Genomic DNA, 135,120 nt, shown 5'->3' with positions numbered 1-135,120 from the left:
GCACCAGAAGATAAATTGAGACAAGAGCCAGACAGGTAGGAAGTCAGCAAAGGGCCAGTAGGTTAGCAGGGTTCAGAGTAGCAACTGCTTTTCCTGCCTGGTGGAAGATAAATCACAAGGCTGGAGAAACTGCCCTGCTGTACGACACTTGCTTTGCATGTGGTAAACCCAGATTCAATCTCTGGCATCCCATATGGTCCCCCTGAGCCCTGAATAGTGATCACTAAGCACAGAACCTGAATTAAGCTCTGGGCAAAGATAGATGTAGCACCAAAACAAACATAATCTAGAAATGTTTGAAGCAACAAATACCAATTCAAACTCATATTTATAGTCAGAGTGACCCATTGGCTAAGTTTGTCAACATTAGCCCTTTTACACCCTAGAAAACCACTATGCCTGGCCCCAGGGACAGCCAGGAAAAGATGGGACACAGCAGACACTCTATGTGGACATCACATCTATGGCTAAAACCCAAGGAGAGTGGCCAGAGATAGCACAGCAGTCAGGCATTTGCCTTGTATGCAGCCGATTCAGGACAGACAATGGTTCAAATCCCGGCATCCCATGTGGTCCCCAGAGTCTGCCAGGAGCGATTTCTGAGAGTAGAGCCACCAGGTATGATCCAAAAAACCCAAAAATTCAAAATAAAATAAAATAAAATAGGAGCTGGAGTGGTGGCGCAAGCTGTAAGGTGTCTGCCTTGCCCACGCTAGCCTAGGACTAGCCTAGGACAAACCACAGTTCGATCTCTCGAAGTCCCATATGGTCCCCAAAGCCAGAGTGATTTCTGAGAGTACATAGCCAGGAGTAATCCCTGAGTGTCACTGGGTGTGGCCCAAAAACCAAAAATAAAATAAAATAAAATAAAAACCTAAGGAGATTCAAGAGCAAAGATGGAGTTACCCGTGAGCCATTTCAATTAAATTAAATTTGGGTGGAGGTCGGAGTGATTGCACAGTGGGTAGGGTGTTTACCTTGCATGCAACTGACCCAAGTTTGATTCCTGGATTTCCAAACAGTCCCTCGAGTCTGCCCTCAGGCGTGATCCTCAGAAATCACCCTCAGGAGTGATTTCTGAGCAGAGCCAGGAAAAACTCTTGAGTGCTATCAAGTGTGGTCCACAAACAAAAAGAAATTAAATTTGTGGATGAGAATGAAAAAGCCTGGTTTTCCCACAATTTCCAACTACCCCCGATCCATTCTGAAAGGCAATAGAATCTATTCTAGATACGTAGAGACATTCTTGTTACAAGGAACAAACTAAAATCAAAGAAGCCAAGTGCATGTCTGAGTACTTGGGCTAGTGACAGATGAATCACAGCTCAGTCAACCACACTGGGACCAGATGTCATGGCCATTGTGCCTGAAGGTGAGGAACCTGAGACACTAGGCTAAAGGGCAGCAATGACTGTCTCCAGACAATGAAAGATGAAAGAAATGCTTGTGACACAACTAGTTTCTAGATAGTGGCATCTAAGGACACCCTGGAGGCAAACTGGTTTAACAGAACTCAGGACACTCATGAGCCAAGGTAAATCAAGTTCATACAAGACCACACAAACCTCTCATGAGTGATGATTAGGTTCATCAATGACTAGGGAGAGGAGGAAGGGCAGAGGGGTAGTAGATACAAGGAAAACAGTACTTGGATCTGATAATATAGGGATTAAGGAGTTTACTTGGTATGCTGCCCAGGCAGGTTGGATCCTGGAACCCCAGCTGATCCTCCCTCCCCCCACCCCAAGTTCTGCTAGGAATAATCTCTGAACATAGAGCCAGGAGTAAGCCCTGAGCAGAATCAAGTATTGCACACCTCCCACAAAAAAAAAAGTAAGAGAGGGGCTGGAGCAGGTGTTTGCCTTGCATGTGGCCTACCTGGGATGGACCCTCAGAAAAAAAATCCAAAAGAAAAAAGATAACAACAAAAAAATTAAATAAAAAATTAAAAAAAGAAAAAGAAAAAAAGATAACAGGGCCGGAGAGATAGCATGAAGGTAAGGCGTTTGCCTTGCATGCAGAAGGACGGTGGTTCAAATCCAGGCATCCCATATGGTCCCCCAAGGCTGCCAGGAGAGATTTCTGAGCATAGAGCCAGCAGTAACCCCTGAGTGATTCTAGGTGTGACCCAAAAACCTAAGTGGAAAAAAAGAAAAGAGATAACAGAAGGAAGGATAAAAGAGAAAGAAGAGGAAGGAAGGAAGGAAGGAAGGGGGGGGGAAGGAAGGAAGGGGGGAAGAAGGAAGGAAGGAAGGAGGAAGGAAGGAAGGAAGGAAGGAAGGGAAGGAAGTGAAGGAAGGAAGGAAGGAAGAAGGAAATGTGAAGGCTAAGTTACTTAGAGCTGGGAGAGCAGAAACTGGTCTGTGCTCACATTCTACCAGCGGAGCAATTATCATGGACTGGAACTCTGCTGGACAGTAAATGCATTATAGAAAAGTTGACAGTCCCAGATTAATGAGCCTCTTTCCCAAGACTGAAGGTGAAGGGCTGGAAACAGTGATCTTTTCTTCTTCAGAGATACAATCAAGAGAGTTGGTGTCTGATGAAGGGTAGTGCAAATTCTATGACTGAAACTCAACCATAAACAATTTTGTAATCATGGTGCTTAAATAAAGTAATTATTTAAAAAAAAGTCCACTTTTGGGGGCTGGAGAGATAGCATGGAGTTAAGACGTTTGCCTTGCATGTAGAAGGTCGGTGGTTCGAGTCCTGGCATCACATGTGGCCCCCTGAGCCTGCCAGGAGCGATTGATGAGCATAGAGCCAAGAGTAACCCCTGAGAGCTGCCGGGTGTGACCCAAAAACCAACCAAACAAACAAAAAAATCCACATTGGGGCAGGAAAGATAGCATGAAGGTAGGGCATTTGCCTTGCATGCAGGACAGTGGTTTGAATCCCATGTGGTCCCCCGAGCCTGCCAGGAGCTATTTCTGAGTGTACAGCCAGGAGTAACCCCTGAGTGCTGCTGGGTGTGACCCAAAAACAAAACAAAACAAACAAACAAACAAAAAAGCCACTTTGGCCTGCAGAGATAGCACAGTGGTAGGGTGTTTGCAAGCCGCCGACCAACCCAGGACTGATGGTGGTTCGAATCCCAGCATCCCATATGGTCTCCCGTACATGCCAGGGGCCAGGGGCGATTTCTGAGCACAGAGCCGGGAGTAACTCCTGAGTGCCACTGGGTATGGCCCCAAAACAAAACAAAACAAAAAATCCATAGTGAGGCCCTAGTAATAGCACAGCAGGTAAGGTGTTTGCCTTGCCCATAGCTGACTGGGGGTTGATCCCGGGCATCCCATATGATCCCTTGATCCTACCAGGAGTTATTCCTGAGCTCAGATCCAGGAGTAAACCTGAGTGCCACTGGATAAGGCCCAAAAACAATAATAATAACAATAACAAATAAAATCAAAATAATCAAACATCATTTAAATTTTTCTATAAAAGCAATTATCTTGTTTGTTGTTTGGGCAACACCAGGAGGCACTCAGGGATTATTCCAGGCTCTTCACTCAGAATCATTCCAGGCAGGTTTAGGGAACTTATATGGAATGCCAGAGATTAAACTCAGGTCGGTTGTGTGAAAGGCAAAAGCCCTTCCCACTGTACTATTGCTCTGGCCCAAAGCAATTCTATTTTTAAAGACTAATTTATATGTACTTAGACATTTATTTTAAAAATAGAAAATATACAACACTGCAAGAAAGGAAAAAACAACAGGCAATGAGACCCTAATAGCTGTGATGTTGTTATATAAAGAGGAGACAGACACATAGGGTCCTGCTCCAGATAACTAATTTAGACAAACATGGAAAAACAGAGTTCCTACACTTTTTGGCCTACCACTCTCATTCTAGATTCAAAAATCCACCACCCTGGGACTGAGAGATAGCACAGCAGTAGGGTGTTTACCTTGCACACAGCCAATCCAGGGATCCAGGACAGACAGTGGTTTGAATCCCTTCCATATAATACCTGTGCCTGCCAGGAGCAATTTATGAGCACAGAGCCAGGAGTAACCCCTGAATGAAGCTGGGTGTGACCCAATCCCCACCTCCAAAATCCACCACCCGGAGATCAAAAAAAAATTGATTCCCTGACCCATATGGTCCATGTGCACCCCAGGGGACTGTATCACCCAACTTAGTAAATGTTGGAAGGAACAAATACATAACTACCGGTAATACTAACTACTACTATATAACTTTATCTGACTCCTCTAATTTTCCTTTATTGGAACAACTTTTAAGATACATATATTATTTTTATACTTTGTTTTTAGTTTTTGGGCTACACCCAGTGTGGTGCTCAGGGGTTACTCCAGGCTCTGTGTCAGAAATTGCTCCTGGGGGCCAGAGCAGTGGTGCAGGTGGCAGGGCATTTGCCTTGCACACACTAACCTAAGACAGACCGTAGTTTGATCCCCAGAAAGCAAAAGCAAAAAAAAAAAAAAAGAAAAGAAATCGCTCCTGGCAGGCTCAAGGTATCATAAGTGATGCTGGGTATCGAACCCAGGTCAGCCACATGTAAAGCCTTACTGTTGTGCTATCTCTCTAGCCCCCTTTGTACTTAAAAAATAAAATTCAAAAAGACAAGAGCGTTATGGGCTCTAAAGAAATATGGAATCACAGAGATGGCAGAGGGTAAGGCTGTTGCTTTGCACAAACCTATCCCCTTACGATATATGGTTCCCCGACAATCACCAGAAATGATCCCTGAGTGCAGTCAGAAGCCCTGGGGCTGGAGATATGGAGGTAAGGCGTTTGCCTCTCATGCAGAAGGTCAGTGGTTCGTCTGATATGGTCCCCTGAGCCTGCCAGGAGCAATTTCTGAGCATAGAGCCAGGAGTAACCCCTGAGCACTGCCAGGTGTGACCCAAAAACCAAAAAACAAAACAAAAAAAAAACACTTCCAGGTATGTCCCCCACCAAAATCAACAAACGAAAATACTAGAAATGTAGCACTTTTAGTATGGGCCAATAATAAAGATTGTCTCAGAAAATGTAATGCTTTACTCCAGGCAGCTTCCAACTTGATAACTGCAATTATATTCCAGGCCCAATTATGAGGCAAACTATTCTATAAGTAGAGATTGAACTAAAAGTCTCTGAAATGGCAAGCTGGGGTCGGGGTTGGTGGCGTGAAATGCATTCTGGGAACATTGGTGGAGGGAGGTTGACACTGATAGTGGGATTGGTCCTGAAACATTGTATGTCTAAAACCAAACTGAATAACTTTGTAAATCACAATGGTTTAAATAAAAATTTTTTTAAAAGTTGGTATATACTCAAACAAGCCTGGAGGTAACAGGGCTGACCCAGATGACCTTGTCTCCCAAATCATCTTTTTTTTGGGGGGTACACCAGTGATGCTCAGGGGTTATTCCTGACTTGGGGGACCATATGGACACTGGGGATCAAACCAGGTCCATCCTGGATTGGCGGAGTCCAAGGAAAACGCCCTACCGCTGCACTATCATTCTGGCCCTTCCCAATCCATCTTTTTACCTTGTTTTAGTTTTCTTCCACTTTTTGGGGAGAGGCACACCTGGTGGTGTGCTCAGGGGCTACTCCTGGCTCTGCGTTTAAGAAATTACTCCTGGTGGAACCGGAGAGATAGCACAACGGTGTTTGCCTTGCAATCAGCCAATCCAGGACCTAAGGTGGTTGGTTCAAATCCTGGAGTCCCATATGGTCCCCCGTGCCCACCAGGAGCTATTCCTAATCAGATAGCCAGGAGTAACCCCTGAGCACCGCCAGGTGTGGCCCAAAAACAAAACAAAACAAAAAAAAATTACTCCTTGTAGGTTCAGGGGACCATATGGGCTACCAGGGATTGAACAGGGCTGGCCAATTGAAAGGCAAATGCTTTTGCTGCGGTGCTATCACTCTGGCCCCCCCTCCCTTTTTTTGGCTACACCCAGTGGCACTCAGGGTTACTCCTGGCACTCTCTAGTGACCATAGGGGATGCCTGGGATCGAACTCGGGTCTGTCCCAGTTCACCCAGGTGCAAGGCAAATGCCCTACCACTGTGCTATCACTATGGCCCCAGCCCTTTCTTTTACCTTTTTGCAGCACCAGGGATCTAACTGGCTCTTGTGAGGAAGGCCCTCTGCTGCATCAGAGTCCTTTGTGCCTTCAGCTGTTGGAAGCACACTCCAAAGTGTTTAACAGATGAAACCAGATCTAGAAAAATAAAAAATCTGACCCTTCCTTGCCTTTAATTACCATGGCATAAGTCAACAGGACACAGTGGAAATATAGAGCCAACTTTTATTTCATTACAAAAAATATTCATCTCAGCCACACAGTGGCCATAGACCTCAATCTTGAGCGAGCTATGCCAGCCCCCCCACCTGCCACTGCCTATAACATATAAAAGGTTGGAAGCTGGACTTAAAAATATATGAAACAGTGGGAACCAGACATCGGAATCTCCCTGCAGATGAAACAGTAAAATAGATGAAATAGTAAATGCATGAAGCCATCTGACCCAGCACCATATGGAATACTTAGCAGAAGTCTGAGATGCGGGAATGGAAACAATGCCACCTGCCCACAGCTCAGGCTGCAGCAGCCGTCCCCACACATTGGAGATATTGTGGATGTCGGGAGCCTTGAGTCCAGGTTGGTACTGGGGAGTGAGCGAGTGCTAACTCAGCGCAGTCACACAGAAGGTATCTCTTCCAGGTCAAGGTGTAGTCAGAAGACCCCCTTCAAGGGCACTGGGTCAGTTCTCAAAAATCGCTGATCCTTCCAACCTGCCCCAGGACTGATGGCTGGAAATGTTCGGGCCAGTGTGCTTAAATCATGGCTGGGGAGGGAGGATTTACTGCACCCCTCTGGATGGGTGATCCGGAAGGCCCTTAGGGGGCTCTGTGCTGGCTAGTTGACCTCTGGGAGTCCAGGAACTCCCTGCGGATGGGTTCTCCAATAAGCCCCCCAGTGACTCTATCAGTCTGATGAAGAGGGAGAGGATGGTCAGCACGACTCCCAGGAGATAGAGACTCAACACATTCTTCATGGTGGAAAAGTCTGGCTTCCAGCCCAGAGAGCTTCTGCAGCTGGAAGGCCTCTGGATGCAGAGAAAACACGGATTAAAAAAAAAAAAAAAAAGACACGGATTAATTCACAGGCACTAGGGACCTGTATGGATCTACCCTGAACTCTGTGCGACCTCCCACCCCCAAGGGACGGGTGTGAGCTGAGGCAGGCCCGAAATAGGGCTGATTTTTGCCCTAAATGAATGTATAAGGACTAACCAGTGGAGCCCCTGCGGCCTCATTCATGAGCATTTATTACAAGGCTTTAAAAATTTTTTTCTGTAAGGGAATGTTTACCTTTTTACTGCAACTGAGATGAAGGGGTTGCATGCTCATGCCCCGGTGCCCCAGTCCAGGGATGGATAATCTCCCCCAGTTCTTTCGTGGGGTCTCCCTCACCTCTCCATTTCAAAGGAAATCATAAACTTAAGATAAATTAAAATAATTCCCAGAGGGACCAGTGATATACTACAGTGGGGGGAGGAGGGAAGATGCTCGCCTTGCAAGAGGCCCAGTCGGGTTAGATCCAAGCACCGCCAATTGTCCCCAAACCCCTACCCACATCCCTCCATACTTGGGAGAGGGCCCAATCTATGGAGTTCACTCAATTTAGCAAAAATACATACTACCCAGTAAGGCACAGGGTTGGAGGGCTCCTTCCTGCAAGAAGTCCTGCAGTAGACATGAATCCTGCTCTAGCAGGGGTGTGGGGTGGGAGAAACCCAGTAAGGGACAATAGTCCAGACACACAGGCCGGAATGCTTAGTACTTGACCCAGGACCAAGGTTAAAAAAGGAGATGCGTAAAGGGGGCTTTGGAAGAACTGTCAGGGGTGCCCATCTCAGCGTGCAAAGAGCATGGATCCTGCCTAGGGACCCGCATCCCCCACCCCCGGAGGAGAAGCATGACCCAGGACCGGCGCAGCTAACTGGAAGGAAATCCAGGAGGCGGCAAAGAAGCAAAGAAGGGACGATCTGATGCCAGCGTCACTTACCTCGGCGAAGGAAAAGGAGTCAGGAGTGCCCGTTCGCTCCCTTGGAGACGCAGGAACGTGGAGCCACGAGCAGCGCGTGATCCCCGCGCGGGAGGAGTCCGAGGTAGCCGAGCACGCACCAGCCGAGTGAATCACTACCGCGCCCGGGCTCCGCGCTGCCTTTTATAGCCGCGCACTGCGCACGCGCACCCCCCCCATCGCGCACGCGCACGCGCCGCACGTCCCTGAACACGTGGGCAGCCCCGCCCCGCCCCTGCGCCCGGGGGTCGCGGCGCGGTGGTGGCTCGGCGCCTGAGTCTGTCTTTGTAAGCTGCGCCAGTGTGGCGGCCCGAGAGCACAGCGGTAGGGCGTTTGCCTGGCATGCAGCCAATTCAAGACGAACGGTGGTTCGAATCCCGGCATCTCATATGGTCCCTCATGCCTGACAGGAGCGATTTCTGAGTGCAGAGCCAGGAGGAACCGCTGAGCATCACTGAGTGTGGCTCAAAAGCAACACAAATGAACAAAAAAGAAATTAGGGGGCCAGAGAGATAGCCTGGAGGTAGGGCGTTTGCTTTGCATGCAGAAGGTCGGTGGTTCGAATCCCGGCATCCCATATGGTCCCCTGAGCCTGCCAGGAGTCACCCCTGAGCGCTCCCGGGTGTGACCCAAAAACCAAAAATAAATAAATAAAATAAGTAAGTCGCAGAGGATGGCCGGCCGGACAGGGGTGTGTGATGGAGTGGAAGGAACTTGAAATCTGTTACGTCATTATCTCTAGGAGATGGGTTTCAGGACCCCATACCCCCTGCCGCCCCCTGGGTGGGTTTGGGAGGCTGGAGGCAGGCCCTCGGGCCCAGGCGCGGCTGCTTTAACTCAACAAAATTCCCTCTGGCTGGACGCCGCAGAGTCCCGCCGCCACCTCTGCTCTCCCAAGGGGCCCCAGAGTCGGGCTTTGCTTCTCTTTCTTGAAGATCCAGCCCCCCTAGGTTGCTTTGATTTGCCACGCTCACCCCGGGAAGGGCGAGTCCCTTTGGCATCGTTTCCTCGAGCTCTGGGATTCGGCCACGTCGCTGAATCAACGAACACGCCTCCTCGACCTGCTCGTCCGACGGCGCCTGGCTGCCTGTGCAGTTTTTGACATCTATATGACAGCTACGGGCTGATTTGGGGGGTGGGCTGGAGGATCGGGTCACTCTCTGCAGTGCTCTGGGACCCCATGGGGACTTGAACCCGGCTGCCACTTGCAAGGCAAGGCTTGGATTTATCCCCAGGATTAACTCTCCAGCCTCACTGGATGGATGATCTTTGTGGGAGAGGCTACACCCGGCCTCTGTGCTCAGGAGACCGAGCGGTGTGGGGGCACGAACTCTGGTCCTCCCCCGTGCAAAGCGTGCTCCGGGTCCTATTGAATCATCTCTCTGGCCCCAGGATGTTTCTTAAGGATGCTTTTATGTGTGAACCCATGAGCTCAGAGGTCAGCGGCTAACCTTACACCCGGATTTGGAGGCGGGGAAACCACCCTAAGCACCCCTCCTCCTAGTCAAACTAATGTGGACGTTCAGTCTCCCCGGTACCCAATGGCGGAGCTTGGGAAGGAGCCGCACAAAGGACGATGAACCAGAGATCGGGGCCAGATGACCCCCAGGCAGGCCACTGAGCTCATGGGCTTGCGGTTCCGAGGCCGGTCAAGAACCAGAGCAGCAGAGAGAGAGAGTTCCCACGGCTTTGCAAACACAGCAGAAAAGCTACCGATCTAGCTGGAGGGGTGGAGCCAATCTTCAAATTGACCTTTCCTCCAATTTCTGGGCTGTCTCTGAGGGGTGAGTAAGGGAGGCCTGGAAAGGAGCAAGCTAATTAGGGATGGATTCGTGCTGGCAGGCAGGCGCTCTGAAAGCAACGTTTCTGGTCAGGCTTCAGGAGTTCTCTGACTGGTTCCTTCTGTTTATTTTGCTCTGTCTGGACCTCCTTTCTCAAGCATAAGGGGGAGGCTGAAGCACCGAAATCACAAGAGAATCCTTGAATCTGTCTGTATTTGGCTTTCCTCCGCTTCATATAGGAGCAGTTCTTGTCTGGAAATGAAACGAAGTCAATCCTGACAGCATGGAACAGTGCCTGGCACACAGAAATCATTGCCTAAATATTAACACTTAATCTGAATCATCTCAACCAACTCCCAGTGAGGGGTTTTATTTATCCTACCAAAGCAGGGTGAGTGAATGCTGGAATGCTGCAGTCACTGAGCTGTTTGAAGTCTAGGGCTTCTGTGGGTAGGGCTTTTGTTTGCTTTGCACCTGGCTGACCCGGGTTCGATCCCCAGCATCCTGGAGCCTGCCAGGAGCGATTTCTTTCTTTGGTTTTTGGTTTTTGGGCCACACCTGGTGACACTCAATGGGGAGACCATATGGGATGCCGGGGATCGAACCAAGGTCTGTCCTGGATCCGCTGCTTGCAAGGCAAACGCCTTACCGTTGTGCTATTGCACAGGCCCCCAGGAGTGATTTCTGAGTGCAGAGCCTGAAATAACCCAGAGAACTGCCAAGTGTGCCCCCCCCAAACATTTTTATTATGAGCTTCCAATTCCCAGGAAGAGATAGGAGTTGTGTAACCCATTCCCACTCCCACCTTTTCACCACAGTTGTTGAAAAGTCAGGCCAGAGAAGACATACAGGTTTGGGGGAACACTACCTTTATGCAATCCCATCTAGCAACTGAAAACATTATCTGTCATCTCTGGGTAAGTACTGGGCCTACATCAGGATTCTTGTCCGCTTCCTAGACAACAATGAACTCCTTTGAGCTTTGGTAAAGAAGGTGTTGATTAATTATGGAGCACGTAGTTCACATGAGTGAGACATCAAATTCATATAGAGACACAGATTTGTTTTGTTTTGTTTTAGAGCCACACCTGGAGGTGCCCAGAGCTTGTTCCTGGCTCTGTGCTCAGGGATCACTTTTAGCATAGTATCCATTTCCATCACATCCAACAGTGTTCACTGTTCTCTATGTTGATGTCTCTTCTCTCTCAAAAGCCTGAAAGGGAGTAAAACTAGTGTCTGGTATGATTTTGTTTTTAATTCCATCGCAGTCCTCCTCTTTGAATAAATGTTGCAGATCTCAAAAGAAGTGGGTCCATAATGAACCCACACAGACTAAAGACACTGTCTCCCCAAGTCTAATTTTAGGATCTGGGAACCATTTAAAGAACATGTTCTGGGGCCAGAGTGATAGCACAGCAGTAGGGCGTTTGCCTTGCATGTGGCCAATTCAAGACAGACCCTGGTTTCATCTCCGGCATCCCATATGGTTCCCCCAACCCAGGAGCGATTTCTGAGTGCATAGCCAGGAGTAACCCCTCAGTGTCACAGGGTGTGGTCCAAGAAGAAAAAAAAAAACATGTTCTGGGGCTTGCGAGGTGGCGCTAGAGGTAAGGTGTCTGCCTTGCAAGCGCCAGCCAAGGAAAGGACCATGGTCCGATCCCCTGGTGTCCCATATGGTCCCCCCAAGCCAGGGGCAATTTCTGAGCACGTAGCCAGGAGCCAAGAGTAACCCCTGAGCATCTAACGGGTGTGGCCCGGAAAAAAAAAAAAAAACACATGTTCTGTGGCTGCCAAAACAATAATACAGTGGGAAGAGCATTTCCCTTGCATGCTGCTGACCCAGGTTCAATCCCCAGAAATCTGTATGATCCACTGATCCCCCAGGAATGATCTCTGAGCACAGAGGTAATATTAAGCTATGAGCACTGCTGAATGTGGCCCAAAACGACAACAATAAAACCCCTACAAGAATACACATGGACCAGAGCAATAGTACAGCAAATATTTCGCTTGCCATGCATGTGGTTGACCTGGATTCAAATCCCCAGCACCCACATGGTACTGGTAACTCCTGAGCATCGCTGGGTTTGGCCCAGAAATGAAAGAAAAAGAAAAAGAATGTATATACCCTTTAACCTAGAATTCCACTTCTAGCAATGATCATGATGGATAAACTGCATATGGAGAAGAAAGTATCAAGTTATATCACTATTTGTAATAGCAAAAGGATGGAAAGAATCCACAAACAGCTATGAGTAGGGAGGTACAGCTAAGTAAAGAGCCAGAATCAGATTTGTGCATGTATGCAATGGTTACCACAAAACCAGTGGAACACAGAGCCTGGGGTGAAACAGAGGCAGATGGAGGAGTTAAGGAGGTATCTTGGTGGAAGGACACAACTCCCTGAGACAGGTGATGGGTGTAGATTTAGAACATCCTAAGTCTGAAACTGTTAACAGTATTGTAAGTCACTGTGCCTAAATCAAAACTGGAAGAAAAGAAAAAGAACCAAAAGCTTTGTACATACATAAATTTCTACAATATGGGGGCCGGAAAGATAGTGTGGAGGTAGAGCGTTTGCCTTGCATGCAGAAGGATGGTGGTTCGAATCCCGGCAAACCATATGGTCCCCAAGCCTGCCAGGAGCGATTTCTGAGTGTAGTAGAGCCAGGAAGAACCCCTGAGTGCTGCTGGGTGTGACCCCCCCCCAAAAAAATTTTTTTTTAATTTCAACAATATATTGTTTTCATTGTTTTGTTTTGGGGCCATATCCAGCAGGGAAGTGTTGAGGGGTTCCTTCTGGCTCTGCACTCAGGAATCACTCTTGGTGGTACTGGGGGGGGGGGGCATATAGGATGCTGGAGATCCGATATCCCATATGGTTGGCCGCTTGCAAGTCAAGTACCTTATCTGCTGGACAGGTGTCCTTAAACTACAGCCCACAGGCCACTGAACACCCATGAGGTGTTTTTGCTGCCTGTCCTGCTCAGCAAACGACTCTTCCAGGGCATGCAATGTGCATGTGTGGGATGTGTGCCGTACTCTCCAATTCTCCTTCTCTCTGTCTCTCGACTTCTCTCAGTCTCGGGCAGGAGTCCTCAAACTACGGCCAGCCAAAAGCTGGCCTATAGTTCACATTGAAATACTGGCAAGTTTGTTGATTTAACTTTATTTGTTCTTCATTTTAAATATTGTATCTATTCCCCTCCCCACTTTTTGGGTTTTTGGGTCACACCTGGCAGCGCTCAGGGGTTACTCCTGACTCTGCACTCAGAAATCGCTCCTAGCAGGTTCTGGGACCATATGGGATGCTGGGAATCGAACCACCATCCATCCTGATGGGTTGGCTGTGTGCAAGGCAAACACCTTACCATGGTGCTATCTCTCCAGCCCCTTCCCCACTTTTTTACTTCAAATAAGATATATGCAGTTTGCATAAGAATTTGTTCATAGTTGTTTTTTTTTTTAAACTATAGTCTAGCCCTCCAACAGTCTGAGAAACAGTGAATGTTGGCCCCTGTTTAAGATGTGTGAGGACCCCTGACCCTCTGGCCCAATTTCTACAATGTATTACTAAGCCAAGAAAATAAAAAAGAGCTGAGTAGAGGCTGGGGAGATTACTCAGGGTACAGTATGTGCCCATCCTATGTGAGGCTCCAAGTTCAATATCTGGCATAATCCACTAGGCAACTGCAGGGCTGAGCAACTCTCCACTGCTAGCTTGAACATTAATCCACAGATGTAAGGAACCAGGAGTGGTCCCTACCCCAGGTTCTACTAGGTGTGGCCCCCTTAAAAATGTTAAAAGCGGGGCCGGGCGGTGGCGCTAAAGGTAAGGTGCCTGCCTTGCCTGCGGTAGCCTTGGACGGACCGCGGTTCGATCCCCCGGTGTCCCATATGGTCCCCCAAGCCAGGAGCGACTTCTGAGCACATAGCCAGGAGTAACCCCTGAGCGTTACTGGGTGTGGCCCAAAAAAAAAAAAAAAACCAAAAAAAAAAATGTTAAAAGCAAGGGGCCAGAGAGATAGCATAGCAGTAGGGCATTTGCCTTGCACTCAGCAGACGCAGGACGAATGGTGGTTCAAATTCCAACATTCCATTTGGTCCTCCGAGCCAGCCAGGAGTGATTTCTGAGTGCAGAGCCAGGAGTAACTGTCGGATGTGACCCAAAAACCAAAAAAATAAAAAAAGTTAAAAACAAGTGTGTAATCTATAGAGTGCCTACTATGCTAGTTTGTGTAAACACAGAATATACAAAATGAGAACCACCACTTACTAGGATAATTGTATACAAATATATTTCTAGGGGCCGGGCGGTGGCGCTGGAGGTAAGGTGCCTGCCTTGCCTGCGCTAGCCTAGGACGGACCGAGGTTCGATCCCCCGGCGTCCCATATTGTCCCCCAAGAAGCCAGGAGCAACTTCTGAGCGCATAGCCAGGAGTAACCCCTGAGCGTCACAGGGTGTGGCCCAAAAACAAAAAAAAAAAATATATATATATATTTCTATAATATTTCCATATAAATATGTGTACTTGTATATGTACATATAAAACATCTAACAAATGGGACTGGAGCAGTAGTGCAAGGGGTAAGGCATCTGCCTTGCCTGAGCTATCCTAGGACGGACCACGATTCAATCCCCAGCATCCCATTTGATCCCCCAAGCCAGAAGCAATTTCTGAGCACATGGCCAGGAGTAACCCCTGAATGTCACCAGGTGTCGCTCCAAAAAACAAACAAGCAATAAAACATCTAACAAAGGAAAGAACAAGTGTGTAAGGATGTAGAGAAAGTGGGACCCATGTATGTTTGCTGTTGGAAATATAAAATGGTGCAACTGCCCTAGATGACAGTCTGATAGTTCTTCAAAAAGCTAAACAATAAAGTTACCATATGCCCCCGCAATTCTGCTCCTAAGTATAGACCCAAGAGAATGGAAAGTATGTGTCACATAAAAACTGCACAGGGGCAGTTAGAATAACAGGTAGGGTGTCCAATTTACACATAGTTGAACTGGGTTCAATTCCTGGTTATACCCCATTCAATCCAGGAATGATCTCTGAGCACAGAGCCAGAAGTAATCCCTGAGCACCAGAAGTGACTATAAAACAAACAAATAAACAAAACAACAAAACCTTAGGGCTAGAGAGATAGTACAGTGGATAAAATACTTGCCTTGCATGCAAGCAGTTGGCCTGGATTCCATCCCTTGCACCCTGTAGCAGCCCCTGAGCCTCACCAGGAGTGATCCTGAGGACAGAGCCAGAGGTAAACTGATACTGCCAGCTGTAGCCCCAAATCCAAAAAGGGTGAAAAACTGTACACAAATGTTCACAGCATTTTTGCCAAGATGTAGAAACAGCCCAAATTTATTTCCACCAATGGATAAACACAGTGTCACAATGTGGAATAATGGAAATTATTTAGTCCAAAAAATAAAGTGCTAACCCCTGCTGCAGTGTGGGTGAAGCTTGAAAAGGTTATGCTCGGTAAAACAAGAGACATACAAAAGGGCACATTGTATGAATTCACACACATGAAGCCTCCAGCAAGTCAAAGCCCTGGAGACAGAAAGTAGGTGATTGGCTGCCAAGGGCTGCAGGGACAGGGGTGTTGGGAGTGACAGCTATGTGCACAGGGCTTCTTGTGGGGGATGATGAAAATGCTCCTAAAATTAGATGGTGCTGGTGCACAATTCTGTAAATCCACTTGAAATCGCTCAATCATGAGGGTGGATTTTTTAGTGTGTGAATTATATCTGAACCAAAAACCACGAATTCTCTTAAAAATGAGAGAGGGGGCCAGAGGAATAGTAATGAAGTTAAGGCCTTAAATGCTGCCAAACCCCCCAACACGTTTGATACTTTTCGTCGGTGGGGGGGTATGGCAATATGTGACAATGCTTAGAGGTTACTCCTGGTTCTACACTGGCGGTGCTCGGTGAACCAATAGGATAACTGGGGATCAAACCCTGGTTGGCCATAAGCAGTACTATTGTTCTGGACCTCCAGTTTGATCCTTGGCACCACATATGTTATCCCCCAAACACCACAACGAGAACCATAAAACAAAAGGTGAAGTTCTCTTATAGTATATTGCTCCATCCCACCTTACACTATTTTTAAATAATGGTTGCATTTGCACAATAAAAATAATAAAATACACTTAATAAACTAGTAAACAAGCATGGAAGTAAGGCGTATGCCTCCCATGCAGAAGGTCAGTGGTTCAAATCCCGGCGTCCCCATATGGTCGCCATGAGCCCGCCAGGAGCAATTTCTGAGCGTCAGAGCCAGGGTAACCCCTGAGGTGCTGCCGGATATGACCCACAAAAACAAAAAGAAAAAAAAAAAAAGGAACTAATTTTTTTTGGAATTTTTTTGTTTTGTTTTGTTTTTCAGCCACACCCGTTTTGATGCTCAGGGGTTACTCCTGGCTAAGCGCTCAGAAATTGCCCCTGGCTTGGGGGGGACCATATGGGAAGCCGGAGGATCGAACTGCGGTCCTTCTTTGGCTAGCGCTTGCAAGGCAGACACCTTACCTCTAGCACCACCTCACCGGCCCCCAGCTGACTAATTTTTAAACACCTTAAAGTATTAAACTGTTAAGTGAAGGGGCTGGAGAGATAGCATGGAGGTAAAGGCATTTGCCTTTTATGCAGAAGGTCCCATTGGTTCAAATCCGGCATCCCATATGGTCCCCCATTCCTACCCCAGGAGTGATTTCTGAGCATGGAGCCAGGAGTAACCCCTGAGCACTGCTGGGTGTGAGCCAAAAAAAAAAAAAAAGTCTAAGTGAAGTATTGTAGCTATAGTACAGTGGTGAAGCTCTTTGCCTATTATGTTGCCAACACAGATTCAATCCCCTGGCATCCTGTTTGTTTCAAGCACTACAGGAGTGATTCCCTGAGTGTGGATCCAGGAGTGGACCCCTGAGCATTTCTGGATGTGATCCCTAAAAATGTTAAGGGGGTAGCCAGAGCAATAGTACAGTGGTTGGTAGGGCATTTGCATTGCATGCAGCTGACCCAGATTCTATCTCTGGCATCCCGTGTGGTTCCCCCATACGGGGAAACTCAGAAATGATTCTGAGGGGCCGGAGAGATAGCACAGCGGAAGGATGTTTGCCTTGCACACAGCAGAATCAAAACAGATGGGGTTTTGAATCCTGGCAATCTCCATATGGTTTCCATGTCTGCCAGGAGCGACTTCTGAGCACAGAGCCAGGACTAACCCTTGAGAGCCCGCCAGGTGTGACACAACCGCCCCCCTAAAAAATAAAAGATTCTGAGCACAGAAGCCTGGAGTAAGCATGAATACTGCTGGGTGGCTACCACAGAAACTAAAAATAAAATGTTAAGGGTAGGGCTGGCGGGCCGGGTCAGAGGGCTGGAGTTCATAAATTCCCAACATGGGATCCCTGGCAAACACAACATGGTCCCCAACACTGCCAGGTGTGGCCCAGAAATCATTCCCAGTTCCCCACAGCTCTCTCTCCCAGAAATATCAGTCTTCGAGGGCTTGGGTGAAACGAAGGCGTGTCTTCAGTGAAGGAGAGATGTGGGGCCCACATGAAAGGTCTCCTTCTTTCTCTAACTGTGTCTTCAGCTTCTATAATTCTTTTTTTTTTTTTGGGGGGGGGGGTCACACCCCTGGCAGCACTCAGGAGTTACTCCTGGCTCTATGCTCAGAAATCGCTCCTGGCAGGGCTCGGGGGACCATATGGGGTGCCGGGGATTTGAACCACAGTCCTTCTGCATGCAAGGCAAACACCCTACCTCCATGCTATCTCTCTGACCCCAGCCTCTATAATTCTTGCAGTAAATATTTGAGAATGAATGTGTGCCTGAGTGAATAGCTTATGCTTTCTCTTCCTTTTGCACCCCAATCATTGGGTAGAACAGAGTGGGTGTCTGTAGTGAGGAAGAGATGGTGGCCCAGAGTAAAAAGCCTCATTAAGTTTCGACTGTGTCTTCAGTGTCTAAAACACTTTTGATAAATGTTTGATGAATGAGCAACCAGGTGAGCAGCTTGCATCCTCATTTTCTTCTAACCTGATCAGATGGTATTTTTTAGGGAGGACCAATAACATCCCTTCAGCAATGCCTGCCCTCCCTTCTATCTCCCCTTACTTTCATTCTTCCTTCACAATTTAAAGACCTCCCAAGCTCACTTTTATGTTTATTTGTTATGTCATCTCTCTCTCTCTCTCTCTCTCTCTCTCTCTCTCTCTCTCTCTCTCTCTCTCTCTCTCTCTCTCTCTCTCTCTCTCTCTCCTCTCTCTCTCTCTCTCTCTCTCTCTCTCTCTCTCTCTCTCTCTCTCTCTCTCTCTCTCTCTCTCCTCTCTCCTCTCTTCTCTCTCTCTCTCTCTCTCTCTCTAGAATGTAGTTCCTTAAGAACAAAAGTCTTGGGGCTGGAGAGATAGCACAGCAGTATTTGCCTTGCAAGCAGCTGATCCAGGACCTAGGTGGTTGGTTCAAATCCTGGAGTCCCATATTGTCCCCCCCCCCCCCCCCCCCCCCCGTTCCTGCCAGGGGCTATTTTCTGAGCAGATAGCCAGGAGTAACTCCTGAGTACTGCTGGGTATGGTCCAAACACAAAAACAAAAAACAAACAAAACAAAAAAGAACAAAAGTCTTGGGGCCAGGAGGTAATGTGTTTGCTTTGCATACAGAAGGACATTTTGGTTCGAATCTCGGCATCCCATGTGGTCCCCCGAGCCTGCCTGGAGCGATTTCTGAGCGTAAGAGCCAGGAGTAACCCCTGAGTACTGCCGGGTGTGACCCAAAAACAAAACAAAACAAAAACACACAAAACTACAAAAACAAAACAAACAAAAAGTCTTGGGGCTGGAAAGGTGGCATTAGAGGTTAGGCATCTACCTTGCAAGCACTAGCCTGGGACATGATACGATCCCCCCGGCGTACCCCTATGGTCCCTCCAAGCCAGGGGCGATTTTTGAGCACATAGCCAGGAGTAACCCCTGAACTCAAACGGGTGTGGCCCAAAAAACAAACAAACAAAAAAAAGAACAAAAGTCTTGGTGCTAGAGCGATAGCACAGTAATAAGGCGTTTACCTTGTACCCAACCAACACAGGATAGAAGGCAGTTGGAATCCTGGCATCCCATATGGTCCCCCGAACCTGCCAGGGGTGATTTCTGAGCACAGAGCCAGGAATAATCCTTGAGTGCCTCCAGGACCCAAAAGTCAAAACCAAAAATAAACAAAACAAACAAACAAAAAAAGGCAGAACAAAAGTCTTGGACTATTTAGTCAGTTACTATAGACTAGAGCAGTGCCAGGCATGCTTGACAAATAATGATCTTTTTTGTATAGCTGAGATTTTTTTTTCTCGATTTTCTCTATTATTTTGTTTTTATAATATATTTAAGTACCATGATTACAAATATGTTTGTAGTTGGGTTTCAGTTATAGAAAAGAACACCCCCCCTTTACCAGTGCACCCCATCTTCCCTCCTCCCCACCCCCTGCCTATATTTGAGACAGGCATTCTACTTCTCTCACTCACAATCATTATTATGATAGTTGTCAGTGTAATTTCTTTTTTTTTTAAACTTGATTGATTGGTTGTTGGGCCACACCCAGCTGTACTCAGGGGTTATTCCTGTCTCTGCACTCAGAAATCACCACTGGCAGGCTGGGGGACCACATGGGTGCGAGAATTGAACCAGGTCCCTCCCAGGTCGGCTGAGTGCAAGACAAAGCCCTACTGCTGTGCTATCTCTCCAGCCCCCAGTGTAGTTATTTTTTTTAACTGCACTCACCACCCTTTGTGGTAAGCTTCATATGTGAGCCGGTTCTTCCAGCCCTCGTCTCTATTGTCCTCTGGGTATTATATAATAATGTCCTTTATTTTTCTTAAATTTTGTTTTGTTTTTGAACCACACCCGGTAGCACTTGGATTATCCCTCAGAAATTACTCCTGGCAGGCTTGGGAGACCATTACTGGAGCTCAGAGATTGAATCCAGTTTGGCTGCATGCAAAGCATACTGTATATTCTCTCTCTCCCTCCTCCCTCTTATGCAAATAATGTTGTAATGTGATCAATCCCAGTGTGTTAGGAGGGGATCTTTTTCCCCAGATTCTGTCCCGTGCACATATGTTGCTCTTACAATCAGAGAAGACAGAAAACGTCCCAGAGTCTGATAACATAATTACTTGTGCAACATTTTGACAACCACTATGCAACGAAGGAATAACAGCCAAGTGAGTGTGGATGGGGAAACTGGGTGAAGAGCTGTTATGGGAAGAGGTGGAGTGGGAGGGCCAAGGCGAGCTGAGCCCCGAGGGAGGTGCCTGAGGAGGTAGGCCACTCCCACCCCCAAAGTGGGTTATTGTCTCTCTGGGCTAACGGCCTGGTTCTGTCGGGTTCTATTAGCCGCTGAACAATTCCTTATTCCTTCCCCAGGACCCAAATTCCTCACCTGTGAAATCCGATCTAAAAAGGTTCAGCAGGGAGGGGCTGGGGTAGGCTGGGGAGAAATTTTCAAAGGCCTAGTGGGCTACTATCCACTCCCTGTCCACCCTCTCCCACTCCCAAGCTTCATTTGGAAAATTCTAGATGAACAATTCAGAGTAGAAAATTCTACTCATGTGAAACTGAGCCAAGAAAATTAACCATGATAGTAAAAAATAAAATTAAATATTGACATTAATAATAACATTAATTCATACTAAAGAGATAGTACAGTAGGTAGGGTGCTTGCCTTGCAAGTGGTCGACCCAGGTTTGATTCCCAGTAACCCTTTTGGATGGTCTCTCAAGCCAACCAGGAGTGATTCCTTTGTTGCGGAGCCAGGAGTAACCCCTGAGCATTGCCAGGTATGATCCAAAATCAAACAAAGCAAAAAGAAGAAATGGTATCAGATGCATATGAGGCAATTGCCTTAATCCCTGTACTATCTCCTTGCTCCTCCCTGTAGTGTATGCTTCTGAAGATCAGTTCTCAGTTTTGGTTGTATATCTTCTTTGAATAAGTTTTCTATTCATCTCTTTTTCCCATTTTTTTGATGGGACTTTTTTTTGTTAAAGTTTTTTTTTTTTTTTGGTCACACCCGGCAGTGCTCAGGGGTTACTCCTGGCTGTTTGCTCAGAAGCTCCTGGCAGGCACGGGGGACCATATAGGACACCGGGATTCGAACCAACCACCTTTGGTCCTGGATTGGCTGCTTGCAAGGCAAATGCCGCTGTGCTATCTCTCCGGGCCCTCTTGTTAAAGTTTTACATGTGCTCTATATATTTTGAATATTAGCCTCTGTCAGATGAGTGGTGGATTGATTTCTTGTTTAAATTAATATGTGAGGGCATTAATTATTCTTATTTAAGTTCTTACTCTACTTACCATGTTTACTTGTTCCTCTGTTCCCCAGTTCATTAAACTACTGCCTTTTCGGGCCGGGCGGTGGCGCTGAAGGTAAGGTGCCTGCCTTGCCTGCGCTAGCCTTGGACGGACCGCGGTTCGATCCCCCGGTGTCCCATATGGTCCCCCCAAGCCAGGAGCAACTTCTGAGCACATAGCCAGGAGTAACCCCTGAGCGTTACTGGGTGTGGCCCAAACCCCCCCCCCCAAAAAAAAAAAAAACTACTGCCTTTTCTTCGCGAAGAGTCTGGGTTTCTTTTTTTTTGTTTTTTTGTTTTTGTTTTTGGGCCACACCCGGTAACGCTCAGGGGTTATTCCTGGCTATGTGCTCAGAAGTTGCTCCTGGCTTGGGGGACCATATGGGACACCGGGGGATCGAACCGCGGTCCGTCCAAGGCTAGCGCAGGCAAGGCAGGCACCTTACCTCTAGCGCCACCGCCCGGCCCCTGAGTCTGGGTTTCTGTTGCCCACTGTTTGAGAGTCCTGTTAGTGCTCTTGCGAATTCCTTTTCTCCTTAGGAATTTCTTCCTCAGAATACATCTGTTGGTTGCAGTACTCTCTCGCTGCCTTAGAAGGAGAGGACCAACTTCCTGTCTTCAGGAGGATCCTCTTCTACCAGAGCGTTAATGTCCACTCCGGGCTTAGTCCTGACTCGGTGACCCAAACCGGAGGTGCCACACCTTTCCCTCTGGTTGCTGTTCTCCCTTCTATAATGCTGGACCCAGAGAGTCAGGTGTGAGAGGCTGTTCTTTTTTGTAACTTCTCTGCTATCCCGCTCAGCCATGCAGTCAGTTCTGCCAACTCCTTGGAGCTCAATTGGCACTGAGGGCAGTCTCCCCCTTACAGCAGCCCTTTCTTTTGGTGGTGTCTGGGGCTGTGGTCTCCTTCTGTAAGCGAATCAGCTTTTCGTCTTTCAGTGGTGTCTCAGAGTTTAGCCCATTAAAGACGTTTCTTACTTGAAGTATGAATTTTATTTGTTAGCTGCAGGACTTTGGGGGAAGGGGACTTGCTCACATTGCTCAGCCTGCTTTCTCCATTCAGTTAGTGACTATGTCATATTGATCATGAAAGAATCTTTTTTGGGGGGCCACACCCGGCGGTGCTCAGGGGTTACTCCTGGCTCTGTGCTCAGAAATCGCTCCTGGCAGGCTCGGGGGACCATATGGAATGCCGGGGATCAACCATGTGCAAGATGTGCAACCAACATGCCCCTGTGTGTTGTGCTATCGCTCCAGCCCCCTTCATGAAAGAAGCTAGATGGAAAAGGAGAAACAATTTTTGGGGGGATTATACCTGGCGGTGCTCAGGGGTTACTCCTGACTCTGCACTCAGGAATCAGTCCTGGCAGTGCTCAGGGAGCCACATATGGGGTGCCAGGGTCAAACACATGCAAGATAAGTCACTTATCTTAGTCATTGTACTGTCCCTCCAGCTCCCAGGAGAAACAATTTTCAAGCCAAAAATAGAAGACTTTTTATTCTATTGAAGAATAGAAACAATTACAAGCGAAGACTGATAGTTTGAACATATAAGAATTGAAGCTTCAGTGCAACAGAACTTCTCTTAAGGTCTTCTAAGCCCCCTAGGAGTGATCTCTGAGAACCAATGAGTGTGGCTCCCCGCAAAATAAATTAAATAAAGAAAAATGAGAGGGCCCGGAGAGATAGCACAGCGGCGTTGGCCTTGCAAGCAGCTGATCCAGGACCAAAGGTGGTTGGTTCGAATCCCGGTGTCCCATATGGTCCCCCGTGCCTGCCAGGAGCTATTTCTGAGCAGACAGCCAGGAGTAAACCCTGAGCAATGCCAGGTGTGGCCCAAAAACCAAAAAAAAAGAAAAAAGAAAAAAAAAAAAAGAAAAAAATGAGAGCTGTGGGGATCAAACTCAAGGGTTAAAGACGCTTGCTTTGTTTGTGCTGACCCTGGTTCTAATCCTCAGCACCACATATGGTCCCCAGATATGACCAGGAGTGACTTTTTTTTGGGGGGGGGGGCACACCCAGTGGCACTCAGCAGGGGTTACTCCTGTCTCTGTGCTCAGAAATCGCTCCTGGCAGGCACAGGGGACCATATGGGATACCAGGATTTGAACCACCATTGGCACCGGGTTGGCTGCTTGCAAGGCAAATGCCCTACTACTGTGCTATCTCTCCTGACTCTAGAGTGACTTTTGATCATAGAGCCAGGAGTAAACCATGAGCACCGCCAGCCATGTCCCCCAAAAACAAACAAAATAAAAGAATCGAAAAGGAAACTCCTTCAAAATATGTAAAAAAAAAAAATTATTTCATGAATCCCCTAAACTGTATTTCTAGAGATTTGGGGTGAATCCATGTTGTTGTTACTTTGTTCTCCTTTGTTTTCTTGCTGCTACACATCCTGTGTACAACCCTAGAGATTTTCCTCCTCCTACCTAGGATAGGCTCTGAGACCTGGGGCGTCAGGGGTAGGTGTAGCTTACACTGAATTCCAGGTGCTTGGCGAGTGGCTGCTGAAGCTTTGCAGTCAGAGGCAGCCTTTGCTGTCAAGGACTCAAGCTGGAGTAGCGATATGGAATTGTCCTGGTTTCTCTGCTGTTCAGTCATAATTCTGGCTTCTCCTTTCCCGAGCCTTGTGTGTGTTCACAAACTGAGTCCCTGTGTTTGCATGAATTTGCGCTCATGGGCGCCGGCTGCCATTTCCTGACCGGCTGGCACCTTTCCCCCAGACACCAGGGCCCAGACATTTCTGCTGCCAGCTTCCCGGCCCAGCTCCAAGTCTACGGGGGAGGACAGGGGGCTGCATGCTCCCTCTCAGCCCAGCCAAGGAGGCCAGAAGCTGCTTCCACCAGAAAGTGGGGTGAGGAGGGGACGATGACTATTTGACTTTGGGGGAAGCTTTTCCCCTACCCTTTTCCCAAGGGGCTCTTCCTGCTTAGGCTGTAAGTAGAGGACTGGAATAAACGGTGTCCAGTAGAATGTTTCCCTGCACAAGAGGCTGGTGGCCTCGTCCACCCTCACCCCAGGCTGCTCCCATCCTAGTCTGACAGGTCCAAGGAGTAACCCAGGTCCCCAGGACTCTTCTTTGCCCCCCAGTCCTCAAGCATTTTCTGTGAGTGCAGCATTCCATGTGGTTTAATTGTGGGGATATCACGTTAAGCAGTGCCTGGGAAGAGTATGGCCTGTGTTTGGGGACCATGCTGTGGTAAAATCCAGCCTGGGTTTTCTTCATGTCAAGCCCCCATTGAACTCTCTCAGGCCCTATCTAGCATTTCAGTAATTCTACCTCTTCATTGATGAACATGCTCCATCTCAAAAAATCATGGACTAATTGCTAAAAAATTATTACAAACATTTAATTGATTCATTTTTTCTCTGCTGTTTAGTTATACGTAGAGGGGTATATTTGCAGAGGGGTCATTTTAAGATTGTGAAAACATTCACTTACTCCCTTGCTCTGGACCTCTTAAAAGCCAGATATTCAGTGGTTTTATATATATATATATATATTTTTTTTTTATTGGTTTTTCAGGACACACCCGTTTGATGCTCAGGGGTTACTCCTGGCTAAGAGCTCAGAAATTGCCCCTGGCTTGGGGGGACAATGTGGGACACCGGGGGATCGAACCGCAGTCCTTCCTTGGCTAGCGCTTGCAAGGCAGACACCTTACCTCTAGCGCCACCTCGATGGTCCCAAATATTTTATATATATTATATACATATACATTTTAGTTTGGGGGCCATACCTGGCTGTGCTCAGGGGTTATTCCTCGCTCTGCACTCAGAAATTGCCCCTGGCAGGCTCGGGGACCATATGGGATCCGGGGATCGAACCTGGGGTCTGTCCTGGGTCAGCTGCTTAAAATGCAAAGGCCCAACCGCTGTGCTATCACTCTGGCCCCTATATATATTTAATGTCTATTTATATATATTACATGCATATATTTTACACATGTACATTTTATATTTTTTCTTATTTCTGGCTCTGCACCAGGGATCATTCCTGAAAGGCTCTGGGGACATACATGGTACAAGACAGACCAAACTGGAGTCAGTTGAAGACAGGAAAGTACCTTAATCTCTGTACTGTCTCTCTAGCCCTCAAAAAAAGAAGTTTTTGTTTGTTCGTTTGTTTTGCCAACCTAGCCATACTCAGGGTTTACTCCTGACTCTGTGCTCAGTGATCAATCGTAGCTCTGGTGACCCATAGGATGCTGGAGCTCAGACCTGGGTACTATTTGGATCCAAGAAAAATTTTACTATAAACCTATGAAAAGCTCAGGATGCAAGATTTCCTCTTTTTTGTTTTGTTTTTGTTTTTGAGCAACAGCCAGCGGCACTCAGGGTTACTCCTGGCTCTGTGCTCAGAAATACTTCCCTTCCTTCCCTCCCTCCCTCCCTCCCTTCCTCCTTCCTTCCTTCCTTCCTCCCTCCCCCCTTCCTCCCTCCCTTCCCCTTCCTTCCTTCCTCCCTCCCTCCTTTCCTTCCTTCACTTTTTCCTTCCTTCCTCCTTCCTCTTTCCTTCCTTCCTTCTTCCCTCCCTTCCCCTTCCTTCCTTCCTTCCTTCCTTCCTCCCTTCCTTTTTTCCTCCCTTCCTTCCTCCCTCCCTCCCTCCCTCCCTCCCTCCCTTCCCCCTCCCTTTCTTCCTCTCTCCCTCTCTCCTTTCCTTCCTTCCTCCCTCCTTTTCTTCCTCCCTCCCTCTTTTCCTTCCTTTTTCCTTCCTTCCTCCCTCTCTATTCCTTCTTTCTTCCTCCCTTCCTTCTTCTCTTCCCTCCCTCCCTCCTTCTTTTCTCTCTCCCTTCCTCCTTCCCTCTTTTCTCCCTTCCTCTCTCCCTCCCTCCATTCCTTCCTCCCTCCCTCCCTCTTTTCCTTTCTTCTTCCCTCCCCTCCCTTTCTCCCTCTCTCCTTTCCTTCCTTCCTTCCTTCCTCCCTTCCTTCTTCCTTCCTTCCTCCCTTTCTTTTTTTCCTCCCTCCCTCCTTCCCTCCCTCCCTTCCTTCTTCCTTCCTTCCTCCCTTTCTTTTTTCCTCCCTCCCTCCTTCCCTCCCTCCCCTTCCTTCTTCCTTCCTTCCTCCCTCCCTCCCCCTCTCTTCCTTCCTCTCTCCTTTCCTTTCTCCCTCCCTCTCTTCCTCCCTCCCTCCTTTTCCTTCCTTCTTCCTCCCTCCCTCTTTTCCTTCCTTCTTTCTTCCTTCCTCCCTCTCTCTTCCTTCTTCCTTCCTTCCTCCCTTCCTTCTTTCTTCCCTCCCTCCTTCCCTCCCTCCCTTCCTTCCTCCCTCCTTCTTCCTCCCTCCCTTCCTTCCTCTCTCTCTCCTTCCCTCCTCCCACCCTCTTTTCCTTCCTTCTTCCCTCCCTCCCTTCCTTTCTCCCTCTCTCCTTTCCTTCTTTCTTTCTTCTCCCTCCCTCCCTTCTTCCTTCCTTCCTCCCTTTCTTCTTTCCTCCCCTCCCTCCCTCCGTTCCTCCCTCTCTTCTTCCTTCCTTCCTCCCTCCCTTCCTTCCTCCCTCCCTCCTTCCCTCCCTCCCCTCCTTTTCTCTCTTCCTTCCTTCTTCCTCCCTCCCTCTTTCCCTTCCTCCCTCCCTTCCTTCTTCCTTCCTTCCTCCCTTTTTTATTTTCTCCCTCCCTCCTTCCCTCACTCCATCCCTCCCTTCCTTCCTCCTTCCTTCCCTCCCTTCCTCCTTCCCTCCCTCCCTCCCTCCCTCCCTCCCTCCCTTCCTCCCTTCCTCCCTTCCTTCCTTCCTTCCTTCCTTCCTTCCTTCCTTCCTTCCTTCCTTCCTTCCTTCCTTCCTTCCTTCCTTCCTTCCTTCCTTCCTTCCTTCCTTCCTTCCTTCCTTCCTTACTTCCTTCCTTCCTTCCTTCCTCTTTGGTTTTAGATTTTCAGGCCACACTCGGGAATACTGGGAATCAAACCCAGGTCAGCCATGTGCAAGGCAAATGCCCTACCTGCTGTGCTATCGCCCTGGATTTGCATGCATGTGAGATATCTGGGATCTAGGCCCCAACAAAACCCTTTCAGGGCCATTTGCTCCCAAAGGTGAAGCAGTCAGTTCCTAGTATTCTTGCTCGTGTTAGTGGTCCAGTGCATGAGCTAACCCAGAAGGGGCTGCAGTGGGCAATCTGTGCAGGGCTAATTTTTCTGAGAACCTTTCCATCATTTCTCATAATTTTCTTTTTTTTTTTTTTTTTTGTTTTTGGGTCACACCTGGCAAGGCTCAGGAGGTATTCCTGGCTCTATGCTCAGAAATCGCTCCTGGCAGGCTCAGGGGACCATATGGGATGCCGGGATTCGAACCACAGACCTTCTGCATGAGAAGCAAACACCTTACCACTCCATGCTATCTCTCCAGCCCCATTTCTCATAATTTTCTTGTGTGGGACTTTAAAGAGAGAGTGTTTGGAGACAGAGTGATAGCTCAGCAGCTAGCTAGGGCATTTGCCTGGCATGTGGCTGACCCGGGTTTGATCCTCAGCATCCCATTTGGTACCCTAAATACTCTCAGAAGAAATTTCCTATGGGCAGAGCAAGGAGTAATCCCTGAGCACTTCTTAGATACCCCTCCAAAAAAGAGTGTTTATTTGGATTTGGGGACCACATCCAGGAGTTTCTCAGCCATTCCTTGTTTTTTGTTTTTATTTTTTATTTTTTGGCCACACCTGGCGATGCTCAGGGGTTACTCCTGGCTATGCACTTTGAAATCACTCCTGACTTGGGGGACCATATGGGATGCTGGGGATTGAACCCTGGTCTGTCCTAGGGGTAGCACGGGCAAGGCAGACGCTTTACCACTTGTGCCAGCGCTCCAGAGCCATTCCTATCTCTATGCTTTGTGATCATACTTGGTGTTGTTAGGCTATCTTATGGGGTGCCAGGATTTAAAAATCATTGTCGGGGCTGGAGCGGTGGCACAGTAGGTATAGCATTTGCTTGCACCTGCTAATCTAGGACGGACTGCAGTTTGATCCCCCTGCATTCCAAAAAATATATAAAAATAAATAAATAATGGTCCCGGAGAGATAGCGCAGCAGCGTTTGCCTTGCAAGCAGCCGATCCAGGACCAAAGGTGGTTGGTTCGAATCCCGGTGTCCCATATGGTCCCCCGTGCCTGCCAGGAGCTATTTCTGAGCAGACAGCCAGGAGTGACCCCTGAGCATTGCCAGGTGTGGCCCAAAAACCAAAAATAAATAAATAAATAAGTAAATAAAATAAAAATCAGTGCCATTGAGCAGACTTTACCTTTGTTTATATATTATTTATATTTATTATTATAAACCTTTGTTTACATATATTATATAAATATATCTGGCCCAGAAATTTTTTCATTTTTTTTGGGGGGTTGGGTTTGGGAGCACCCCGTGGTGCTCAGCTCTTACTCCTGACTTAGTGCTTAGGGATCACTTCTGGCACTGCTGGCGGGACCATGTGCAGTACCCAGGATCAAACCCAGGCCAAATGTAAGTCAGGCAAGATACATACCCCACTGTACTATCTCTCCAGCCTAGAGAATGTTTTCTGACCATAAAAAACCTTCCAGAAAGGAGGGTAGTTATAAAAATAAAAGATGATTTCAGGAAAGGCTGGGGATCATGTGCAAATGGCTTTCTCATTACCTGAGCAGGAAATTCCACATTACTGCAGGAATTGCAGTGGGGAGGGACTGGAGCTACTGTTCAGATCTACAGACAACCTTGAGGCATTTGACATTTGACACCAAAGGCTTTAGTTGGGGCCTTGTGTCTCTCTTTCTTTTTCTTTCTTTCTTTCTTCTCTTTCTTTCTTCTTCTTTCTTATCTTCTCTTTCTTTCTTTCTTTCTTTCTTTCTTTCTTTCTTTCTTTCTTTCTTTCTTTCTTCTTTCTCTCTTTCTCTTTTCTTTCTTTCTTCTTTCTTTCTTTCTTTCTTTCTTTCTTTCTTTCTTTCTTTCTTTCTTCTTTCTTTCTTTCTTTCTTTCTTTCTTTCTTTCTTTTCTTTTCTTCCTTTCTTTCTCTTCTTTCCTTCCTTCCCTTCCCTTCCTTCCTTCCTTCCTCTCCTTCCTTCCTTCCTTCCTTCCTTCCTTCCTTCCTTCCTTCCTTCCTTCCTTCCCTTTCCTTCCTTCCTTCCTTCCTTCCTTCCTTCCTTCCTTCTCTTGCTTTTGTTTGGTTTTTGGGCCACACTCAGTGGTGACGCTCAGGGATTACTCCTGGCTCTGTGCTCAAAAAACTCGCCTCCTGGATTGCAGTTTCCAATCCTCCAGCATCCCATATGGTCCCCCAAGCCAGAAGTGACTTTCTGAGCACATAGCCAGGAGTAATCTCTGAGCGTCACCGGGTGTGGCCCAAAATCATATATATAGTATGGTAATAATATCCAAAAACAATAGAGACTGGTGTATGGTCAGAAGCTTGCTACAAAGATTGGGGGAGTGAAGTTAGGCAGAGAAGGGACCACTGTGAAAATGATTGTTTTTTTTTTTTTTTTTTTTGGTTTTTGGGCCACACCCAGTAACGCTCAGGGGTTACTCCTGGCTATGTGCTCAGAAGTTGCTCCTGGCTTGGGGGACCATATGGGCACGCTGGGGGATCGAAACCGCTGTCCGTCCAAGGCTAGCGCAGGCAAGGCAGGCACCATTACCTTTAGCGCCACCGCCCGGCCCGAAAATGATTGTTAAAAATGATCACTCTGGGGGCCGGGAAGGTAGTGCGAGAGGTAGGGTGTCTGCCTTGCAAGCGCTAGCATAGGACGGACCTCGGTTCGATCCCCCGGCGTCCCATAGGGTCCCCCCAAGCCAGGGGCGATTTCTGAGTGCATATCCAGGAGTAACCCCTGAGCATCAAACAGGTGTGGCCCAAAACCAAAAAACAAAAAAAAAAAAAAAAAAAAAGATCACTCTGAACAAGAACTGGGTGCTGAAAGAAGATAACGCGATATGCATGATAGTGCTTCAGTAACAGTATTATCAATTACTGTGTCTAAAAGGAAATAAAGGAAGAGAGAGAGAAAAAGAGAGAAACTGAAGTTCAGTCATGAACAGCTTTGTATATTAAAGTGACTCGATTAAAAAATTATATATAAAAAGAACATTATGGAAGTAAAAAAATGATAGTGACTTCTTACATTTTATGCAATATGGCCATTGCTATTCTTAGTTCTCTTCATTTATCAACTGGCTCAGTACCACTAACAAGACAGGGTAGGATAGATGATGATGACTATTTGGTTTTGTAAGTGAAGGACTGAGGCAGAACAATGGAGCATTTTGCTGAGGAGTGATGGTGCTGGAATTCAGTGGTCAGTGGAAGGCGACTCTGTTGGAATTAGAGAGCTAATTTTTTGTTTGTTTTGTTTTGTTTTCGGGCCACATCCTGTCGCGCTCAGGGGTTACTTCTGGCTCTGCACTCAAAAATTACTCCTGACAGACTCAGAGAACCATATGGGATTCTAGATATTGAACCAAGGTCGACCACATACAAGGCAAATACCCACTGTGCTATGGCTCCCGTCCAAACACTACCTTCTTACACTAGTAGACCTGACACAGGTTCTCAGCTGGGAATTCCTGGGCAGCTCTCCCGCCAGAAGGTGTTGGCTGAGACCGCCAGAGCTGTTTGTGGGTGCTAAACGCCCTTCTCATTACTTAAATAACAAAATTACAGAAAACAAAACAAAGCAAAAAAACATACTTCTCAGCCTTGACAGCCCCGAACCTACTCTCAACTCTTTTGTTGATCATCTCAGCCCACTGTACTCAGCCATCTCCAGGCTCAGCTGAGGATTTTGTTTGTTTGTTTGACTTTTGTTTTGTTCGAAACCAAGGTCTGGCCCTCAGCTGAGGTTTTGCTTTGTTTTGGGCCACACCTAGCAGTACTGAGCACTTACTCCTGGTATGGTCCTGGGAATTATGTAAGGTGCTAGGGATCGAATCTGATTCATCTGTGTGCAAAGGCAAGCCCTGCCCACTATTATTTCTCTAGCCAGAGATTATGTTTGTTCATTTTGGTTTTTGGTTTTTGGGTCACACCGGCAGTGCTCAGGGGTTCCTCCTGGCTCTAAGCTCAGACATCGCCCCAGGCAGGCTCAGGGGACCATATGGGATGCTGGGATTCGAATCACCATCTTTTTGAATGCAAGACAAATGCCTTACTTCCATGCTATCTCTCCAGCTCCAGATTGTGTTTGTTTTTATTATGGTTTGGGTTCACACCTGAAAGTGCTCAGGGACTACTCCCAGCTTACTGTTTAGGGGTGTGCTCCGATAGTGCACAGGGGGACTATGTAGTGCTAGAGATGGAACCTGGACTTCCTACATACAAGGTCCTTTTCAAGTCTTTCTCTGACCCTGGGCTAGTTTGGAGAAAGGAAACAAGAATCAGGAGAAAGGAAGAAGCAATATTCCTGTGCTTAAGAAAAAAAAAGGGGGTGGGCAGAGCAATAGCACAGTGTAGGGTGTTTTCTTTGCATGCAATTGACCCTGATGGACCCGGGTCCATCCCATATGGTGCCCTGAGCCTGCCAAAAATGACTTTTTAGCATAGAGCCAGGAGTAACCCCTGGACACTGCCAGGTGTGGCCCCCAAACCAATAATTAAATAAATAAATAAACCAGGGCTTTGCATGCAGATGACCCAGGTTTGACCCCTGACATTCCATATGTCCCCTGAAGACTGCTAAGAGTGACTTCAGGAATAATCCTTGAGTGTTGCCAGGTGTGGCCCAAAACAACAACAACAACAACAACAAATAATTAAGGGTTCAGGGGCCGGAGAAATAGCATGGAGGTGAGGTGTTTGCCTTGCATGCAGAAGGTCGGTGGTTCAAATCCTGGCATCCCATATGGTCCCCCTGAGCCTGCTAGGAGTGATTTCTGAGCATAGAGCCAAGAGTAACCCCTGAGCGCTGCCGGGTGTGACCCCCAACAATAAAAAAAGGGGGGTTCAGAATAATGATAGCACAGTAGGTAGGATGTTTGCCTTACATGTGGTGGACCCAGGCTCGATTCCCAGCACTCTTTATGGTCCCCTGAGGACCAGGAGGAATGACTTCTGAGTGTAGGGCTAGAAAAAAATCCTTAAGTGCTGCCAGATGTGGCCCAAAAACAAATAAGCAAAAAGAATTGGGGCCGGAGAGATAGCATGGAGGTAAGGCGTTTGCCTTTCATGCAGGAGGTCATTGGTTCAAATACCGGTGCCCCATATGGTCCCCCGTGCCTGCCAGGAGCAATTTCTGAGCCTGGAGCCAGGAATAATCCCTGAGCACTGCCGGGTGTGACCCAAAAACCAAAAAAAAAAAAAAAGAATTAAGGAGCCAGAAAAATAGTACAGAGGCTAAGGCCTTGTGTGCAGCTGAACCAGATTTGATCCACAACATCACATATGGTCCCCAAGCCCTGTCAGGAGTGGTCCCTGAGCACAGAACCAGGAGTAAACTCTGAGCATTGCAGATTATGGTGAAAAACCCCTCCCCTCAAAACCAGTTTAAAATTTTAAGAGGTTGAGTCTCTGAAGCTGAACAGGAAACAGGCATGTCCTGACTTGTAATTGTGGCATTGCACCCTGGGGGGTGGTGAGGGTGTTAAGTCATGCTGGAGTTTAGGGCATATTTTTCACACCCTGCTACCTAGTTTACCTTTACTTAGGGCTGCTTTTATGCAGAAGCTGAAGCTTCTGATGTCCTGTTTGAGGGCCAGCCAGGCCAGCCAACCACTGTCAGCAAGCCAACAGACTGCGAGGTAATGGACTCATCCTCAGAGCAATTACCTCGTCTGTATGGTCAGAAGAAGTAATTATTTGGGTGGGGGGATTGTCTTATTTTGAGGCTGCTGGGGGTCCTTGGCTCTGTGCTCTGGGTTTGCTTCCAGCAATGCTTTGGAGGATTGTGCAGTACCGGGAACTGAACCTGGACCTCCTGCAGCCAAGTTTTTATAAAGAAACAGAACAGGACTGCCTGCTTCTAGGATGAGTGGGCATCTGCCTTCAGTCAAGTTCCCTGGGCTGTCCCTGAGGCTCACTCTTATCTGTAAGATTTTCAAGCCAAGGTATTGTGTTAAGGACAAAAGTCCCTGCCAGGAATAGCTATTTGGGATAGTCCAAATCCTTTTGGACTCATTTACAGGTGCTAATCAGATCCACACAGCCTCTCTGTGCTAGAAAAGTACTCTATCACACACTGTTGTTTTTTTGTTTTGGGGGCCACACTCACCTGTGCTCAGGGGTTACTTCTGTGCATTCAGGGATCAGTCCTGGTGGTGATCAAGGGATGCTAGAGATCAAGTTTGGATTGGCCTTTGCTATTTCTCTTGCCCCTGGGTTTTAATTCTGATGTGAGAGGACATCTGTTCAACCTGACCTAGGTGGTGAGATGAAGGACTCCCCTGAAAGTTATTTTTCTTTTTTTGTGTGTGAAGCCCTGATTCTTTGGGGTTAGTTATGTCCCATAAAGGGCTCCTTTCCTGGAGTGATAACACAGTGGATAGGGCATTTGCCTTGCACACTCGGGTTCCATCCCCCACATCCCATATCCCATGCCAGGAGTGATTTCTGAGTGCATAGCCGAGTAACCCCTGAACGCCAACAGGTTTGGCACAAAAACAAAACAAACAAACAAACAAACAAAAAACAAAAAAGGCTCTTTTCCCTGGCAGGTACAGAGCTCATGCTGGAGGGGCAGAGGTGTGTTAATGCCTTGACTGTGGTGAGGCCCTGGGCTTGGTCTCTGGCCCCACAACAAAAACAACCCAAACAGTGGCCAATGTGTTAGTGCAGCCCAGGATTTGTCTCATTAACCTTCAGTTGTTGTTGTTTTCTGGTACCTTGAGGTTACACATCTGGGCCACACATCATCAGGGGTTATTTCTGGCAGAGCTCGGGGGACCATGTGAAATGCCAGGTCAGCTGCAAGCAAGTCTCACTGTACTATTGCTCTGACCCCTCATTTTTTTCTTTTGTGGGGGATGGTGGCACCTCCATCCCATGTCAACTCTCCTGCCCCTAAGTATTCATCCTTCTTCTGGCTTCTGGAGGAAAGGCAACAATTCCTTAGTCCTCACCAGAGGCAACTATGGTTACTTTGGAGAAGTGGGGAAGTTCTGAGCAGAGGAAGTGCCCTTACTCTCCAGCCACCTCACACCCCTTACTCTTTCATACCAGAGTGAAAGAGCTTAAAGTCAATAAACTTTTGCCCTAGGGAAAAGGGGTCAGGGGTCAGGAGTGCTGGTAGGGTCCCAACCCTGCCAGCCACTTGCTCTCCTGCCCTGTCATCCTCTTCGTCACCTGCTGGGAGGGAGGACATGAGCAGGCTGATCCCCGAAGACTGAGCCACTGCCCTGACTCAGCAGGAAACTGCCCAAGGGGGTGCCCCTAAAGCATCCCTGTTCACCTTTACCCTGAAGAGCTTCAAGGCTGGAAACAACCAGCACGCCAGTTACCTGTCACCCTGCTTGCCTGAAGGGTAGATTTGAAGGCCATGTGGGACCCCCTGCATCCCTGCTGGATGGGGGTCTTTACAGTGGCAGGAGGGGGCTTGTGCAAAGGACTGCAGGGCCAGAGGTCAGGTCAGAATCCAGAATCTCCCCCCTCCCCAACATAGGTGTCTGGCTTTGTGGTCAAGGGGGTCCGTGAGCTCTGGGAGGCTGGAGGAGGCCACTGGGGAGACTCACAGCACCCATGGAGTCAACACAGCTGGAAGCCCGATGAGAGGTCACCCCCTGCTGGGAAGCCTGGGCACTGAGAAGCACCTGTGACTCCTCAGCTGCAGTTTCCTTGGGGATAGTTTTACATTCTGCCTGAGTTTGGGGGCCACACCTTATGGTGCTCAGGGCTCATTTATTCAGTATTAAAGATAGCAATTTTGATTTTGTTGTGGGATTTTTTTTTTTTTTAGATTTTAGGTATGTTATTACTAGTTTTTTTGTTTTGTTTTGGGCCACATCCAGCAGCACTCAGGGATTATCCTTGGCTCTGCACTCAGAAATTGCTCTTGGCAGGCACAGGGGATCATAGGGATGGGATGCTGGGAATCAAACCAGGGTCTGTCCAGGGTTGGCCATTTGCAAGTTCTATCACTCCGGCCCCTGTTACTGCTAGTTTTATTTTTGTCTTTTCTTTTTTTCTCTCTTTCTTCTCTCTTTCTCTCTCTCTCTTTCTTTCTTCCTTCCTTCCTTCCTTTTCCTTTCTTTCTTTTCCTTCCTTCCTTCCTTCCTTCCTTCTTCCTTCCTTCCTTCCTTCCTTCCTTCCTTCCTTCCTTCCTCCTTCCTTCCTTCCTTCCTCCTTCCTTCCTTCCTTCCTTCCTTCCTTCCTTCCTTCCTTCCTTCCTTCCTTCCTTCCTTCCTTCCTTCCTTCCTTCCTTCCTTTCTTTCTTTCTTTCTTTCTTTCTTTCTTTCTTTCTTTCTTTCTTTCTTTCTTTCTTTCTTCTTTCTTTCTTCCTTTTTCTTTCTCTCTTTTCCTTCCGTCCTTCTTCCTTCCTTCCTTCTTTCTCTCTCTTTCTTTCTTTCTTTCTTTCTTTCTTTCTTTCTTTCTTTATTTCTTTCTTTCTTTCTTTCTTTCTTTATTTCTTTCTGTCTTTCTTTCTTCTTTCTTTCTTTCTTTATTTCTTTCTTTCTTCCTTTTTCTTTCTTTCTTTTTCTTCCGTCCTTCTTCCTTCCTTCCTTCCTTCTTTCCTTCCTTCTTTCCCTCTCTCTCTCTTTCTTTCTCTCTCTCTCTTTCTTTCTTTCTTTCCTTTCTTTCTATCTTTCATTCTTTTTTCTCTTTCTTTCCTTCTTTCTTTCATTCTTTTTCTGTCTTTCTCTCTTCTTTCTTTCTTCCTTCCTTCCTTCCTTCCTTCCTTCCTTCCTTCCTTCCTTCCTTCCTTCCTTCCTTCCTTCTTTCGTTTCCTTTCCTTTCCACAGCCAGTGCTCAGGGGCTATTCCCCTCTTTGTTCTCTGTGGTGACCCTTAGCAGTGGTAGTAAGGATCTGTCCTGAGCCTTCACCAGGGATAATTTTCATCCTGACTACTTTTGCTTGTACTTCTTTTGGACTCTTCCCTTCTGTTACTGGGGTGATGAGCAGAGATTTGCACACCCTTGGTTGATATACCCAGTTCTCACACTTCGTTGGGACTCCATGGCCAGTGCTCCCACTATTTACTTTGCATGAGAGCTGGTGCTGGTAATCAAATTCTGCCAACCAGAGTGAGCTGACTCACTGGCTCAGAGCTGGCTCAGACTTACGGGGCATGAAAGAGAGGGTAACCTCAACTGGTCATTGCAGCCAGAAGCCAGAGGGTGAACATTAAGCAAGCAAGAGCACTGAGATGGGCTGTTTTCACACCACCCTCAACTCCTCAGGGTTGAAGGGGGTCAGTGCTCCAGAGACTTACACTAAAAAAGCTTAAACCATCTCCTGTAGCCAGAATTCCCATGTCCAACACTCTACTACAGCACCCATATAGTTTTTGTGCTTGGAGCCCCACCAGGCTACGTCATCTGGTGGGATCACCCCAGGTTTCTCCTCCTCAGGTGGTCATGAAGCCACCTTGCTATGTCACCTCACTTCTGACCTACTGTTCTTGTGGTCTGCATGGCAAACAACAGTCCACTTAAGCTTCTTTTCCTCCTTTTGGTTTTGTGGTCTGAGCAAGCAGTGCCCAACTTGATGCTTAGGGGTTCACTCCTGGCAGTGGGACCTGGCAGCTTGAGGGACCGTAAGACACTGAGGATCCAGTCTGGGCATCCTGCAAGCCAGCATGTGCACTAGCCCTTTGACCTATCTCCCTGGTCTTTGAAATGTTAAGTTTAGACTAAGATTTGGCTTCTACAGAGACAGAAATGGTCACCCTGCCCAGCCCTTTGCCTAGCTGTGAGCTGCCCTGGTCCTATCTCTCTTCATCTCCAGCTCCAAAATTCCCCTATGCTGCCCTAGATACCTGGCACCTACCATGTCCCCCATTACTGGCTCTCTGTCCCCCTAAGTTTCAGTCAAGTTGACACTTCTTCCAGGGAGCCTGTAATGATCCTGATTCCTTATATGTTCCCATAATACTAGAGTTCCTTCCCATGTTGGCACAAATCATGTGGGATCAGCAATTTTCTGGTGTCTCACCTCTGCTCTTTCTTTCATAGTCAGCCCTGAGACCTGGAACTACATCTGCCCTCTCTTTTTTTTTGGGGGGTTGCTTAGAGGGTTACTCAGAGTGCTGATCAGAGGGTTACTCCTGGCTCTGTATTTGAGAATTACCCCTGGTTGGCTTGGAGGACCTTATGGGATGCTGGAGAGCAAACTCATGTCTATAGGCAAACACCCTACCTGCTGTGCTATCGCTCTACTCCCTCTCCCCCTGCACATTTGACTTATTTTTTTTTAAGTCACACCCGATAGCACTCAGGGGTTACTCTGGCTCTATGCTCAGAAATCGCCCCTGGCAGGCACAGGGGACCATATGGGATGCCGGGATTCGAACCACCGTCCTTCTGCATGAAAGGCAAACGCCTTACCTCCATGCTATCTCTCTGCCCCCCCCCCCCTTTTTTTAGAGTATTTTGTTTGTTTGTTTTTGGTTTTGGAGTCACACCTGGCAGTGCTTATGGGGTTATATTTTACAGGGTTTTTTTTTTTTTTTTTTTTAAGGGGGGAGCACATTTGTCTTTTGACTGGTCCCTGGACCTCACACATTCTGGATGTGCATGAGGGGCTGAATGTAGGAAGGTCAGAATACTTCCTCCACTTCCTCCCAGGAGGCTGACCTGAAATACAACTCCTGGCCATGTGAGATGTTAAGATCCACCCTGTTACAGAAGTGCTGTGGTGGAGGGAAGTGGACGTTTTGGGTGGGGTGGTGTTAAGTCCATGTATGTACTGGTCATGTGCAATGTAATCACTGTACTTTTTCCAGCCTGATGTTGTGCTTTTATACATATAAACATTATGCATGTATCAGTATTATGCTGAATGTTAATTAGAGATGAACAGGTTTGATTGTGTGTGTGTGTGTATATATATATGTGTGTGTATGTCTCTGTGTGTGTGTGTGTGTGTGTGTGTGTGTGTGTGTGTGTGTGTGTGTGTGTATGGAAGGATGGCAGTGGGTTTCATACCTCTGTGGACCCCAGTGTGTCTTTTTGTTTTTCAGGCCTGCCCTGGAAGTGAGCAAGGAGGAAGGGAGAGATGGAGCATTGTTTAGATATCCTGGGATTTTTATCTTGTTTCTTCCTTACAGCAATCTGGTGTAGATTCTGTTATCCCCACTTTACAGACAAGGACACTGAGACTTAGGGGCTATATGGAATTTGCCAAAGCACTTTGTCATGATTCACGGTGACCCTGGTAGTGGCGTTGAACCCATAAACAGTCAGTACTTCTCAGATGGTAGATTCAGTGACTCAGAACAGAAAGGCTGCCCTTATTGGGTGCTGGAACCCAACCCATGGTGTTGGTGTGAGGGCTGTAGTAGCCTTAGTGCAAATCAGTGGTAGTTTTTCTGTTTGCTTGCTTAAATAAAGAGGTTTACAAGAGTTCCTGAGTGATGATGATAATGATGATGATGATGATGATTTGCTTTTTGGGCCACATCCTGTGACACTCAGGGGTTACTCCTAGCTATGCGCTCAGAAATCCCTCCTGGCACAGGGGACCATATAGGATGCCAGGGATCGAACCGAGGGCTGTCCTGAATTGGCGAGTGCCAGGCAAACGCCCTACCGCTGTGCTATTGCTCTGGCCCCATGAGTGATTTTTTTTTTCTGAACGGGGCTAGTAATTATGAGAAAAAAGCCCCCCCCCCCCCCGCCTGTATTTCCAAAGGTTCACTTCACTCAGGCAGATTGAAACCAGAGGGCAGGACCTGCCCAGGGACAGCTCAGTCTGAGCAACATGACATAACCATGGAGCATATTGGGATGTCCTTGAGATGTCAGAATCTCGCTTTGTAACCTTAGTAAGCTAGGAATGTATCTCAAATGTGTTCATGTCCTTAAGGTGACCAAGACCCTGATTTGCCAAAATAACATGCTTTTTTTTTTTTTTTTGGTTTTTGGGGCCACAACTGTTTGATGCTCAGGGGTTACTCCTGGCTAAGCGCTCAGAAATTGCCCCTGGCTTGGGGGGACCATATGGGATGCCGGGGGATCGAATCACGGTTCTTCCTTGGCTAGCGCTTGCACTAGTCACCTCATTGGCCCCAATAACATGCTTTTTTGTTTGTTTGTTTGTTTGTTTGTTTGTTTTATTTTTGGGCCACACCTGGCAGTGCTCAGGGATTACTCCTAACTCTCCACTCAGAAATCGCTCCTGGGGCCCGGAGAGATAGCACAGCGGCATTTGCCTTGCAAGCAGCCGATCCAGGACCAAAGGTGGTTGGTTCGAATCCCGGTGTCCCATATGGTCCCCCCGTGCCCGCCAGGAGCTGTTTCTGAGCAGACAGCCAGGAGTAACCCCTGACCACTGCCAGGGTGTGGCCCAAAAACCAAACAAAAAACAAAACAAAAAACAGAAATTGCTCCTGGCAGGCACAAGGAACCATATGGGATGCCTGGATCTGTCCCAGGAGGTCTGCATGCAAAGCAAACGCCCTACCACTGTGCTATCACTCCAGCCCTGTTTGTTTTGCTTTTGTTTTTGGGTCACACCCAGCAGAGCTCAGCTGACTCCTGGCTCTGTGCTCAGAAATCACTCCTGGCAGGCTTGGGGGACTATATGAGATGCTGAGGATTGAACCTGGGCCCATCTCAGGCAGGCAGTGTGTAAGGCAAATGCCCTACCACTGTGCTATCTGTAACTCCAGCCCCATGCTTTGAAATTACTCTCCTGCTAGCTGCCCCTAAATGCCCCAATCCCCACAGATATTAATATGTGGAATAGATTTTATTTCTATAAAAATAATATTTACCAGTTAGGCAAGAGGAGAATAGAAGGTACTTAGGGGAAAGAAGTTGTTGGGATCATTGAGCCCAGGTAGGTTATGTGCAATGCTATTGCCTTTGTTCTGAGCCTAGTTATGAAGCCCAACTGGGCCCACTAGTATTATAGAAGACTTCCCACTTCTCAAGATAACATCAGTACCCCAACAGCAGGCCACATCAGTTTGGGCAGTTCTAGCTTAGGGTCTGGCACATGGGACAGGACCGAAAGCAAAGCTCTGACTGAGTCCTGAAAGGGGTCTGGCTCAGAGTTCCTGCTCAGGCCCATCCCCTTTTTAAAAAAAATTTTTTTGGGGGGTGTAGAAAAAAAAGAAAAAAAATTTAATTATTATTTATTTTAATTTTTATTTTTTTTGGCCCATTCCAAATGCTTTGCTTGGTGACTGGATTCAAGTGATATTCTGAGTACCTCTGTGCCACTTTTATTAAAAATGCTGCAGAATCCTTTGATTATCCTGTATATTTATGTCCTCTTCAACAGTCATTTGAGAAAAGAGGCACAAGCAGAAAGAAATTTAATGTGGTGGGGAGGGATTGGGCCATACTCAGTGGTGCTCAGGATTTATTTCTGTCTCTGTGCTCAGGGAAATCTTGTGGTGGAACTTGAGGGATTATAAGGGGCACTGGGGGATTGAATCCAAGTCAGATCTCTGAAAGGCAAATGGCCTTTACTTATCTCTTTCTTTTTTTGGTATTTGGGCCACACCCAGCGACACTCAGGGGCTACTCCTGGCTCTGCACTAAAAATTCGCTTCTGGCAGGGCCAGGGGACCACATAGGATGCCTGAGGATTGAACCTGAGTCAGTCACAGGTAGGCCCTACAAAGCAAATACCCTTTCCCTGTGCTGTTTGCTCTGGACCCAACTATACTATCTCTCTAGCTCCCAAGAAAAAGTAACATTTTAATCCATTCATTTTCCCTTTTTTTTTTTTTTTTTTTTTTTTTTTTTTTTTTTTTTTTTGGTTTTTGGGCCACACCCGTTAGACGCTCATGGGGTTACTCCTGGCTATGTGCTCAGAAATCGCCCCTGGCTTGGGGGGACCATATGGGACGCCGGGGGATCGAACCGCGGTCCTTCCTTGGCTAGCGCTTGCAAGGCAGACACCTTACCTCCAGCGCCACCTACCCGGCCCCTTAATCCATTCTTAAATAGCCATAGTTACTAGTTGGGGATTTACTATACTTTATCTCATTTTGATTGTTGTTTGTTTATTTAGGGCTTTTGGGCCACATCTGGGGATGTTCAAGGTTTATCTCCAGGCTCTGAGCACCTGAGTCACACCTGGTAGGGTTTAGGGGACCAAGGATCCAATCTAGTCTGCTAAGTGCAAACCAAGTGCCCTATCCACTGTACTATTGTTCCAGCCTCCAATTTTCTCTAACTTTGGGATCATATTGAACCCTTAACACTTTTCCCTGTTCAATTCAGATTTTACATGAAAAAAACCCAGGTTTTTTTTACAAAGAATGACGTCATGGAAATGACAGGAGCGCCGTCTTCTGTAGAAATGAAGCACTGCCTCGAGCAAATTAATTCACATTTGTTTGGTACTTCTCTGAAATTTTTTCAAAAATAATCTTTGAGGGCCAGAGTGGTAGTACAGTGGGTAGGGGTGTTTGCTTGTATGCTGCTGACCCGGGTTCGATAACAGGCCATTTCATATGGTCCCCGAGCCTTCCAGGAGTGATTTCTGATCACAGAGCCAGGAGTAAGCCCTGACCACCTTCAGCGTGTGGCCCAAAAACCAAAAATAAATAAAAAGTCTTTGAGGGGCCCTCAAAGTACAGTGGGTAAGACATTTGCCTTGCATGTGGCCAATACGGGTTCGATCCCTGGTATCCCATATGGGTCCCCGAGCCTGCCAGAAATCATTTTGAGCGCAGAGCCAGGAGCAACCCCTGAGCATCGCTGAGTATGGTCCATAAATAAATAAATAATAAGATATTTTCTCTGAGAAAAAACTTTGAGGAGCAATAGCACAGCGAGTAGGGTGTTTGTCTTGCACATGACCAACCCAGTTTTTTTTTTTCACTTTTTTTTTTGGTGTGTGTGTTTGTTTGTTTGTTTGTTTTTTGGGTCACACCTGGCTGTGCTCAGGGGTTTACTCCTGGCTCTATGCTCAGAAATCACTCCTGGCAGGCTCGGGGTGACCATATGAGATGCCGGGATTCAAATCACCGACCTTCTGCATGCAAGGCAAACGCCATACCTCCATGCTATCTCTTCGGCCCCCCAACCCAACCCAGTGTCCTATATGGTTCCCTAAGCACTTCTAGAAATGACCCCTGAGCTCAGAGCCAGGAGGAGTAACCCTGAGCACTGCCAGATGTGGCCCCAAATCAAACAAACAATAATAATAATTTTTGGTAACCCCATTGTGGCTCCTGGGAACTTGTTTTGGAACTGTGGCACTAGGAATTTCCCAGGGGTAATGGGTTAATTTATTTCTCCTTTCTGTGTCCTGGCTTCCAAACCTGTAACTTGTGGTTAATACCTAGCTGATAGGGTTGAGTGATGTTTTTTTTGTTTTGTTTTGTTTTGTTTTGTTTTTGGGCCACACCCGTTTGACGCTCAGGGGTTACTCCTGGCTAGGCACTCAGAAATCGCCCCTGGCTTGGGGGGACCATATGGGACGCCGGGGGATCAAACCGCGGTCTAATCCTATGCTAGCGCTTGCAAGGTAGACACCTTACCTCTAGCGCCACCTTCCCGGCCCCGTGAGTGATGTTTAAGTGAGGAGTTTATGGAAACGCTGAATGCTCCATAGTAAAGTTATCTGGGACCATTAATAATATCTCAAATCTTGGGCTAAAGAAATAGCACAGAGGTAGGGCATTTGCCTTGCACAGTCACCTGAGACAGATCCGGGACAGACATGGGTTTGATTCCTGGATCCCATAGGGTCTCCCAAGCCTGCCAGGAGTGATTTCTGAGCGCAGAGCCAGGATTAACCCCTGAGTGCTGCTGGGTATGGCTGAAAACAACCAAAACAAACAAAACAAACGAACAAAAATTCCTCAAATCCCTACAACCTGGGGCCGGGCGGTGGCGCTGGAGGTAAGGTGCCTGCCTTACCTGCGCTAGCCTAGGGCGGACCGTGGTTCGATCCCCCGGCGTCCCATATGGTCCCCCAAGAAGCCAGGAGCAACTTCTGAGCGCATAGCCAGGAGTAACCTCTGAGCGTCACAGGGTGTGGCCCAAAAAAACAAAAAAAAAAAAAAAAAAAAAAATCCCTACAACCTACTGATTCTGCTGTAGTTGGGATGGGGCCCAGGCATGAAATTACTATTTTAAGTATCCCAGGAGATTATAATGTGCAACCAGGGTGAAAAATCACAGGCTTACACATAGTAAAAAGGCTATTTTTAAAAATAAGGTTAAAATAAAAATAAAGTAATATTTTTATTATGCTTAAACAGAAAAAGTATAGAATTAGGGATCTGTGGCCTGGTTTGAACATTTTTTTTTTTTTTGGTTTGGGGGCTTACACCCAGTGGTGCTCAGGGCTCCTGACTCTGTGCTCAGGAATCACTTCTGGCACTTCTGGGGGACCATATAGAACTTGAGTTACCTGCTTGTATTATTGCTCTAGTCCAAGAATTATTTTTTCTTTTCTTTTTTTTTTTAGGCCACACCCATTTGATGCTCAAGGGTTACTCCTGGCTAAGCGCTCAGCAAATTGCCCCTGGCTTGGGCGGACCATATGGGACGGCAGGGGATTGAAGGGAGGTCCTTCCTTGGCTAGCGCTTGCAAGGCAGACACCTTACCTCTAGCGCCACCTCACTGGCCCCAAGAATTGTTTTTTCTTTTTTTTTTTTTTTTTTTTTTTTTTTTTTGGTTTTTGGGCCACACCCGGTGACGCTCAGGGGTTACTCCTGGCTATGCGCTCAGAAGTCGCTCCTGGCTTGGGGGACCATATGGGGCGCCGGGGGATCGAACCGCGGTCCGTCTCCTAGGCTAGCGCAGGTAAGGCAGGCACCTTACCTCGAGCGCCACCGCCCGGCCCCAAGGAATTGTTTTTTCAAATCAATTTTTGGCTGTGTGATTTTGGAAAAAATTAGTTTCTCTCTCTCTCTCTCTCTCTCTCTCTCTCTCTCTCTCTCTCTCTCTCTCTCTCTTCGTTTTTGAGCCAACCACCCAGCAGTGCTCAGGAGTTACTTACTAACTCTGCCCTCAGAAATTGCTCCCTAGCAGGACTCGGGGGACCATATGAGATGTTGGGAATCGAACTTGGGGTTTTGTCCTGGGTCGGCCACATGCCAAAGCAAATTACTTACTGCTGTGCTCTCTCCGACCTCATTTAATGTCTCTTAACCTGCATTCTCCCATGGAAAATGTTGCTGATAATTGTAGTCTTGGTTCAAGAGGTTTTACATGATAGGAACATTCTAGGTGTGAATCTGGACTCATCTTTTACCAATATTTACATTGTTGAGGAAAGAAACAACCATGATGAATTTTTGCAAGAGGTAGCCAAAGATACTGCCAGCTTTGGAGCCAAACCTAAAATAAAGTAACTAAACGCTTAAACACTTAAAGAATTATGGGGCCGGAGAGGTGGCGCGCTAGAGGTAAGGTGTCTACCTTGTAAGCTCTAGCGTAGGACGGACCGCGGTTCGATCCCCCCCGTGTCCCATATGGTTCCCCCAAGCTAGGAGCGATTTCTGTGCGCATAGCCAGGAGTAACCCCTGAGCGTCAAATGGGTGTGGCCCAAAAAACAAACAAAACAAAAAAAGAATTAGGCTCTCACACCGATCCTCACCTTCATATAGGAATAGAAGAAACCCAGATTCTGTCTGTGTCTCTTCTCTAGGCTCCTTTTAGATGTGGAAGCATGAATTCTGGCAAGCTTGAAACCACTGCAGTATCAGAAGATCCAGAAGGGGGCAGCCCTGCCCTCAGTTCCCGTACTTGTGGATCTGCCCTTCTTGCCATCCAAAGTCAATTTTTTGAAGTGAATGTTGATAAATTTCATTTAAAAAAATTAGTCATTGTACTAAATATACATAAAGTAATTAACAAACAAAAGAATTAAAACCATAACTTTAAAAGAAAACAGAACCAAATTTACAATTTACTAGTTTCCTTTTTCAGTGGGTCTTAGAAAAGGTTTTCATACATTTTTTGGTTGTTATATTAGTACTGGTGATGAAACCTTATATATGCAAAGAATGTGCCTCTAACAACACAATATCCCTAGACTTAAGATATATCCTTAAGAGAAAACTTAAGATTTTCCTCTTAAGTTACCTATTTGACTTCGGAAGATTATGTCAATTCCATACAGAATTCTATTTCTTTCTTTTGGTGATGGAGGGAGAGTTTGGGCTGTGTTCAGTGGTGCACAAGGGGCCATTCCTATCTGTGTTCAGAAGTGGACCCCTGGTTATGCTCAGGAGACCATATGTGGTGCAGGGATTCTAGACCAGGTGTGGGGATGCCTCCACAATCCTGTGTTAATCTCTTACGTCTAGTGTTATCATTTCTAACCTACTCAGATGTATAATATCTAAATCTGGGGGGCGTTGGACACACCTGGCGGCACTTAGGGCTTGCCTCCTGGTTCTGTGCTCAGAAATCGCTCCTGCCCAGGAGCCGAGAGTAGCCCCTGAGCGCTGCCGGGTGTGACCCCCCCCCAAAAAAAAACAAACCAAACAAAAAAAAGAAAAGCAAAAGAAATCACCACTGGCAGGCCCCCCAGGGGACCACATGGGATGCTAGGGATCGAACCTGGTTGGCTCCCGTTGGCTGCATGCAAAGTTAATGCCCTACCACTGTGCTATCTCCTCAGCCCCTCCTCAGATTTATATTTTATGCACATTTAAGTCATCCAGATAACTGTGCAAATGTAATAAATTTAGAAACAGTGAAATGGCAATAAGGTGATAAAGAGCTTGTTTCAACCAATAACATTTCAGGGAATACCTTGCATGGTGCTAACCTAAAATTCAACCTTCAGGACCCATATGGTCCCCTAAAACCGTTCCAGGAATAAATCCCTGAATACCCCCTGCCTGTGCTCCACCCCAACAAATAAAACCAACAGTAACAAAAACCAAAACACATGACCCTGGCAAACAATACAGTTAAAGTAGTGTTTGAGCTTCATGGCTAGGAGTGTAGCCTCCTACTGTGCTACAGGAAGAGGCGTGAGTCCCGTCACTCAAGTGTGACCCTCTCTAAAAGCACCATAACCAAATGTGTTAGCATCCCACTAAGCATGTGCCCCCCCCCAAATAACAGCAGCAAAAAAGGGGTGTGTGTGTGGAACTGAAAGTGCCCACACCAGAAAACATGCATTCTGCTGGTGAAGGCATCCAAGGGCCCTCTGTGGAGATGCCACACCTGGGAGGTTCTGAAAAAGGCAGCATCACAGGCAAAGAAAATGGCTCAGAAGCTGCCAGTATCTGGGGTGCCATGCAGTATCTGTGCCAGTCTTGAAAGTGTGGTATGACGGGGCCGGAGAGATAGCATGGAGGTAAGGCGTTTGCCTTTCATGCAGGAGGTCATCGGTTCGAATCCCGGCGCCCCATATGGTCCCCTGTGCCTGCCAGGAGCAATTTCTGAGCCTGAGCCAGGAGTAACCCCTGAGCACTGCCAGGTGTGACCCAAAAACAAAAAAAAAAAAAAGAAAGTGTGGTATGTGTGTGTATGTGTGTGTGTTACATTCTTTCCTCAGTCAGAACACTCTGCACCGGGTTACACAAAGGGGGTTTCACCTATAGGTAAAGATATGTTAAATGGGGGGCCAGCGTAGGTGGCGCCTAGAGGTAAGGTGTCTGCCTTGCCAGCACTAGCCTAGGATGGACGTGGTTCGATCCCCCAGCGTCCCATCCCATCCCATATGGTCCTCCCAAGCCAAGGAGCGATTTCTGAGCATAGAGCAGGAGGAAACCCCTGAGCATCACCAGGTGTGGCCCCAAAAACCAAAAAAAATAAAAGTTAAATGGAGGGGCCGGAGGATAGCATGGAGGTAGGACCTTTCATGCAGAAGGACGATGGTTCGAAATCCCAGCATCCCATGTGGTCCCGTGCCTGCCAGGGGTGATTTCTGTAGCCATAGAGCCAGGAGTAACCCCTGAGTGTGTGTGGGTGTGACCCAAAAAACCAAAAAATAAAATAAAATAAATGTTAAATGGATTAAATGCAGGTTAAAAAAAATAAACATGATTCCTTCTTTGTAGGATGGGGAAAGCACACCCAGTGGTGCTCAAAGGTTACTCCTGGCTCTGTGCTCAGGAATTACTGCTGACTTTGTTTACCATATAAAATGTTGGAGATTGAACCTGGATTGGCTGTGTGCAAGGCAAGTGCCCTACCCACTGTACTATCACTCAGGCAAAAAAAATACCCAAAAAAAGTTCAGAACTTTATATAAAAGAAAAAATAGGGGCTGGAGTGACAGCACAGCGGTAGGGCATCTGCTTTGCACATGCTAACCTAGGACGGATTGTGGTTAGATCCCCTGGCATCCCATATGGTCTCCAAGCCAGGAGCAATTTCTGAGTGCATATCCAGGAGTAACCCCTGAGTGTCAATGGGTGTGCCCCCCCCCAAAAAAAGTAGAAACTGGCAAATGTAAAATGTCAAGAAACCTAAGTAGATTCCTGGTTGCCAATGCCAGGGAAAGGGGGGGCATGGAAATGCTTAGTAAAGGATATGAGGTTTCTTTTGGGGGTGATTAAATATTTGGAAATGGATAGCAGTGGCTGTTGTATAACGTGTGAACACAATGGTCTCTCGCTTATTTACACGACTGAGTTTCCTGTGCAGAGCTGCAGTCTGCATGTCTTCCACATAGTCAGCTACAGAGCAAAGGCCCCTTCATTCAGGCATGGCTGTTGTCCTGTCCTTTTACTCCTGTTCTTCCTACTGTGCCCTGTCACAACTTAGCATGGGCATGTATAAAGGGTATATGAAGGGGGAACATAGTGTATAAAGGGAGACAAAATCTATATAGAAAAAACTTCATGAAGAAACAGTTGTGTAAAGGGAAAACTGTGTATAGGAGAGAGATCCTTGGTAAATGGGAAAGAGTATATCGGGAAAACAGGAGAAAGTGAGAAACTGTACACAGGACAAATTTGTGTAAAGGGGAACTTTGCATATACAGGAAACTATAGGGGAAACAGTATATAAAAGGGAAACATTGTGTATAGGTAACAGTGCGTGAGGAGGTCAGTGTATGGGGGGACAGTGTGGATGGGAAACTATGGAGGTACACTGTCTATAGGGGAAACAGTCTGGATAGTGTTTGCTGTTCTCCTAGGTTCCAGGCATCCACATGTCCCTTGAGAAGTGGGGACTAAAGTTCTACATGTGCACTGAGAATGGGGCCTTTTCTGATATGTGAACTGCACCTCAAATTTAAACAGTGAGTTAAGGGCCAGAGAGAGTCTGGGTTAAGGTACTGCTGACCACAGTTCCATCCCCTAAAAACCACGGGGTGGCCCGAGAACAAACAAAGTGAATTTTAAAAAGCTCTCTCAGGGTCCAGAGCAATAGTACAGTGGGCAAGGCTTTTGCCTTGCATGACAGACTAGGGTTTGATCCCAGCATCCATTTGGTCCCCTGAGCACTGCCAGAAGTTAGTGCAGAGCCTCGCATAATCCCTGAGCATTCTAGGGTGTACACTCCCCCCCTCCAAAAAAAAATCTTTCTCAGTCAGTTTCTTCATCTCTAAAACATGCTCCTCCCTCTCAGGTGTCTCCATTGAAGTGAACAGGATAGCAGTCTTTAAACCCAAGAGTCTACCTATAGGACATCTTTTTTTTTTTTTTTTTTTTTTTTGCGTGTGTGGGTCACACCTGGCAGTGCTCAGGGGTTACTCCTGGCTCTGCACTCAGAAGTGGCTCCTGGTAGGATTTGGGGACCATATGGGATGCTGGGTTTTGAACCATTGTCTGTCCTGGGTCAGCTGCATTCAAGGCAAATGCCCTACCACTGTGCCGTCTCTCTGGCCCCAGGACATCATTGAATGCCTTCTAGCGCCCTACTTCCAACTCCCCACTCTATGTGCCTTAGAAAGCCAATTGACCTCCCTGGAACTCCCAGATCTGTCTGATAGAAGAGGGGTCCCCTCCTCAGTGCATCCCCATCTGGAATACAGAGGATGGCAACTAGTGTTAGTGGCACTTCTTGACTGTTTGTAAAGTGCTTTCAGGAGGGGCTGGAGCAATAGTGCATTGGGTAAGGTGTTTGCCTTGCACATGGCTGACCTGGGTTCAATCTCCAGCATCCCATATGGTCCCCCAAGCCTGCCAGAAGTAACCCTTGAACGCCACCAGGTGTGGCCCAAAACAAACAAAATAAGTACTTTCAGGTAACTTGCCTGATCTGGCGTCTTCCCTAGTGCTGAATGAAGCTTCTTAAGCATGAAAACAAGGAAAGATGAACCATTTTTGCCAACTTCTATGTGCATTATTAAGAGCCCAGTGTCCATGGGGCTGGAGCTATAGCATAGCAGTAAGGCATTTTTGCCTTGCATGCAGCCAACATAGGACAATGGTGGTTCAAATCCCAGCACCCGATAAGGTCCCTGAACCTGCCAGGAGTGGCTTCTGAGTGCAAAGCCAGGAGAAACGGAGAAACCCCTGAGCACCGCTGGTGTAAGCTCCCCACCACCACCAAAAAAAAAATCCCAGTGTTCTGCCAGCACTCAGGGAGACCACATGGGGCCAGTATCCTGGGGCTAACACAGCGCCCCTTTCCAGAGCCTCTCCTCCTGTCAGATTTCCAAATCATTTATTTTGTGAACATGTTTGGGGCCACAACCTGTGGTATAGTGCTCAGGTATATTCCTGGCTCTGCACTTGGAAATCACTTCTGGTGGACTCTGGGGACTGTATGGGATGCTGGGGATCAAATCCAAGTCAGAAGCATGCAAGGCAAATGTCCTCCCTACTGAACCCTGCCCTGTCCCAGCCCTGGTGTGTTTGGTGGGCAATTCCATTACATATTGTCCTCCAGGTGTTCAGCACTGCAGAGGAGATGCACTTTTCTCTTTTTAATCTTCTTTAGTTTACTGGTTACAACTGACGTGGTGCTTAGGGGTGCTCCCAATAGTACTGGGTGTGAGCAGTGTCCACATGTAAACCATGAACTCCTCCATCTCCCTAGACTATCCTTTTTTCTTTTTTTCAGGTAGAATGTTTTGGATCTTACCTGATGGTGTTAGAGGATTACTCCTGACACTGCTCAGGGATCAGTCCTAGCTGAGCACAGGGTACAATGTGTGATAGCAGGGGTAGAACTGGAGTCAGCTGCATGAGAGGCAAGTACCTTCCCTGCTGTCCTGTCTCCCTGGGGTGCCCTTTTCTCTTTGGAGTACACAGGGAGAAGGAGCTGGTCATGTGGCCTGTGTCTGTGTGTCTGTCTCTTTCTTTCACTCATACTCTTTCTTTTTCCTGGGCCTGCTTCAAAGATAGTGAGTGAGATAGTATTGGAGGTCAGACATCATTGACCCTGAAACAAAAGAGTGACAGAGAAGGTCCAGGAGCCAGAAAAGGTGTGGCAGGGTTTGATCCAGATCCAGAAGATGGTTCTGGAAGTATGATCACATGCTTGACCAGGGGGACCCCAGCACTGGATGTTTGTCACCACTTGCTCCCCAGAGCATGAAGGAGAGAGAAAAATCAAAACACAAGCTTTCCCCCTGCTGAGGTCATGAGACCCCACAAGGTGCTGTCCAGAGGGTCTCCCTGGGACCCACCCACGCCCACACCACACTCCCCTTAGCAATGTTGCCACTGCTGCCATCACCACATTTCAGTTCCCAAAGGCTATGGCTGTAACTCCAGGGAACCTGGATACCTCTCAACCTGCCTGTAGCCTGCAGCACCCTAGGACCCACCCCTCAGAGGCCCATGTCTTTGTAGGAAACCTGGCCAGTGCTCCCCAAGGGAGCCCAGGGAAGGGCAGAGGGATGCAGTGTAGAGCAAGGGGAACTACATGGGACTGCCTTCCCCTGGAAGATAAGGTCCCTGCCCGTGTCTCTGTCCCCAGAGGGGACATGGAGGTGGGGTAGGTTCTTTCCAAACTCACCCCCTCTGCCAAGGTAGGGACCAGTTGTTCCTGGTAATGGAAAACACAGCTGATGCCAGGGTAACTCCAGATGGTGAGCAGGATAGGGACCCTCCTGCAGTCCATACATGGGTGCATGTGTGTGCACCCACACATTTACATATACTCATTCATATTCACACATACAATACACACCACATACACACATGCATCCATATTCACATACACTCACATATATGCATGCATACTCATACCACATATGCTCACATATACACACATATGCCAACAAAACACACCCATATATGCACACACATATATGCTATTTACACACATGTTCACCTTTACATATACACACATACTTATATACTCAGATCTCAGATCCACACCTGCATTGTCAAACACATATACTCACATGCTCAGATATGTTCACACACTCATATACACTCACATATGTACAAATGCATATACAAATACGTTCACATGATCCAATAAACATACTTGTATACACATGTATACATATACACTCGTAAGTACATTATACTCATATAATTTCATATATACATGTATATTCATGTGTAATTTCATATATGCTTGTGTGTACACATTTGCACACACAGGAGCACCAGGGCCCTGGGAGAAGCTTATTTGTGCAGCCCAGCTCACAGGTGGGAGTAGGCTTGACCACAAGCGATGACGGACTGACTTGCTGTAATAACATCAGGCCTCCATGTCGAAAGAAAGTGCATCTTACACATTGCTCACATTTTTCCTGGGGGGCAAGTGGGGGGTGGTTTGATACCTGGGAGGAAGGACAGGCAGACAGCTTTCAGGCTACCTCCTATGTTGTTGGGGGAGAGGGGTGGGTGTTGGGGAAGCCAGCACAAAGAGTATATACATGAATACAGGGAAGCTTGTGATCTCAACAGAGCTCCCAGCACAACCCCAAACTCAATCTCTCTGGAGCTGTTAGATTTTTTTTGCTTGTTTGTTTGTTTGTTTGGGGACACATTTGGAAATGCTCAGAGCTTATGTCTGGCTCTGCACTCAGGAATCACTACTGATTCCTGAATAGGGTACTGGAGATTGAACCCTGGTCAGTACCTGCCCACTGTACTTTCTCTCCAGCCCCATTAGACTCTTTAAGCCCTGAAGGCCAGGCCTGGAACACAGAGGGGTGAGAGGAAAGTCATGGGTTTGGCACGGGCTGGCCCTCCTTCACTCCCATAACCTCCTAGACATCTGGCCCTGGGATCATTCATCTCCTTGGACTGCAGCTTCTCAGCACACCACTACTGCCTGCATGTCTGAGGGACGTGCACAGAGTTCTTGTTCTCAGGCCCCAAACTTTCCTCAAACCACAGACGTGCACCCAACCATCTCTTCTAGCTTAGTGCTCACCTTGGCCCTTCCTTTCTTCACTCACACATCTGCTGTCTCACCACCCTTTCCTCCTGGAGCTTCACCTTCTGATATGCTACGAAGGACACAGCAGCTAGTGGGAACAGACTTGGGGCCGTGGGTAAGGTATAGCCCTGGAACCTGACCTCTCCCTCCTCAGTCTTTCCCTGGTCTCCTCAAAACAGCCGGGTCTCGGCCAGCCGGCCAGGCAAACCCTGTTGTGGCCACTCAGGAAGCTCACCTCTTTCCTTGTTCCCAGGTGCTGTGGGCATCTCTGCTCATGGTGCCTGCTGGAAGCTATCCTGTTCCTGGTGCCCAACATATCTGCTGACCATCAACGATGTGCTATATGATTATTGGGTTGGTTTTGTTTCATTTTTTTTTTGTTTTTGGGTCACACCTGGTGGTGCTCAGGGGTTACTCCTGGCTCTGAGCTCAGAAACTGCTCCGGGCAGCTCAGGGACCATATGGGATGACAGAAATTGAACTCGGTCTGTCCCGGCTCGGCCATGTGCAAGGCAAATGCCCTACTGCTGTGCTCTCCAGCCCCAATATTGTACTCCTTGGGATATGGCTCCCTTTTCTTTCTTTCTTTCTTTCTTTCTTTCTTTCTTTCTTTCTTTTCTTTTTCTTTCTTTCTTTCTTTCTTTCTTTCTTTCTTTCTTTTTTTCTCTTCTTTCTTTCTTTCTTTCTTTTTCTTTCTTTCTTTTCTTTCTTTCTTTCTTTCTTTCTTTTCTTTCTTCTTCTTTCTTTCTTTCTTTCTTTCTTTTCTTCTTTTTCTTTCTTTCTTTCTCTTCTTTCTTTCTTCTTTCTTTTCTTTCTTTCTCTTTATTTCTTCTTTCTTTCTTTCTTTCTTTCTTTCTTTTGTTTTTCGGGCCACACCTGTTTGACGCTTAGGGGTTACTCCTGGCTAAGTGCTCAGAAATTGCCCCTGGCTCGGGGGACCATAGAAATGCCCGGATTTGAACCACCGTCTTTATGCATGAAAGGCAAACGCCTTACAGCTGTGTTATCTCTTCGGCCCCTGCAGCTTGCTTGAGGCATGTGTGAGTATGTATTTCAATGTGACCATATGTATATGTGTGTGTTTGCTTTTGAGTGCCTGTGTGTGCGAGTGTGTACTTGAATGTATGTATGGAGTGAGTGGGTGTTTGTATGTATGTATGTATGTATATTGTGTGTTTATGTATGTGAGTGTAAATGTGTATTTATATGAGTTTGTGAGCATGTATGTCTATAGTATATGTGTGTGGTTGTGTGGTGATTATGTTAAATCAATGTGTATAGAGAATGTACATGTGTGTGGATGAATCTATGATGTGTGTGAAAGTGGGTGTGTGAGAACTCTGGTGTGTATGCATATCTACAAGGTGTCTTTCAGGTGTCTTTTGAAGGAGATGGTGACATTTCAGCCCAGGCCTTCTATATTCACGCAGAAGGAAGCATTTGTCTGAACAATGGCCTTCAAGATTCAGGGGACTCCTGGGGACAGATGTTACTACTGGACTTTTGTTCAGGTGAGGTGGATCACTGTGGGGTGCTCAAGGCCTGGACAACAGGAGGATTGCTCCTAGCTTCTGTTCCTGGGCCATTCTGAATCTTTTTGTGCTCCAATTTTCTTCTGTCACAAGCTGATATGAGGCTGTGGCCTGATGCAGATGGCAGAGCAAGTGCTCCATCTGGAAGACCTAGCTCATTCTTTACACGTGAACATGCTCTGGTCCCCTCCAGGCTTCAGCCCTTACTAAATCCTAATTACATCAAAGGCCCAATCTTCCCCCTGAAACCTCTCAGCTACTGTCTCAGCTGGTATTACCCAGTGAAATTAGAACCATCTTATAGCCAAGGTTCTGAGCCTCTACCCCACAACATGTAAAGCTGAGTCATTTGCACCCTGGGTTGTAACTACAAGATGCCATTAGTATCCTCCAGCTTTGATCACCCAAAATGTGTCTGTCCAAACATCACCAGATAGATCTGGAGAGTCAGCAGAGACACCTTCAATGAAGAGCTCCCTTTCCTGGTGAGAGTTCTTCTGTATCCCCTAACCTCACAATGGTCGTGCTCTCTTTTGTCTTTTGGGCCACACCCGGCAGCGCTCAGGGGTTACTCCTGGCTCTATGCTTAGAAACCGCTCCTGGAAAACTCGGGGGACCATATGGGATGCTGGGTTTTGAACTACCGTCCTTCTGCATGCAAGGCAAATGCCCTGCCTCCATGCTGTCTCTCCGGCCCCTGCTCAGTGCTCTTGAATTACCTGCTGAACCAATCGATACATGCTATTCAAACATCAGAAGTAAAAGTAGAGGATCGGGCAGATGGTTCAGGACTGAGCATAGGCTTTGCATGCAAGAAGATTAGGTTTGATCCCTGGCACTGTGTTGACCCTGAGCATAGAGCGGGAGTAGTCCCTGAGCACAGTATGGCATGGCCCCCAAACAAAACTAAAAATGCAAGTAAAACTTAGAGCTTCCAGGGCCGGAGAGATAGCACAGCGGTAAGGCGTTTGCTTTAGATGCAGAAGGAGGGTGGTTTGAATCTCTTCATCCCATATGGTCCCCCAAGCCTGCCAGGAGCGATTTTTGAACATAGAGCCAGGAGTAACCCCTGAGCACTGCCGGATGTTACCCAAAAATCATTAAAAAAAACAACTTAGAGCTTTAGGCTTGGGGAAGATATTATCATATATTGTTTCTAAAAGGTCAACCCATTTTCAGCCTAAAGTTATTTCTTCTAATAATCATCATCCTTCCTGTAGTAAAACAGCCCTTAGGCTGGGCTTGGATGGTGGTGGATGGATGAAGAGACCTTTCTCTGCCATCCTAGGCCATGTGGCTCTGCAACCCACTTCAGCTGGTGGGTATCTGGGTCCAGGAGAGTGGCGGGGATAGAACTCACTCACAGGCAGCTTCCAGAGAGATAACATCTTTATTGGCCCTGGCCAACGTGTGTGGCCTATATCATAACCATTTAAGCACATGCCATTCTTAGCTTGCCCTGCCTCTTAACTCCTTTCAACCATCTTTCCTCTGACCTCCAACCAGGCAAATCCTCTGCCTTTCTGGTCAAAGACCTTATCTAACCTTTCCAAGACCCCTCCCAGTAAGATCAACTTACACAGGAAGAATGGGGGGGATGGGGCCACACTTCCTTCCTTCCTTTTTCTCCTTTTTCTCTCTTCCTTACTAGGGGCTCTCAGGAAACCATGAGGTGCTAACGATGGAACCTGGAGTTCCAACATACCACTCCAGCTTTTTGAGTCACCTCCTCAGCCCTTTCACAATCATATCTGGGGGAATCATTGCTAGTTAGGAACTCTGCTTTGCTTACTGCAGAATTTTTGGGGGGGTCACACCCAGCAGCGCTCAGGTGTTACTCCTGGCTCTATGCTCAGAAATCTCTCCTGGCTACTATTTTTAATTTTGAAACTTAAATAAATATTTTGTAACCTAAAAAAAAAAAAAAAAAGAAATCTCTCCTGGCAGGCTCGGGGGACCATATGGGATGCCGGGATTCGAACCACCGTCCTTCTGCAGGCAAGGTAAATGCCTTCCCTTCATGCTATCTCTCCGGCCCCTACTGCAGAAATTTTGAGGCAATATATGAAACCCACCCTGGGGCTGTAGATGTAGCTCAGTAGTATGTAGAATGTAGCTCACAGCACTTGCCTGTGTGTCTTAGGTCCCAGTGGGTTCTATTCCTGATTCCACCACTGAAAGAAAAAAAAAAAAAGACTACCTGCAAGGGATATAGTTCAAAGGGTTTGGAGTGCATGGTAGACATGTAGAGGCTCAGATTATAAGTCCTGGCTCTGCAAAGACCCCAAAGCACCTTGAGAACTGCTTAAGAGAACAACAAAAATGTAACCCACAGCAAAAACAATTCCAAACACAATGCTTATTTTCAAATGACATTTTTTAGCACAAAATCTGAATTGTGAAAGAGTGAAGCCCTTGGCACTGGTTCCTGCCCACGTGGACTTCTGCCTCTGGTGTCAGGTTCTGCAGGAGGGGGAAGGCACTTGGCCAGGAAGCCAACATGGATGTCTCCAGTGCTTGTAATAACAGGCTCTTACTTGGCCCTAACAGTCATGGCTTCCGTCCTCCTCCTGAAAAGTGGGAAGCAGGATTTGTGAGAAAATAGCAAAGTGCCAGTGTCTGACACAAGTCTATTCCATTCATGGTAACCTCCTCTCAATCTTAGGGACTGGGAGATGGGTCAAAAGCTGAGCACAGAGGCTAGAGTGATAGTGCAGCAGGCTGGACTCTTGCCTAAATCATGGCTTAATTCTCAGCACTTCATAGGGTTTCCCAGGTCAGAGCCAGGAGTGATCCCTGAACATAGAGCCAGGACTAAGTCAGGAATGGCTTCAAAGGAAACAAAATAAACCTGGACTGCAGTAGTCCTTGCACCGAGTCATCCCCAACACTGCCAAGATGTGGAACTTTGCATGTGGGAGCCATGATTTTGACCCTCAGCATTGTCTGGTCTCTCAAACTGGGAATAGCCCCAGAGTAGCTCCAGGTGTGCCCCACACCCGTTTGACACTCAGGGGTTACTCCTGGCTATGCGCTCAGAAATCGCCCCTGGCTTGGGGGGACCTGGCTTGGGATGCCGGGGGATTGAACCGCGGTCCTTCCTTGGCTAGCGCTTGCAAGGCAGACTCCTTACCTCTAGCGCCACCTTCCCGGCCCCATAAGGATAGGGAATACTCTATTTAGGAATGCCGGGGGATCGAACGGCGGTCGCGATCTTTCCTTGGCTAGCGCTTGCAAGGCAGACACCTTACCTCTAGCGCCACCTCGCCAGCTCATTGCTATTCTTGCTCTTCCTACTCACCCCCATCCTGAGGGTTACTCAAGAGCAAGAAGTGGACCTGGTTCCCCCAACTTGGTGCAGAGAGAGGATTCCCCATGCATTGTTGATGAATGGGTTAGGAGCTCAACTGCCGGAGGTGAGGATTAATCTTGATCCTCTAAGTATATTGGACTCGAAACTTCTTTTCTAAACCAGAAAAGACTTTGTTTTGTTTTGCATTTTGGGTCATACCCATTGGTGCTCAGTGGCTATTTCCACCTAAGAGTTGCTCTTGGTTGTGCCAGGGGCAAAGACATTAGTGGTGGTGGGGTGTTCTACCAGGCAGTGCTCAGGGTTTAATCTTGGCTCTGTGCTTTGAGATCACTCCTGGCAGGACTCGGGAGATTATATATATGGTGCCAGGGATTGAACCTAAGTCAGATTTGTGTAAGGAAGTGTCCTACCTGCTGTTTTGTATCTATTTGGGCCCCTGGAAAGACTTTCATGTGAACTAACCCAGTGTTTCTCAATCTTTTTCCAACCGCTGACCACTTCTGACCAACCTTGTTTCCTTCCTGTGGTCCCCTGTTTTGCCACTAGGCCCCATAGTGTCATGCTGTTATCCTTCTTGGGCATGATTTTCACCCCTGAAATATCCTGGGGCTCCCAGCTGAGAAACACTGAGCTCATGACCTGGTGAAGCTTCTTAGGTCTTTCATATACAAACACCTGCCTAGAGGCTGTAGAGTTAGCACAGCAGGTAGGGCATTTGCCTTGCATCTGGCCTACCCAGGTTCGATCCCCAACATCCCATATAGTCCTCTGAGCCTGCAAGGAATAATTTCTGAGCACAGAGCCAGGATGCCAGCCAAAAACAAAACAAAACAAAAACCAAACCTGCCTGGTGCTTCCTGTCTGAGGAAAATGAAGTAGTTTTGTGCAGTTCCGGTTTCTTTAAATAGTTTCCATAGAGCGGGACTTCTCTCCTTTGGCCAAATGGACATTCAGAACATCTTGTTCTTCACCGAAAGGACTGTCCTGGCCACCATAGCCTGTCAGATACCAATACTAGGTCTTCTCCCTTCTGGCATGGTTGTCAAAAATGTGCCCAGGGTCAGAGAAATAGTACATCCAGGAAGACATTTGTTTTGTAAGTGACCAGCGTTTGATTCCTGGTACTACATATGTCCCCCCACCCCAAATTCTGCCAGGAGTTATCCCTGAGCACAGAGCCATGAGTAAGCCTCTGAACACCCCTGGTTATACTCCTCTTCCTGCCACTGCCACTCCCCAAATAACACAAAACTCTGTTCAACATTATATGAAGTATCCAGTGAGAATCACTGATCTTGCCATGACTATGACTGTGACCCCTTCAAGTATGAAATACTATGGACCTTAGGTCATTTATTGGCAATAAAATTAGTTTAATGAATAGTTTGTCAGCAAATCAGCTCTGGACAAAAGACAGACCCTCTCTCTGAAGTGCGCCTGCTTTTAGTCTCCACAGAACCACTGCATGTGAGTCATTATTTTTAATTTCTGTCCACTTCTAGGAATTCTTTTTCTTTTCTCAGAAACAGGGATCAAACCCAGAGTCCCACATAAGCAAGTGCCATCTTTGACATGGATGCTGGCTCACTCTCATAATAGCAAGCTGTGTCCTACCAGTTGCTGGGGGTGTGGGCTGTTGGGAGACATATTCCCATGTCTGAGCCCTTCTCACTACATTCTGGCTCCTGCTTGTCTCTTCACCCCAGTGGACTTTTAATGCCAGAAAGCAGATCAGCAGCTGGTTTTTCCACTGTGGCACTCCCAGCATCTAGTTGGCACATGGGAGGTACCCAATAAATATTTGTTAAATCAACATGTAAGAGAAATGAGAATGTATTGCATTTAGCTGTGTATGGAAATGGTAGGATTTAGTTACTGCTTTAAAATAATCAGTTGTAGGCTAGGCAATGGCTCAAAGAGAAGATCGCATGCTTTGGATGCAGGAAGCCCAGGCTCCATTTCTAGCACTGCATGGACCCACAAGCATCCCAAGGTATGGCCTCCAATCCACAAGAAATAAATAAGGGATTTTATAGAGAGGTGCAGTGAGTAGGGCACTGGCCTTGCACATGGCCAACTGGGATCAGTATTCATTAGGTCCCACGAACACCACTAAAAGTGATTCCTAAGTATAGAGCTAGGAGTAACTGCTGAGGATCAATAGTATGGCCCAATGACTAAAAATTAATAAATACAAGTAATTTTTGTTTGGAGGGAGGGAGGTCACATTTGGTGGTGCCCAGGGGATTATATGGTACAAAGGACTGAACCATCTTTGCCTCTCCTGCTTAAGAGTCAGCGATGACTCAAGAACTTCATGGGGCGGGCGGGGCGTGGCTGGAGGTAAGGTGCCTGCCTTACCTGCGCTAGCCTAGGAGACGGACCGCGGTTCGATCCCCCGGCGTCCCATATGGTCCCCCAAGCCAGGAGTGACTTCTGAGCGCATAGCCAGGAGTAACCCCTGAGCGTTACCGGGTGGGGCCCAAAAACCAAAAAAAAAAAAAAAAAAAAAAAAAAAGAACTTCATATATTGGTCACAATAAAAATTAAAAAATACTGGGGCTAGAGAGATAGCATGGAGGTAATACGTTTGCCTAGTATGCAGAAGGTTGGTGGTTCAAATTCAAGCTTCCCATATGGTCCCCTGAGCCTGCCAGGGGCGATTTCTGAGCAAAGAGCCAGGAGTAACCCCTGAGTGTTGCCGGGCGTGACCCAAAAACAAACAAAAAATTTAAAAAATAAAAGAGCTTCACATATATCATCTTAGTAAAAAAAAGTAACCTGGGGCCAGAGAGATAGCACAGTGGCATTTGCCTTGCAAGCAGCCGACCCAGAACCTAAGGTGGATGGTTCAAATCCCAGTGTCCCATATGGTCCCCCCCCCACCCCCCCCACCCCCGTGCCTGCCAGGAGCTATTTCTGAGCAGACAGCCAGGAGTAACCCCTGAGCACTGCCGGGTTGTGGCCCAAAAACCAAAAAAAAAAAAAAAGTTTTTTAATTAAAAAAAAACCCGGCGTTGCTCAGGGGTTACTCCTGGCTGTCTGCTCAGAAATAGCTCCTGGCAGGCAGGGGGACCATATGGGACACCGGGATTCGAACCAACCACCTTTGGTCCTGGATCGGCTGCTTGCAAGGCAAACACTGCTGTGCTATCTCTCCGGGCCCTAATTAAAAAACTTTTGAGGGGCCAGAGTGATAGCTCAGCAGTAGAGTGTTTGCCTTGCATGCAGAGTAACTCTTGCATGCCAAGTGTAACTCCTGAGTGTAACTGGGTGTGGCCAAAAACTCTTGGCTCTGTGCTCAGAAATCACTCCTGGCTCAGGAGAGGACAATATGGGACACTGGGGAGCAAACCCAGGTCCGTCCTGGGTCAGCCGCTCAGGCAACCATATGAGATGCCTGGGACCGAACTCAGGTTAGCTGCATGCAAGTCAAATACCCACCTGCTGTATTATTGCAACAGCTTCCCCCCGCTTTTTTTTTTTTTTTTTTTTTTTTTTTTAATTTCTGAGCCACAGCTGGCAGTATCCAGGTCTTACTCTGGGCTCTGCACTCAGAGAGCACTCCTAGCAGGGATTGAGGGAGCATGTAGGGTTCCAGGGACTGAGCCTGAGTCAACTGGTAAGGCAAGCACCTTATCAGAAAGCCAGTAACACCTCTCCATCCTCCCTTATAACCTTTAAAGATAGATATTATTTGTTCCATTTGCAATGAGGAAATTGAGGCTCAGATAGTTTAGGACTCAGGTACACCATAGGATCTCATATACTTTTTTAAATATACAAATCTTTATTTAAGCACCATGATTATGAGCATGTCATAAACAGAACACCAGTGCAACATTCCCACCACCAAAGCTTCCCTCCTCCCCCACCCCTGCCTGTATTCGCCACAGGCATTCTACTTCTCTCATTCTCATGTCATGTTAGTTGGTAGTGAAGTTATTTCCCTAACAGAGGTCACACTCTTTGTGGTGAGCTTCAAATTGTGAGCCAGTCCTTCCAGCCCTTAACTCTATTGCCTCTGGTCCTTATTATAGTAATGTCTTTAATTTTTCTTAAAACCCATAGATGAGTGAGACAATTCTGTGCCTATCTTCAGATCCTTTTTTTGTTTTTGTTTTTGGTTTTGGTTTTGGCTTTGGTTTTTGGGCCACACCCAGCGTTGCTCAGGGGTTACTCCTGGCTGTCTGCTCAGAAATAGCTCCTGGCAGGCACAGGGGACCATATGGGACACCAGGATTCAAACAAACCACCTTTGGTCCTGAATCGGCTGCTTGCAAGGCAAATGCTGCTGTGCTATCTCTCCGGGCCCTATCTTCAGATCCTTTTTGTCAAGTTTCTATTCCGGTCCACAGCCATAAACTTGTGTATTGCCTCTTCCTGGGTAGTGAATGATTGGCTCATGAATAGCAAACAAAAATCTTTTTATTATTGTATACAGATCAGACCAGTCCTCTTTTAACCCTGGAAACATCTGCAGGAACACAGATAAAATCTTATTGAAGAAAGTCGCTTCAGATTATTTTGGCTGCTGACATAAAAATACCATAGAATTGGTTACTTAGGACCAGGTACAGGTGCAAGGTGGGAGCAGAGCCTAGACCTGGGTTCGAGCTCCAGCCCTGCCTGGTCCTCAGAGTTCCAGTTGAGCAGACCCCCACAGAATAGGAAATGTCAAATGTAGTCCCCAAACAAAAACAAAGGAATTGATGGTTTAAACAGAAATCACATTTCTCAGTCAGGAAGCTCAGTCCAAGGTCCAGGGACTGGCAGATTTGACATATGGGGAGAACTAGTTTCTTCATTCATAACCACTATTTCTCCCCAGGCAGAGACAGGAAAGAGCTCTCCAAGCTGGGTTTAATTTTCTTTTTCTTTTTTGGTGGTGCCAGGAATTGAACTCAGGGCCTCACATATAAAAGCCAACAATCAGGGGCCACAGAGGCCAACCTGGGCTCAATCTCCAGCACCACATAGGATCCCTGAGTATCATTAGGAGTGATCCCTTCCCCCAACTTCCTTTTTCCCTAACCTCTTCTCTTGGTATATAAAAGCCCACCTGGATTACAGGGTTTTCCCCGACCCTGGTGCGTAGGGTCTGGATAATAAAGAAAGAGTCCAGCTTGGGGCTAGAGAGAAAGCACATGGCATAGGCAGCACATGGCAGAGACACTCATGGCAGAGAAAAGCCATGAGGAAAAAGCAGACTAACTCCAATGAATAGTTTTTCTGAATGTTTGGTATTATTTCTCTGCCACTACCCTCCTTCATCCATTCGCCTGAGGGTTAGAGACATGGTACCTGAGAGGTCTCTCCCAACTCATGGATATATTTTTTAATATTTTATTCTACAATCTCTGAATGCAGAACTAGGAATAAGCCCTAAGTATAGTCAGGTGTGACCCAAAATTAAACAAACGAAACAATTATCTGAGTTGGCTTAGCACACAGATGTTTAGACATGCTCATCATCTGAGCATGAAAAGTATGTACCTTTTCCAATTTCATTTTCGCTGTCAGTGATTAGGCACCTCATACAGGAGGCAAGAAAATGTGAGAATCTGAGGCTGGAGAGATAGCATAGTGGTAGGGTGTTTGCCTTGCTGACATGGGAGGGACTCAGTTCAATTCCTGACATCCCATATGGTCCCCCAGCCTACCAGGGACTATTTTTTTTCTTTTCTTTTTTTGCTTTTTGGGTCACACCCTGTGACGCTCGGGGGGGGGGGGGGGTTACACCTGGCTATGTGCTCAGAAATCGCTCCTGGCTTGGGGGACCATATGGGATGCCAGAGGATTGAACCAAGGTCCATCCTAGATAGACTATATGCAAGGCAAATGCCTTAACACTGTGCTATTGCTCTGGCACCCCAGGGGCTATTTCTTAGTGCAGAAATAGGAGTAACCCCTCAGCACCACTGGGTGTGGCCCAAAAACCAATCAATCAATAAAAAAAGCAAAAAAAAAAAAAAGTGAGAATCTTTGTGCTCTCCCAACCAAGACATTCTCTCCAATAAGAGCTCTAATCCATTTATGAGGGCTCCACTACACAATCTATTCTGATCAGGTGCCAAATTCTTTCCACTCCATCACACTGGGGACTGGATTTTAGTATATGATTTTGGGGGGCCTCCCAAGCAATGCTTGGGGGACCTCGGGGCCACACTTGATTATTTTCAGCCAACTAGGTTGAACAATTGAATGCTAGGACCCTAGGATGCAGTGCTGCTCAGGCCCTCCAGTGCTGGGACCCCTAAGGGCCAACTCTATGCTGCCTAGAGGTCTCCAGAACTGTATAAGGGGGTGTTGGGAGACATATGATGGTGGGAACCAAACCAGAGTCTCACATATGCAAGATATGCTCCCTAATACTTGTATTATCTCCCTGGCCCTCAGGATGTGATTTTTTGGGGAGGGGTTATGTCACACCCAGTGGTGCTCTGGGGTTACTCCTGGCTCTGTGTTCAGAAGTCGCTCCTGGCAGGCTTGGGGGGACCTTATGGGATGTCAGTATTCGAGCCATGGTCTGTCCTGTGTTGGCTGCTTGCAAGGCAAACGCCTTACCACTGTGCTATCACTACAGCCCAGGATATGATTTTTTTTGGTTTTTGGGTCACACCTGGCAGCGCTCAGGGGTTACTCCTGGCTCTATGCTCAGAAATCGCTCCTGGCAGGCTCAGGGGACCATATGGGATCCCGGGATTCAAACCACCGACCTGCATGCAAGGCAAACACCTTGCCTCCATGCTATCTCTCTGGCCCCCAGGATGTGATTTTTAAAATTTGTTTGCCAAGTCAACTCCAAGCCAACTGAGTTCTATCCCTAGGATCTCATATCATCCTCTGAGTCCACCAGGACCCTGAATGCAGAGCCAGGAGTAACCCCTGAGCACTGACAGGTGTGCCTCCCAAACAAACAAACAAACAAAAACAAAATTCAGAAGTGATGGTAGATAGAACCAACAACAATTAAGCCAAGGTTCTTCTGGCTTTAATGCCTGTTGTGTCAGAACTTCTTGGGGTTCAGACTGTGGCCCATAGGACCTTCATTCATTTTTCCTGTGAACCTAGACATGATGTAACTAATTTGACTTGGCAATATTCTAAATAATTTAAAAGTTTCACATAGAGGGGCTGGAGAGATAGCATGGAGGTAAGGTGTTTGCCTTGCATGCAGAAGGTCGGTGGTTCGAATCCCGGCATCCCATATGGTTCCCTGAGTCTGCCAGGAGCTATTTCTGAGCTTAGAGCCAGGAATAACCCCTGAGCACCACCAGGTGTGACCCAAAAGTCAAAACAAAAAAAACAAAAGTTTCAAATAGGGCCGGAGTGATAGCACACAGTAGGGCGTTTGCCTTGCATGCAGCTGACCTGGGATGGACCTGAGTTCAATCCTCAGCCTCCCATATGGTCCTTGGAGTCTGTCAGGAGCTATTTCTGAGCGCAGAGCCAGGAGTAACCCCCTGAACGCTGCTGCGTGTAGCCCAAAAACCAAAAAAATAAAAAATAAAAAAGGAAGGGCTTTCTGTAGTGACACCTCGAAGTCCCGTTAGCCGAGCCAAGCAGATCGCCCTGGACAAGACCCACGCGCCTCTGGCCTGGACAGAGAGTATCGGGGAGGAGCCAGGGATCAGGACACGCCCGCAACTCGCAAGCCACGCCCACTATCCCAGGCCACGCCCCCTCCGCGGGACCCGTGCGGGCTCCGCTCACTCCCTAGCGGGGGCCCGGGGAGCCTCCAAGCGGCGAGGCTCCCTCCAGCCCGGAGCTCGGCCACCGCATGGAGGGGCCACTCAGTCCGCCCGCGGGGCCGGGGCCGTTTCCGCCGCCGCTGCAGGGAGGCGGAGCCGCCGCTGTTCCCGAGCCCGGAGCCCGGCAGCACCCGGGACACGAGACGGCGGCGCAGCGGTACAGCGCCCGCCTGCTGCAGGCCGGCTACGAGCCCGAGAGGTGACGCCCAGCTCAGGGCAGTGCGCGCGGGGCGCACCCGGGGCGGGCGGGGCGCCGGAGAATCCGGCGAAGCTGGGGATGGGGGGCAAGGCGTGGAACGCCAGGGACCGTGCTCTCTGATGGCTTCAGACCTAGTCGAAGTTCCTTGAGGCGGCTTCCGAACGCCACGCACAGCTGGCACTGGTTGGGGGGATGCAGGTGACCACTGGGCAAAGGTGTGCAAGAGCTGTGACCCTGCTGCACCCTGAGATTGACATCCTGCACCAGATCTCCCCACAGCTTCCCCCACGATGGCGCATATGCGTGTGCTCTAACTCCCTTGGACTAAATTAATGCACGTGGAGTCCCTGTGCAGACTTCCACGCGACCCCCCCCCCTCCGTGATTTCTCCCCAGAACTATCTTGGAGGGTGCAACCCCTGTCCAAGATCCACCACCTCCTTCTGGAGGGGCTTGCTTCTCAAACTATTGGAGTCCAGGTAGGGCCCGACAAAGAGTGGGGGTGTTGAGAGCTGTTCTCTAGCGGGTGCTGGCTAGAAAGGAGACAGTGGCTAATCTCTGGATTGTATCTATGCTTGAAATACAATCCGACTGTCCTTCCGGTCCAGAGGATTTGGACTTCATTCTCTGCCCCATCTGTCGGTGCTTAGCAGCTTGGAGAGGTGGACTGGATGCTGAACTTGACGGGAGTGGTCCAGGGAAACTAACCCCACAGATCTTGGGGAGCTTAGGAAGGACTGGGTGGGGGGCTTATGTAAGAACTATTAAGGGCTTAAGGAACTGTTTGGTGAAGGCCAACCATTTCTCCCTACCCAGGTTACTTCTCTCCAGTAGACTCTTGTTAGGCTATTTCTACCCTGAGCGCTCTGATCCTAGAACCCAGCTATGGAGGTTTGGGGCAGTGGGCAGAAGGGAACAGGCTATTGGAGCGATGCTTTGGGGAGAGCAGATTTTATTTATTTATTTACAAAAGTCTCACTCCACAACCTATAGCAACAACCCTTTCCCTAGACTGCCCTTCTGCGCAGAAGCCCTATCTCCTCCACCCCCGACCAGGCTCCCAAGAGCCCGTGTAAAACCTGAAGTAGTGTAACGGGAGTCACAGTGGCCCTGGACTGCCATCTGCCTGCTCCAGCTTAGAATCTGGAAAGAAGAGAAGCCCTGGGTTTGAGGTCAAGTTCTCTGGCTTGAACTTGAGCAAGCTCCGCTCCCTATCCCTATTCCTTTCAAACACCTTTTGAAGTCTGGTCCCTTCAGACAGCCCTAGAGCTGTTAGAGGCTAGCTCTGCCTGGTAGGTTGCCCAGCTTCACACACTCTCTCCTCTTTATGCAGAGGAAGGAGTTAAGGGGCTGGGCCCACTCTGTGTGCCCTGCTGGCCTCACAGCTGCCAGGTTGGGGAAGGGGGTAGGCCTCCAGGGAGCCAGCAACCCTTCCTAGGGCTGAGGAGGCCCCTTGGTTGCCTGGTGTCTCCTCCCTAGGGAGGAAGCAGCTGGGGGAAGATCAGGAAGAGGGTGGAGGAGGGGGGATGGATTAACAATCTCTGGGAAAGGACAGCCTCATCCAGGACTGCACAGCAGCTTAGAGTAATGAGAAGCCCTGACACAGGTTAGAGCAGAGCGGAGCCACCCCCCCCCCATGAAACCTACCCTCCCCATAACCTACTCTGCCCACCTCCTCTTCTGGGCACCACTTGTTGGTGGGGGCAGATTTCACACTGAGGTCTCCTGAGATGACCGAATCCTGTCGCTAACCAAGCACTGGTGGGGTTCTTTAGAATGACCTGGCCATTTCAAACCCAGTGTGAGGCCCTCAGGGAAGCAGGGAAACCCTGAAGGACAGGCTGGACATTGTGCCTGTAGTGGCCATTTTCAACCTGTCCTTTTAGAGTTCTCTTGGGTGGCTTGAGTGAGGGGAAGGCTTTCTCTAGCTAGGTCTATGCATGGCCACCAGTGTGCAGAGAGGGATCCCAATGCATAGCCCCTTAGAGAGGGCACATGGCTTCTGTGTGCATCCAGAGGAGCTGAGCAATGCAGTCCTTTCCAGGTCTGCCTGCAAGCTGGCCCCAGCCCTGTCATAGCAATGAGGCCAGCAGCCTGCTTCCCTGTTCAGTGCCTCCCTCACAAGCTCTCCTTTGAGTCCTGCTGATACAAAGCCCACTTGGGGGAAGGGGATTGTGATATTTGTGTCCCCTGGGGTAAGAAGAGGGCACCATGGACCTTGGCCGGTGTTCCTCGCCTTGGGGGAAACCTCCCTGGCCTCTGCACACAGATGGAACAGTCTGTTTTCCTAGCAGGGTCCCTGGGGCCATCCTAGGGAGCCTTGGGGCTTAGAGGCCAAGTGTCTCCTGGGCCCAGCTGCCACCACACAGTAGAGAGGTAAACAAACCCGGCCCAGGGTAGAGACAGGCAGGAACCTGTGCCACAGACAAGGTTCATGCCAGGGAGAGGGCTGAATCCATCCCTTCCTCCCTCTCCAGGAAGGAGACCATGGGAAGATGGTGGAGGAGACCGAGGCATCTGGAATGGTACTTGGCTCTGTAGTACATGAAACTGAGTGGTTCTGGGCACAGGACGAAAGAAAGGGTCTGCCTGGCACAGTTCCCTACACCACCCCCATGAGCATCCACTTCTACTTAATCTTACCCAATCTCATATTTTTTAGAAATTTAGGACTTGGGCCCGGAGAGATAGCACAGCGGCGTTTGCCTTGCAAGCAGCAGATCCAGGACCAAAGGTGGTTGGTTCGAATCCCGGTGTCCCATATGGTCCCCCGTGCCTGCCGGGAGCTATTTCTGAGCAGACAGCCAGGAGTAACCCCTGAGCACTGCCGGGTGTGACCCAAAAACCAAAACCAAAACCAAAAACAAACAAACAAAAAACATAAAAAAGAAATTTAGGACTCACAGGTCAACCAAATTTCTGCTTAGAGAAATGTTCTAAACACCCCCAGCCTTCTGGAGATGCTTGCAGATGCCGTCCTCATTCAGGTCCTCTTCTCCCCACCACCCAACCCTCCACCCAAACTTTCTGGGTCAGAGTGATAGCACAGCGGTAGGGCAAGTGGCCGATCTGGGACCGACCCATGTTCAATCCTCGGCATCCTATATGGTCCCCCGAACCTGCCAGGAGCGATTTCTGAGCTCAGAGCCAGGAGTAACCCCAGATCACTGCTGGGTGTGGCACAAAAAACGATCAATCAATCAATCAATCAAACGAACAAACAAACAAACAAAAAAAAACAAACCAACAAACTTTGATTCCAGGGAATCAGTTTATCCACATTCCCTAGCCTGTGTATGTGTAAGGGAGACTTTTTTTTTTTTTTTTTTTAGCTAAGCCTGGCTATTCCTACCTAGCTCTACCTCTGGAATCACTTCTGGTGGCTGGCGGGATGTAGACCCAGCCTGTGTATGTGTAGGGTGGGGGTTAGGAATGACAGGGGAGACCATTTTTTTTTTTAGCTAAGCCTGACAGTGTTCAGGGGATTTACTCCTAGCTCTCCCTCTGGAATCACTTCTGGTGGGCTGGCGGGTTGCAGAGGATCGACCTGGAGCCAGCCGCTTGCAAAGGAAGGCGCTTTACCCACCCTGTTCTCCCAGCAGCCCCATGGAGAGAGACTTTATGAACTGCATGGTATGCATCTGCAGAGTGGGCACTGTCAGTTAATTCCTCGGTGGTAGAGTAAATGTCATCGTTTATGAAAAAAAAATGCCTGGTAAGCCGCAGAGGGCACCAAGGCCAGCCAGAGGTCAGCGTGAGTGAGTGAGTGGCACGATTGAGAACCCTGCTGCCTAGTAGGAAGGATGTCGGGATGGGGCCAAAGAACAGCCTGAAACTAGCTGTTGGGCAGCCCTGTGACCGACCTGACTAGTCAAGTTTCAGGGCTGCGTATCCTGGGACTCCCGGGGCTTCGGAGTCTTTCCCAGGAAGCGTTTGCAAAGCGGGTGGAACACTCTCCCCTTAGGGTAGGGAAACCCAGAGTCTTAGGGCAATCTAGGCTGGCTTGCCTGGGGCGGGGGCGTGGCCTAGTTGCACAGGGGCGTGGCCTAGACTTCTAGGGACGTGGCTGCGGGGCATTAGGGCGTGGCCGGGGCGCGACGGGAGTGGCCTAGGTGTATAGGGGCGTGTCCTAGACATCCAGGGACGTGCTAAGTGACAGGTGGGCGTGACGGGTCGTAGCCACGCCCACATCCCGGCTCCACCCCTTCCCCGCGCGTTTGCAGCCGCAGGCCGGGCCCGGGCGCGCGCGGCCTTGGCGGCGGTGCGGTGCGGGGCGCCCCGCTCGGGCCGACCCGGTTCTTTGTGCGCGCGGCGCGCCCGGGGCCCCCGGAGGAGGCGGCGGGGAGTGGACTCCCGGGGGAGGGGCGGAAAGGGCGGCGCCCGGCCCTCCCGCCCGCCCGCCCGCCTTGCCGCAGCCCCCGCCCCCGGTCCTCCCGGCCTCCCGGCCCGCAGCTGCAGCGTGGCCCTGGTGCGGCGTCAGCGGCAGCAGCGGCGGGGCGGCCCGCCCGCGCGGGGGTTTATGTCGGGTCTCGGTGTCTCGCAGCAGCATGGCGGACTACCTGATCAGCGGCGGCACCGGCTACGTGCCCGAGGACGGGCTCACGGCGCAGCAGCTCTTCGCCCACGCCGACGGCCTCACCTACAAGTAAGCGGCCTCGGCCCAGCTGGCCCGCGCGCCCCAGGCATGCCCGGCCCGCACGTGCCCCGCGCCCCACGCGCCCGCGGGGAGGCACGCGCGGGTGGATTCCCCTTCTCTCCTGCGGGTGCGGGCTGCAGCGTGGTGGGGAGGCTGGGGGGCGTGGGGAGGGCAGGGGCAGGGAGGGAGGGAGGGCAGGCGGCACCACGCCCAGAGCAGAGAGATAGATGGACGTGGCATTGCCACCCCGCAGCTTCAGGCCAGAACCTTGGCGCTCCGGAGCCTGCCTGCCTGCCGCCCGCCCGCCCAACCCATCTCTCACCAGGCATCCCCACCACTCCTTGGGAGCATTGGGGAGGGGAGAGTAGTAGAGGTGTGGGAGTTGTCAGAGAGACTTGGAGGGACTTTTGGGGCCTGCTTTAAGCGTGAGAACCCCCCAATTGGGCCCTGGGGAGGACCCCCTACTTAGCCTCACCGACCTGCCCACTTGCACCCTTGTCCAGTCTAGCAATAGTGTCCCCCTTGCCCCCAGACAATTGATACCTCCTAAACCCACAACCCATATGGGATTTTGGAGGAGAGAATCTGTGGGGTACCCTCAGCTCTATTTGCTTTCTGCAGGCCCTGGGCCAGTTGTCCTGCCGCTGCAGGCCTGGCACGAGCCATGCCTCCTGGCTGCAGGACTCTGTCCATGCCAGGGTGGAACAACAGAACCTGGGACAAGGCAGAGCAGGGATGGTGGCAGGCCCAGTGCATCCCTGGCCTGTGAGTTCTCCTGCCTAGGAGTGTCCTGGGTACCAAGTAGCCCTTCTGGGGCTCCTGTCCTTGTTCTTGACAGTGTCTGAGATTAGGGCCAGAGAAAGGGTGGAGATAAAATCATGGATATGGCAAGGGACTCCCAGGCTCCTACATTTCTTCTGTGACCTCCAGGTGAGCTGCAGGGGCCTAGTCACTTGTATAGCAGGACTCCAAGGGGACAGTGAGCCACAAAAATGGGTTGGGCACTTGTCTTGTAAGCTGCTGACTAAGGTTTGATTCCCAGCATCCCATATGGTCCCCTGAGCACTGCCAGGAGTGAGTGTAGAACCAAGAATAACCCCTGAGCATTACCAGGTGTATCCCCAAACAAACAAAAAATAGGACTGTTAAGGGACAGTTAAGACTGTGTGTGTGTATTTGGTGGTTTCAGCCACACTTGGGGTTGCTCAGGAGCTACTTTCAGCCTGGTGCATGGTCACACATGGGTGTGACCATGTGGTAAGCCTTGGCCTCCAGCATGCAAAGCACTTCTGCCTGTTGGAGTCTTTCTTTGGCTTGCTTTGGTTTGGTTTGGGAACCTGGCTCCGCTCGGGGTGCTTCTGGCTGCATTGGGGCTCAGTGCAGTGCCTGAGATGGAAGGTGGGCCTTCTACATACAGAATATGTGCATGGCCTGTTGAGCTCTCACCAGACTTTTGTTTTGTTTTGTTTTGTTTGTTTCTGGATTTGAGCACACCCTTTGGCAGTGCTCAGGTTTACTTCTGGTGCTGCACTGAGAAATCGCTACTGGCTACTCCTGGCAGGCTCGGGGGACCATATGGGATGCCAGCCCCTGGGTTTGTTGATTTGTTTGTAATGCTCAGGGCTTACTTACTCCTGGCCATGTACTCAGGAATTATTTCAGTTGGGCTCAGGGGACCATATGGGATGCCAGGGATCAAACCCAGTTGACTGTGTGCAAGGCAAACACCCAACACTATATAGCCCTTTTCAGACAGTTTATTTATTTACTTACTTACTTATTTTGGTTTGAGCACCACACCCAGTGGCCAATCAGGGGTGACTCCCAACTTTGTACTCAGAAATCACTCCAGGCAGGCTCAGATAACATATGGGATGCTGAGGATTGAACCCTGTTCTGCCACTTGCAAGGCAATGCCCTACCCACTGTGCTATTGCTCCAGTCCCCGTTGTTATTTTTTGTGATTTATTTATTTGGTTTTATTATTTATTTTAATATTGATTTTATTTATTTGAGCACTTGGTGGTGCTCAGGGGTTCTTCCTGGCTCTGTACGCAGGGATCATTTAAAGGGGGGGGGGCTCTAGATATCATATGGGGTGCCAGGGATTGAGCCCAAGTCAACCACATACAAAGGCAAGCACCCTACCCACTGTTCTATCACTTGGAACTCTTCCAGACATTTATTAATTGGGCCTCCCCAGTGATGCACCAGGGTAGGGCCCCGACTGACATGGCCCAGTGGTGCTGGAGACCAGCAGGGATGGCCTGGAGGACTGGCAGCAGGGTGTGTGTGGGAGGTCACACTCTGAGCCTAGCATCATGTGATGTTCTGACCTTTAAAATCAGTACCCTGGCCCTCTTTCGCTGAACTTTGATAAGTGGAAAAATACTTTCTTTTATGCTGTCGTTATTATTATTATTATTATTATTATTAATTATTATTTGGTTTTTTGGGCCACACCCTGTGACGCTCAGGGGTTACTCCTGGTATGCGCTCAGAAGTTACTCCTGGCTTCTTGGGGGACCATATGGGACACCGGGGGATCGAACCGCGGTCCGTCCTAGGCTAGCACAGGCAAGGCAGGCACCTTACCTCCAGCGCCACCGCCTGGCCCCCTCTGTCGTTATTATTAATACTTATATGTATTGAGGCCATCCCCAGTAGAGTTGAATGGAGGGTTCGTGTGTTGCCTAGCACTGAACTCAGAGTCTTGCAGATGCTAGACCAGTGCACTGCATCTTATTTCTGTGATATACATCTCATAGAGAACCTGCTTTGGGAATAGAAGTTTCGCTAGGACTTGGGCTGGTTGAAGGCCTACCACACCCTCATTCCCCCATGAGGTCTGTTTCTGAGATGCTTGCCATCTTGGTTGGGGATATTCCTAAGGGGTGGGACATGTGTCTTTGGGTTTGCCATGGGGTCTGACGGTAACCCCTGAATTACTGCCCTATATTTTCAGGGAGGACCGGAAGCATACCAGGAGGTATGTGTGGGTCCTAACTGGAAAGTTCCTCAGCCCTATCCTCCTTGTCCCCAAACATCTGTTGGCTGCTCCAGTTCAGTATTTGACTGGGACCTAACTTGTCAGAACGTGCCCCCTGCTTGCCCCTCCAACTCACAGGCTTCCTTCTGCCTATGAACCTCTATGACTCAGCAGCCCACAGGGCTGCCATCAGGGGCTGGGAGCTGCTCATGCCAGGCCAGGCTGCCCTACATGACCCGGGTGACGGTACTGAGGTCCACGTTGCCCTTGCCTGCCGCTCTTCCCCATCACTCACCATGCAGGTGTCTCCAAGAGCAGGCACCCTATCAGCTGTGTGTCTGCTTGAGAAACTCCTGAAGGCCTGGGAGGGATACTTGAGCCTGAGTCTTCCTCAGCTATTCCCCTCTGGGCTGAAGGCAGCCAGGTGCTGTAGGGAAAAGAAGGGAATCTGCCAGAGATCCAGGACTTCAGGCCCCACCTTTGTGGTTCCCCCTGGCATGGCAAGTACTGCCCTGCCCCTTTCAGTTCTCCTGAGTGCCCAGCACCACTCACACCCTCTTCTCTCTCCACAGCGACTTCCTAATCCTTCCAGGCTTTATAGACTTTGTGGCTGATGAGGTGGTAAGTACTTCTGTTCCATCACCCTACTGAGCATTTTTGAGGTGGTCTAGATTGACTCTTCACCTAAAGGCATGTGCAGAAGAAATGATCCTGGGAAATGTGAATGTGAAACTGGCTAAACTTCAGACCTAAGGACCTAGAGGGTGATCTGTTGGGGAATTCAGGGGTCCCCACTCAGGGCTGGACCTGGCCCAGGGTCAGAGTGTGCTTGCACAGGCAGCTGCCAAAGGGCTGCTGGTGAGACTGTGGCTGGCTAGTCCCCAGACTGCAGGGATCAGAATTCATTTAAAATGCTGAGCAAGAAGAAGAAAGAAAAAGGAAGGGCTGGGGATGTGGCTTAGCGGTACAGTGTTGTCTGTACTGCAAAATAAATCAAATGAATGGCTGAATAAGGACACGGGAGACCAGCAGATTCACTAAGCCTGTGTTGTACTTGGGAGTTAGGGGGACCTACCCTGCAGTGCTCAAGGACTGTTCCTGGCACTACTCAGGAGTGACTCCTGGAGGTACTCGGGGAGCATATATGGTACCAGGGATTTGAACCTGGGCCGTGGCTGCTACATCCATCTGAAGGCAAGTGCTTGACCTCCTTGTACTATGCCTCTGGCCCAGATTCACAGAGGTTTGAATGAGGTAGACAGGCATGTTTGGGAATTCAGTGTCCAAGAATTGGCAAGAGAGCTCAGAGGGGTTTGATTTGAGACACTTGCAAGGACCTGCTTTACTCAAGGGGCTTGGTCACAGAGTTAAAAGTGTCTCTTAGTGTTCCTAGCCACCTTTTTGGAGGGTTAAGGGGTTGGGGCTTTGTTTATACCTGCAGTGTCAGGAGAACTGTGCAGTGCTGGGAATCGAACCTGGGCCTCTTGCAAACAAAGCAAATTCTCAGTCAATTATGCCTTCACTTGGCATTATTTTGCTGGTTTTTTTTTTTTTTTTTTTTTTTGTGGGGTCTCTTAGTGATGCATAGGGGACCATATGTGATGCCAGGGATCAAGGCCAAATCAGCTGCATGTAAGGCAAAAGTCTTACCCACTGTACTATCTCTCTGGTCCCTCCTGGTATACATTACACTTGTAAAATGGTTGTGAATAGATTTGCAATGATAAAATGTTTCTGAATGCTCGATGGCTAAAAGTTAATTCCAAATCAGCTGCCTGGTGAATTTGAGATGTTTCTGGCATTGCTTGCCCATTTTACTATTATGGGGCCAAAAAGGGGGTTCAAATAGAATAAATGCCAAAAACCCCAGCCTAGGTATTTCATAGAGAACACCCAGCCAGGAGGGCTGATGAGTTTTGTCACCCTGGAAAGGCAGTTCTTCCTGCCATGAATTTGCATACATCTGGGACCCAGTTTCTTTTTTTATTTTCTTTTTTGTTCTTTTAGGCCACACCCAGAACTATTCAGGAGTTACTCCTCTGCATTCAGGAAATCATTCCTGATCAGGCGCAGGGGATCATATGAGATACTGGGGATCAAACTATTGTTGGTCATGTGTGAGGCCAGCGCCTACTCACTGTACTAGCTCTCTGGACTCAGCTTCTTGCCTTGTGCCAGTGGCTCTGGGGGGCTGTTCTGAAAGATACCTTTGGGGGCGCCTGAGCATCTGGGAGGCTTCAGTGGCTTGTGCCCAGCACAGACTATTAGGAGGAACTTTGGACCTGCTGGAGTGTCCCCTGAGAACATCCAGGAAGCTCTGTTGGTTCAGTGACTTCGCTCAATCAGCCTTATGCCTTGCTTTGTGCCAGAGCTCCCACCTTCTACCTCTGTCCTTAGGGGTCTCCCTATCTGGTGCCCTGCTCCAAGGCTGTGGTTTGTGTCTGGGATAAGGGAGAGGGCCAGGGCTCTGGACTGTGGGAGGACTTCAGGGCACCAAAGCCTGTGTCTGAGGATTTGGGGAACCTGAGTCCTAGCAGGAGTGCGGCTCTTCCTTACCTACTGTTCACAGGCAAACACCCCCTCATGTAGACCTGCAGTCCTGCCCCCTCTCTGAGCTGCAAAGCCTTTGTCACTTCCTTTCCTGGCTGTCTCATGGGCTCCCCCTCCACCTCCCACCCTAGGCAACAGCTTTTCTGCCTGGACCTGTCAGCCACCTGGAATGGGGGGGGGGCATCTTTCTGCCTCAGGCTGTGCCCCTAGAACACAGTGTCTGTGTGAAGCCCGAGGGACCCCTTTAACACAGAAATGGGAGCACAAAGGGCTCTAGACCTGGGTTTAATTCCCAGTCCTGAACCCTTCCTGAGGATCATTAAGGAGTGACCCCAGCCGGGAATTACCCCCGAACCCCTGTGTAGCCCCCCAAAAAACATAAAAAGGCACATAAATCTATCAGGAATCAGTCACCTCTGCCCGAGTCTTCTCAAATCAAATCCTAGCTTGTCTCTGGCTGTGAAGGCGACAGAGTCCATTCCTCTGCACCCTAGGCTTCTGCCTCTCCCTCCAGAGTCCCTGGTCCCTTCCGATTCCCCCTTCCCTTCTCCTTTGGTGGCTGTGGTAGTGGCTCTGATGGCCGGGGGTAGTGACACCTCAGACCTACTCTCACCTTATGCAGGTGCCATTGCTCTAAGCCATCTCCCTCCAACCCCCACCATCATTAGTCTTTAGCAAATGGGAATTCTGGGCTGGAGCAATAGCTCAGTGGTAGGGCATTTGACTTGCACGCGGCTGACCTGGGTTTGATCCCTGGCATCCCATATGGTCTCCCGAATCTGGCAGGAGTGATTCCTCAGCACAGAGCCAGGAGTAACCCCTAAGAGCACAGCTGGTTGGATCTCTAAGGCAAAATTGAAAAAAAAATTAAAAAGGAATTCTCCCACCTCAGGAAGAATGGTAATCCAAGTGCATATGCTTTTATGGGACCCATCCCTTAACTTTGATTTGGTGGGTCCCCACCTGTCACTTCCCAGGTCTCCCAGTGTCCCCATCCCAGCACCACATACTCATCTAGGGACCACTTGGCTTCTGGGCTGTGGTTTGGCCCCCCCTGGAACTTGTGTACACCATATATAAGAAACCCCAGGCACCCTAGCTTTGCTCCTGGCTCTGTCCTGGGTCCGTCCTGTGCAGTGTCCTGTGGTGGCTGGTGGGTGGTGGCTGTGGGGCAAAGGGGCCAGCTCATCCCACAGACCCCATGTCTCTCCCTGTAGGATCTGACCTCGGCTCTGACCCGGAAGATCACGCTGAAGACGCCGCTCATCTCCTCCCCAATGGACACTGTGACAGAGGCCGACATGGCCATCGCCATGGCTGTGAGTTTGGCTCTGGCAGGGGGCAGGACTGGGATTGTGGGCATCTGGAGGAATCAGAGCCAGAGCTGGGCTTGCCTGGGGGTTAGTTGGGCCATGTGGAACCTGAGCGCCCTTCCCTTCTACCCCAGCTCATGGGCGGAATAGGCTTCATTCACCACAACTGCACCCCAGAATTCCAGGCCAACGAGGTGCGCAAGGTCAAGGTAAGTACTGGATGTGAAAGAAGCTGTGGGGCCCATACCCTCCCAGCAGCCCTTGCCAGGCTTGCAGGCAGGGGTGGGCCTCATCAGCCAGGGCCCCCCTGGGCTGGGCTGCCCTTCGTGCCGTTGCCTCCTTCAGCTTTGTCCTCTCCTGTGTGCTGGCAGAAGTTCGAGCAGGGCTTCATCACGGACCCTGTGGTGCTGAGCCCCTCACACACTGTGGGCGATGTGCTAGAGGCCAAGCTGCGCCACGGCTTCTCAGGCATCCCTGTCACTGAGAGGGGCACGATGGGCAGCAAGCTGGTGGGCATCGTCACCTCCCGGGACATTGACTTCTTGGCCGAGAAGGACCATACCACCCTCCTCAGTGAGGTAGCTGTGGGCTGGGGTCCTGGTGACCAGTTTCAGGGTAGTTCAGAGGTGAGGGTGGGGGCCAGGCAGCCACTTCCTTGGGCCAATCTGCAGCCTTTGTTCCTGGCCCCCACAGGTCATGACGCTTCGGACTGAGCTTGTGGTGGCCCCAGCGGGTGTGACGTTGAAAGAGGCCAATGAGATTCTACAGCGCAGCAAGAAAGGTACTGGGGATGTGGTGGCCTAGAGAATATTCTAGAGCCCGCTCCCCTCCTTCCAGGTCTGGCTTCCTCTATTCCAGAGTCCTTCCACAGTCCCCCTAGGTTGCCTTGGCAACCAGACTGGACCTTGCAGAAAGGACTGATTAATTCTATGTAGGGGTTTAGTGTGTGTGTGTGTGGGGGGGGGCTTGCCTAAGTCAGCTCACAGGTTGGTCCCAGACCTATGCACTGCTCCCCCTTTCCCACCCCTAAAATTTGTGATTTTAGGAGTCTGAGAGACTCCTTGTGCCCTCTCTGTCCTGAAGTGTTGGATGTGTCCCTTCTGCGAATGACCCTGAGAAGTTCCCTGTAGCTAAATATATCTGACATTGGGACTGTTGACATGATATTCCTGAAACCCCGGTGGGACCCTCCCTGGGAACCACCCAGAATGGGCTGTTCTCTGGGTGGGGGGGTAGGGGGTGGGGCAGGCAGCAAGCAGGGCACGTGTCCCTGTTGCAAGTCGGGCCCCATGTGTGCTCTGGCAGGAGTTTTCTCCCACTGTGGCCTGTGGCCCAGCAGGTGAAAGGCTGCCAGTGCTCTGGGGCTACCCACCGGTCTGGCTAGGCCGCAGGGCAGGAAGAGCTCCAGGAACAGGCTTGCCTAGAGCCTTCTTTGCTTCCTGTGCCTTGGGAAGGGGGCCAAGTCCCTGGATGCTCATCCTGGGTGATTGCTGCCACCGGGTGGCAGGATTGGGTACTGCAGTGGACTCTCGTCTGGGTCCATTTTCGATCCGTGGCCACGCTGTCACCCAGTTGCCTGCTCTTAGATGTCACCTCTGCATCCCTCATCAGGAAAGCTGCCCATCGTCAATGATCGCGACGAGCTTGTGGCCATCATAGCCCGCACCGATCTCAAGAAGAACCGGGACTACCCGCTGGCCTCCAAGGATTCCCACAAGCAGCTGCTGTGCGGGGCGGCCGTGGGCACCCGGGAGGACGACAAGTACCGCCTGGACCTGCTCACCCAGGCGGGTGCCGACGTCATAGTGCTGGTATGATTGGGCAGAACACTGGGGCCTGGCTGGTTTAGCAGAGCCTGGAGAAAGTCTGCACCTCGGGAAGGGGGCCAGGTGGAGTTGCTCTCAAATAAAACCTGGCATCAGGGGGCTGGAGTGATTGGTAGGGCATTTGAGGCCAACCTGGGCTTGATCCCTGGCATCCCATATGGTCCCCCAAGCCTGCCAGGAGCAATTTTTGAGCACAGAACCAGAAGTAACCCCTAAGTGCTTAAGTGCTGATGGGTATGGCCCCAAAACTAAAAAAAGAAAAAGAAAAACCAGCCTGCAGTCAGAATCTGGAGGGTTCCAGATGATACTCTTATGAGTACTTGTTAATCCCAAACGTTAGTGAGAGCCCCTGCATGCCAGGCCCTGCACTGTGTCCTTAACAATTAGGTCATGTGCCCGATGCCATCCTCAGGTGCCGCCCCTATGCCCAGTGCCATATGTGGATAACCAGGCTGAGGAGGTGAAATCATCCCATGTGGCTGGTGTGCGGATGAGACCAGGCCTGATAGTAGGTGCCTGTGGGCTTTGTCTGCTTGGCCTTGAGGGTAAAGTGGGCATCTTGGAGTCCCCACTAAGAGCCAGTAAGTGGTTTGGCAGGAAAGACTCAAAAACTGTTTAAAAGGCTTCTGATAAAAAAAATAACCAAAAAATAAAATAAAATAAAAATAGATAAAATAAAGAGCCATGGGACCGGAGCATAGAGCCAGGAGTAACTCCTGAGCGCTGCTGGGTTTGGCCCCCAAAACAAACTAACAACAACAATAACAAGGAAAAACTTCTGAGCCTCTGCCCTTTAAGCAAGCAACTGCCCTGCCAGTAAGCCTGGATTTTTTTCCCCTGTACCCTCAGGACTCATCCCAGGGAAACTCTGTGTACCAGATCGCCATGGTGCATTACATCAAACAGAAGTACCCCCACCTCCAGGTGATTGGGGGGAATGGTGAGTGCGGGGGTCCCTGGCTCCTTCCACACCCCTTCTCCGTCCTTCTCGCCAATGATACAGGGATGGTGTGGGACAGAGGGTTGGAGGGATGAGCCTTTATCTCAGCCAGGCAGGGCAGGAGCCTTGGCTGGTGGGGGTCTGGGGAGGGGCGTCCCACCCCTCACACTCTCTCCACAGTGGTGACAGCCGCTCAGGCCAAGAACCTGATTGATGCGGGTGTGGACGGGTTGCGTGTGGGCATGGGCTGTGGCTCCATCTGCATCACCCAGGAAGGTGAGTGACTGACTGCCCTGGGACATTGGGCTTTGGGGTTCAGGCCCACACTCTGCTTCAGGGAGACAGGTTTACTGTGAGAGTGAGGATGCTGTGAGTTTTCAGGGGGGTCAATGCAAAGGTGTTTATGAGTTACTTGTGAAACTGCTCCTGGTTTGCATGAGCTGTGGGGTAAAGTAGATGTTTCAGGCCCAGGGACTGCATGGCCAGGCATTGAAGTTTGAGGTCTTGTGTTCCTACAAGGCCATGGACCCCTTTTTGGAATGGGGTGATGGCCAGTCCCTGACGTGTGTCCCTATGTACTGCCGTCTCACTTAGGGATCCAGGTTTGGCTTGAGGAGTTGGGGGAATTCTCTTTAAGGAGGGTCATTTTTTCCAGGACACCAAAGGAGCTTTGCCCCTTCCCATGCATGGCTGGCTGCCATATGAAATGTGGACCTGCTTTTGGCTGCTAAAATTAGGTTCACTGCATTCTTTTGTTTGTTTTCTTGGGCCACACCCAGCATTGCTCCGATTACTCCTGGCTCTGCACTCAGAAATCGCTCCTGGGAGGCTCCGGGAGATTATATGAGATGCCAAGGATAAAACCTGATTCAGTCCTGGGTTGGCAGCGTGCAAGGCAAACACCCTACCACTGTGTTATCTACATTCATGATTTTTACAGGAGTTGCTTTCCGCCTGTGCTAGTATCAGGGAGGGTCGAGACTACTGCTAGTGATACTCCCAGTGATGCCAGGGATTGAATTCAGGGTTTTGTAGCTGCTAGGCACATGTTCTTTCTCCTGTGCTCTCTTCCTTAGCCTGGCATTAAAGTAGATCTGAGCACCGGAAGGTCAGGGTGGAACAAACACCTGGTCCAGGGCGCTTGTCTTGTATGTGCCTGGCCCTAGTTTCCCATATGGTCCCTCATGCCATGCCAGTGATCCCTGAGTGCAAATACAGGAGTAAGCCCTGAGCACCACCTGGTATGGACTCATAAAAGCTCACCAGGGAGGCAGCCCCTTCTGTGCCTCAAATGTGCTCTGCTCTGTCCAGATGGAGCTGCTGCTATAGAACGAATGTCCAGTCAACACCAATACTTGAGACTGTGGCCAGTTAGTTGAAAATAAGGGCAAGAGCTGGAGTGATAGTATAGGGGTAAAGGCACTATCCTTGCACACTGCTGACCCAGGCTCAATCCCCAGCAACTCATAAGACACCCCCGCCCCCCCAAGTGCTGTCAGGTATTAAGGCCTGGTTATGGTCTAAAAACAAAACAAAAAGCACAAACAGTATGTGGACCCCAGCTGGGTTTGTTGCTCATCAATAGAATACCAGTTCCATGTATGAGATGCTGGGCTTTTAAAAATGAAATCCACACCAGTTTCCCTGGAAGTGTGGGTTCCTTGCCTTAGAGATGGGCCTTGAAGATGAAAGGAGAGATAGCACAGCAATAGGATATTTGCCTTGCATGCAGCCGACCTGGGATGGACCTGGATTTGATCCTCAGCATCCCATATAGTTCCTCGAGCCTGCCAGGAGCAATTTCTGAGTGCAGAGCCAGGAGTAACCCCTGAGCACTGCCGCTGGGTATAGCCCCCAAACAAACAAACAAAACAAAGACAAAGAAAATGAAAGGAGGGGCCGGGCGGTGGCGCTAAAGGTAAGGTGCCTGCCTTGCCTGCGCTAGCCTTGGACAGACCGCGGTTCAATCCCCCGGTGTCCCATATGGTCCCCCAAGCCAGGAGCAACTTCTGAGCACATAGCCAGGAGTAACCCCTGAGTGTTACCGGGTGTGGCCCAAAAATAAAAAAAAAAAAAAAAAAAAAGAAAATGAAAGGAGATCTGTGGCCAGATATAGTTGGCCAGTCCCCTCTCCACAGTGCCAGACTGGGTGGGGTGACCCAGTCCCTAGAGTGATCCCCACATTAGCATTGCCTGTTGCCTCCTGGCTTCTGGGCACTGCCCCTGTTCCTCCTCACCAGTGTTGATGGTTGAATCCTGTGTCTACTCTCCCCTAGTGATGGCATGTGGTCGCCCCCAGGGCACAGCCGTGTACAAGGTAGCCGAGTATGCCCGGCGTTTTGGGGTGCCGGTCATCGCTGATGGGGGCATCCAGACGGTAGGACATGTGGTCAAGGCCCTGGCCCTGGGGGCCTCCACAGGTAAGGGGACCTGGGGCGAGGTGGGGCAGGTCCTGGGCTTTGGGCAGTAGAGGGGCAAAGGTTGGACACCCTGGCACATTCCCGTATCTGCTCCCACAGTGATGATGGGTTCACTGTTAGCGGCCACCACTGAGGCCCCCGGCGAGTATTTCTTCTCGGATGGGGTGCGGCTCAAGAAGTACCGAGGCATGGGCTCTCTGGATGCCATGGAGAAGAGCAACAGCAGCCAGAAGCGATACTTCAGGTTCTGACCACCTTCAGGATGCCCCCTTGCTTGTCACATTGCACGTGTCTAGACCTGGGACATCCCCCCCCCCCCACACACACTTGGAGTTCCTGCTTTTATAAGAGGGTTCTTTGGTGGGGAGGGTCCCTGAGCCCAGAACCATGGACTCAGCCTCCTGGGTGTCCCCCCCATGCAGTGAGGGGGATAAGGTGAAGATTGCCCAGGGTGTGTCGGGCTCCATCCAGGACAAAGGGTCCATTCAGAAGTTCGTGCCCTACCTCATCGCGGGAATCCAGCATGGCTGCCAGGACATCGGTGCCCAGAGCCTGTCAGTACTGCGGTGAGTGGGGGTTCCTGGGACTCAGCATTCCCCTCCTGCACTCTGGTCCCCCACTCCCTGCTGCTCCTGACCCAGCCCCCTTGCTGCACCCCAGGTCCATGATGTACTCAGGGGAGCTCAAGTTCGAGAAGCGGACCATGTCAGCGCAGATCGAGGGCGGCGTGCACGGGCTGCATTCGTAAGTGTGTGTGTGTGTCTGTGTCTGTGTGTGTGTGTGTGTGTGTGTGTGTGTGTCTGTGTGTGTCTGTGTGTGTGTCTGTGTGTGTATGTGGCGGAGCTGAGGTCTGAAACCCGTGAGCCATCTGCACCCACTCCCACTCGCCTCCTTCCGGGGCCCTGGCACTGAGTCCCCTGCTCTCCCTGCTGGCTGGCCCCTCCCCTCGGCCTCTCTCGCTCATGGTCCTGAGCAGGGAGCACCCACCCCATCTCACAAGCTTGGTGGCTGGTGGCTGGTGGCTGGTGTCCTGGGCTGCCAGCACTGGGCTCTCACTAGTGGTGGTGGTGGCCGGCCAGCAGGTGGCAGCAGGGCCCAGCCCGGTGCCAGGAGGAACAGGGGCAGCGAGACAGATGTGGGGCCTGTGTGGGGCCCTGAAGGGGGGGGGCAGGGCCAGCTGACAGTGGAGTGGCAGACAAGCGGCCCCGCCCCAGCCCGCGGGCGTCTAACCTGTGTCTCTTTCTGCCCCATCTCTGTAGCTATACGTTTGTGCCGTGTAAGTAACCGCCATGCCGGGGCCAAGTGTAGACTAGAACAGGGGCAGTCTGGGGGCGGCCTGGGTGGGGCTGCACCTGTGTGTGATCTTGGGGCCTGGACCCGGGTTTCTTCGCTCTGGGGTGCAGAGCAGGATCCACCCTTGCACTGAGGCTGCCCTGGGTGAGCCCCTGTGAGCATAAAGGCTGCAGACATGGTCTGAGCTATGTGGGGCCATGGCTGGAAGGAGCAGGTGGCCTTCAGGCCCTGCCTGGTCCTGTTCTTCCAGGAACCTGGGCCCAAGATACCTGCTCTGCTCCCACCCCTGGGGTCCGGGCAGGGAGAGTGGGGGGACTCCCACTCACCATGGTTCCCTCTCACTTTGCCTCCACAGTTACGAGAAGCGGCTGTACTGAGGACGCTGGTGGAGGCCGAGGCGGGGGCGCTGGCGCACCCCAGGGTACCTCCCCGGGCACAGCCTCCCTCCGTAACTGAGCAGCTGGTTGGCAGATTTGCACTATGGGATCCCCAGTTCCTCCTTTCAGGGGAGAGAAAGGGAGGCCCGAGGGGTCTGTGACCTCTCTGCGGGCACTCCCGGTGCCCCAGGACCTCTGCAGCCCCCCGGAGCCTAGCCCTCCTGGGCTCCCAGGCCGCTGTGCCTGTCTCAGGTCTCTGGCTGCCGCCTGCTCAGCCGGCTCCCACCTCCGGGGCAGGTGGACCCTCCTGGCTTCTGTGGGGGGTTCCCTCCTCACCCCGGAAATGGTGCTCTCCTGGCCCAGCCTCTGCCCCTCCAGCCATGTGGCGTATCTGGGCTCCTGACCTAGGTCACAGGGAGGTCTCTGCCCCCTTCCCCAGCCCTAGGCCTCCCCCTGGGGAGGAAGCTGCCAGCCACCCCCAGGGGTCCCCGAGTGTCCCAGCCCTGCCCTCTCCTCTCAGCTGCAGTTGAAGGCTTTAACTTTGCACACTTCGGGGTCACAGTAGCATCATTGTATATTAAATAAGTGAATAAACTGCGAGGTCTCTGGGCCTCTACCAACCCAACCCGTCTCCGTCTCCCATCATGCTCCCCCCACTTCGGGCTGTGCCCCTCAGAGCCGGGATGGGGGTGCTGCCAGGCCCAGCCTCCCCAAGAAGGTGGAGAGGGCTCTGCGGTACTCCAGAGGATGCTGGCGCAAGTGTGCTGCGTGGCGAGAGGTCTCCCAGGCCTGCGTCCACACAGCCATGCCCTCCTGCTGCCAGCCGGCCAACAGCTCCCGCAGACGGGCCACATCGCAGAGAGGGTCATCGTGGCTGTAGAAGATGAGGGTTGGGGGCTGGACAGGCGGCCGATGGAAGGCGTCCAGGGCCGCTTCATAGTGTCGCACGGTGCAGCCGGGGAAAAGGTAGAAGTAGAGTGTGGCTGTGGCCTTGATGACCGGGCCTAGCGCCTGTGGCCGTATCAGCTGAGACACACCTGTGGGTGCCAGGCAAGAGGGGTTAGCATATGGCCCACCAATCCTGGGGCTGAGGTGGCAGCACAGCCCAGGGTTGGAGGCTCATGAGGCACCTGCAGTGACTCCTACATCTCTATTGGGCTGAGAGCCTCTGTCTCTAGCGCACAGATTTCACTTGGGGTGTTAAAGAAAGGTGGGTTGTGAACCTTGATGGCAGGGATGAGGGTGGGGTGCCTGGTTTAGCAAAGAACTAGCAATGTCCTGCCTTCCCAGGCTCAGCATGCTGACACATGTCCCCCCTCAGCACTTTCTTTTATGTTTTTTTGTTTGTTAGCTTTTTTGTTTTTGGGGCTACACCTGGCAGTGTTCAGGGGATACTTCTGGCTGTGTGCTCAGAAATTGCTCCTGGCAGGCTCAGGGGAGCATATAGGATGCTGGGGATCAAACCTTGGCCTGTCCTGGATTGCTGCGTGCAAGACAAATGCCCTATGGCTATGCCATCATTCCAGCCCTGGCACTTTCTTTTTTGAGGGCATGCAGTGCCAGGGATCAAACTCGAGCACTTGTCCTTTGTGCTATTTTTAAGAATGATCTTGAGGGCAGGAGCACATACTTACAGGCAGGAGGCTTCACCATCCCTTACCAACATGGATGGATTATGGAGTGTTGTGTATGTAAATATTTTAGGGGATTAGTATGTTGCTGACCCTAACCTGATCAGTGATTGTGCCCTACCCTAGGGTGTGACCTGGCATTCTGTCCCCATCCTAGGGTGGTACCTGATTCTGCTTTCACCATTGGGTGGTACATGATTCTGGGGGATAAAAACAAGGGTCTATGGAAAGCTCGAGGCTTTTTGCTGGAACTGAGGCTGAGTCTTTGGACTTCAGTCTTGTCCACCGAATAAAGCTAATATTTCCACAAGCCTGACTGTGAGCTGTTTACCCACCGTTTCACCTCAGAACCGTCGGCTAGACAGGGTGGCAGACACGTGCTCCGAGCTGGAAGAGAAAGGCCTCATCCTCCATCCCTCCATCAGTCAACCTCTTCAGGGGCTGACTTGCAACAATGGAGTAGCCCCTGATGGAGTACTGCCAGGTGTGACCCCCAAATAACCCAAACTTCATTCTTAGGTTATTCCTGGTGGGGCTAGGAAGACCATATATGATACCAGTGTTTGAACTTGGGTCAGCCTCATGCTCCCTTAATTTTTAGGGGGGCTCTCAAGCACTGTCCAGGAGACCCAGAGCCACTCCAAAATTAGTCCAGCTATGCAGGCCAGAGGGTTAGTTGGGTCCAGTGGTAGGGTGGAAGGTGGGCAGAGACACACATGGTGGGGTCACACAGTGGCAGGGGACTGAACTGAGGGCTTCACACATACAAAGCACCCTGTGAGCCAGCTCTCCCAAGAATCACTATTGTAGAGGAGACACAGGGCATCCTAGCACACCATTGATTTCTGAGTCTTTTTTATTTGTGTTTTGTTTTGGGGCTACATTTGGCAGTGCTCAGGGGTTACTCCTAGCTTTGCTCAGAAATTGCTCCTGGTCAGCTTAGGGGACCAAATGGGATGCTGGGGATCGAACTTGAGTCCGTCCTGGGTTGGTTGCATGCAAGGCAAACGCCCTTCCGCTGCCAATCGCTCTGGCCCTTGATTTCTGAGACTTTTCTTTTGAAGCCTGTGCTCAAAGGGCCAGAAGCCAAGTGCAGGCCGCAGTGCAGGGCTGTGTGAGGTGGCCGGGGCCTGGTACATGAGTTTGGGCTCATCTTTCACCCCAGGGGAGGGAGGCAGCGGGTGGACACATGCCAGGCTGAACCCTCTCGGCTCACTGGCTCAGGGTTGAAGTCAGCTGGAGGGGCTGGTGAGTGGCGCTAGAGGTAAGGTGTCTGCCTTGAAAGTGCTAGCCGAGGAAGGACCGTGGTTCGATCCCCCGGCGTCCCATATGGTCCCCCCAAGCCAGGGGCAATATCTGAAGTGTGTAGCCAGGAGTAACCCCTGAGCATCAAACGGTGTGGCCCAAAACAACAACAACAACAACAACAAAGAGAAAAGTCAGCTGGAAGGTCTACTGCAGGTAGGAGGGCCTGGTAGGCCTAGGAGCAGATGCTTTGCTCCACAATGGGGTTGGGGTGAGGGATTAGGGGGGCTCACCTTAGGGAGACCGGAGACTACTCAGTCACTGGGGACACTGGTAGATCATAAAGCCATGCCCACCGGCCCCACACTCACCTAGCGCCATGCGGTCCAGGCTGCCCACCACCAGGCTGTCGAAGATGTGTCCCCAGAGGCGTCCGGCCACGGTGCTATAGCGCCCGGGCTGTCGGCGGATGAGCAGTAGCATCTGAGCAAAGGTGTAGCCCCCCAGGGAGAGGGCATGCACTACCAGGGGCCGGCTGGCCAGCGCCTTCTGCCCCTGCAGCAGCTCCAGCACCTGAGCAGCGCGGCCCAGGCCGAGGCGCGGGCACAGGAAGTGTCTCAGAGCGCTCTCCACCACCAGCACGTCGAAGCTGCTGGCCAGGTACAGCTGCAGGTACTTGGCCTGGGCCCCCTGCCGGGCCCCCAACCAGGGCAGCAGCAGGAGCAGTGGGCGGGGCGGGCCCGGTGTCCCTGGGGGCTCCTGCTGCTTGCAGTACAGGCGTATGGAGCGCGACAGTCGTGTCACCATCACGTCCGCGGGCAGCAGAGGGACCATGACTGGGGCTCCCTGGGGAAGAAACGGAGGAAGGGCGGTGGGAGGCTCCCCACTGCCGTCTACAGGCCCTTCAGCAGGCTGAGCACAGGGGCTGTCGGGAGGCATGATGGGGCAGTGGGAAGGCCCTCTCAGCTCTCCGAGGTTCCAGTGCTAATCAGGAAGTGGGCAGCTCGCCCGGAGAGGAGGGGTCAGCCACCCAGCTGTTTGCTCCAGACCAGCTAGCCCTCCTTCTACACTTACACAGAGCCTTTTGTTTCTGCTGACCCTGTTGGGAAAGTCTGGCCCCTAACCCCAGTCTCTCTGGGTCCCCTGTGACAGGTCAGAAGAGCAGTTCTTAATTCTTACATGCATGACCACCACCACCCCTCCCACACACACACACACATGCACTTCGGCCTGTAGCTGAGCACAATTAGAACTAGGAATCCAGGAAGACAGCCTTGCAGGGGTGAAAGCTTATAACATTCCCCACTTCCACTCCCTCCACCCCCTGTTCCTGCTCTCAGGCCTCAGGATGGGGGCCCTCACCTGCAGGGCACCAGAGCCAGCCTGTGAGCCCAGGCACCTCCTTTATCTCCCAGCTCTGCTCAGGAGGGAGGATGGGCGTGGTGAGGGGCCCCCAGGAGACCAGGTCCCTTGCCTGCCCCACCCCCTCCTAAGCTCACTGCTCTGGGCTTCGAGCCAAGGTGCCTGCTCCACTGCAGCTACGCCCCCAGAGCAGGCCGGTGGCAAAGCCAGGTGCAGGGCTGGCCTGGACTGGAGGGCCTTCCCCCTACAGTAGCTCCTGTGGCATGAGGCCCACCCCATGCCTCAGTTTCTCTGCCTGTGATCCAGTGGAAAAAGAAGAACGCTGGCCCCTGTCACCTACACACCAGAGGCTCCACTTCACCTTGGGCCAGTTGGATTTAGGGTGGTTCAGCAGCAGGGGCAGTGGTCTTGCCCCCTCTTCGGGCCCCTTGCCCTGGCTTCCCTTGGAGGCAGGGCGGTGGCAGCTCCAGGGAGCTGACCGGCTGGCTGACCAGCTGTCCAGGTGGGTGGGGAATCCCAGAGGGGTGTGGAGCTCTGGGGGCCGAGCAGGGGGCTGAGCGCTGGAAGGAGGAGGGATCAGGAGGGATGTTGCATAAGGCCCTTCCTGTGACCCCACACGTCACTCTCCCACCCCCCAATCTTAACCTCTTCCTCCCCGCGGCTCCCTCCTGCATAACTCCTGGCCGGTGGGAAGCCAGTGGGAAGCCAGATGGGTGCCTGCAGTTGGGACCTCGGCAAATCAAGGGTGTCCTCTGCACCCCACCGACTAGAAGTCTCCTTCGGTGCCCTGTCTGGAGAGGGGCCCTCCCTGGCTATGCCCCCACCTCCGCTTGCCATGGCTCCGCGAAAGGGAGGGCGCAGGAAGGATGCCCCTGGGCATGGCGAGGAGGAGCGAGACAGAAGACACTTGCGGGGGTCGGGGGGCAAGGTTGGGCGCTTCAGAGCAGTTGCTCACTACGTCCAGCAGGTGGCGCCAGGACTCCTCGACCCTCGGGAACCAGGAGCCTGTTTCCAAGGCAACAGGCTAGCTTCCCGCTCTTACCCAAGCAAGCCCCAGGCAGGGAAACTGATCTCAGAGAGGAGTGAGGGGGGCTGGGAGAAGAAAGAAGTCAGAACCCCACCTTCTGGGGGGCTGGAGCGATATAGCACAGCTGGTAGGGTGTTTGCCTTGAGCCAACCCAGGTTCTATCTCCAGCATCACATATGAGCACCACCAGGAGTGATTCCTGAGTGCAGAGCCAAGAGTAACCCCGAGCTGGTGATGCGATTCCCACACCCCAAAAAAAGAACCTCTGCCTTCTGTTATTGTTCTTACTAAGGCCCTGTCACTGTCGCGGTGTGCCTCATTTTAAGCCCCCCTCTAAGGCTGAAGGGATGAGAGTAAGGAAAGAAGGGCATAGGCTGTTCATCACATCCAGAACAGCTCTCAGGGAAACAAACCCCTGATCAGTTTTCCTTTTTTTTTGGGTGACCTAGCGGTGCTCAGGGCTGACTCTTGGTTCTGTGCTCAGGGACCACTCCTGGTGAGCTTGTGGTCCATGTGTGGTTTTGGGTATTAATTAAACTCCGGTTGGCCATGTGCAAGACTATTGCCTTTTCCCCATCTTTGTTGCTTTGGCTTCCTGTTAAGCTCTCCCTTCCCTCCCAGCATAGAGTTGGGGGAGGCAGAGCCCTGGGGTGGGGGGAGTGAAGTTTGCAGAGGGACCTAGGACAGGAGGGTAACCTAGAAGGATCCCAGGTGACCAGCTGGAGCCCAGGACCATTGTGGGGAGAAGAGGGCAAGGTTTGCATGTCTGCCTGGGTGTGGGGCAGAGAAAGCTTCTCCCTGTTCCAGGCCCAGGGACTGGGGGATTGAGTTGGTGTAGTGAGATCTCACTTCTCATGGCCTGTCCTCTGACTGCCTTCACTAGTTCTGGATAGGTCACAGTCCACAAGCACTTCCGATCCCCACAAGCCTAGCACCTCCGAGAAACAACTGATAAAAAAAAGATTTCAAGTATTTTATTTTATTTTTAAGGTTTTTTTTTTCTTTTCAATAAAAAACTTGTATTTTAGGTTGTTACAATAGTGTTAAAGTTTATGGACTCTATGCAAGAACACACAACCCACTACCACCGACATGCCCATTCCCTTCTACCACTGACCTATGTCACCACTACTGTCATCTTCTCTGCCTTTCCCCCCTGCCCTCTGCTTGTTAATCAGTTCTGTAACTCAAGGCCAAAGGTTTATCTATCCCCATTTTGTCTCTATACCACATGAGTAAGGTCATCTGGTACTTTGTTCTTTCTCTGGCTTATATTACTTAGCACGATGCCCTACTGCACCCCTGCATGGACCTTGCAGGACTCCTCCGACCAGTTCTGGTGCTTTCATTTCCTGTGGCTTCTGTAATAAATTGCCCACGTTGAATGTTAGTTTTGGATGTTTTGGAGAGGTGCATGCACAGTGGCCATCAGGAGTTACTCTTGGCTCTGCATTAAGGAATCACTCCTGGAAGTCTCAGGGAATTATATGGGATGTGGGGGACAAAAACCTTGGTTGGTCATGCAAGGCAAACCTATTGTGTTATTGCTCTGGTCCCAGTGTTATGATTTCCCTTTTTCTTTTCTTGTCCTTTCCTTTCTTGTCTTTTATTTTTTCTCACTTTCTTTCTTTTGTTCATTCCCTTCCTTTCTTCCTCCTTCCCTCCCTCCTCCTCTTTCCCCTTTCTATTCTTTCCTTCTTTTTTTTTTTTTTTTTTTTGGCTTTTTGGGTCACACCCTGTGATGCTCAGGGGTTACTCCTGGCTATGCGCTCAGAAGTTGCTCCTGGCTTCTTGGGGGACCATATGGGACACCGGGGGATCGAACCACGGTCCGTCCTAGGCTAGCGCAGGCAAGGCAGACACCTTACCTCCAGCGCCACCGCCCGGCCCCTTGCCCTTTCTTTTGTTCTTTTTCTCCTTCCTTCCTTCCTTCCTTCCTTCCTTCCTTCCTTCCTTCCTTCCTTCCTTCCTTCCTTCCTTCCTTCCTTCCTTCCTTCCTTCCTTCCTTCCTTCCTTCCTTCCTTCCTTCCTTCCTTCCTTCGCCACACCTGCATGTGCTCAGACCTTATTCTTTACTCTGCACTCAGGGATCATTCTGGCAGGTTCAGAGGGCCCATATGTGGTTTAGGGGATGAGTTGCATTTAAGGAAAGTGCCTTAGTTGCTGCATTGTCTCTCCAGCTTTTTCTGATTTTTCTTTCTTTCTTGGGCCATAACTGGAACCGGGTTCTCTCACATGCCACATACATGCCCTATTACTAAATCACAGCCTTATCTCCAAGCCCCTCACATTCCTCAGTTCACAGCTAAGGAGGTCAGATAGTTAGAGTAGCTCCTAGATTCTATTCCTTCTGGAAGCTCTTGAGGACAATCCACTCTCTTACCTTTTCCCTGCTGCTAGAGGCTGCTTGCCTCCCTTGGCCCATGGCCCCTTCCTCCACCCCAATGCCAACAATGCAGCATCTTCAGATCTCCATGTATGTCTACTTTCATTCTCACAGGTGCTCTGATGCCCCTGCCTTCCTCCTCCAAGAACTCTTCCTTTTTTTTTTTTCTTTTTCCCAAGAACTCTTCTGATCACTGTCAGACCCCAGCAGATAATTCATAATAATGTTTCCCTTCATGTAGGGAGTGAAGAGATAACTCAAGTGGTAGAACACATGCTTAACATGAAAGGCCTTGAATTGCCAACCTGACTTGTGGGTTCCTTGTGTGTAAAATCACCCCACGTATCATATCTCCAACTCCAGGTGAATGACTTTGAATCAGAGTTGTACATGAAATAATACAGACCAGGTTGAGGGTGAAATACATGTATCCCAGTATCTTCTACCTTATATGGAGAGCAAGCTGCCTACCAAAACTACCATTTTTATTGAGTATAAAGACCACCCCCAGATGGGGCAGTAAGGACAAAGTAAGTACAGATAACTTGGGTTATCCTGAGCCAGTCCCACCCAGGTTTATATTTAAAACCAAGTTGTAAACGAATAGATATAAAGAAACAAGGGATGATCTTTGTTTTAGGTAAAATAAGGTGTAACATAACACCTATCCTTCCAGCACAGCCTTGGTGGCCCCAGCACCTGCACCACCTGGTCAGACATGAAACCAATCATCAGGTTGGTTTGGCATGTGGCCAAACCTCTTCAAGAGTGGCCTGTATGCAAAAATCATGTCTTTGATGTTATATTTGCCAAATCTGTTGGGGCCAGAGAGATAACACAATGGTTAGGGTGGTTTCCTTTGAGTGTGGCCCAAAAGTTTTAAAAAAGGTTTTGTTTTGTTTTGCCAAATATCTTTCTTTTCAGGCAGGGAGGCAACTCAGCTGTACACAGGAATTGCTCCTGGCTGTACACTTAAGAACCACTGTTGCAGAGCTTGGGACATCATATGTGATACTGAGGACTGAACCTGGGTCAATTGCATGCAAAGCAAATGCCCTACCCATGTACTAATGCTCCAGTCCTGCTAAGTCCTTTCTGCCACATTAGGCACAGTCTGATTAGAATGTGGACACTGTTGATGTCATGGGTTTGGGGTACACCAGTGGTGCTGGAGGGGAGCAGCTCTGCAAGCAGTAATCTGAGGGAATAATTTGTACATTTGGGGGGGGGCAGTTCTTTAACTTTCCGTGCTTAGCTAGAGGGAGTCTTTCTAATGTGTTTGCTGTGAGCTTCACCCTTGGCAGCAGCTCATCTCCTGCATCCCTGGGGGTGTTTCAGAGCCCCACTAGATAGACCAAGAGCCTGACAGATTCCAAGGTTTGCTAGCTCTCAAGACCACCTGTTTTGAGATTTCTCCCTCCCAGGAACTCCCACAGGTCCCCCTGCTTTAGCTTCTGACCCTTTGGATTTGCAGCTTGGTTTGTCCAGCAAGTTTTTCTTAAGGAAGGTGAGTCCCAACCCAGGGACAAGCAGGAAACTTCATGGGAGATTTGGTCAAGGATGGAAGGATAGAGACATGGATGTGTGGACAACAGATCCTGGAGGTCTACCCTGGAGGATCTGCACAGTTAGTGTGAGTGTGGCCATTGTTCTGGGCAGGACTACCCTGGTCCAGGCCTGTATCCACTACTCTTGGATATCTTTCTCTGTTACCTCATTGTACTCATTCCCAGGAGAGTTGTGGGGAGGGGGTATAAGTGGTGCCCTCATCTGCCAGCATGCCCAACTATTTCTTTGCATTTCAGAAAGATCCTTGAGGACCTGCATGACCTACAATGGAGCTCCAGGGATCTGATTCAAGCCAGATCAAGTCAGCAAAGTCTGTGAGAAATATAGAAGACGGGCAGAGCTCCCCATCCCCTTGTGCTGGGGAGTCAGGTCTCCTATAGGAAGCTTTAAAAGCAGTGTTTTGTGTTGAATTGTCACCCACAGTAACCAGTGCATTCAGAGTTGAATTGTCTGCAATAGATCACTGATGGGGCCCTCAACTTGCTTCTCTATCACACCTCCAGATGATACCAACAATGCTGTACATGGGACCCACTTGCATTAACCAGAATCAAGTGCTGTGGTTTCTTTTAGTTTTCATTTTTTGGGCCACACCTGACAATGCTCAGGGGTTACTCCTGGCTCTGTGTTCTGGTATCACTCCTGGTGGTGACCATATGGATGCCAAGGATTGAAATCAGGTCTGCATGTCCAAGGCAAGAATCTACCTGCTGGGGCCAGAACAATAGCACAGAAGTTGCATGCGGCTGACCTGGGTTCAATTTCCAGCATCCCATATGGTTGCCTGCCATGAGTGATTTCTAAGTGCAGAAGTAGGAGTAAGCTTAGAGTGCCACAGGATGTGGCCAAAAAACCAAACAAACAAACAAACAAACAAAAAAAGAATTTTACCTGCTACCTAGTGCACCAGCCCCATATGGTTTCTGACCCTTTCATGCCTGCAGATTGAAGTCAATCCATGGATTGAAAAACACAGATAAAGGGGCCGGGGAGGTGGCGCTAGAGGTAAGGTGTCTGCCTTGCAAGCGCTAGCATAGGAAGGACAGCAGTTCGATCCCCCGGCGTCCCATATGGTCCCCCCAAGCCAGGGGCGATTTCTGAGCGCATAGCCAGGAGTAACCCCTGAGCGTCAAACGGGTGTGGCCCAAAAACCAAAAAAAAAAAAAAAAAAAAAAAAAAAAGGGGGCCGGGCGGTGGCGCTGGAGGTAAGGTGCCTGCCTTGCCTGCGCTAGCCTAGGACGGACCGCGGTTCGATCCCCCGGCGTCCCATATGGTCCCCCAAGAAGCCAGGAGCAACTTCTGAGCGCATAGCCAGGAGTAACCCCTGAGCGTCACAGGGTGTGGCCCAAAAAAAAAAAAAAACACAGATAAAGAAAAAAAAGAAAAACACAGATCTGTTAGCATGGAGGTAAGGCATTTGCCTTCCATGCAGAAGGTCGGTGGTTCAAATTTCGGCATCCCATATGGTCCCCTGAGCCTGCCATCGGCAATTTCTGAGCGTAGAGCCAGGAGTAACCCCTGAGTGCTGCCGGGTGTGACCCAAAAACCAAAAACAAAACAAAACAAAACAAAACAAAACAAAAAAAACCACTGATCTGTAAAGTTCCTCCCAATCTCTTTGTCTTGAATATTTATTCATTTATTCAATGATTTTTGTTTGTTTGGGGGACACACCCGGCAGGGTTTAGGGCTTACTCCTGCACTATGTTCAAAGGTCACTCCTGTTGGGGCTCAGGAGACCTTCTGTGGTGCCAGAGATCAAAGCAGGGTTGGCCTCATGTAAGACAAATTCCTTAACCTCTGTACTATCACTCCAACTCCCATATCATATACATTTTTTGTTCGTTTGTTTTTGGTCCACAACCAGAGATGCTTGGGGACCACTCCTGGTTCTGTGCTTAGGGCCTCTCTCTCTCTCTCTCTCTCTCTCTCTCTCTCTCTCTCTCTCTCTCTGTCTCTGTCTCTTTCTTTCTCTTTCTGTCTCTCTGTCTCTGCCTCTGTCTATATCTCTGCCTATCTGTCCGTCTCTCCTTTCTTCTCTCTCTCCTCAATGATGCTTAGAGGACCCTGTGATTCTGAGGATGGGATTCAGGCCTCCCACATGCAAAGTCCATGTTGCAATCTCTCTGGTCTGATTCAGTGTTAGTGGGGCTCTCACTGCTCACAGTCCAAGGAAGCCTTTCATTCCCCATTCTCCTTCCCGTGTCCCCTTCTCCCTCTATACCCTGAAGTTCAGGCAGAGCCCAGGCTTTCCGGTGGGTTGGAATGAAGCCAGTTGCTCCCCCTCCCCTCTCCATGTCTTCCTCTAGGTTCTTTTATCACCTCTGAAGCTCCTGTCTGCCTGACTCTCTGGAGCCACGACCCTCCCAGCCTTTCCTGTCCCCACCCTAGCAGACATGACATCACTTTGCTATCACAGTGGCCCCAGAGAGAAGGGGGCCACACAGCCCTGCCCCTAATAGGACCAAAGTATAGGTTCGAGGAAAACTGACTTGGCATTGGGACTTGGAGAGGGCAGGATGGCTCAGTTCACTTGTCAACTGAGAAGCAGGTTTGTAGTAAATCTGTTCCAATTGTTCAAGGTCATTAAACCTGTCTTGTCTGCTGTCTCACACTTCTATCCAAGTGGTTTGACTAAGGAGTTCTTTGGTGGTGGTTGTGGAGGGGTGTCACTCTGTGGTCCCAGGTCTCAGGGGCTTTCCTTGGCTCTATGCTCAGAAGTTACCCCTAATGCTGCTCACAAACTATGTAGGGGTGCAGGATCAAACTAGGGATGGCTGCATTCAAGGCAAGTGCCTTACCTAATGTCCTATCTCTCTGGACCCCCAATTAACATATTTTTTTGGCCACACCTAGCTCTGTGCTCAGAAATTTCTCCTGGCAGGCTCAGAGTTCCATATGGAATGCCAGGAGTCAAACCCGAGTCCATCCTGGGTCAGCTGTGTACGAGGCAAATGCCCAACCACTATGTTATCTCTCCAGCCCCTCAATTAACATTTTTTAATCCTCCCCTCCATCTTTTTTCTCCACAGACAGACTAGACAATTGGGTTGGCCCTCCTGCCCTGTTCTAATGCTTGCATATGGAGTTTAGGGCTCCTACACTCATGGGACTCACATCTATAGTTATGTTGCTTGCTGGCGTCACACTCTCCAGGTGGGAAGTTGTACACACTTTCTGGGTGTGGTGCTTGCTGGGTTTAACCCAGGTTAGTTGTGGTCTTTCACATGGGCTCATTTCAAGGAGTCAGGGTGTGGTTCCCTCTCTTGTTGGTAGTATTTGAGTATCTTTTTTATTCAGGGAATTGGGTGATGCTCAGGGGTTGTTCCTGGTGGATACTCAGGGGATCCTATAGGATGGTGTAGATAAAACCCAGATCAATGGCATGCAATGCCTACTCACTGTACTATTGTGGAGTTGCTCCCTTCTGCATCAGGGAAGCTTGACTTGCCACAGGAAATACATGCTTGGCTTGCTAAGGCTAGAAATCATGAGTGGGTTCTTCTAGAAATCACTTGTGGCATTAGAAGTCCAGGCAGCTGGGGCCGGCGTGGTGGCGCTAGAGGTAAGGTGTCTGCCTTGCTAGCGCTAGCCTAGGACAGACCTCGGTTCGATCCCCCGGCATCCCATATGGTCCCCAAGCCAGGAGCGACTTCTGAGCGCATAGCCAGGAGTAACCCCTGAGCGTCACCGGGTGTGGCCCAAAAACCAAAAAAAAAAAAAGAGAAGTCCGGGCAGCTAAGCTGCTAGGATACAATCATGCTTGACAAATTCGGTGGGAATCAAGCTTGTACCCTCAGCTTGCAGGGTACCAAACCTTAGCTACTGAGCTTTCATTTTTTTCTTTGTTTTGTTTTGGTTTTTGGGTCATACCTGGCAGTGCTCAGGGGTTACTACTAGCTTTATGCTCAGAAATTGCTCCTGGCAAGCCATATGAGATGCCAAGATTCAAACCATTGTCCTTCTGCATGCAAGGCAAACACCTTACCTCCATGCTATCTCTCCGGCCCCATGAGCTTTCATTATATATATATGTTTCATATATATATATATTTCTATAACTATATATACATATATTGTAGAGTATACACAAACCCATTGCATATCTCTTTGTAGGGCATTTGTCCTTTATTATATAAAGTTAAATTTTAGTTGGATAATTTTCCCTATAGAATAATGACACAGATGTTATAAAATTCTAAAGCAAAGCACCCAAATTCAAGCTTTTGGAACAATTGTCAGGCTAGGAATACTATTTTAAAAGTGCAATACAGGATTATTATGTGGGAGTGAATAACTGATAATGAATAGTGGTTCTGGAAATTTATAGTTAGGAAATGGGATTCATGAATGGAGATCCTCTAAAGTAACCATCAAATATCTCTGATTATTTTGTGCCTCAAGAATGGTAGCATCTGAGCCTCTACAACACATCTCAGAGTGTTTTCTAGCCACTCCCCTGAACATGGCAGCCTGTACAGGGATGTGCCTAGATGGTCAGGATACAGGGTGCAGACTGTGTGTTTGTGTATGTGCATTCGTGTGTGCAGGATGACTAAACCATGGCATGCACCTCAGAGAGCAAAGTTCCCAGCACTGCCTAAGAGAGTAGTGAAGGTAAGAGGCAGAGAAAAGAAGAGTTTCCAGAAAGTTCTGTGTATCTCCCATGACTTCCCTTGCCTGGTTTCTGATCCTGTCCTTTCTGCCATTCCTACCTTTTTTTTTCTAGGTGAGAGACCCAGGCTCCCCAACCCCCTAACCATTGACATTGAAGACAGCAGGTGTCAGGAATGGGGGGAGGGTAATGGCAGAGAGCTGAGGAGGGGGTGGACAGACTGAGTTTCCTCCCCCACTGGCCTGTAGGGAGGAAGGAGATTGCCCATAGAATGGAGGGAAGGACAGAGCTGCTCTTGCATACGGGCCCACCCCCAGTACTCCCTGACCATACCCTGACCCATTGGTCCTATCAGCCCTGCGGATCTCAGCTGCTCCTCTCTGTTTTTTTTTTTTGTTTGTTTGTTTTTGTTTTTGGGCCACACCCAGTGATGATATGGGGTTACTCCTGGCTATACACTCAGAAATTGCTCCTGGCTTGGGGAACCATATGGAACACCAAGGATCGAACCCAGGTTCGTCCTAGGTCAGCTGCATGCAAGGCAAATGCCCTACCATTGCACCATCACTCCAACCCCTGCTCCTCTCTGTTCTTCTGAGGGCCAGGGGCATTGGCAGGAACAGGGTCACAGGCAGAAAAGGAGGCCCATGAGAGGCCACAAAAGCAGCTGAGACGCACTCCAGGGAAGCTGGCAGGTGTCCAAAGTCAAGAGCAGCTGCCTTTGCTCCCCCAACTTTGGGGTGTAGAAGAGGCTGGACTCAAGAGTCCCCCCATGTCCCAGTCTTCCCCTTGATCCTGTGCTTGGATGGTCAGGGCCTAAGAGGCAGGGGTAGGGAGGAGGGGTCCTGTCTAAACAGGGCACACACTTGTTCGTAGGCAGAACCAGGCCACTTTCCCCTGGGCTTCCTCTGCCCTACTAACCTTCAACAGCTTCTCTGCAGATACCATCACTGTGCTTGCCAACTGTCAGCTACTTTTCCTGCTGGAGGAAGCCTCCTCTTCGGCCACTAATGTCTCTTACAGCCCCTCTTGGCAGCCGAACCGTCCCCACTTTCTCCTGTTTCCTGCTCCCACTTTTTCATATTCTTCACTGTGGGTATCCTCTCCCCAAACTTCCTTATCCCACCTGAATGATCAGAACTGCCCACACCTGGAATGGGCGGGTAGAGGAGTCTGCCTGGGGGAGAGAGGGGATAAGAAGGAGAGTTAGAGTCAGCAAAAGGAGTCAGTTAGCAAAGAAGCCTGGAGAGTAGCTGAAAGGGAGACAGAGGCAGAGAGAGCCAGAGAAGTGGCTGCTTGGCTGCTTGGAAAAAGCTTAGCATAGAAGCCATGTGATGAGCTGCAGGAGCTGGGCCAAGCCGAGAAAGGCCTCACCATCCTCTTTCCAACACACATGAACTGTCTCAATATATTAAAATAACACTTCACTGTTGGTCCAGTCTAGAACCAGAGCCTGGTGGTACCCTTAGAAGCAAACACTTAGGTAGCATTTCTTTTTCGTTTTTTTTTTTTTTTTATTGGGAGGGGGGGCATACCTGGTGATGCTCAGGGATACCTGGCTATGCACTCAGAAATCGCTCCCTAAAAAAGTAAAGAAAGAAAGAAATCTCTTCCTGCTCAGGGGACCATATGGGATGCTGGGGATCGAACCCAGCTTCATCCTGGGTCAGCCGCTTGCAAGGTAAATGCGCTACCACTGTGCTATCACTCTGGCCCCTTAGGTAGCATTTCTTTTTATTTTGGGGGGGGGGGTCACACGCGGCAGCGCTCAGGGATTACTCCTGGTTCTATGTTCAGAAATCGCTCCTGGCAGGCTCCGGGGACCATATGGGATGCCGGGATTTGAACCACTGACCTTCTGCATGCAAGGCAAATGCCTTACCTCCATGCTATCTCTCCAGCCCCTTAGGTAGCATTTCTAAGTGTCCAAAGTCCTGTGTGGAGATGAATTTGCTTGAGAGGTCCTTTGATGTCTATAAAGAAAGCACTTTCCTGGGCCAGTGAGGTGGTGCTAGAGGTAAGGTGTCTGCCTTACAAGCGCTAGCCAAGGAAGGACAGCAGTTCCATCCCCCGGCGTCTCATATGGTCCCCCCAAGCCAGGGGTGATTTCTGAGCCCTTAACCAGGAGTAACCCCTGAGCATCAAACGGGTGTGGCCCGAAAAACCAAAAAAAAAGCACTTTCCTATTATTGTTATAATTTTGCCTCCTAAGCAAGGAAGCACTGATGTTATTTGTCTAAATTCAGTGCCAAAACAAGGAAGTAGAGAGACTTCCAAGTAGACATTTGAGGAATGTTGTCCCTGATCAAAAGGCTGGTTAATTTGTTGTTTTGTTTGTTTGGTTTTTGATTTGGGGCCATGATTGGCAGTGCTCAGGGATTACTCCTGATTTTGCACTCAGAAACCGCTCCTTGAAGGTTCAGGAGACCATATGGGGTGCTGGCGATCGAACATGGGTTAACTGCATGCAAGGTAAACACTTTCCCATTGTACTATCATTCTGGCTGCCTGGTTAGTTTATTTTGGCTATACCCAGCAGAGCTCAGGGCTTTGCTCATTCCTGGCTCTATGCTGAGGGATCAGTACTCGTGCAGGGGACCTTATGTAGTGCCAGTCAGCCACATGCAAGGCAAGTGTCTTCCCCATTGTGCTATCTCCAGCTCTGGTGTTTTGTTTTTAATTACAAGTAACCATGTGTAGATGACCTCCCTGACCTTTATCAGCATACTTACTTGAATCCTCAAGAGCTAAGAGGCAAAGGGATGGATTCTGAGAACTCACTGGAGCAGGGGTCTCAAACTTGCAATCGTTTGCGGCCCTCCATACAACATTTTGTGGCCCGGGGCCACAAATATCACAGTATTCTCAATTATTCACTTAACAAATAATCGCAATAAAAATCACATTAGTAAGAAAAAAATTGCATTAAACATTCGCATACCCCGAGCAGTTCCGTTCGGGGTATGCAAATGTTTAATGCGATTTTTTGCGATTTTTTTTTTTTTTTTTTTTTTTGGTTTTTGGGCCACACCTGGCGGTGCTCAGGGATTACTCCTGGCTGTCTGCTCAGAAATAGCTCCTGGTAGGCACGGGGGACCATGTGGGACACCGGGATTCGAACCAACCACCTTTGGTCCTGGATCAGCTGCTTGCAAGGCAAACTCCGCTGTGCTATATCTCTCCGGGCCCGCGATTTTTTTTCTTACTAATGCGATTTTTATTGCAAATATTCAGTAAGCTTAGCGCAGACGTCATTTCTGCTGCTCCTGCCCGCTGTCCCTTGCATTATCGAAGGCCTAAGGGAGAGAAGAGAGAGAAGTTTATTACAGAATTAGATTTTGTCATACCTTCATCATGACTTCTTCAAAGCCTTCAGTGAAGAGAAAGATTGATGATGAGCACAATTTCAGGAAAAGTGGGAGACGCAGTATTTCTTTGTTGAGCACAGGGGCATCCCCACATGTCTTATTTGCTCAGAGAAAGTTGCAGTGCACAAGGAATACAACTTGAAACGCCATTATTCAACTAAACATGCTGAGGAATGTGCAAAATATGAAGGAAATGAGAAAGCCAAGTGGGTTGCCAGTCTTAAAGCATGTCTAATGAGGCAACAAGATTTCTTCAAGAAAGCAACCAAAGAGAATGTTGCATCAGTTGAAGCTAGTTACATGGTTAGTGAGATGATTGCTAAGGCAGGGAAACCATTCACAGAAGGAGAGTTTGTTAAAAAAAAATGCATGTTACAGGCTGCAAGTATTATCTGTCCGGAAAAGAAAGGTCAGTTTAGCAAAATCAGCCTTTCTGCCAACACTGTGGCAGAGCACATTTCTGACATGTCAAGTGACATTTATCATCAACTGTGTGAGAAAGCCAAATGTTTTGATGCATACTCAGTGCTCTTGACGAGGGCACAGATATAACAGACACTGCGCAGCTCACAATTTATGTCCGTGGTGTTGATTGCAATTTTGAATTGACAAAGGAGCTGCTAACAATAATTCCAATGTATGGCCAGACCACAGCTAATGAGATATTTCGGCATCTCTGTGATGCCATTGAGAATGCACTTTTGCCGTGGAAGAGGTTTGTTGGAATAATAACCGATGGAGCGCCATCGATGACAGGGAGGAAAAATGGATTGGTGGCACTTGTTCAAAAAAACTTGAAGAGGAGGGTGTAGAGAAGGCCATTGCTCTTCATTGCATTATCCATCAGCAGGCCCTTGGCAGTAAATGCCTGCCGTGTGACAATGTGATGACTGTTGTTGTGAAATGCATCAACCAAATCAGATCCAGGGGCTTAAAGCACAGTAGGTTTCGTGCTTTTTTAGAGGAAATGGAGTCAGAATATGAAGATGTGCTCTATTTCACATTGGTACGTTGGCTCAGCAGGGGAAATGTCCTGAAAAGATTTTTTGAGTTGAGAGAAGTGAAAGCCTTCATGGAGAAGGATGGGAATGCTGTTTCTGAGTTGAGTGATCACAAATGGCTCATGGACTTAGCTTTTCTTGTTGACATCACACATAAGCTGAATGTACTAAACAAGATGTTACAAGACCCAGGGCAGCTTATCAGTGCTGCCTATGACAACGTGAGAGCATTCTCCACAAAACTTGTGTTATGGAAATCCCAGCTCTCTCAGACAAACCTTTGCCATTTCCCAGCATGCAAGGAACTTGTGGATGTAGGCATACACAATGGTGAGAAATATGTTGATGCTATTTTTAAGCTAGAGAAGGAATTTGATCACAGATTTGCAGACTTCAAAAAGCACAGAGCCACTTTTCAAATTTTTGTGGACCCCTTTTCCTTTGATGTGCAAGATGCCCCTCCTGTGCTTCAAATGGAGCTCATTGACCTGCAATACAACTCTGATCTCAAAGCCTAGTTCAGGGAGATTAGTGGAAAAGCAGACATGCATGGACAATTTTTGAGAGAATTGCCCCCCCCCACCAGCTTCCCTGAGCTTTTCCGAATGTTCAAGCACACCATGTGCCTTTTTGGGAGCACACATTTGTGTGAAAAGTTTTTCTCCACATTGAACTTCAATAAATCGAAGTACAGGTCTAGACTTAATGATGATCATCTTCAAGCCATACTGAGGGTCTCAACTGCTTCCTCTCTAAAGCCAAATGTGGTTCAGATTTGTGAGAAGAAGCACTGTCAAGTCTCTGGCTGCAAGGAATAGGCAAAAGATGCCATCCATGTTCAGAAGAACTGTTCATGATCTTCACTCAATGTTCTATTCATGTTCAGAAGAAATAATTAAAACTGTTAATAATGACGTTTGAGGACTTTTTTTTTTTGTGAAATTCCTTATGCAGCCCTGCCTCACCCCGACTTTGCCTCCTGCGGCCCCTGCAGGAGTTTGAGACCCCTGCACTGGAGGGACCTTGGCTCAACCCCTAGGAGCTGAAGTTAGGCCAGAAGAGAAGAGGGATGGGGCCCAGAGTAAGGGAAGGTTTTTTCCCCCTCTGCCTACCCCACTCCTCTCTAACTCAAACCTCCTCCCCTCCTTGCCTACATCTCATTCTCACCCTTTTTCTTTACTTTTTTTTTTTTTGGGGTGGGGGAACCCCTGGTGGTGCTCAGAGCTTACTCCTTTTTTGGTTTTGGGCCATACCCGGCTGCACTCAGGTGTTACTTCTGCCTCTGCACTCAGAAATCACTCCTGGCAGGCTTGGAGGACCATATGGGATGCCGGGAATCAAACTGGGGTCTGTCCTGGGTTGGCTGCGTGCAAGGCAATTGCCCTACCACTGTTCTCTCTCCGGCCTTTCAGGGCTTACTCGTGATTCCTTGATTACTCCTGGCTAGGGGCCACATGTGGTTCTGGGGATTGAACTTGGGTAAGCTGTGTGTCACTGTTCTCACTGTACTCTTGGTCTGGTCCCCTTTTTCTTTTTCCATGTCTCTAGGCGAGGACAAGTATTTCTTCTCAGAGAAGGTGGTTGCACAGAGTTCAGGAGTCCCCTCTCAGACCCAGGCCCTTGCAGACATGGCCATGACATCATCACCTGCAGATCCACTCCCCTGGCTTCTTGTCCTCATCCCTCAGCTGGCCAGGACCAGACTGAATTCCACTGTCAGGACTGGGACATGAGTCCCATGCTATCCTGGTCGATTGTTCCCTCCTACAGATGCTTCTGAGTGAGTCACTCTCTGCGATTTGGTAAAGGGTAGAATGCTGTAATCCTTCCCTCAACTTCTTTTTTTCCTAACCTCTTCTTTGGTATGTAAAAGCCCACCTGGAAGGGCCAGAGAGATAGCACAACAGTAGGGCAGAGCATTTGCCTTGCACACTGACTATGACCCAGGACAGACTTGGTCCTATTCCTGGCATCCCATATGATACCCTGAGCCTGCCAGGAGCAATTTTTATTTATTTTTTGGTTTTTATTATTTTGGTTTTTGGGCCACACCCGGCGGTGCTCAGGGGTCACTCCTGGCTGTCTGCTCAGAAATAGCTCCTAGCAGGCACGGGGGACCATATGGGACACCGGGATTCGAACAACCACCTTAGGTCCTGGATCGGCTGCTTGCAAGGCAAACACCGCTGTGCTATCTCTCCAGGCCCAGGAGCAATTTTTAAGCACAGAGCTAGGAGTAACCCCTGAGCCCAAAAACCAAGAAAAAAAAAGTCCACTTGGATTACAGGGCCTTCCATCACTCTGGGGGGGTGGGGTTCTGGATAATAAAGAGTGTGGCTTTGTGCTTGAGAAAGAAAGCACATGGCATAGGCAGCACATGGCAGAATGAGCAAATGATAGAGAGGCTTTTGGCAGAGAAAGGCCATAAGAAATAGTGAGCTGACTCCAATGAATATTTTTTCTGACTGCAGTGTATTATTTCTCCACAGCTACCCTTGTTCATCAGACCCATCCACCTGGGAGGTTAGAAACACAGTGCCATGGGCCAGAGATATAGCACAGCGGTAGGGCCTTTGCCTTGCAAGCAGCTGATCCAGGATGGATGGTGGTTTGATTCTGACATCCCATAAGGTCTCCTGTGCTTGCCAGGAGTGATTTCTGAGCGCACAGCCAGGAGTAACCCCTGAGCACTGTTGGGTGTGACCCAAAAAACAAAGGAAAAAAAAAAACACGATACCTGGGGCAGCTTCACCCAACACTTGGATTATATTTTATTTATTTATTTATTTATTTATTTGGTTTTTGGGCCACACCCAGGCGTTGCTCAGGGATTACTCCTGGCTGTCTGCTCAGAAATAGCTCCTGGCAGGCACGGGGGACCATATGGGACACTGGGATTCGAACCAACCACCTTTGGTCCTGGATCGACTGTTTGCAAGGCAAACGCCGCTGTGCTATCTCTCCGGGCCCTATATTTTTATTTTATAGAAAGCATCAAGCTATGGCTGGAGAAACTGGGAGAAACCAGCTGAGAAGGCTAGTTAGGGACTTGGTCTTGGGGAAAGGCATCAGTGGGAGGAGGTGTGTGGGAACTGGTATAGGGCTCCAGTAGCACTGGTTTCTGGAACTCAAGTGATCGGCTTCATACTAAATCTAACATTTTGAGGGGTGAAATGCTTTTATTTTTATATATTTGTATATATATATATTTGTATATTGTGTTTCTCTTTTCTTTGTTCCTATCTTTATTATTATTATTATTATTATTATTATTATTATTATTATCATTCTCTTGGCTCTGTGCACAGGGATTACTCTTGGTGGGGCTCGAGGGATCATATGGGATGCCAGAGATCAAACTCTGATCAGTTATGTGCAGGGCAAGTGCCCTACTCATTATACTATCTCCAGTTCCTGTTACTATTTTATTTCTGCTTGATTTGAAAAATTAATATTGTAGCATAAGTATTTTCCCATTTTATTAGTCTTTAAAACTTTATAATAGTTGCATCAGGGGGGCGAGGAGATAGCATGGAAGTAGAGCGTTTGCCTTGCATGCAGAAGGACGGTGGTTCGAATCCCGGCATCCCATATGGTCCCCTGAGCCTGCCAGTAGTAATTTCTTAGTGTAGAGCCAGGAGTAACCTTTGAGCACTGCCAGGTGTGACCCAAAAACCAAAAAAAAAAAAAAAAAATAGTTGCATTAGGGATGTACCATCAGTTTCTCAACTGTCATGCTCTATGATAGTGTCTGTCTGTTTGTTTGTTTGTTTGTTTTGTCATACCCAGTAGTGCTCAGTGTACTCTTGGCTCTACACTCAGGAATCACTCCTGGTGGACTTGGGGGACCATATGGGATGCCGGATATTGAACCTAGGTCAGCTTTGTTTTTTTTTTTTTTTTTTTTGGGGGGGGGTCACACTCAGCAGTGCTCAGGGGTTACTTCTGGCTCCATGCTCAGAAATCGCTCCTGGCAGGCAAGGGGGACCATATGGGATGCCTGAATTCGAACCAATGACCTTCTGCATGAAAGGCAAATGCCTTACCTCCATGCTATCTCTCCGGCCCCACCTAGGTCAGCTTTGTGCAAGGCAAGTTCACTACCTGCTAAACTATCTCCCCAGACCCCAGTATCTGGTGTTTTTATTGTAAATAATGCTGTTATGAATATTTTTATGCATTCATTTTTTTTCTATCTGATTTTAGACAGGAGATTAATGGCTAGAAGGTAAATTATTGCTTCAAAAGGTATGAAACAATTGATTAAAATGTTCTGGTGCCTGTGAAGGTGCAGTGAAATTGTTCTCAGAATATTTGTACCATATTTGGGAGGGTGTTGGGGAATTACTTCCAGTGTATATATTGTCCAATATAAAATCTATATCTGTTCTACCACTAAGCCACGCCCCCAGTCCAATATTTGTTCTATTTAAAGCTGCCCAAACACATGTGCAAATGTTCATTTCTCCATACAAGTGTTAGGATTGAGGACTGTTGGAAGGTAAAAATGGTGATGAGTTTTGTGCTCTTCTTTCACTCCAATCAAGTGTATATCTTTGCATATATTCCAAGCCCTTTGCTAATGAACACCTGCTCTTCTCTCTCAGAAATCAGACTGGTTGAATCAAGAATCGCAGCTCTGCTAGTTATAACATCTTTCACTAGCTCTTGAGCCTCAGTTTCCACTTCTATCAGTAAAAGAGGAAACCTGCTTTTTGAATTGGATGAGTCCTTGCACATAAAGTACTGAAAGCAGTGTTTTACACAAATGAGGAATGTAATCAAGACTAGGTATTATTGTTATGTTTATTTTATGGTAAGAAAAAGAGGCTCCTAAGATAATTCAAGATAAGAAAAATTTGGGCCAGAGCAATAGCACAGTAGGCAGAGCAGGCTTGCCTTGCAAGCAGCTAACCTGAGTTCAATCCCTAGCACTCCTCATGGCCTCGTGAACCCTGCCAGAAATGACCCCTGAGAGCAGAGCCACATATGCCCTGAACACTGCCATATGTGGTCCCAAAACAAAAACAAGGAAACAAAGAGAGAAGAGTTTGATGAAGGAGTTTGTGATTTGGCTTAGCGTGTCTTTCTATGTCTCCCTGCTACAGAGAAGGGAAAATGGTGGGGAGGAGAGAGAGGGACAGAGAGAGAGACAGAGAGGCAGAGACAGAGACACACAGATAGAGACAGAGAGACACAGAGAGATAGGAGTGATCACTGAGCACTCCAGGATGCAACCCTAAAACACAAACCACAACAATATGACCCATACATCCTGAGATATCACAACAGGCATAGTGAGTTGAGGAAAAGAACATGAGATGTCTTTAATTTAATCATCTGCCCCACTTTCTATTAATACCTTAATGTTTTGCTTACTGATCTGTAGGATCTTGTAAGGTTCTATTTGGAGGTAAAATTTTGATGGGTTGGGTCTCTAGAGGTGAGGGAAGAGAAGAGAAGCTCACTCTGATTGCTATGTATATGGTTGGTATGGTGGCTGTGATTGCTCAGCGGAGGAAGAGCAGGAGGGCAGGAAAGATGGAAAGAGATACCTTGGTGGTGACTATTGGATCACTGAGTGGAGGTATAACCAGGCAGTGCTGGAGTATTTGCAGACCCAAAATCTTTGCCTTCAACCTCTAGTGTGGCTTTAAGAAATTCTAAGCTTTTGTGATATTGATGTGGTCATTACTCCTTTTTTTCTTTCTGGAAGTTTCTAAACACTTTTCTTTAATTTGTATTGATGTAGGCTTATTTTCATGCATGGTGTTGAGGATTTAGTGCATTCACTTATTTATAATCTGGCATCCCATATTCTGAACTGGAAAGTTTGTTCAAATTAGTTAATCAATTATTTCATCTCTTCCATATTTCTCTTTTATTTTTCTTGAGGATATCTTCCAGTATTTTGATGTCCTCATGGGGTTGATCTCTAATGTTCTGAAGCTTACATATATTATCTCCCAGTATATTTATTTTACATCCTAGAAAAACTCAACCAACCATCTTTCCTGTGAAGCTTTTGTTTCTGTTGCCATGGTTTTACTTTTCAAGACCATTGTTTTCCTTGTTATATATGCATGTTCTTTTGTATTTGTGTTTGCTTGTTTGGGAGCCAAACCAGTATTGCCTACTAGCTACTGCCAGTTCAATACTCAGAGATCTCTCCCAGAAGGACTTGGTGACATGTGAGTAGAGGATTGAACCCAGGTCTCCTACATGTAAAAGTACTCTGGTTGGTTGTTCTTTTTGCAGTATTTTGTTCTTTTGAAAAGAACAAATGTAGAAACCGTAATTTACAAAGTTACAATAGGGTTTTAGGCATAAAATATATTAACCTCCAATCCCATTACCTCATGATCTCATCCTTTAACCAGTGATCCCAGATTTCTTTCCATCTCCATAACAAATTCAGTTTCTTCCTTCCTTCCTTCCTTCCTTCCTTCCTTCCTTCCTTCCTTCCTTCCTTCCTTCCTTCCTTCCTTCCTTCCTTCCTTCCTTCCTTCCTTCCTTCCTTCCTTCCTTCCTGCCTTCCTTCCTTCCTTCCTTCCTGCCTTCCTTCCATTTCCTGCGACTAAACCCAGGTGGGCCATAGGCTAGGTAAAAGCCCCATGCACTGTACTATTGCTCTGAACCTAACAGATACATTTAAAATTTTAATTATAGTAGTTTGCATCCCATACTTTCAGCAGTGTTGGATCTAGTGGTTTACATGTACAGATCTCTCACAACCACACCACAGATGATCCAATGCACCCAGCCCTTGTCCCATGTTATCTCTATTCTCCTCTTTATGTTTTCCCCAGCAACTTGATGTTATTTCACAGATTATAATGTCTTTTCTGGTCTCCAGAGAGATCAAACACAGGTCTCCACATTCAAGACATTTGTTTTATTAATTAATTAATTAATTAATTAATTTTTGGTTTTTGGGCCACATCCGGCAGCACTCAGGATTACTCCTGGATCAGTGCTCAGAAATCTCTCCTGGTAGGCTGGGGGGGACATATAGGCTGGGGATCAAACTCAGGTCCATCCTGGGTCGACTGCATGCAGGCAAATGCCCTATCGCTTTGCTTCTACTCTACTTGCTTTATTATTGAGATGCATCCAAGCTCCTACAATGGTTGTCTCCCCACTCCCATTCTGTCTGCATAACCAATCTCCATCCAAGTTTCTTTCTTTTTTTTTTTTTTTTTTTTTTGGTTTTTGGGCCACACCCGGTAACGCTCAGGGGTTACTCCTGGCTATGTGCTCAGAAGTCGCTCCTGGCTTGGGGGACCATATGGGACACCGGGGGATCGAACCGCGGTCCGTCCAAGGCTAGCGCAGGCAAGGCAGGCACCTTACCTCTTGCGCCACCGCCCGGCCCCCCAAGTTTCTTTCTATGATTGTTTTGCCTCTCTTTTGAATTAGAAAAATTACACATATAGGGCCGGAGAGATAGCATGGAGGTAAGGCGTTTGCCTTTCATGCAGAAGGTCATCGGTTCGAATCCCGGAGTCCCATATGGTCCTCTGTGCCTGCCAGGAGCAATTTCTGAGCATGGAGCCAGGAGTAACCCCTGAGCACTGCCGGGTGTGACCCAAAAAGCACACACACAAAAAAAAGAAAAAAATACACATATAAATATATAAAATATAAATTTAAAGAAAAGAAAAATTACACATGACTGGTAATTTTTTATTTGGGGGTGTGGTTGTTGGGGCCATACTTGACTGTAAATTTAGGGAACTAGGCTCAGCTGCTCAGAGAACTAGGATCTAGGAACTAGGGTCAGCTCAGGTAACTAGGGTCAGTTGCTCCCAAGCCATGCACCTTCACTTGTGTACTATCTCTGGTTCATGCCTGGTAATTCTTGGCCCTAATCATGAGTGCAAGGTGGATAGGAAGAGGTAGATCAGAAACTTAACCCAACATGAGTTGGGCCTGCCAACTCATGAGTTGGGCCTGACAGTGATCTAGATGGGTGGTGTCTAGCTGACTGTCAGAATCTTTAGATATTGTCTCTTAGGCTAGTGAAATATTCCAGAGAAGGTTCTTTGATTTTCCTGCCTCCAAGTCTTGCTTCAAGTGCCTTGGGAACACGTTAGTGAAAACAGTCTCAAGGTCTTTGCATTCAGCATTCTGTATGACAGGGGCACTTAATTCCCTTTGTTCTGGGGACTTTCCACACTATCTATTCTAGCAGCTGCTCTTGAAACTCTGCAGTTCAGATATCCTCTATCTTACCTTCTTCCAAAGAAAATCCTGAGGTGAGGGTAGGGACTTACCCAGGGGTTTGGCCATGGGGAAGAGAGTTAGGGGTCTAACTCCTCATTCTGATCTTTATTTTAGCCACCTCAAATCTGAGATCCCCAGATGCCCAATTTCTGTGACTCCTGAGAACCTTGAAATGTAAATCAAGTTGGCTTGGATCTGTTTTCACTACTGCCAGTGGTGAGGTTTTTTTTCCTCAGGGCTGATTAGTCCTGTATGACTGTCTGCCATCCTGCTACTGATATTTTGTGGCTGATGTCTCTTTCCTGTCTCTCCATCCCTGTGAGTTTCTCTTGTAATTAAAAACAAACTCTTTTTTTGTTTTGTTTTGCTTTTGGTCATACCCAGTGGTGCTCAGGGTTTACCCCTGGCTCTGTGCTCAGAAGTCATCTCTGGCAGGCTCGGGGGAGCATATGGGATGCCAGGAATCGAACCCAGGTCTGTCCTGGGTTGGCCGCATGCAAAGCAAATGTCCTACCATTGTGCTATTTCTCTTGCCCTAAAACAAACTCTTTACTGACGTTCCCATAGGGTTTGGGGAGGGAGAAAAATTAGGAGCATGCATCTAATTTCATATCTTACCCCAGGACCCTAGTTTCCCTTCTCAATATGTTTTTGAAATCATCATTCCTGGGACTAACCCTACTTGGGCACTGCAAATTGCTCATTTTAAAGTGCTGGGTATGTTTATTTCTGTCTTTCTATTTAGAAACTGTAAGTGAACATGATTAGCAGGAAATGAGCCTTTCTATAAGCAGGATTCAAGGAAAATGTGTCTAGTGGGTAACTTTTATTAAGTATATGAGAGAAAGCCAGAGGCAGCATTCCAATAGGCAGCCCCTGGTGAACTGGGGGAAGGAGGGTCTCCAAAAAGAGGAAGGGAATCTCTGAGTGATCCCTAAGGGTGAATTTAAGGGTACTGCACTCAATATTTTGTTTAGGGGACCAGAGAAATTTCCAGACTCTGTGGTTGCCATACCCTGGAGAGTGACTCTGTCTATAGCCTGGCTTTATCTGATATAGTTGGGGGAAGCTGTGAAGAGAAAGTGAATCCAAATTGGGGGCTGGAGTAGTAGTAAGCAGGTAGGATATTTGCCTTGCACGTGGCCCACCCAGGTTTGATACCATAACCTGTAAGGTCCCCAAGCCTGACAGGAGTGATTGCTGAGCTCAAAATCAGGAGTAAGCCCTGAGCACAACTGAATGTGGCCCTAAAACAAAACAAGCCACCCCCCAAATAACCCCTATATTGTCCTCTTTCATCTATTTATAATTTACTTGTCAAATACCAACTGAGCACCATCAGCAAAGTGCTCTGCTAGGTCTCTCTAAAGGAAGCAGAATCTTCACCAGTTATTTTATTTTATGGTTTTTGGTCCACACCTGGCAGCCCTGAAGGGTTACTCCTGGCTCTGAGCTCAGAAATGGTTTCTGGCAGGCTCGGAGGACCATATGGGATGCTGGAGATCAAACCCATGTCTGTCCCAGGTCATTCATGTGCAAGATAAACACCCTACCACTGTGCTATTGCTCCAGCTCCTGCACCAGTTAATTTGGAAATCATTTGCACCCCAACAAGAGAGGAAGTGTAGTCCATTCCAAAGCCATAGTAAGTTTCAGTAGGTATTGGGTGTCTCCTCCTATAAAACAAGTAATTTATATTCTATCTTGGCAGACAGTTGGATGTCTGAGTGTCGAGGGGAAGTTTCCTTTGATCTGTACTTGGGGACCTTGTGGTTCTGGACTTGAACCCAAGCCTCCAACATGCAAAGCAAGGAACCTTCTTGTTTTATGGCCTCCTGATAGTGCTAATGACTACCATGTGGGGAAGAACTTTGGAAGCGATTTAAGGATTTATGACAACATTAAGAAACCAACTACTTAAACCCATCATTCCCACAGAGTACAGAAAATATGCCAGAGATAGCCCCCTTCTTACTCTCTTCATCACAATGACCACCTTGGCCTGGACTTGCTGAGTCCTGATGTTTCAAGTTCATCTATTTCTCTCTCCCCTTATTGAAGTACGTTATTTTCTTTACTCTCATTTTATTTTATTTATTTATTTATTTTTGGGTCCCACCTGGCGATGCTCAGGGATTACTCCTGGCTCTGCGCTTAGAAATTGCTCCTGGCAGGCTCAGGGGACCATATGGGATGCTGGAAATCGAACTTGGGTTCTTCCTGGGTCAACTGCGTGCAAGGCAACGCCCTACTGCTGTGCTATTGCTCTGGCTCTCTCTTTACTCTCATTTTAAAAGTTTTTATTGCTGGTGAGGTGGCGCTAGAGGTAAGGTGTCTGCCTTGCAAGCGCTAGCCAAGGAAGGACCGCGGTTCGATTCCCCCGGCATCCCATATGGTCCCCCAAGCCAGGGGCAATATCTGAGCGCTTAGCCAGGAGTAACCCCTGAGCATCAAACGGGTGTGGCCCGAAAAAAACAAAAAACAAAAAACAAAACAAAACAAAAAAGAATAATTTGGGCCCGAAGAGATAGCACAGCCGCGTTTGCCTTGCAAGCAGCCAATCCAGGACCAAAGGTGGTTGGTTCGAATCCTGGTGTCCCATATGGTCCCCCGTGCCTGCCAGGAGCTATTTCTGAGCAGACAGCCAGGAGTAACCCCTGAGCACCGCCGGCTGTGGCCCAAAAACCAAAAAAAAATTTTTTACAATACTGTTAATGTTGGTCTCAAGTGTCTGTCATTCCAACCCCACACTCATTACCATAGTACCCACCTCCCTTCCCCAAGACTTTTACCTTTCAATGCCCCCCAACCTTTTACAGCCCCCCAACTCTTGTGGATCACTTCTCCCATTATGTTGCCTTTGGTCCATTGTTGCTACCTTGCTGTGTATCATTAAGTCCCACATACGAGAGAGATCATCTTGCATCTATCCATTTCCTTCTAATGGACTTCACTCAGCAGGGTACTTTTAGTTCCATCATGTCACGGCACATTGTATGATTTTGTTATTTCTTAAAGCTACATGATGTCTTGTTGCATATATATGACACAACTAGATCAACACCTGATTGCATGGGCAACTGAGTTGTTCTCATTTCTCTGAGATGAATGTTTACTTTTCATTTGGTGGCCACACCCCGAGCTACTCATGGGTTCCTCCTGTGGTGGCCCTCTGCTGTGCTATGGGGGATCATGCGTGCTGAGGATCAAACCCAGAGCCTCCAGCATGCAAAGCCTATGCTCAGCCAGAGAAGTTCTGTGCCAGCACGTTGGAAACAAGTTCCATCTCCCACCTGCCGCTTAGTAGTTCTTTGTGCTGTACTTCAGAGACACCGGCGGTAGCAAAAGGAGATGGCATACCAGGGATGACAGTGCAGGTCTCCGGGGAAGTGGCAGAGGCATTGAACTGTTGGAACTCATCATGCCTTTGGACAGGGCAGCTGAAGAGACAGGATTCTTGTGATCTTGGGCAACCTCCTTGCTTTCCTGAGCCTTCATTGGCCCATCTGTGAAATGGGATACCTAGGGCGTTGTGGCTAGGACACAGGAGAGAAGGATTGTGTGGACAAGCTTATAACGTTTGTAATCCCATTGGAGACTTAAACCTTCTGGTTCTTATTGAGAGGAGGGGGCTTCTCTTGGGGGAGCTGGCCTTGCCTGAGCGTGCACGTGTGTGTGCGTGCGTGCGTGTGTGTGTATGTGTGTGTGTGTGTGCGTGTGCGTGTGCGTGTGCGTGATGCCTTCTGTGTTCGTGAGCATGTGTGCAAAGGAGGGGCCGCCCCGGGGGCTTGTGGCTGCGGGTGCGGGGCCCAGAACGAGGCGCATTGGCAGCGCTGGGTGAATGAGCGCGCGGGGCGCCGGGCACGGAGGCGGCGGGTGCAAAGGGGGGCCACGGGGCTGAGCTTTTGGGGGGGGGCAAACGGCGGTCCTTGGGGGGAGGAGGGAGGATAGGAAGCGGGAGGGAGGGGCGCAGGGGCGGGCGCAGAGCGGCCAGAGCGCGGTTGCCGCGGAGCCCGGCGCGGGCGGCGGGGCCCGGGGAGCGTAGTTCGCTGCCAGGAGGCGGCGCCGCGGGGCGGGAGCTCCAAGGCGGGAGCAGGGCCGGGGCAAGACGGCCTGGGATCGACGCTGCGGGGCCACGCGTCGCTCAGGCCGTGTCACCGGGAGCAGCGGTGGGGGAACGGCGGGCGCGATTCTGGGAACCTGCCGGAGTGCGGAGAGCGTTGGCTTTCTGCGCTCCCGGGCCACCGCGACTGTCCGTCCCTGCTCGGGATTTGGAGGTGAAGACCAAGAGGAACAGGTCTGCTCATCAGGAGGTGTGTGTGTGTGTGTGTGTGTGTGTGTGTGTGTGTGTGTGTGTGTGTGTATCTGTGTGTCTGTGTGTGCATGTGAGCGCGCGTGTGCATGGGCGCGCGCGCGCCTTGGAGAGGTGGTGGTGGGTGTGTAGGGACAGTGTGAATGGGCATGACGGGCGTAGGATGTGTGCCCGTGCATGCAAGGATGTGTGATTGTGTCTACTACGTGTGTGGACGTGTGTGTGCCCGGTTGGAGAGCCTCACCACCAGACTGAGCTGGTGAAGGAAGGAGGTTCCACGCGCGCGCCGGGGGTGGTGGTGGCTCCCTCCGGCATGTGTGACCGCGGGAGCACCGCGGTGTGAAGGGTGAGTGGGTGAGCGCAGTGTGTTTGGGGCTAGGTGTGACTGCGTGTGATGGGAGGGGGGACCGGCTGCACGTGTGTCCCTGACTCGCCCTCCCCTTTGCCTCCAGATGTGTGGAGGGACCATGGGAGAGGGGCGCCAGGAATCTAAGGCAGCCCCCTTGCTGTGCTGGAACCCCAGGAACCTACACCCCTCCTCTCCGCGTTTGTAGAGCTAAAGGGAAGGGAGCAGACCCAACCCCAGAAAAGGGGAGAGGCTGTGTGGGTTTCTGCAAGACCAGCCCCCACTCCGCCCCCCACCCCCGCTTCCCCAGCAGGAACCGCTGCCTTCTGCATCTCTGCAGATAGATCGCTGGCATTTTCCTCTCATGGCTCTCCAAGAACCAGGACCCACGTAGATGGGGTCTGGGGGTGGGAGTATGTGAGGCTCATCCCAGGGCTAAGCTTGACTACAGTTGTGGAATCAGAGGGATGTTTGTCACGTAGACCTTAGTAAATGAAACAGAGGAGAGAGGTAAGGAAGATTGAAGGTCTGGGAGGAAGGATAGCCTCTCTGCTCTCAGTTAAGGTTGAAGACTCAGGCAAATGCCAAGCCCCAGATAGTTTGGGCTGGCTGGGAGAGGTTGGGGACTGAATGTGGGCCCTAGCTGGATTTCCAGAGAAAGGGATCCTTGCAGGCCACCCCCTTGCTGGGTTGCCTTTCTCCGTGACTCTGTGGTCAGAGGCCTCCTGGGTGTCTGACTCTAGCACGGTGGAAGCTCAGAGCACTTTTCTTCTCTCCAGGATCTTCACATTCAAAAGGTGCTGAAGAACGAACCCCCTGCCCCAGGCCCCTAGGGGCTCCCCGAGGCCAGGTGGGGCCATGGCAGGGCCTGGCTGGCTGGGGCTGGGCCTGTTTTGCTGGGTTCTGTTGGCCGTGCCCGTGGGCCCCCAGCCGGCCTCTGTGCTGCCACGCACCACACTGACCCCGGCACCCCAGAGTGAGGCCTCGGTGCTGTCTCTCAACCTGGGCCTGAACTTCAAATTCCACCTGCGGGGGCCTGCAGCTGCATGGGGCCATCCTGCCACTGAGAATCAGCCGCTGTCTGCTGGGTCCAGCTGGGACTTAGAGGAAGGGGCGTCCAGTGGACTGCGGACTGACCCCCTTTGGGAACTGCTGGTGGGGTCCCTTGGGAACTCCCCTCCAGAGTGGGGCTCAGCGGAGGGCAGCTCGGCTCATGGCACCCCATCCCTGCCTCGAGAGTCCACAACCCCCCTTTCTGGTCCCACCAACTGGCCAGCTGCTACCTCCCAGCCCAGGAGGATCATGGGAACCTGGGACACTGCCCTGACTGCAGCCACAGCCCCTCCCTCCAGTGCACCCAGGCCTCCCCAGAGCGAGCTGGAACTGAAGTTCGACATGGCGTTGAGAGCAGGTGCGGCCCCCACACTAGGGCACCGGACGCTGCCCCTGCTGCCCAGCCTGCGGGCAAGCCTGGCCGAGATCGCTGGGCGCCTGGGACCCTTCGGTGAGTGACCGCTGTAGGGCAAGGAGCTTCTGAGCTGGGCAACACTGGCAGGTATGAGGACATGCTGCTTTCTTTTCACAGGGTTCTTTGGCACCACGTTGGCGCCACTCCGGAACTTCTCAAGCCCCAGCCCCCAGGGACCAGCCACAGGTGCAGGCTCTACCTCTGCAGTTTCAGAAACTCCAGGTGAGTGTTTATTCATGACCCTCAATGCAGGTGACACACTTCAATCTGCCAGGTGCCATATGTCTGGGATCCAACTTGTTCCTTCCTTCCTTCCTTCCTTCCTTCCTTCCTTCCTTCCTTCCTTCCTTCCTTCCTTCCTTCCTTCCTTCCTTCCTTCCTCCTTCTTCACTCCCTCCCTTCTTCCCTCCCTCCCTTCCTTCTTTCCTCCCTCCTGCCTTTCCTTCCTCCCTCCTTTCCTTCCTTCCTCCCTCCCTCCTTCCTTCCTTCCTTCTTTCTTTTTACTCCCTCCTTCCTCCACCTCTCTTATTCTCTTTCTCTCTTACTTTCTTGATTTCTTTTTTTTCTTGCTCTGTTATTTGTGTGTGTGTGTGTGTGTGTGTGTGTATGTGTGTGTGTGTGTGTGTGTGCCACACTCTGCTGTGCTCAGGGCTTATTCCTGTCTCTGTGCTTAATTAAGATTAATCTTGGGCCCGGAGAGATAGCACAGTGGCGTTTGCCTTGCAAGCAGCCGATTCAGGACCAAAGGTGGTTGGTTCGAATCCCGGTATCCCATATGGTCCCCCGTGCCTGCCAGGAGCTATTTCTGAGCAGACAGCCAGGAGTGACCCCTGAGCACCGCTGGGTGTGGCCCAAAAACCAAAAAGAAAAAAAAAGATTAATCTTAATCCAGGTGGGAATCTGGGAATTATATGGAGTGATGAGGGATCTAACCAGGGTTATTCTCATGTAAGGCATCCTATATGGTCCCCCGTGCCTACCAGGAGCTATTTCTGAGCAGACAGCCAGGAGTAACCCCTGAGCATCGCTGGGTGTGGCCCAAAAACAAACAAACAAACAAACAAAAAAACCCCAAAGACTTCTCTGGGGGTGCTCTGAGCAAGGACAGGAGTTTGTTCAAAGCCTCAAAGACCAGAGTATTCTGGTAAAGTGACACTTGAGCCCCATGTGGTCTCTTTGCAGGATTCTTCGACACATCTCCATCCCCACCCCCATCCTCCCTGGAAAAAAGGGCCCCAAGTGGACACCCCCTGGACTCAACTGCTTCCTTCCGCCCGGTCTGGGGTCTTGCTCAACTCCTAGGTAAGTCTGTTTGTTCAACCTGACAGTTCCGGATAGTGCTCTCATTTGTTGCCAGCTACTTCCTGGCATACTGGGGACACTTTTGTTTCACTGTTGACAGTGTAAACCTGGGACTCTTCCTCACCCTAGGAGATAGCTCTGCCAGGTGGGGATGGCCTTACAGAGTTGAGTGAGACTCTTCTTGGCAGTTTGTGATCACAGACAGGGAAGGATGTGGATGAAGTCATCAGGGACAGACAGACACAGTCCCCTCTTTCATGTTTCCATGGCCTCACCATAACCCCATCCACATCCACATATTTGGCATGACCCCCCACTAGAGTTGAGGCACTCTTCTGTGTTGCCTAATGTGACATCATATACAGTGTAAGGCCTTTCATTAGGAAGGTGTCAAAGGGGAGATGTAGAGCAGACAGACACTGTCCTCCTTCAAGGAGGTTTACTTTATTTGTTTATTTTTGAGCAACACCCAGTGAGTGGTACTCAAGGGTAACTCTTGGTTACTCAGGGACCATATGGATATTGGGGTTTTAACACTGGTTGGCTACATGTGATGCAAGCACCCAACTTTCTAAATTATCTCTCCAGCTCTTTCAAGGGAACTTTCCAGAACATGCATGCACCCAGGCCAATGTGTGGTGCAGAAGAAAGCACAGGTTCTGTAAGCCAGGACAGGACTATGAGCCCCAGTGCACTTACCTCTCAGTTGGGTGATCATAGCAGGTTGATAACTCTCCTAGCCTAAAGTTTCTCGTGTATCTAGGATGTTAATTGTGGAGCCTGTTTTGTGATAGTGAAGCATCCAGATAACAAACAGAGACGGGTTCTGGGGAGCCAGAGTACCAAAAAGCTCAGGTATACCAGAAAAAGGTGGGGTAACCCCCAGAAGTGAGGGCATAATGCTCAGGTTCTGGTGAGGTCCAGGGAGCCTGGGACCTCCAAAACCAACTTTGCTGGAGAAACGTTCTCTGTGGCAGGTAATCTACAGGGCAGTCATTACCTAGGGGCCTGTGGCTGCTTCCCGCTCCTGATTTTATCCAGCCTGATTGTTACCACTCTTGCCATCTCTGCACGGCCTGTAGGGATCAGGCTTTGTGGCCTCTTCCTCTAGAATAGATGCCATCTGGCAGCCTGGAGGACAGGGCAGCCAGCAGGCTTGATGAGTCTGGACAGTGTCAAAAACTCTGCCTGATGGCAGGAATCAGCCTTCTTCCTGGCTGTTCCCCCGAGAGAGAAAACAATGAAGCTACAGGCCTCCTGGAGAGAAGGCGCCAGGGCTTTGCTCTCATCTGGAGAGTGATGACAGGCAGTTTGGGGACGATGGGAGCTTCTGGTTCTCCTCTAGGGTCTCTCTCACATCAAGATGAGCCTTGATGGAACTCTAGGCCTTTAATTCTAGGCCTTCTCTTGCAAGATGCTCTTTTAAGTAGGGACAGAACTGGAGGAGCTTATCACCAGACTGAAAGATATTTTTTAAAAAATTGAGGGTCACATGGGTGATGCTCAGGGGTTCACTCAGGAATCAGTTCAGGTAGTGTTCAGGGGACCATATGGAATACCCCAGATCGAACCTGGGTTGACCGTGTGCAAGGCGAGAGCCCTACCCTCTGTGCTATCTCTCTGGCCCCTTAAAGATTTTCTTCCCTCTCCTCAAGGACCCACAGCTCTTTGCCTTAGGGTATTTCCCTGATCCTCTCCTCTCCCCGCCCCCAGTTCCTGTGTGGGATGTGGCAGGCACCCGTGACATTTCCAGTTGTTGGATATTTCAGATGTCACCTTTACAGCACAGATGGATTCTCCAGGAATCCTAGCAGTGGGGTGGAGGCAGCCAGGGAGCACTAAATGGGCGATTCCCTCGGCCTTTGATCTGGGCAGCTGGTGGATAATCAAACCTGACTCTGCCATCAATCTAGCCGGCTCCTGCAGCCCTCCCCCAACTCTCCTCCAGCCAGCTCCTGCCTGGCCCCATGACTCATGCTGATGGGCCTCTCCTCCAAGAGAGGAGGTCATGGAGGGGCCACTGAGCCAGGGACCACCTTGTAAGGGAGTTTGGTGTGAGGTGACGGGTGGGAGCCACTCTCTTCTGAGTTCTTAGGGGAGACTAGGGCTCCTTTAGGATGCCTCAGATGGGAACTGGAGAGCAAGTCATACACATCTTTCAAAGGAGAAAGTGGTTCGATGTGAATACCCCTTGGGTAGCCCACCCCATAACATGTGATTCCTTATTGGGGCTCCTTCCTCTAGCATCTGAAGTATGCTTGTGCTTTCCCTCTAGTGTTTTTTTTTTTTTCCATTTATCTGTTTTGGGGTCACATCTGGCAGTGTTCAGGAATATTCCTGGTGAACACAGGAGACCATGTAGAAAGGCAGGGATCAAACTCAGGTTGGCCATGTGTAAGGTGTGTGCCCTACCTGTTGTGCTATTGCTCTGGAACCATCTCTCCTTCAAATAAAATTTCCAGCTTCTTAGCAATATTGCACTTTAGTTGCCAAAATGCTTGGGTGAGAGATAGAGTTCAAATGACACATGGGTATTGCAAGGGCTGACTTTTAAGAGCTGTACTTGTCAAGATGGTGAGCAAGGAGGAGGGGGTGAGGGTGCCAGGCAGGCAGAAACTGTGGGGCTCCAGGCCAGGGTCTCTCTGCAGAGTCCACTGTGGCTATGGAAATGTCGAGCAAAGTCAGTTACTTCATGGAAGTATTTAGGCACCTGAGAGGACCCAAATACATATTTGATCTCATTAATGTCATGTGACCATAGCTTTCTCTCTCTCTCTCTCTCTCTCTCTCTCTCTCTCTCTCTCTCTCTCTCTCTCTCTCTCTCTCTCTCTCTTGGTTTTTCGGTTACACCCCGCAGCACTCAGGGGTTACTCCTGGCTCTATGCTCAGAAATCACTCCTGGCAAGCACAGGGAACCATATGGGATGCTGGGATTCGAACTACTGTCCTCCTGCATGAAAGGCAAATGCCTTGCCTCCATGCTATCTCTCTGGCAGCGTTGTATCTCTTAAGGGTTCTAGAATGTTCAGACCAATCAACATACAGAGTGAGGTATGGGGAAGCCAAAGTTTACTCATTTGGCTAAGTTTTTACCTTTCTTTCTTTCTTTCTTTCTTTCTTTCTTTCTTTCTTTCTTTCTTTCTTTCTTTCTTTCTTTCTTTCTTTCTTTCTTTCTTTCTTTCTTTCTTTCTTTCTTTCTTTCTCTCTCTTTCTCTCTCTTTCTTTCTCTCTTTTTTCTTTCTTTTTCTTCTTTCTTTCTTTCTTTCTTTCTTTCTTTCTTTCTTTCTTTCTTTCTTTCTTTCTTTCTTTCTTTCTTTCTTTCTTTCTTTCTTTCTTTCTTCCTTCCTTCCTTCCTTCCTTCCTTCCTTCCTTCCTTCCTTCCTTCCTTCTTTTTGATTTTAGGGTCACACCCGGCAGTGCTCAGGTGTTACTCCTGGCTCTATGCTCAGAAATTGCTCCTGGCAGGCTCGGGGGATCATATGGGATGTCAGGATTTGAGCCATCATATTTCTGCATGCAAGGCAAATGCCCTACCCTCCATGCTATCTCTTCAGCCCTCTTTCTTCCTCTTTCTTCCTTTCTTCCTTTCTTCCTTTCTTCCTTTCTTTCTTTCTTTCTTTCTTTCTTTCTTTCTTTCTTTCTTTCTTTTCTTGGGACCATATCTGGTGGTGCTCAGAATTCACTCCTTGATGGAATTTGGTGGAGGACATATGGAATTCTGAGGATTGAACCTAAGTTGGCCACTCTAGCCTCTAATTATTGACTTTCTGAGCATAGGATGTGCAAAGGGACAACAGCCTTTTGTTAGTTACATCAAGAATGAGTTTGAGGATCAAAGAGATGGCCCAGGACTGAGCACGTGATGTGTGTGTGGAGGGGGCCTGAGTCATGGTGCTGCATGGTTTCCCGAATACCAAGCCAGGAATAACCAACAGGTAACCAACAGTACCTGAGTAACCAACAGGTGTGGCTCCAAAACAAAAAGAATAAAGGAGGGCTAGAGTGATAGCACAGCGGTAAGGGTTTGCCTTGCATGCGGCCAATCCAGGATGGATGGTGATTCGAATCTCGGCATCCTATATAATCCCCTGAGCCAGGGGCAATTTCTGAATGCAGAGCCAGGAGTAACCCCTGAATGTCACAGGGTGTGGCCTAAAAAGAAAAAAAAATAATTTTGAGGCTAGAAGCAGTCACTCTCACACACATGCAGACTAATGACATTAACCAATGACTATAATACTAGTAACAATCATATACTGAATGCTTATTATGTACCTGATACTCCAAAGAGCTTTACACATGTCATTAATTTTGAATTTTTTGTGGGGATTGGATTTTGTTTGGGGATCACACCCTGCAGTGCTTGAAGTGGAGCAGGACCATCCTCAGAGATATTCATCCTGGTAGCACAGACTGAAATGTTTGGGGGTGGTAAGGTTTGGGATGCTGTGAGGATGTGATAAAAAGGATTGAAGTCAGAGCCTCCCATGTGCAGGCAAATACTCGCTTGCTAAGCTACATCCACTGTGATCTTGCCTACTCATCCTTCTTGAGACTCCAGGGAATTTACCTCACTGACACTCTCTGTAAAGGGGGTGAGAACTAAAAGGGCATCTGTAAGATAAGCTTGGGACCTGTGGTTTTGTGGTAGAGTCAAGATGGATTTGATGGTTTTGAGTAAGTCAAAGTGTGAGGGTGCAGCCCATAGAAAGGAGAGTGAATAGAAAACATGTCTGAGGCTGGAGGTCTTAATACCCTATTCAGTATCCTACCTGATCTTTCTGTGTGGTGCTGCTTTTCTTTTTCTTTCTTTTTTTGGTTTTTGGGCCACACCCGGCAGTGCTCAGGGGTTACTCCTGGCTGTCTGCTCAGAAATAGCTCCTGGCAGGCACGGGGGACCATATGGGACACCGAGATTCGGGATTCAAACCAACCACCTTTGGTCCTGGATCGGCTGCTTGCAAGACAAACACCGCTGTGCTATCTCTCCGGGCCCGTGGTGCTGCTTTTCTTAAGAGACAGAGAGAAGGGGGAAGCTAGTGGAAAAGGACCGGGGAAGCACCAGAGTGGGAGGTGGGTGTCAGGGTGTCGAACTAGAGATCAGCAAAGGGATGTCAGGAGCTCAAGTTGGTGCTGACATTGGATTCCATTCAAAGTTGTGCAGTAGGCTTTTTTTTTTTTTTTTTTTTTTTTTAGGCCACATCCTGTGGTGCTCAGGGGTTACTCCTAGCTCTGAGCTCAGAAATCGCTTCTGGCAGGCTTTGGTACCATATGGGATGCTGGGGATCGGTAGCGTGAAAGGCAAACGTCCCACCGCTGTGCTATTACTCCTACCCCGCTCTGTAGTGTTGTTGACTTTGGTCAAGTCCCCTTTCCTTTCCAGCAGCTTGAGTACTTTTCTCTGGCCACTCAGCAGATGCTGCCATGGCTAGAACACGGCTCAGTGACCACCGTGCTTCTGACCCCTTAGAGCCATGTGGATTTCGATTAAGCAAAGCCAGCAGCAAACTTTGCTCTTACCAAGCTTCATTTTGGGGGGAGTAGACAGGAACTAGTGGGGCCTTCTGCAGTGCCTGCCAGTGACCAAATAACCGCAACTTCTTCAGCGCAGCCTGTTTCAGTAAGAACCTCGGTGATGATGAAGGGGAGTGGCTGGAGAATGGCGGTGGGCTAGGGCAGAGGAAGAACCAGCATCGGGGCTGGATCCACCATTGGAAGAGCTGAATGGAACGTAGAATAGGGGGACAGGGCCGAAGTTAGGTCTGGAGCTGTTATCACCTAGGTCTGCATGCTGGGCCACTGTGTCTGGGCTGGGCAGGCTGCAAGGGCAGGACAGTGACCCCAGACAAAAATTTTCTGCCCACAGATGATGCCACACTCCCCACCATTGGCCCAGAGGACCCCACCTCTGCCAGTCTCGGGACCCCATCGGAGCCCGAGTGTGGGCTGGCATCCTGCAACAGCGAGGACCTGCCGGGAGTGGATGCGCCGCCGGTGGGCCCGCTGCCTCTCTTCTTCCTGAGCCTGGAGGCCGACTGGGCCGAGGCCCGGGCTCGCTGGGGCCTGGCCTGGGAGGCGCATGTCTACGGGGTGGGCGCGCTTTTCGGCCTGGTGGCACTGCTGGCTCTGCTGGCGCTGGCCCTCCTGCCCTGGCGCTGCCCGCCTGGTGCCCCGTGCCTGGCGCTGCTGGACCTGCTCCTGCTGTCGGCCGGCACCACGCGGGCCTTCCCGCTCTTCTACGACGCTTACGGGCACCGCGAGCGGCTGCCGGCGCTCGCCTGGCTGCTGCTGCAGGACCTGCCCCTGCCCTGCCTGGCTGCGGGGCTGGGCCTGGCCTGCCTGCTGCTGTCCCGCCCGCGTCCCCCGCGCTGTCCCGCCGGCCTGGCCGCGCTGCTGCTGCTGCTGGGCCTGGGGTTGGCAGCCGCGGCCGCTCTGGGCAGCGCCGCCCACCACCCGCTGCGGCCCCTGCGGCTGGCCTCCCGGGGACTGCACGCCTTCCTGGCCGCCCTCCTGTCCGGGCTCCTGCTGGCCCTCTCCTGCGTGGGGGGCCGGCGGCGGCGAGCCAGGGTCCCCCTGGGGGGCTCGGGCTTCAAGCGCACCACCCCTCTCCCGCAGGCGCGCAGTCCGTTCGCGCCGCGGGACTCGTGGCGGCGCGCGGCGCGCACGGCCCCGGTGGCCGGGACCTTCGGGCTGCTGAGCGGAGCCCTGCAAGGCTACGAGGTGCTGCACGCGCTGGGCTACGGCGGCCAGCCGGGCCTGGAGGGGCCCTGGCCCTGGTGGGCCTTCCAGCTGGGCCTGCGCCTAGGCGAAGTGGGCGTCGCGCTCCCCCTGGCGCTGCTGGGCCTCTACCCTGCCCTCTGCAGCCCCCGCGTGCCGCCTCGCTGCTGGGCCAAGCTCTTCCGGTGGTCCCCGGGCCACGCGGCCCCCCCTGCTGCCGGGAGGGTGGGTGCCTGGGCCCCCCGATAAGGAGCCGTTAGGAGGTGCCATCGCGCGCGGCGAGGCGGAGCTGCTGCAGCTGTGCGCCCTGGCGGGCCCGGGGCCCGATCTCCTGCTCCAGGGCGTGGCCGGCCGGGGCTTCGAAGGCTCCGCGGTCCACCCCGGCCTTTCCTCGGCCTCGTCCCCTTGTAGCGACTACACCGTGGACTTCCGCCCGCCCTCGCCCATCAACCTGCGGCGCAGCATAGAGGAGGCTTTGTGCAGCGAGGCTCTGCTGGCGCCCGGCTTCTTCCAGGGTCCTGCGTTCGGGGAAGGCCTCCCCGGGCTCGATCTCTACCGCACCGCCTCGCTGGGGGCAAACACGGGGGGGATCGGGCCTCGCGGGGCATCTCAGGAGGTCCCAGGGTCCCCAGCGCCCCCCGAGCTGCCCTCTCCCGGGGCCTGGCCCGCAGGCAGCAGCGCCTCCTCGGGCTCGCTGTGCGGACTGTCCCGGGACAGCTCTTCCATGCTTTTGTGCTCCAGCCCCGACCGGCCCCCGCGCTGCCCTCTGGTCTGCGTGCTCAGCCCTCCACGGCCCTCCGCTGGCAGTCCCAGCCTGCCCGCCTCCTCCGGCACCTACCGGGCCCTGTCCCCACCCTCCCGCGACTCCCTGGAGCCTGGACTCCAGCTGCCAGCCGAAGAGGCCTTGCTGCATGAGCAATTTTTGGACGCCTGCCGCCAGATCGACGAGTTGAGCATGGGCAGCGACACCATAGACCTGTGAAGAGGCGCCCCCCACCCCTCACTGCGGCGGCCAGACGATGCCCCCTTCCTGGAGACCTGACCACTGTAATCCTCTCCACCCCACCCCCAGTCCTCTCCAGGCTCCCCTTCCCTGTCCAGGAGCACTCTGGATACATCTAGGTCAGTCTCCCCGGCTCTGTGGATTGGGAATTTGTGCCACTGTACCCGTGGCCCTGGGCATTAGTGCCTCTAGCTGCAGTTCTCAGCTGGCAGGAGTGAGGGGAACCCATGGTCCTTGGCATTCACCAGCAATAAAGCTCCAAGGTGCTGCTCTCCAGACCGCTCACTCCCCCACTCTTCTCTGAGTGAGAGGGTCTGTCTTCCCCAGCCTTGGTCCGTAACACCGACCCGACCTCTGCAATGCCCAGGAATTCCAGCCTGCCCCCAGCCCTTCTCTCAGAAGAGTCTGTGTCCCCCACAGGAGACTTCCCCGTAGTTGGGTGGGAGGTGAGCACTTTCAGAGTTAATTTATCAATAAAATATTTTCAGAGACAAAGCTCCACCTTTTTCGGGAAAGCTTAAACCATACAACAGGAGGGCCAACCGGGCGATAAGGGGCCTGAGGTCAATCTGGTCCTTCTCAGACCCAGGGGATTATTGACACTTCTCTTAGGACCTGAGACTGGGGTACAGGAGCACCCTCTGCCTCTCCAAAAGCAGCTTCTTAGAGCGGAAATGTGGTTCCAGTACTGAGGGGACAGCTCCACAAACACTACATTGCCACAGTGGTGGCGGTGGTGGGATGTTCTTGATCCCTCAGCCTGGTTCCAGCCCTGTGGACAACTGGCTAGGGGTGAGTTAATGGCTAAACCCTTAATAGAATTCGATCTTTCCATGAAAGAATTGATCTGCTGGCTTTAGGAATCTCCACCCCTGCCTCTGCCCCATCACTGTTCCTAAGCTGGAAATTTACTAAGAAAACTATCTTCTCTTTTCACCAGTAGTAGTTGTCCCCCACCACCACCATCCCCAGAACTCTCATCTCTCTGGAGAGATTTAATCTTCCCATAACTTCCAGCCCCATGGCCCACAGAGCAGAGTAGAATGTGACAGGTCAAGACCCATGAATGCTTCCTGCCAGCAGGGACTCTAATTTCTTTCTTGTCCACAGCATTAGGCTCTGAACTTCCTACAGTGCATGTGCCCCTGACCTAAGATTTACTAAGTATAGGATGGTACTGAAGTAGAATCATAGATTAGGTTTGAAAGTGAACATCGGACTACACTTTGGTGCCGGGTGGTGGTGGTGGTTTGCATTTTCCAGGAACAATTCCCGTGGCATACAGGTTACAAGTGGAAAAACAGGAACAGGAGTGGTTTTGCTTTCAAACCCTGCCCAGTAGCTCGTGGGATTTGAGAAGGGAGTCTAGAGGGGCAGCAGAAAAGTGGGAGGGGAGGCCAGAGGGAGCAGGGTGGGCATTGCACCAAGGCTCCTGCTCTACAGGAATGGTTGTGTGTATAAAGTTGTCTTGGCTGAAGACAGGAAGGAAGCAGCCTCAGAAGGAGGTGAGGAGGACCAAGAGAGTTGGGTGTCCAGGCCAGAACACAAGTTTTGCTTACAAAACCCAGGTTTGATTTGGAATGACCTGGAATGATTTGGAGGACCTGGAACAACTTGACCCTCCAAGCCCTGGCAGGAGTGGCCCTAAGCATTGAGCTAGTATTCACCCCTGAATGCTACAGGGTGTGTCCTCTCCAAAATATAAACCAAAAGAAGGAATGGAGATGAAATGGTTGGAAATGGTGGGAAACTTCTGAGAGGAGAAAGTGTGTAAGTCTCACTGGGGCTAGAATGAGACAGGGACATTTCTGACCGTGTTTCCTCCATAACCTGACACAGCCTGGCTCAGAAATTCTTGCTTCACTGTCCCTCTGGGCTTTGGCCCAGAGAGCTGTCAGCCTTCTAATTACGGGCATTTCTCACTGGAATCTTAGTGGCTGTGGCAGCTCAGCTCTAGGGTTGCTTGTGTCTTGGAAGGAGTGCTTGTGGCTGGGAGAAATTTCTCATTTTCTCTCTCTTCCCTCTCCTATCTCTTATTTTCCTGCTCCAGTTCAGTGCTTTTCTACTCCTCTGACTTCTGCCTCTGAATTCTTCCTTGCTGCTCTCATTCCTCCACTCTTCCCAATCCCATTCCTGAGGGCCAGACATGCATCTCCCCACAATACATTCAAAGACAGCATGCCCTCAGTTCATTTGTCTCTGTCTATCTGTATTTTTCTTGCACACACACTCACACACACATTTCTTTCCTATCTCAAAAACGACTGTTGGGTGGGGGGTCATGTTCAGTATTCATCAGCTCTAACACTTCTTTTTTTTGGGGGGGGGTCACACCCGGCAGCGCTCAGGGGTTACTCCTGGCTTCACTCTCAGAAATCGCTCCTGGCAGGCTTGGGGGACCATATGGGATGCTGGGATTTGAACCACGGTCCTTCTGCATGCAAGGCAAATGCCCTACCTATACGCTAGCTCTCTAGCCCCAGCTCTAACACTTCTTTAAACATTTTAAAAATTAGGGGCTGGAGTGATAGCACAGTAGGTTGGGCATTTGCCTTGCACACGGCTGACCTGTATTTGATTCCGGGTTCAATCCTGGGTTCAATACTGGGCATCCGATATGGTTCTCTGAGACTGCCAGGAGCAATTTCTGAGTGCAGAGCCAGGAGTAACCCCTGAGCATTGCTGGGTGTGGTCCCCAAATAATAAAACAAAATAAAACAAAACAAAACAAACGAACAAAAAGAAAAAACCAGGGGTCGGAGAGATAGCATGGAGGTAAGGCATTTGCTTTCATGCAGAAGGTCATTGGTTTGAATCCTACCATCCTATATGGTCCCCGGAGCCTGCCAGGAGCGATTTCTGAGCATGAAGTCAGGAGTAACCCCTGAACACTGCCGGGTGTGACCCAAAAACCAAAACAACAGCGACGACAACAACAACAACAACAAATAGCTGGAGAGATAGCACAACAGGTAGGGCACTTGCCTTGCATGCAGCTGACCCAGGTTTGATCCCCAGGATCTCACATGGTCTGCTAAGCCTACCAGTAGTGATTCCTGAATGCATATCCAGAGTAATCACTGAGCACAACCAGATGTGGCCCCAAATCCAAGCCAACAAACAAAAACAAAACAAAAAAATTTTATAAATTGGTGTAACATTGACTTACAAAAGAGTCTAAGTGATGATCTACTATGTTATCTTACCACTCTCATCACCAAAGTGTCAATATTCTTCATCCACTGATCTTTCCAGCAACACTTCTTTGATTTCTCTTGGCACAAACGTACTCAACAAACAAATGTACTTGAATTTTTCAAGAGATCTAGCTTTTGGAGGAGGAACAAGTCTTCCCGTCTGACTTCTGCCTCAGCCCTCCTGAACAGGCATCCCAAAGGAACCCAGATAGACCCTGATGAAGCAAGAACCTTTCAATTCAACCCTTAGTTCTGCAGATGACGGGAAGACACCTCACTTTCATCCCTTCAATATTTTTAAAACATTTCACTGACACAAAATAATCTCTCTCATAAGTGGGATATAAAGAGACAAAGTCGATATAACAAATGCCCAACAGCAAGGAACATTTCTTCAAATGACTGCAGTGTGTTAGAGCTTAAACAAAGCAGATATTGGCCCTCATTGTTGAATGGTGGGTTGTGTGTTCCACAATCTCCAAAGAGGGAGGGAGAGGCATTGCCATGCCCCAAGTCTGGATAGGACAAGAGACACAGGTCCAGCAGCATTTCCGATGCAGGAAATGATACACACACAGTTGGGAAGGTATAGAAGGCCAGAAAACGACATTGCAAGCTGTTCACCCACAAGCCAATCACTTTACCATGTGGAACCAGGAGACTAGATGGCAGTTCCTCCTCCTGGCTGACTGAGTAGCCTTTATTTAGATGAACAAAGCCCACCCCTAAGGGGAAGGGAAAAAAACAGATGAGGAGGTAATGGGGAAATATATTTTAACAAGAAAACCAAAGGAACCAATGAAAAGACATTTAATTAGAAGTCAATATGAGGACCAATTCAAAGGCCTCTATCAACACTTATGCCAGAAGCTGAGAGATCGTTTTTATTGTTATGTGTTTTGGGGCCACACTGACTATTCCCAGAAATTACTCCTGGTTCAGTGCTCATGGTTCACTCCTGGCGGGGTTCTGTGAACCATATCTGCTGCCAGGGATCAAACTCAGCTTGGCCTCACGCAAGGCAAGCACCTTACTTGCTGTGGCCCTTGTCTGCAGAAGGTAGACATTATGTGCCCATAAACAGAGTGGCACAAGGAACTCATTTGGACTGTAAGAAGGGCTAACAACGTAATGTAAGTGGCATTCAAAGGTCTGATTTATAAGGGAAAGGGTGTAGAACCAGGGCACTGGAGCTGGGGAGAAGATAGCTGAGTACAATCCAGGTTTCTCTCACTTCCTGAGGGGGGCGGTTCTGCTCTGTGATGAATGGAGGAGAGGCCAACAGTTTATTTCCCTCTGGAAGCCGTGTTGCTGATATGCAGCCAGGTACTGTGATTTCTGCTCTTTAATAAAGAACCCTGCATGCAGCCTGGTAGATGGATGAGCCCATAGTCCCGACGAAAGACCACGTGACCGCCCAGCATCAGGGGCTCGGAGGGGGAAAACCTTGAGACTGGGAGGTGGAAACAGGGAGAGTCTGTAGAAAAAAAAGGTTAGCTTGGGGCCGGTGAGGTGGCGCTAGAGGTAAGGTGTCTGCCTTGCAAGCGCTAGCCAAGGAAGGACCGCGGTTCGATCCCCCGGCGTCCCATATGATCCCCTCCAAGCCAGGGGCGATTTCTGAGCGCTTAGCCAGGAGTAACCCCTGAGCGTCAAACGGGTGTGGCCCAAAACCAAAAAAAAAAAAAAAAAAAAAGTAAAAGGTTAGCTAGATGGTTTCCCCAGGGGCACTGAGACTCAGCTCCCCACTGCGGGTGGATGCTGCCCCCTAAAGGCAAAAACAGGCAGTTCTCTTTGGTCCAGTAAAATGGGGAGTACGGAGGTTTGGGATGGTGTTAAAAAATTAGCTAGAAGCGGCCGGAGAGGTAGCATGGAGGTAAGGCGTTTGCCTTTCATGCAGGAGGTCATCGGTTCGAATCCCGGCGCCCCATATGGTCCCCTGTGCCTGCCAGGAGCAATTTCTGAGCCTGGAGCCAGAAATAACCCCTGAGCACTGCCGGGTGTGACCCAAAAAACCACACACACACAAAAAAATTAGCTAGCATGAGCTGGGTCCAAAGGGGTACTAGAGACTCCTCAGACTTCCATATGAGAACAGTTCTAGGACCCAACTGAGTCTTCATACCTGCAAGGCAGGCCCTCTACCACTGAGCAGAGTCCCAGACCCTGGAACTATTCTAATGTTTGTAAAGAATATAAGATATTCTGTCACACTATACAGTATTTTTTTTATTGTTGTTGTTTTGTTTTCTGGGCCACACCCGGTGACGCTCAGGGGTTACTCCTGGCTATGCGTTCAGAAGTCGCTCCTGGCTTGGGGGACCATATGGGACGCCGAGGGATCGAACTGCGGTCCGTTCTAGGCTAGCAGACAACTTACCTCTAGCGCCACCATGCCGGCCCCGCTATACAGTATTATTAAAACTGTGCCTATAACACTTCACAGACAACTTGTATCTACTAAATAACTAACAGAGAATCCAGTGATTTGATTCTGTCAATAAATATTTACTGATCTGGGGCCAGAGAGATAGCATGGAGGTAGTGCATTTGCCTTGCATGCACAAGGACAGTGGTTTGAATCCTGGCATCCCATATGGGATGCCTGCCAGGAGTGATTTCTGAGCACAGAGCCAGGAGTAACCCCTGTGACCCAAAAACCAATATGTGTGTAAAAAGCACCAGAATTACAATCTATAAATGAATAAAATGAAGGCATGGCCTAGCCCGAGAGAGAGAGAGAGAGAGAGAGAGAGAGAGAGAGAGAGAGAGAGAGAGAGAGAGAGAGAGAGAGAGAGAGAGAGAGAGAGAGAGAGAGAGAGAGATTACAGTAGATAGAGGGCTTGCATGTGATTTGCAACCCAGACGATTTCCCAAGCAGGGTCCAAATACTTGAGATTTAGTATTTGAGGCTAACATTTTGAATTCTAAGATGGGGAGGGAAAAAAAGTTGAGGGAAAAAAAGAAGAGGGAGGAATGTGGGATTCTAAGCCAACTTTATTCATATGACTCATCCCATTTCCTTTGTCTATTCATCTCTCTTTATCCTGGATATGATTAATACCATAGCCTTAAAATCTGGTTTATATTTCAATACTTTAGAGTTATTTCAATACTTTTTTTGTGTTTAAAAATAACTGACATTTTCCTTTAAGCTTATTTATGACTTGGAGGAAAAATTTCATCAATCTGAGTTTTAGGGTTCTCCTTGTTCTATCATTTCCAGCCCATCATCCATCTATCCAAAATGTATTGAGGGCGTATGGCCAGGCAATTCAACAGGCTGGAGTGGATGTCTGGCATGCAGAGGACTGAGTCAGATTCCCAGTATTGTAGTGTCCTCTGAACATCTCTGGGTGTAGTCCTGGTGTCCCCCAGTTCTGCTGGGTCTGGCCAATTTTGAAATATCTGATCCTTCTGCAGGCCAAGATGGCTGAACACTGCTCAGGAGCTTTCTTCCCCTCATAATAATAAAGTTTTTGAGAGTAGATTTGAGGAGAAAATAAACTTACTTTTCATTGTACTTCTGAATTTTCTTTTCTTTTCTTTTCTTGGTTTTTGGTTCACACCCGGTGATGCTCAGGGATTACTCCTGGCTATGTGCTCAAAAATTGCTCTCGGACCATATGGGATGCTGGGGATCAAACCCAGGTCCATCCTGTGTCAGCCACATGCAAGGCAAAAGCCCTACTGCTGTGCTATTGCTCCAGCCCATACTTTTGAATTTTCTATCTACAGAAAGAATTTTAGAAAGTAAACAGAAAGTAAGTTCAGCCTACTATCAATTAAAAATAATTGGGACTGGCACTACAGTATATTATGTAGGGCACCGATTTCAATCCTGGCATTCCATATGATCCCTGATCACCAGACAGGAGAAACTCCTGACCATAGCAGGGTATGACCCCCAAATTAAAAAGAATTATTTAAAAGGTGTATTTGATAATGGACATTCTGTAAACTTCTGCAGTCTTACATGAGGTCAGTTTCTTGAATCCAGTGGAACCACAAATAGGCACTGTGCTCCAGGATCCCTAGAGCACCCAGATTTCTTCCTGGGCAATGAGCCTTTAGTCTGGGGTTTCACTGGTAAGATAAATGATGGGATGGAAATCAATCTGTAAAAAGATTGGTTCTGGGCTTGTTTAAGCTGGATACAATGTTTGCTTTTTACGTGCTCTCAGATAATTTTTGAGTGTGCACACTGTGATTTAGTTCTAAGATTATTTTGAATTAATGCCGGGGTCTGTCTCTTCTTGATGTGAAGCTCACCACATAGAGCGGTGAGTTTAGTTAGAGAGATGACTACACTAACTATTGGGGAGGGGTGTTGAGTCACACCTGGCAGCTCTCAGGAGTTACTCCTGACTCTATGCTTGAATCCTGGCATCCCAGATGGTCCCCTGTGCCTGCCAGGGGCAATTTTTTTTGTGTGTGTGTGGTTTTTTTTTTTTTTGGGTCACACCCGGCAGTGCTCAGGGATTATTCCTGGCTCCAGGCTCAGAAATTGTTCCTGGCAGGCACGGGGGACCATATGGGACACCGGGATTCGAACCGATGACCTCCTGCATGAAAGGCAAACACCTTACCTCCATGCTATCTCTCCGGCCCCTAGGGGCAATTTCTGAGCATAGAGCCAGGAGTAACCCCTGAGCGCTGCCGGGTGTGACCCAAAAACCTAAAAAAAGAAAAAGAAAAGAAATGGCTCCTGGCTGGCTAGGAGGACTATATGGGATGCCAGGATTCTGTCTGTCTGTCTGTCTGTCTGTCTGTCTGTCTGTCTGTCTGTCTTGGGTTGGCTGCATGCAAGGCAAACGCCCTACTGCTGTGCTATCTCTCTGGCCCCATCATGACAATGTTAATGAGTGAGAAAAGTAGAATGCCTGTCTGGAATACAGGCTGGGGGTGGGGAAGGAGGGAGATGGGGAATTGGTGGTGGGAAGATCACACTGGTGATGGGAGGTTGTTCTTTTTATGACTGAAACCTAACTACAATCATGTATGTAATCATGGTGCGTAAGTAAAGAAAAATAAATAAATAAAAAATGTCTGTCTCTCTAGACCCCATTATTTGTGAGGGCAGGGAACCTGTCTTTTCATTTTTTGTTGTTAGGTCATATCCAGCTGTGCTCAGGGCTTACTCCTGGCTCTGATGCTCAGGGAGCCTTTTTAGAAGGGCCCAGGCAGCCCAGGAATCAAACTCAGATCAACCATATGCAAGCCCTCTATCTAGTACCTACCTCTACCGTAGTATCTCTCTGGCCCATGCCTTTCTTTTATTCATTCATAGATTGTAATTCTGGTGCTTTTTGTTGTTATTGTTGTTGTTGTTTTGGGGTCACACCCAGCGGTGCTCAGGGGTTACTTCTGGCTCTGCACTCAGAAATTGCTCCTGGCAGGCACAGGGGAATAAATGGGATGCCGAGATTCGAACTTCCATCTGTCCTGGATCTGCTGTGTAAAAGGCAAATGCTCTACCACTGTGCTATCTCTCTGGCCCCTGTAATTATGGTGCTTTTGATACATAGATCAGTAAATATTTATTGACAGAATCAAATTATTGGATGCTTTGTTAGAGTGAGTAAATATAATTTGTCTTTGTAGTAATGTAGGCACAGTTATAATAATGCTGTATAGTGTGACAATATCTCATATTCTTTTTTTTAAATTTATTTATTTATTTATTTTTTGCACCATACCTGGTGATGCTCAGGGGTCACTCTTGGCTATCAGCTCAGAAACCTCTCCTGGATTAGGGTGACCATATGGGATGCTGGAGATCAAACCCAGGTCCATCCTGGGTTAGCCGCGTGCAAGGCAAATGCACTACCGCTGGGTTATCGCACCAGCCCTGCTTTTTTTTTCTTTAATTTTTCATTGAGACCAATGTGAATTACAAGTCTTTCACAGTTATATTTGTTTTTTGTTTTTTGTTTTTTTTTGTTTTTTTTTTTTTTTGGTTTTTGGGCCACACCCATTTGACGCTCAGGGGTTACTCCTGGCTATGCGCTCAGAAGTTGCTCCTGGCTTGGGGGACCATATGGGACGCCGGGGGATCGAACTGTGGTCCGTCCAAGGCTAGCGCAGGCAAGGCAGGCACCTTACCTCTTGCGCCACCGCCCGGCCCCTCACAGTTATATTTAAGGTACATAGTGACAGTGAATTAGGGCAATTCCTACCATCAGTGTTGACCTCCTCTGCCACTGTTCTCATATGCCTCCCATATCTCCACACTTAACAGGTCCCTTTTGTGTATAGCTTGTTGTGGTTTGGGTCTCTTGAGTATCTCATATTCTTTGAGAACACTAGAATTGTTCCAGGGTCTAGGACTCTGACTCAGTGGCAGAAGGCCTGCCTTGCAGGTATGAAGACTCAGTTGGGTCCTAGAACTGTCCCATACTAAGTGTCACTTCATTGTCATCGGTGATACCAGATTCTACACACACAACAACGAAGAGATCTCCCTAAGATAGCAATCTCGGATCATCCAACAACAACAAAGAGACAAATAAAGGGATTGTTCAAACATACACACATACATGTATGTAATGTGCTTGAGTGCCTTCTCATTGGATTTTTCTTCTTTTCGTTTGTTTCGTTTTTAAGCCACATCTGGTGGTGCTGAGGGGTTACACCTGTCTCTACATCTAGGAATTACTTCTGGAGGGGACTGGGGGAACAGTATGGTCTGCCAGGGATAAAATCCTGGGCTACTGATTAAAAAGCTAATG

The 135,120-nt window shown here is 49.4% G+C and overlaps 4 protein-coding genes across 6 annotated transcripts; 2 read left to right on the top strand and 2 right to left on the bottom strand.

The window, feature by feature from the left end:
* Window positions 1–6,255: 6,255 nt before the first annotated feature.
* On the bottom strand, window positions 6,256–8,175 carry HILPDA (hypoxia inducible lipid droplet associated). Its single transcript, XM_049775929.1, has 2 exons — window positions 8,038–8,175; window positions 6,256–7,075 (listed from the first exon to the last, which is right to left on the bottom strand). Exon 2 carries the CDS (start codon window positions 7,022–7,024, stop codon window positions 6,830–6,832), a length of 195 nt encoding a protein of 64 aa, XP_049631886.1. The 5' UTR covers window positions 7,025–7,075; window positions 8,038–8,175; the 3' UTR covers window positions 6,256–6,829.
* A 56,952-nt stretch (window positions 8,176–65,127) lies between these two features.
* IMPDH1 (inosine monophosphate dehydrogenase 1) lies at window positions 65,128–84,242 on the top strand. The gene is made up of 15 exons (XM_049774723.1): window positions 65,128–65,274; window positions 69,817–69,918; window positions 73,471–73,519; window positions 76,666–76,767; window positions 76,896–76,970; window positions 77,133–77,339; window positions 77,455–77,542; window positions 78,373–78,572; window positions 79,437–79,527; window positions 79,708–79,803; window positions 81,804–81,947; window positions 82,047–82,191; window positions 82,370–82,513; window positions 82,608–82,691; window positions 83,596–84,242. The coding sequence occupies exons 2-15, from the start codon at window positions 69,821–69,823 to the stop codon at window positions 83,615–83,617; spliced, it is 1,545 nt and encodes a 514-aa protein (XP_049630680.1). The 5' UTR covers window positions 65,128–65,274; window positions 69,817–69,820; the 3' UTR covers window positions 83,618–84,242.
* LOC126011525 (transmembrane protein 53-A-like) lies at window positions 84,174–88,451 on the bottom strand. 3 transcript variants are annotated; one of them, XM_049775334.1, is made up of 3 exons: window positions 87,856–88,451; window positions 86,865–87,339; window positions 84,174–84,654 (listed from the first exon to the last, which is right to left on the bottom strand). In XM_049775334.1, the coding sequence occupies exons 2-3, from the start codon at window positions 87,325–87,327 to the stop codon at window positions 84,290–84,292; spliced, it is 828 nt and encodes a 275-aa protein (XP_049631291.1). In that variant the 5' UTR covers window positions 87,328–87,339; window positions 87,856–88,451; the 3' UTR covers window positions 84,174–84,289. The 3 variants fall into 3 exon arrangements, with proteins under 3 accessions (XP_049631291.1, XP_049631300.1, XP_049631283.1); XM_049775343.1 differs by having other exon boundaries at window positions 88,192–88,222; XM_049775326.1 differs by having other exon boundaries at window positions 86,865–88,451.
* PRRT4 (proline rich transmembrane protein 4) lies at window positions 87,062–125,690 on the top strand. The gene is given in 6 exon segments (XM_049774317.1): window positions 87,062–87,153; window positions 115,485–116,209; window positions 116,291–116,395; window positions 117,356–117,475; window positions 123,342–124,399; window positions 124,401–125,690. Coding segments are annotated over 5 exon segments (2,703 nt in total). The 5' UTR covers window positions 87,062–87,153; window positions 115,485–115,563; the 3' UTR covers window positions 125,175–125,690.
* Window positions 125,691–135,120: the final 9,430 nt, after the last annotated feature.

This window comes from Suncus etruscus, chromosome 1, assembly GCF_024139225.1.
Source record: "Suncus etruscus isolate mSunEtr1 chromosome 1, mSunEtr1.pri.cur, whole genome shotgun sequence".
Lineage (NCBI taxonomy): Eukaryota > Metazoa > Chordata > Mammalia > Eulipotyphla > Soricidae > Suncus > Suncus etruscus.
Note: the sequence above shows the minus strand (reverse complement) of the source record. Positions and strands in the feature narration are given on the sequence as shown.

What these genes read in the sequence shown, in the direction of transcription:
- HILPDA (XM_049775929.1), bottom strand. Translation starts at nt 7,024, where the DNA reads ATGAAGAATGTGTTGAGTCTCTATCTCCTGGGAGTCGTGCTGACCATC.
- IMPDH1 (XM_049774723.1), top strand. Translation starts at nt 69,821, where the DNA reads ATGGCGGACTACCTGATCAGCGGCGGCACCGGCTACGTGCCCGAGGAC. An exon ending in CAGAGCCTGTCAGTACTGCG is followed by an intron (nt 82,514 to 82,607) that starts GTGAGTGGGGGT and finishes GCTGCACCCCAG; the next exon opens with GTCCATGATGTACTCAGGGG. An exon ending in GGCGTGCACGGGCTGCATTC is followed by an intron (nt 82,692 to 83,595) that starts GTAAGTGTGTGT and finishes TTGCCTCCACAG; the next exon opens with TTACGAGAAGCGGCTGTACT.
- LOC126011525 (XM_049775326.1), bottom strand. Translation starts at nt 87,432, where the DNA reads ATGCCTCCCGACAGCCCCTGTGCTCAGCCTGCTGAAGGGCCTGTAGAC. An exon ending in CCTGGACCGCATGGCGCTAG is followed by an intron (nt 84,655 to 86,864) that starts GTGAGTGTGGGG and finishes TGGCACCCACAG; the next exon opens with GTGTGTCTCAGCTGATACGG.